The 108,986-nt window shown below is 43.3% G+C and overlaps 4 protein-coding genes across 16 annotated transcripts in view; 3 read left to right on the top strand and 1 right to left on the bottom strand.

Annotated features, from left to right (window-relative positions):
• Positions 1-4,570: 4,570 nt before the first annotated feature.
• On the bottom strand, positions 4,571-6,970 carry LOC101002418 (7-alpha-hydroxycholest-4-en-3-one 12-alpha-hydroxylase). Its single transcript, XM_003894595.5, has one exon. The coding sequence runs from the start codon at positions 6,621-6,623 to the stop codon at positions 5,118-5,120; it is 1,506 nt and encodes a 501-aa protein (XP_003894644.1). The 5' UTR covers positions 6,624-6,970; the 3' UTR covers positions 4,571-5,117.
• Positions 6,971-11,864: 4,894 nt separating this feature from the next.
• On the top strand, positions 11,865-41,733 carry ZNF662 (zinc finger protein 662). Of its 12 annotated transcripts, none has more exons than XM_009201066.4 (6): positions 11,865-11,947; positions 33,766-33,892; positions 34,203-34,270; positions 34,522-34,638; positions 37,312-37,413; positions 38,429-41,733. In XM_009201066.4, exons 2-6 carry the CDS (start codon positions 33,813-33,815, stop codon positions 39,454-39,456), a joined length of 1,395 nt encoding a protein of 464 aa, XP_009199330.1. In that variant the 5' UTR covers positions 11,865-11,947; positions 33,766-33,812; the 3' UTR covers positions 39,457-41,733. The 12 variants fall into 12 exon arrangements, with proteins under 12 accessions (XP_009199330.1, XP_003894642.1, XP_009199325.1 ...); XM_009201065.4 differs by lacking the exon at positions 11,865-11,947 and adding an exon at positions 30,775-32,191; XM_009201063.2 differs by lacking the exon at positions 11,865-11,947 and adding an exon at positions 32,198-32,905.
• Positions 41,734-62,631: 20,898 nt separating this feature from the next.
• On the top strand, positions 62,632-69,195 carry KRBOX1 (KRAB box domain containing 1). Of its 2 annotated transcripts, none has more exons than XM_003894594.4 (5): positions 62,632-62,758; positions 65,119-65,201; positions 67,635-67,761; positions 68,363-68,476; positions 68,941-69,195. In XM_003894594.4, exons 1-5 carry the CDS (start codon positions 62,638-62,640, stop codon positions 69,048-69,050), a joined length of 555 nt encoding a protein of 184 aa, XP_003894643.2. In that variant the 5' UTR covers positions 62,632-62,637; the 3' UTR covers positions 69,051-69,195. The 2 variants fall into 2 exon arrangements, with proteins under 2 accessions (XP_003894643.2, XP_009199323.2); XM_009201059.3 differs by having other exon boundaries at positions 68,360-68,476.
• A 33,147-nt stretch (positions 69,196-102,342) lies between these two features.
• The window catches only part of GASK1A (golgi associated kinase 1A), an 81,833-nt gene continuing 75,189 nt past the window's right edge, over positions 102,343-108,986 (top strand). Inside the window, exon 1 of the mRNA XM_017954693.3 lies at positions 102,343-104,185. Within this exon, the coding sequence (XP_017810182.3) occupies positions 104,183-104,185 (3 nt within the window). The 5' untranslated portion in view covers positions 102,343-104,182. The remainder of the gene's footprint in view (positions 104,186-108,986) is intronic.

Raw genomic sequence — 108,986 nt, 5'->3', positions numbered from 1 at the left:
GGAATGGAGGGTAGGAGAACAGACGGCTGGGTGAACATAAGCTCCATGAGAGCAGGGACTTTGCCATGTGTAAACTCTGCATCCCCTGTGCTTCAATACATGCTCAGAGTATAGTAGATTCTTTTTGGAATGAATGGATAAGTTTTTTTTTTTTTTTGAGTCAATGGCTGATAGATGATTGAACAGGCAAGCAGTATTCTGCCCGCTGTTTCTTCTCCCGCTGTTTCTTCTCTTCCCCTGAGCTTTTGATGGCGTAGTCATAGCACATGTGTCACATGCCATCTGGCGGTCTCTTGATGTAGCACAAGTTGCCCTGTGCCTTCCCCACATCCAGTCTCTCTCAGCTCTGCCTTTAGTTCTCTCTCCTCAAGGCCCCCAATTCCCCACCATCAGGAAGGACTCTGAGCTTCCTAGTTCCCTGGGAAATGAAGCTCTAGATCTGAACGTGGATATTTGTTTGAGGATGCGGAGGATGGAATTCTACTTCAGAGCTCTGGAAATCTTGTCCTACAAGGAACTTCTGTTTGTTTGCCAGCCTGGCTGGTGAGATATAGCCTGAGCTGTACCAACAGGGTCTAGGTGCTCGGAGGCCCTGACTTTGTGCCCATGATGCACAGAGAGGATGTCAGGCAAGGGACACCCAGCAGGGCTTGTCACACCAGCCTTGGTGGATTTGTGTGTGTCTGTGTGTCTATGTGTCTGGGAAGTATGTGTGCATGTGTCTGTGTTGCTGTGTGGGCTGTGCATAGTATATATGGTTGTGTATGTGGTTATGATGCAGCTGTGTCACTGTGTCCAAGTGGGTCTGGTTATGTGCCTGCAAGTTTCCTATTCTTTCTTTTTTTGAGACAGAGTCTTGCTGGAGTGCAGTGACATGATCCCAGCTCACTGCAACCTCTGCCTCCCAGGTTCAAGCAATTCCTGTGCCTCAGTCTTCTGAGTAGATGGGATTACAGGCATGAGCTAATTTTTGTATTTTTAGAGACAGGGTTTCACCATGTTGGTCAGGTTGGTCTCGAATTTCTGAGCTCAAGTGATGTGCCCACCTCGGCCTCCCAAAGTGCTGGGATTGCAGGCGTGAGCCACTTCACCCAGTCCTATTTGTTCTTTCATGCCTTTCTCTATGTATGTGTGAGTGTGTACTTGCTGCAAAAGGCAAGAATATAACAAGTAGTGCCCTGAAGCCTATGTCCAAAGGAGAGGGCAAGGGCTAGCTGCAGGTACCTCATTCTCTGTCACTGTCTTAGGTGCTATATAGTTTGAGAGCAGCTCGGCAGCTCTCACAGTCCAGGCCAGGATAAAGCCCTCTCCATCCCAGCCTTACTTTCTGGTCTGGGCCTTGGTTCCTCCTGTTGCTGTCTGTCTCCCCAAAGGCCTGACAAGGTCTGGCTCCCTGACTGCACTGCTCAAACCTTTCCCAGGGGTCTCAGGAAAGCAATCAGAATTCCTCTGACCCTCAGGCTCTGAGGCAAGGTGGATTCTTTCCATGGGCTGACCTAGGGAGAAGCGTAGAAGTTGCTTTGCCCATGGGCAGGGCTGCTGCCCATGTTCAACGCCATGAAATGTGATGTTTTGACTCCAGTCATTCTCTATGAGAAAAGCATCTCTTTTCTTTCCCAGGTGCCTGAAATCCCACCATTGGAAAGCCACCCCTGATCTTGCTTTATTATAAACCATCTTCAGAGAGAACACATTTAGTGGACTTTCCTCTGAGGTCCTGATGAGGAAAAGGATGAGAGGAAGAAAACATTTGGCATAGAAATGAGGAATTGGGGGCAGAATGACTGGGTTGGGCGGGTGGTGACTAGAGGCATCCTTGGTGATCGCAGTCTTCCTCCTGCCTCAAGGCCTCTGCCAGGGTTGGCTGCAGCAGTCCTCATGCAGGGGGCAGAGAGCTACATGTGCCACGGGCCCCTCCCATGCCAGCAGGTGGGCATGGGGCATTGGGCTCCCTGCCCACACTCCAATCCTTGGGGGCTCTTGCTTCCTGGAGGGCCTGTAGTTATGCTGGATATCGCTGACTGCAGGATGGTACACTTGCGTTCACCTCACACCTCACCCGCTGAGGCTTCCCTTGGTCCCAAGCATCTCCTCTGGGGCTCTCAGAAAGGCCACAGGGTCCATTAAGTTCCTATCTGCACATGGTCACTCCCAGTCGAGACCTTCTGGTCCTGACTCAGGGAACTCAGGCCCTCAGCCCCACCCCAGCCAATCCACAGGCCAATCCTGGTCCATATTCCCTTGGGTGTGAGGCATAAAAGGAGACATAGCACCAAGGTCTAGGGAGGGCCAAGGAGGTATGTGAAGGCTCTGTTCCTGCTTCCCCATAACCCCAGCCCCATTGTACTGGGCACAGGGCCTGGCTGGGCAGAGGCGTCATTGGTACGTTTCCCATGGACAGTCTTCCACCTTCCAGCCCCTTTCTCCTCCTTCCATGCCCCCTACTCAACTCTTGTCCTTGTGCTCCTGGTCCTTGTGGAATAGGCTGGGATATCTCAGCTTCTCCTAACCAGGCAGAGCTTTATCAAGCCCCAGGCAGACATCAGCATTTATGGGCAGCTGACCTCAGAGAAAGGCAAGCCCTGGGCCAGGGTTGGGGACAGACTCTCATCCCAGCTCAGACCCCTGCCTACTCTCTTGGCAGAGAAGAACAGGCAGCCTCAGGAGAAATGTGAGGCTGCCAGAGATGTAAGATAGAAGTAGCAGAGAGAAGCTCCACTGGCTCATCACTGGGTCAGGGGGTCCATGCAGCCTGGGCCGACCTCCTCCAAGACCCTCTATCCAGTTCCCACAATCGTTCTTTCTCCTGTCCCAGCTCCAGCTGGGGCCCTGCCATCAGCCAGCTGCAGCTATGGCAGCCACCCCCTCACCCTCTTGCAGCACTGGTAAGCACGCTGGGAAGGGGCGTTGTCTTCATTTCATAGATTGGAGGGCTAAGGCCAGGAAATGATTTGAGGACAGAAAGCAAATTAGCTGAGACTAGAAGTCAGATTTCTAACATTTAATCTTCACTTAGGGAATTGGAGGTCAGAAATGAATAAAATACCATGCTCCAGTAGGCTTCAGTCTGGGGAAGTGGGCAGCAGGCAGAAACCAAGATACAGAAAGCAACGACACGTAACAGATATGCTATGGTACAAATGGTGCTGCAGGAGCTTCACAGTTTGGAGGCCATTTCTGGCCAGAGGATGGGATGAGTGAAATCCAGGAAGGCTTCCAGGAAGGAGTAGCTGGCACTGGGATGGGCGGGAAAAGCAATACCTCTACTTTAGGGATGGTTTCATCGGAGAAAGTTTGCAAAGTCGGGGAGTTTGGAGACCAACCGTGACAAAGTTTAAACATCAGGTATGTGAAGGCAAGAGGGACCATCTGTGACAAAATTTAAATATCAAGTGTGTGAAGTCGAAGGGGAACCAGGAAAGTAAAAGAGTAACAATCAGAAGTGCTTTTGGCAAAAAAGCCTCTGGCAGCAGCGTAGAAGAGAAATGCAGAGGTCACAGGTATAAGAATGACAGTAGGAGAAGGGAAGAGGGTACACATTTCAGAGGCATCACAGGGGGTGTACTGACAGGACGGGGGCCTGCTTGTATGAAGGTGAAGGAGGAGGAGGGAGAGTGTCTCTGGGAGATGGGGTGATTGGTAGTGTTCTGAGCAGAGAGAGCAGGGAAATCAGGAGAACAAGTGGTTCAGGGAAGAGGCAGGGGCTCAGATGCCAAGTTCTGCATTGGCCAAGCTGAGTCAGAGGTGCTGGGAGACTCCCATGGGGGTCTGGGGATAGGAGAAAGCTCTGAGTTCAGCAATGATCATGGAAACCAAGGGAGGGTTGACAGTACTCTGAGGTGGGGGAGACATGGGCACTGAGGAGGGATCTTGAATAATTCCGACATTAAAGGCATCCTGGCTGGGTGCAGTGGCTCGTGCCTATAATCCCAGAACTTTGGGATGCCGAAGCAGGCGGATCACCTGAGGTCAGGAGGTCGAGACCAGCCTGGCCAACATGGTGAAACGCTGTCTCTACTAAAAATACAGAAACTAGCTGAGTGTGGTGGGGTGAGCCTGTAATCCCAGCTACTCAGAAGACTGAGGCAGGAGAATTACTTGAATCCTGGAGGCAGAGGTTGTAGTGAGCCAAGATCACACCACTGCACTGCAGCCTGGGCAACACAGCGAGACTGTCTCAAAAAAAAAAAAAAAAAAAAAAAAAAGGTAGCGTTTCTCTAGACCTGTGCCATCCAATAGGGCAGCCACCTGAACTGGGAAGAGCTGCAAAAATACAGTACATACCAGACTTTGAAGACAGGATGAAAAAGGGAAGGTAAAAACTATTTCGTTAAAATTTTTAACAGTGATCACGTTGAAATGTTAATATTTTGGATATATTGGATAAGTAAAGTATATTATAAAAATGAATTCTGTTTCATTTTACTTTTTAAAAATGTGTTTACCAGGAAACTAAATTAGCTGGGCAAGGCGGCATGTACCTGTAATCCCAGCTACTTAGGAGGCTGAGGCAGGAGAATTGCTTGAACCCAGGAGGCAGAGGTTGCAGTGAACAGAGATCGCATCACTGCACTCCATCCTGGGCAACAGACCAAGACTCTGTCTCAAAACAAACAAACAAATAAACAAACAAACAAAACCAAAAAACCCCACTACTCATGTAGCTTGCTTCATATTTATATTGGATGACACTGTTCTAGAGCCTGAATTCCATAGGATATGCGATAAGTGTTGCTGAAAAAACTAAAGCGAGGTAGGAGGATGGAGGCTGACGTTTGTAAGATGCCATGTTACTCATGTCTGGGGGGAACCAGTTTCTGTACTCAGGACTTCTCCAGGCAGGCATCATCTCCCAAACCAAGTTGCCCACAGATACTCCCCCTTCCCCTGGACTTCCTGTGAGAGGAGGGTTCAGCAGAACCCACTCTGAGAGATGGTATTTTAAAGAGAATGATGACTAGGCAGGGAGAGAGCAAGGACAGGCAGAACAGAGGTAGGGGGTGCCACAGGACCAGAAGGAAGGGTGGCCAATGGGGGCTTGGGCTGCAGAGGGGTGAGAACAGGTGAGAGACCCAATAGAATCCCTCTGGCCAGGTTTGCAGCTGGCTTGGCCGAGCTCACACTATAGGACGCAGGCGGTAGCGGAAGTGCACATCATGGCTGGGCTGCATGGTGCCAAAACCCCAGCGCTGCGGGTCAACATGGGGTAGTGGTGTGTCAGGGTCCACCAACTCTAAGTCAAAGTGTGTGACCATAAGCAGGATAAAGAGCTTCACCTCACTGAGTGCGAAGAACCTCCCAGGGCAGATGGAAACGCCTGAACCCCAGGGCATGGTGTAGTGGTGGATCTTCTTGCCTGCCTTGAAGAAGTCCACTTTCCGGCTGCCATTAGGGTTGAGGAAGCGATCGTACTTGAAGACAGTGGGCTCCGGGTGGATGTCAGGGTCCACGTGCACTGAGAGGTAGGGAAAGAGGGCCAGGATGTCTCCACGGCGGAATAGATACTCCTGCCCACTGGCCATCTTCAGGGTATAGTCTTCATGAACCAACCTGAGGAGGGTGGGTGCAGCCCTCAGCCTCAGTGTCTCCTCTACCACACTGTCCAGAACTGGGGTGTGTTGCAGGGCACTGAGTTTGAAGGCAAAGGACTGCTTGGTCTCCAGTCTGGCCTCACCCAGGACCTGGGTAGCTTCCTCCCTCACAGCCCGAATAGCTTCTGGGTGCTTCAGGAGGAACAAGAGGGCCCAGAAAGAGGTGGGCCCCGTGTTCCCCTGGGAGGCCCACAGCATCATGAAGTTGAACTTGTCCTGCATAGCTGAGGGTACCCCCTGCTCCCTCAGAAACTGAAGCATGTTGCACAGCCAGTTGCTGATGCCCTCCTTCTCCTGGCTGTGGCTCACGGAGAGCATCTTGTGAAAGAGACGCTGGAGTCGGCCCACTTCTAGCCACTCTTGGGGCCACAGCAGGGAGTAGACAAACCTGGGGAAAAGAAGGTCAAACTTGCGGAACTCCACGAATAACTCTCCTGCCTGTAGCAGGTCCTGCTCCTTGTCCTTCGTGTAGCCGAACAAGCTCAGGTAGCCAGCTGTGAACAAGACATAATAGCAGAAGTGAAAGAGGCTGTCCTCGTGCCAGCAACTGGCATCCAGACTCCAGCCTTTCGACTTCAGCATTACAAAGGACAGGCTGTCCAGCATGGTCTCATTAAGATCCTTCAAGCCATCTCCCCTCAGATGCTTGGTGCTGGCTGAGTGTATCATCTCATGGTCCCCTTGCACTGAACGGTATCCAAATACCTTCAGCACCAGTTTTTTTGCATATTGCCCAAAGTCTAGTTTTCTCTGTGTGTCCTTGAGGATGGGGCCAAAGGAGAGGGGGTCCATGACAAAGGTGAAGTACTGGCCCCCTAGCTGCACTGTGAACACATCCCCATGCTTGCTCCTCATGCGCTTCAGAAATTCAAACATATTCTTCCGGAAAGCCATGGCATAGCCAAGCCAGGGCACAGTACCCTTGTCCAGAGGGGGCTCCCGTGGCCTACGTTGTCGGAGCATCCCTGGCAGGCACAGGTATCCAGCAATGACCACCAGCAGAGCTCCCAGCACTGGACCCCAGAGCACCATGGCTATGCTCCCGCGGATTAAGCTCTCGACACACACACCGTTCCCTGGGTGCCAGAGAGCTTTGGGAGGCCTTGGAAAGTCCAGGAGGTAAAGGTCTGAGCACCTGGACCTTGCCCTGTGGCCACAAGTTATGGCAAATAACACTAGCGAGACAGTACTTGGAAGCAGCAAAATGTTCCCCTGGACTTAACACTTGGCTGACTGGTCATGTAGGGGAGGAGGAGGTAACCAGGAGAAAGCTCAAAGAGAAGCCTCCAGCTATGGTCACAGCTGCTCACCAGCTTCATACTTTGCTCTGGCCTTTTCAGACTCAGCTCTTGCACCTTCTCTCTAAGCCTGCCTTGATCCCACTCCCACCCCCGTGGCTGACTGACTATTTACGCCCCCATTTACATAGCATTTATTTATTTGCCAGTTCATTCGGTAGAAATGAATCAAGTACTTACAAAATCTCACATGTACTCTTTCATCATCTTTAGAAGACGCAACAAATGCCTCCATTACTAGTTGGCCCCCTTGGTCAAGTGACTTAACCTCACTGTGCCTCCATTCCTTCATCTGTGAAGTAGGGATAATTATAGTGCCTCATAGGTGCTGTTGTGAGGCAAAAAGAGATAAAACCTGCAAAGCACTTAGAATAGTGCCTGGCTCATGCTAGTGCTCCATATATGTTAGTTAGTATCCTAAAGCCTTTTCTCTTACCTCTGCCCGCTCCCCTGGACCTCACGGCAGCCCTGTGCTTATCTCCTCATCCTTTCCCTAGTCTATCTTCCTCTCTGGTCTCAAAGATGTTTGCCAAGGGGGCATGGCCTTGTTGAAGTCATGTCTGCTCCTACCTCCATGTGCACACAGTACACAGTCAAAGGCAAGTGAAGAATTACTGTATGCCCTTCCACAAGAGCTCTGACCCCAACCCAAAGAAAAGAGGCATCGATGCTGGGGCTTTAGATACTGAGAAGGCTGAGCTTCTGGAGGGGGTGTTGACTCCATCTTGGGGTATTAGTGTGAATGAATTCATCTGAGGAGGCCACAGAGCCTCCTAGATGACGACTCTTCAAGCACAGGCTGGGCCTCTCACCTGCAGCCCTCTCACCTGCCCGACTGCTTGCCTGTACACTTCTCTGACAAGAAGGCAGAATCCTGGAATTGTAAAATGTCAGAGACGATAGGGATCTTACTCAGTCGCTTCATACTTCATTTCACAATGAGGATCTAGGTGCAGAATGCAGTGGGGACCCTCTTTGACAGCTGCCCTGGCTCGAGGCCTTGAGATAAGCTAATCATTGACTAAGGGCCTTCTGAGACATGTCAGGCCAGGTCCCTGCCAGCAGCTCAAGAAGGAGAAAGCTGTACGATTGACACCAAGGCATTAGTCAAGCAGTCTGGCCCACTGTTGCAATAGGTGAGGTTCAAACTCAATTCAATCAGTTCTGATAACCTCCAAATTACTTTTTAACTTCCTAACCACCTGAAACAGGGACTTCAGCTCTTCAGACAAAAGAGGGTATGGAACTTCCATATCCCCTCTGGAGTGAGCTTCCTGAGCTTCCCCTTGGCAGGGAGTTGGAACTGTCCACACTCCACACTCTGCTTCCCAGAATCCCTCTTTAATTGCTCAGGACCACCACAGTACTTGGCATCATCAACTCTCCTTAACCTTAGAATTCTGTCAGAAACTGGGCCAAATCCAATGAACTGAACCGTGTCCCCTATTTTTTAGTGGATGAACCATTATTTCACATTCATTCTTACCTCATTCATTAACCCACACTCATCCATTCATTCTCTCCTTCCTTGGAGAAGCCCCATCTATCCATTCACTAGATATTTATTGGGCACTTACTGGCAGAAATGTTGCTAAGATCTGGGATTATAATCGTGAATGAGATAGACACAATCCCTGCACTCTTGCAGTTTATGGTCTAATGGAGGGAGAAAGATATTAAACCACTGCCCAAAGTAATTATACATGTATTTCTCATTTATTGTGCTTTGCTTTATTGCACTTCACAGATACTGTGTGTTTTACAAATTGAAGTTTTGTGGCAACCCTGTGTTGAGCAAGTCTATTGGCACTATTTTTCCAACAGTTTATGCTAACTTTGTGTCTCTGTGTCACATTTTGTAATTCTCACAATATTTCCTTTTTTTCATTATTATCATTACAGCTGTTATGGTGATCTGTGATATGCTAGTATTGTAATTGTTTTGAGGCACCATGAACTGGGCCCATGTATGATGCAAACTTAATTGGTAAATGTTGTGTATATTCTGACCATTCCACTGACCAGCTGTTCTCCCCTCTCTCTATCTCTCCTTGGGCTTTCCTATTTCCCAAGACACAGCAATGCTGAAATTAGGCCAACTAATAACCTTACAATGGCATCTAAGTGTTCAAGTGAAAGGCAGAGCTGCACTTTAAATCGCTTTAAATTTCACTTTAAATCACAAGCCAGAAATGATTAAGCTTAGTGAGGAAGGCCAAGATAGGCTGAAATCTAGGTTTGTTGCACTGCACAGTTATTTAAGTTGTAAATGCAAAAGAAAAGTTCTTGAAGGAAATTAGAAGTGCTACTCCAGTGAATACATGAACAATAAGAAAAACAGCTTTATTGCTGATATGAAGAAAGTTTTAGTGGCCTGCATAGATCAAACCAGCTACAACATTCCCTTAGCCAAAGCCTAATCCAGAGCAAGGTCTTAACTCTCTTCAATTCTATGAAGGCTGAAAGTGATGAAGCAGTTGGAGAAAAGTTTGAAGCTAGCAGAGGCTGGTTCATTAGGTTTAAGGAAAGAAGCCATCTCTACAACATAGAAGTGCAATGTGAAGCAGCAAGTGTTGATGAGGAAGCTGCAGCAAGTTAGCCAAAAGATGTAGCTAAGATAATTGATGAATACGGCTACACTAAACAACAGATTTTTAATGTAGATGAAACGACCTTATATTGGAAGAAGAGACCATCTAAGGACTTTCCTAGAGCAAAGTCAATGCCCTGCTTCAAAGCTTCTAAGGGTAGGATGACTCTCTTTTTAGGGGCTAACGTAGCTGGTGACTTTCAGCTGAAGCCAATGCTCATGACCGTTCTGAAAATCCTAGGGCCCTTGGGAATTATGCTAAATCTACTCTGCCTGTACTCTATAAGTAACAAGGCCAGGTGTGGTGGCTCGCGCCTGTAATCCCAGCAATTTGGAAGGCTAAGGCAAGTGGATTGCTTGGAGACCAGCCTGGGTAACGTGGCGAAACCCTGTCTCTACAAAAATTACAAAATTTAGCCAGGTATGGTGGTGCATGCCTGTGGTCCCAGCTACTTGGGAGGTTGAGGTGGGAGGATCACCTGAGCCTGGGAGGATGAAGCTGCAGTGAGCCAAGATCATGTCACTGCACTTCAGCCTGGGTGACAGAGTGAGACCCTGTCTCAAAACAAACAAACAAAACAAAGCCTGGATGGCAGCACCTCTGTTTGCAGCGTGGTTTACTTAGGCCCACTGCTGAGACCTACTGCTCAGAAAAAAAGATTCTTTTCAATGTATTACTAGTCATTAACAATGCACCTGGTCACCCAAGATCTCTGATGAAGATGTTCAAAGAGATGAATGTTGTTTTTCATGCCTGCTTACACAACATCCATTCTGCAACCCATGGATCAAGGAGTAATGTCGACTTTTCAGTCTTAGTAGTTCAGAAATATGTTTCATAAGGCTATAGCTGCTGTAGACAGTGATTCCTCTAATGGATCTGGGCAAAGTAAATTGAAAACCTTATGGAAAGGATTCACCATTTTAGCGCCGCTAAGAACATTTGTGATTCATGGGAGGAGGCTAACATATCAACATGAACAAGAGTTTGAAAGAAGTTGATTCCAACCCTCATGAATGACTTTGAGGGGTTCAAGGCTTCAGTGGAGGAAGTCACTGCAGATGGGTGGAAATAGAGAATTAGAATTAGAAGTGGAGCCAGAAGATGTGACTGAATTGCCGCAATCTCCTGATTGAACTTGAATGGATGAGGAGTAACTTCTTATGGATGAGCTAAGAAAGTGGTTTTTTGAGATGGAAACTACTGGTGAAGATGCTGGGAATACTGTTGAAACGACAACAAAGAATTTAGAATATTACATAAAGTTAGTTAATAAAGCAGCAGTAGAGTTTGAGAGGATTGACTTCAATTTTGAAAAAAAGTTCTACTGTGGGTAAAATGCTATCAAACAGCATTGCATGCTACAGAGAAATCTTTCCTAAAAGGAAGAGTCAACTGGTGCGGCAACCTCGATTGTTGCCTTGTTTTAAGAAATTGTCACAGCGCCCCCAGCCCTCAGCAACCACCACCCTGATCAGTCCAGGGTGAAGATAGGAATCACTGAAGGCTCAGATGATCATTAGCATTTTTTAGCAATAAAGTTTTTTTTTTTTAAATTAAGGGATTATATATGTGTGTGTGTGTGTTAGATATACTGCTTTTGCACACTTAATGGTGTACAGTCTAAACATAATTTTTATATTCCCTGGGAAACAAAATTCGTGCGACTCATTTTACTATGGAGGTTTGAAACTCAACCCGCAATATCTTCGCGGTATGGCTGTTAATTGTGACGAATGCTGCAAAGAAGAGCAGAGCATGAAGGGAGGTAGCAGTCAGGAAGGCCTCACTGATTGGGCCACACTGATTCAGCGGAGGCCTGGAGGACCACAAGACCCAGTCAATGTGTATTGTGCGTGGTGGAGGTGCTAGCGGCGGAAGAGGGGGTGCTGGTCAGGGGATGCAGCAGGGTGGCCCCAAGGTACCGACAGCATATCCACCCTGGGGCCAATGAGCCCAGGGCGCTCGGAGAAGGGGAAAGAATCTCCACAGGGTGCAGAGCCGGCAGGTTCTGTGCGGGGTTGGACTTTGACACATCCGTGGCACTGAACCCCTCTCACGCCAGCCTGCACAGCCGCGCTTGCGTCAGGGGTCAGCCCAGGGGGGCCACGCAGGGCTGCCGGGTGGACAGGCCAAGGAATACGAGCTCTTCTTCAGGCGGAGATTGGCTTGCCCCTGGGAAGCCAGCCCACGGGACTGCCCTCCTCTCCCTCCCCAGGAGCTTGGGACCAGCAACCCACGCCAACACCGGGAGCGGGCGGCACGTCCCCTCCTCGCCCCTTGGGTCTGGGATCTGTCAGGGGCCGGGGCGGGGCAACAATCGAGGTTGCCGCACCAGTTGACTCTTCCTTTTAGGAAAGATTTCTCTGTAGCATGCAATGCTGTTTGATAGCGTTTTACCCACAGCAGAACTTTTTTTCAAAATTGGAGTCAATCCTCTCAAACTCTACTGGGGCTACGGGGCCAGGTAAGCCCAAAGACACACAGAGGCGGCCTCCGGGCCGGCCAGAGCGGCCGCGGGCCCTCGGGAAAGGGGCGGGTGCACTTCCGGCCCCCGCGGCCGCCGCGAGGGCGTCTCCGGGAGGCGCGGCAGGGAGTAGGCAGTGTGTTGCTGACCTCTGGCGGTCGCTCTGCGTGACTTTGCACCTTCTTTGTGCTCAGGAGCTGTGCGTGTCAGTTCGGCGGCCGTGCTCTCAGTAAGGGCGTGGTCTCGGGCCGACGGGAGGACGTGCTGAAGGCGCTGCTTTCTTCCTACCTCACCGCAGCTGTTTCCGACTCGCGCGCTGAGCCCACTACTACCCCTCGGCCCACGCCCCTGGTAGTTGTCACGGCATAAGCCCGGCAAGAGCATCATTTTGGTTGTCCTGGGGCGTTTTGGGGGGTTAGATCCTTTATTGCTAACCTCATTCGCACATTCCATGGTGGGTAGGACAGTGGATTGAGTTTTTTACACTGGGCCCTAGTAGTTCCATGTTCCTGTCCGATGTCATGACTTCTCATTCTATATATGGCCCAGCATTTTGAGCAACTGGGCACTGACCTGAGGTTTCTGTTTATCTGCTGTGGTTCCTTTACTGGGGTTTTCCGCTGTGGATTCTCTAGTCCGGATGCACCAGCTCTTCCCTGCGTCTTGTTTGCCCCTTTTTAAACTCTGGATGATACTGATTGCTCCCCCAGTATATGCCACCTCTTGCTCACTGCCTCGCCCCCAGCAGTAAGCAGTACCATTGAAATGGAAATACAGGGGAGAAACTATTTCACCCGGCTTTTAGAGCAGGTAATAATCGTTTCACTTAGGGCTTATTTATGGCTCCTTTTTCGTTCTAGCTTTCCAGGTTCCTTCTGTTTTCCCGGAGGGGAAGGAACCACCTCCATGGCAGCCTGGGTTCTCGACAGCCTGGCTCAAGGGTCACTGTGCTTACTGCTAGCCTGCATCACTTATACCAGGTTGCCGTAGAGCCAGTGTAGGACATAAAAGGCAAACCTGGGTTCTTGTCCCAACTCTTCTACCAATTCATGGCCTGACCCGGAACATTTTGTTTCACATTTCTGGGCCTTTATTCTGATGTGTCAAAACAAGAGGTACTGAATTTGAGGTACTCGCCAGCAGTGAGATGCTATTATAAAGGTATTGGGTTGTGCATTCACTAATTTGCCAAGAGATATGAGGGCATATAGTGTGAGAGGGTGGAGAGATAGGGTGGGAATTGGTATGATTGGCGTTGAGCTTCTAGCCAGTGGATGGCTTTATGCTGATCATTCCCATCGCCACCAACACCATCACCATTCTTATTTTGAGAACTTACCTTGAGCTAAGTATTACACTAAATTCACGTATTTTGCCGTTTAGTCCTTATATCAACCCGATTCAGAGATACCGTAGAACTCATGGGACTCAGAATACATTTGTAATCATGACTAAGACTGATTACAGCTAGATTGCTGGTCCCCAGCCCCTTGAGATGGTGGGGAGGGCAGCCACATGGGCTTAATTCCCAGGGGCAAGCCAGCCTCTGCCTGAGGAAGAGCAAGTATTCTCTGCCTGTCCATCTGGTGGGATACATAACCAGATCATAAGGGAAAAAGACATAGGTGGAGTCTGGAGGAATCTATGTGCAGGATTCCGAGTTCTTTCTCCCTGCCAAGAGAGATTACACAAAGCTTACTCCTCCTAGCAGTGGAAACGCAGCAACATATGTGCCATGTTTCTACCTAGGGAAGCACAAAAGTTAGTCAGTGCCCAAGGTTTTTACTGGGGGACTGGTCGTGTAGGCACCTTCTGCTGAGCATATACTAAAATTCCAGACTCCTGGAAGGAAAGCAGATGTTCATTATAAATCATGTTTGTATAAATAGTCAAGTTATAACGAACTACTCTTATTGGTTAAGTGTTGACTGGACGCACTTTGAAAGTGAAGTTCCCAGACACTAGCTAGGGGCCTACCTTGCAAGCAGGGCTTTTTTTTTGGTCTGTGACTTGCTATGTCAGTGATTTTATGCACCCAACCATATGAAGCAATAATGACCTCCTTTTACAGAGGAGAAAATTGAGATTTCAAGGGCCAGTAACTTGTCTAGAGTTGCACCACTAGCAAGTGGTACAGCCAAGAGTCTAATCAGTCTGACTTCAGAACTTGAGTTCATCCACTGCCATACTGCCAGTCCCAGGGCCTTCCTCAAGTCCTTTGTCCTTGTTCTTTCTGCCTGAAATGTTCTTTCCTTAGCTATTTGCATGACTGGTGATATGGCTTGGCTGTGTCCCCACCCAAATCTCATCTTAATTGTAGCTCCCATAATTCCCACCTGGTGTAGGAGGGACCCAGTGGGAGATAATTGAATCATGGGGGTGGTTTCCCACATACTATTCTCGTGGTAGTAATTCTCATGAGATCTGATGATTTTGTAAGGGGAAAGCCCTTTTTCTTGGTTCTCATTCTCTCATCTGCCACCATGTAAGTCATGCCTTTCGCCTGCTGTCATGATTGTGACGCCTCCCCAGCCACATGGAACTGTGAGTCCATTAAACCTCCTTTTCTTTATAAATTACCCAGTCTTGGGTATGTCTTTATCAGCACTGTGAAAATGGACTAATACAACTTATTTTATTTATTCATTTTTTAAGATATAAGATCTCAATATGTTGTCCAGGCTGGCCTCCAACTTTTGGCCTCAGGCAATCTGCCTGCCTCAGCCTCCCAAGTAGGTGGAACTACAGGCATGTGCCATATGCCTCGCTTGGTTTCTTTTAATTATTCAGGCCTCAACTCAGATTTCACCTTATAGAAAGGCCCTCCCTGACTACTCTATGTAAAGTAGTCTCTTTTTAAAGTTACTTTGTATCATTAACCTATTTTAGTTTCATCAAAACACTTACCATTATCTGAAATGATCTGGTGTCTTTGTTTATTCTCTATAAAGTCAGTTTTCGTCTGGGCGCAGTGGCTTACACCTGAAATCTCAGCACTTTGGGAGGCTGAGGCGGGCAGATCATCTGCAGCAGCAGCTATGGCAGTGGGAAAAGATTTTAATTAGGAAACAAAGCTTAGCAAGAGAGGGGAGCCAGAGAAGTGATGGAAGCTACAGGTTACCACAGATTTGTGAACTCAGCCAAGCACAGTGGTGGCAGGGCCTAACTGCTACAAAGAAGACATGTTTTAGACAAATATTCATATGGGCAAAAAACACGAGGACTGTATTTGTGACTAATTGTATAACTGTGGAAAGTGTAAAGCATTCCAAAGAAGGGTTTTAATGTAGTTTTTTTTTTTTTTTTTTTTTTGCACCCATGCTATTGATTGCTAAATGTAATAGCCTGATTGTGATGCTGAATAAATGTCTTAAATTAAAAAAAAAAAGAAAAGTGAACAGAGCCTAAGGGACCCAGGATATACCATCAAGCAGACCAACATATGCATAATGTGAATACCAGAAGGAAAGAGAGAAAGAAAGAGGCAGAAAGACTAGTTGAAGAAATGTTCCCAGACCAAACTGAGGGTCGGGCTGCCATTTCTTGCTGCCCAATAACAAGATGCAGATGAACTGGGGAGAAAGAGAGTTTTTTATTTCTGTAACCGGTTACAGGGAGAAGGCCTGGAAATTATTGCCAGACCAACTCAAAATTACAAAGTTTTCCAGAGCTTAGGTACCTTCTAAGCTATATGTCTATGTGGAAGTGTGCATTCATCTAAAGACATAAGTGATGCCACTTATAATCTATAACTAAGGTCTGAGTCCTGAAGACCTTCCTCGGGAGCCTCAGTAAATTTACTTAATCTTAATGGGTCCAGGTGCCGGTGGGTGATTACCCTTATCTTGTCTCCTGCTAAATCACAGAGGTTTGGGGAGTTCCTTCAGATCCCCAGTAAAACTTGTTTAATCCTAAATGGGTCCTATTAAGAATTCCTTTGTTATTTTGTAATGCTTCAAGACCCAGGAAAGGCCTAGGCAAAACTCTTGGTGGGCATTTCTTACATTCCAGTCTTTGTATAAAGGGCATTGGCTCTTTCAGCTTTGAATATTTAACTTAACCACTTAGTACTGAAACTTAGTACTGAAACTAAGTACTGTTGTTTTGGAGGCCTGCGTTAGTGAGACCTGGCCTGCCACAGAAATAATGTCTGAAAACTTCCTAAACTCAATGAAAATACAAATCTACAAATTCAAGATGCTCAACAAACTCCAAGTAAGATAAACTCTGAAAAACTATTATTTTTTTAAAAGACCAAAAGAAAATAACAAGTGATAGGATGTGGAGAAATTGCAACCCTTGCATATTGCTGGTGGGAATGTAAAATGCAGCCTCTGGAAAATGGTATGATTCCTCAAAAAATTAAACATAGAATTACCACGTGATCTGCTTCTGGGTATATATCCAAAAGAAATGATGGCAGGAACTCAAGATATTTGCACACTCATGTTCATAGTGGCATTATTCACAAAAGCCAAAAGGTGAGAGCAACGAAGTAACCAGTGACAGATGAATGAATAAAATGTGGTATATACACGCATCAGTGGAATATTTACTTGGTCTTAAAAATGAAGGAAATTTTGACCCTTCCTACAACACAGATGAAACTTAAAGATATTATGCGACATGATATAAGCCAGTCACAAAAAAGATAAACATAGTATGATTCCTCTTAAATGAGTTTCCTAGAGTGCTTAAATTTATAGTGACAGAAAGCATGGTGGTTGCCAGAAGCCGAAGGGTGGGGGAAATGGGGATTAGTATTTAATGGGTATAGTTTCATTATACAACAAACAGGTTGTTGTATAATAACAAAGAGACAAAGAAGTACATTATATTATAAGTGCCCAATGGGTTCACCCTAGCCACTGCCTAGACAGAGCTGATTTATCAAAAGAGGATTGCAAAAGAGAAAGAGTAATTCATGCAAAGCCAGATATGCAGGAGACCAGAGTTTTGTTATTACTCAAATAAGTCTCCCTGAGCATTCAGGGATCAGAGTTTTTAAGGACAATTTGGTGGGTAGGGGGAAGCCAGTGAGCTGGGACTGCTGATTGGTCAGAGATGAAATCACAGGGAGTTGAAACTGTCTTCTTGTGCTGAGTCAGTTCCTGGGTGGGGGCTACAACACCAGCTTAGCCAGTTTATTGATCTGGGTGGTGCCAGCTGATTCATCAAGTGCAGGGTATGCAAAATATCTGAAGCACTGGTCTTAGGTTTTGCAATAATGATTTTATCCCCAGGAGTAATTTTGGGAGTGTCAGAATCTTGTAGTCTCCAGCTACAAGACTCCTAAACCATAATTTCTTTTTTCAGACTCTTGCCGCCCAGGCTAGAAGGCAGTGGTGCAATCTTGGCTCACTGCAACCTCCGCCTCCTGGGTTCAAGCAATTCTCCTACCTCAGCTTCCCAAGAGATTACAGGCACCTGCCACCACGTCCAGCTAGTTTTTGTATTTTTAATAGAGACGGGGTTTCACCATGTTGGCCAGGCTGGTCTCGAACTCCTGATCTCAAGTGATCTGCCCGTCTTGGCCTCCAGAGTGCTGGGATTACAGGTGTGAGCCACTGCATCTGGCCTTAAATATTAAATATTAATTTCTAATATTGTGGCTAATTTGATAGTCCTATGAAGGCAGTCTAGTCCCCAGGCAAGAAGGAGGTTTGTTTTGGGAAAGGGCTGTATCGTCTTTGTTTTAAGCTATAAACTAAGTTTCTTCCAAAGTTAGTTCAGTCTATGCCTATGAACAAACAAAACAGCTTGGAGGTAAGAAGCAAGATGGAGTTGGTTAGGTCAGATCTCTTTCACAGTATCAGTTATAACTTTGCCATGGCAGTTTCAATATATTAATAAAATGTTCCATACAGCAGGCAAGTTAAACAACTATAAACATTACACACCTAATAATAGACCCTCAAAATACATAAAGCAAAAATTGACAGAATTGAGGGGATAAATACATTTTTATAGTAATAGTTGGAGACTTATTTACCCCATTTCCAATAATGGATAGATCATTCAGACAGAGGATAAGAAAACAGAGAATTTGAACAACGCAATAAGCCAACTAGACTTAACAGGTAAATATGAAACACTCCACCCCAAAACAGCAGAATACACATTCTTCTCAAATGCATATGGAACATTCTCCCAGACAGAACAAATGTTAGGCCACAAAACAAGTCTTAATAGATTTATAAAGATAGATATTATACATATCTTCTCCATCCCAAACAGGATAAAGTTAGAGCTCAATAGTAGAAGAAAAAAAATAAAAGTCATCCAAATTTGAATGGAAGAGGGAAAATTATATTTGCAGATAACATGATCCTATATACAGAAAATCTGAGTCCAAAAGATAACTAGTAGAGTTAATAAACTAATTTAGCAAAGTTGCAGCATATAAGATCAAAACAAAAATCAGTGTGTTTCTATATAGCAGGTATGAACAATCCAAAAAGGAAATTAAGAAAGCAATGTTATTTCCAATAGCATCTAAAAGAATTAAACACTTAGGAATCTAACCAAGTTGGTGAAAGGCTTGTATCCTGAAACTACAAACTATTACTGAAAGAAATTAAAGACTTAAATAAATGAAAAAATATCCTATGTTCATGAAGAGGAAGGAAGACTTAACATTGTTAAGATATTAATACAATCCAAAGTGATCTACAGATTCAGTGCAGTCCCAATCAAAATTCTAATAGACTTTTTCACAGACATAGAAAAGCTGATTCTCAAATTCATATTTAATTGCAGGGGGCTCCTTTGTCTTAGTCTTTTCCTGCTGCTATAACAAAATACCTTAGACTGGGTAATTTATAAACAACAGAAATCAATTGCTTATAGTTCTGGAAGTACAAGATCAAAGCACCAGCAGATTTGGTATCTGGTGAGGGCCCATCCTTCACAGATGGTGGCTTGTTGCTGTGTCCTCATATGGCAGAAGGGGTTGGAGAGCTCACTTCAACCTCTTTTATAAGGGCACTAGTGTCATGCATGAAGCTCTTATGACTTAATCACTTCCCAAAAGGTCCTGCCTCTTAATACCATAACAATAAATATTTAGTTTCATGGCTGGGCATGTGGCTCATGCCTGTAATCCCAGCACTTTGGGAGGCTGAGGCAGGCGAATCACTTGAGGCCAGGAGTTTAAGACCAGTCTGGCCAACATGGTAAAATCCCGTCTCTACTAAAAATACCAAATATAGCCGGGCCTGGTGGTGCGTGCCTATAATCTCAGCTACTAGGGAGACTGAGGCAGGAGAATCGCTTGAGCCCGGGAGGTGGAGACTGCAGTGAGCCAAGATCACACCACTACACTCCAGCCTGGGCAACAGAATGAGACTTCATCTCAAAAAAAAAAAAAAAAAGATTAAGTTTCAACATTGGAAGGACACAGCATTCTGCCCCTGGCCCTAAACATTCACATCCATCTCACAGGCAAAATACATTCATTCCATTCCAATAGCTCCATATGTCTTTTTTTTTTCTTTTCATTAAAAAAATTTTTTTTTTTTAGAGATAGGGTCCCACTATGTTGCCCAGGCTGGTCTTGAACTCCTGGCCTCAGGTGATCTTCCTGCCTTGGCTTCCTAAAGTGCTGGGATTACAGGAATGAGCCATTATGCCCAGTCACTCCCATAAGTCTTAACATGTCCCAGTATCAACTTAAAAGTCTACCAAGTCCAGACTCTGATCTAAATCAGATATGAGTGAGACTCAAAGGAGCGATTCATCCTGAGGCAAAGTCTCCTCCAGCTGTAAGCCTGTGAAATTAAACAAGTTATGTGCTTCTAAAATACTGTCAACCGAAGAATGACGAAGTTCATACATTTGGTAAGGAGATCTTTATTTCTCATAAAGGATTGCAGCTTGCAGCGTGGCCATTCTGACAGGCTGGGAGGCATAGCCTCCAGCCAGAAGCCAGAAACAGACACTTTGAGGGAGGTGAAAAGGGAATAGGAATTTATGCTGAGCAAGACAGCCAAATATACATATTCAATACTCTATAGGAAGAGTCATGAGTAGTTTTGAGGAGACACGTGCACATGCACAGTTGAGCTTTGTGCTTCTCCATGGGACCCATATTCAAAAAATGGCAGCATTAGCATGAGCTGAAGATGAAGTTTTTGGCCCTCTGATGTCAAAAGGTGAAGCAGAGGATGTGCTTCACCCTTACTGTGCATTCTCTGTACCAGAACCACTCAGTGGTTGGTGGTTTTTTTATCAGTCAAAAAGGAGTGATAGCATCAGGCAGTTTGTTGATATCAGAGGTGCAGTATTTTGAAAGGTCTGGTTTCTGTTTACTTTTAGGGAAGAAAGCCTCATTGTGATTAGCAAGGGAGTGGGTGTAATAAGGTGAGTCTAATCATGGCCAAGAACTCAGTTTTCAAGGTTACTCTCTGGTTCCCTTGGCCAAGAGATGGTCCATTCAGTCACTTGTGGGATGTAGAATTTTATTTTTAGTTTACAATACAATGGTGGGACAAGCATAGGATAAATGCTTCTATTCTGAAAGGGAGAAGTAGGAAAGAAGGAAAGGATAACAGGTACCAAGTAAGTCCAAAACCCAACAAGGAAAACAACATTAAATCTTAAGGCTGCAGAATAATCTTCTTTGACTCCATGTTGCCACTTCTGGACACACTGGGGTGGGGACTGGGTCCCCAAGGCTCCAGGCAGCCTTGCCCCACAGCTTTGCTGAATGCAGCTCACAAAGCAGCTCTCATGAGTGAGAGTCTTCTGCCTGTGATGCTTCTAGATAGAGTTGCATGCTGGGGCTCTACCAGTCTAGGATCTTGGGGGCAGCCCTGCTCCCATGTTCACTGGGCACTGCCTTAGTGGGGGCCCTCTGTGGTGGCCCTGCCCCTGTGGCACTCCTCTGCCTGGGCCCTGAGGCTCTCTGGGGCATCATTTGAAATTTAATCATCTAGTTATGCCCCCACAGCTCTTGCATTCTGTGCATTTGGAGAGTTAGCTCCATGATGGTGCCGTGGTTTTTCTTCTATGACTTCTGGAGGGATAGCACAAGCAGTACCTGGGCCTTGCTTGTGCCACAGCTGGGGCAGCCAAATGGGAATGTCAGGAACAAAGCCTTGAAACTGTTCTGTTCTTGTGGCTCTGGTATTTTGGGTTTATGATGGGTGGGGACTGAACTGCCAGCCACACAAGTGAATAGTAAAGCGAACTCTGGAGCAACAGTTAGAGATATTAGACCCACATAGGAGTCAATAGGCTATATAGGTACCCTACCTTCCTTTTGAGGGTACTACTTATAGGCATTGTCCTTTTTTGTTGGCAAGTATAACATAGAGGTTACAATCATTGGCTACATATGACAATACACAGGCTAAAATGTTTTATGTGCAAGGCAATCAGTAAAACTTTATGCTTTAGAAACAAATCAGCAAAACTTTGTGATTCAAAAACAAATCATTGGCTGGGCATGGTTGCTCACACCTGTAATCCCAGCACTTTGGGAGGCCGAGGCAGGTGGATCATGACGTCAGGAGTTTGAGACCAGCCTGGCCAACATGGTGAAACTCCATCTCTACTAAAAAATACAAAAATTAGCTGGGCGTGGTGGTGTGTGCCTGTAATCTCAGCTACTCAGGAGGCTGAGGCAGGAGAATCACTTGAACCCGGGAGGTGCAGGTTGCAGCGAGCCAAGATTGTACCACTGCATTCCAGCCTGGATGACAGAGGAAGACTCTGTCTCAGAAAAAAAAAGAAAAAATTCATTGTCCTTTTCAACATCAGCAGGTTACATATTAATTAGTACATCAACAGTTTGAGGAACTAATAATAAGATTTGGGAATTCACCACAAGATTGTTTACTCTGAAACAGGATGTAAGCTGTGAATCACAAGATCCTTCCCAGGTGATTAATGTGGAAGCCTGGCAAATGTGATCTGTAGGTTATCACCTTAACCTGAGAATATCTTGATTTCATCTTTGTTCCCGAAGGATATTTTGACTGGGCATAGAATTCTGGGCTGACAGTTCTTTTCTTTCACCATTTAGAAGACTCTGTGCCACTTCCATATAAGCATGTTTAGGTACACCCTCAACATTCAGCGGGGTGTTTGACAACTCTGCCTTAGCTTTCACTTCCTGCTTGCACAGACCCTCAGAGTCAGCCAGAGGTGAGATCTTAGAGCTTCCTCATATCTCTCCTGGACATATGCACAGCTCAATGCATGTATGGGGACATCTATATTCCTAGGAATATGTCAGAGCTATTCAAAGCCTCTATGGACATCTCATTCTCCAGGTTTTCCTTTTAAGTTCTTTCATTAGTCTATGATTTGCTCCAATTGTTATCCATCACCTTAGGCAGCTGCAAAGTTGAACAATTAACTCTAAATGTTTTTGACTGACTCATTCATGAAAAAGCCTTTTGCACTGAGTGAACTCCAAGTTGGGTCAAATAAAGATAGCCTTGCAAGTGGAGTTTCCCAGGGAACCACTAGACAGGTCAAATAATGACAATTCTCCAGGAATGAGGTTTTGAAGGAACTCTAACCCCATCTTCCCCCTCTGGTGGCTGCCAGGCTGCTGATTTTCACTATGATTGTGGGCTGCTGGTATTCAAGGATATTGCAAAACTGGAGAGGAGGGATGGGAATAGGGCAAGTTAAAACACCACAAAGCTTGTTGCTTCCACCAAGATTCAGCTGTTTTCTTGAATAAATGATCTCTAAGTTGCTACAAGCCTTAGGTTAGCTTCCAGAATCCTGAAAAAGTTGATTCTGACAATTCTTTCTTGCTAGTTTTCTAATCACCTTTTTAAAGAAGAGACAATTTTTAGAGGTCCCTATTCTGCCATTTTCACCATTATGGTGACCATAATGTCACCATAAGAACCCTTGTTCAAAATTCCCTGGTTCTCTGGAGGTTTCTCCGTTATATCAAGAAGGTAGACAAGTACTGTCCCCTAGGGACTGGGTGTTGTTGTTTCTGTGAAAGAAAGGTTTTCCACAAGTAGCCCCAGTGCTTCCTCCCTTCCTACCTGTTGCAGAAGAATTGCCCTGCTTGTTTTAACATTACTTTTGCATGCTGCCTACAGAGGATGAAATATTCCTACCTTTCTCTGCCTCCCTTCATGCCATCCTCAACATTCACTTAGATCTCAAAGCCTGTATACAGGGAAAAAGGAGCCCAGTCTCTTTAAGGCTATTGGCTGGGAACAGGGTCCTCATTTACCTAAAAGGACATGGGGAATGGGAACTTGAGAGGATAGGAAACCATTTCATTGCAAGAATGCTTCAGACAAAGGTCACTGCAAAGTCTTGTAGACAGAGATACAGGCCAGCCCAAGGCCACAGGTTCAGGAGACAAAATTACTCACAGAACAGAGATTAAGGCTGATTCCCAAAATGGGATGGGATCAGGGTTAGGAGTACCCAGTAAGTACCAGTTCATGCCAGAATCCCAAGGATAAATGGGACGGGGGGTACTCTGTTCATTCTGGTTTGCCATAGTGCAGGATTAAGGGAATGAGGGGGTATGTCTTCTTGTTCCTTTCTCTCCTCTGTTCTCTCTTCACAGTTGGGTAATCATGCCTCCATAAAACAAGATGGGACCAAAGTTAGGGGTACCTGGTAAGCACTGGTTCATTCTGGAATATGTAGGTTGAATGGAGGAATGCCCTGTTTACTCTGGTCTGCCATAAGTGCAGGAACCCCAAGGATGAATGGGGATATTCTATTCACTCTGGTCTGCCATAAGTGAAGGAACCCCTAGAATGAATGGAGGATGGCCTCTTCACTCTGATGCCAGGCAAAAGATAGTAGGGAAACAAGGGGGTATCTTTTTTCCCTTCTCTCCTCTGTTCTCTCTTCACAGATGGGCAATCACATCTCCATGCCACAGGGCAAACCCCTTGGATGCATCCTCAAGAACCGGGAAAAGTTTGACCCCCAAACTCTAAAAAGGAAAAGGCTAATATTTTTTTGTAACACAGCCTGGTTCTGATATGAACTTGGGGACCAGCAATCTTGGCCAGAAAATGAAAGTATTTATTTTAATACTATCCATCAACTAGATTCGTTTTGCTGCCAGCAGGGAAAATGGACAGAAATCCCTTATGCACAGGCTTTCATGGTCCTAAGAGACAAACCTGACCTCTGCTGGGTTTGTAAAATGGACCCAGCGATGATAGCAGCCATCGCCAGGCAACCTCCTCCAGTAGATTTGGGAGACTATCAGATTTGCACAGGGCTCAAGCCCCAGAGGAACCAAAGGTGGAATTTAGTTCAAACAACATTGCCTCTTCTATCCCCATTATATCCAAGTCTCCCAGTCCCATAACCTTCCCCTGCTTACCCAGGGTCACCCTCTGGACACCACCCCCTTAAGTTATCTCCCCTTCAGGAGGTTAGCAGCCCCAGTGGGCCAACTAGAGTCCAGACTCCATTCACTATGTAAGACCTGAGCTAGATTAAAATGAAGCTATGGAAGTTTATGGAAAACCCTGACTAATACATTGAAGGGTTCCATTAACTAGGCTTAACATTTGAACTTACTTGGAAGGACTTCACAATCACACTAGGCCAAACTCTGTCTAAGGGAGAATATGAGTCCATTATGGAGGCAGCCCAGCAATTTCCAAGTGCAATGCACATGACTGACCCTGGTGGCTACCTTGTGAGGGCCACTGCCCTTCCCCACGTTGGCCTCCAACTGGGAATACAATACCCAGGAGGGTATATGGGCAGTGAACCACATCCCCATAATGGGGATGAAGGATAGCAGAGGAAAGCCTGTAAACCACAATAAATTGGGCTTAATAGATCAAGGCTCTCTTGAAAATCCCACTGCTTTCTTACAGAGGCTACATAAGGCCCAAGTGAAACATACTAACCTTGACCCAGACACCCAGAAGGATACCTTCTTTTGTATCCCCACAGACCCATCTTCCCAATTGCTATTTGCATTTGAATGGGAAAATGAAAAAAGGAAGGAGCCAACAGCTTGCCTGGATGTGCTTCTGCAGGGTTTTAGAGATAGTCCCCATTTGTTTAGGCAAGCCTTGGCTAAAGATTTTCAGGACCTAACTCTTGAGGGGGGCAGATGTCTCCTACAGTATGTGAATGACCTGCTAATCTGCTACCCCACAAGACAACTGGGAATCCAACATCTAGTCCAGACACTAAATTTTCTTGCAGACAAAGGGTACAAAGCATCCAAGGCCAAGGCACAGCTACTAAGACAAGAGATCCAAAACCTGGGGATAATCCTGACCCCTTGAGAACATAAGTTCTCCCTAGAATGGATACAGGCCATCCTTAAAATACCTATCCCAGCCACCCAAAAGCAGCATCAGGCCTTTCTAGAGATCACAGGATATTGCAGACTTTAAATACTGGGTTATGGTGGGATTGTTAAGTCCTTATATTAGGCTCTAAAAGAAGGGACTGATAGGGACTCACTTCTCTGGAGAAAAGATTAGGAACAAGCCTTTAGGCAGTTAAAGACTGCTCTCTCATAAGCCCCAGCCCTTGGGCTACCTATACTAACCAAACTGTTTTAGCTTTTCATCACCAAAAGCCAAGGTGTAGCCTTAGGAGTCCTAACTCAAACTGTTGGGTCAATCAAATGTTCTGTAGGTTACTTTTCAAATAACCTAGACCCAGTAGCACACAGGTGGCCACACTGCCTCAAGGTAGTGGCTGCAGCAGCCCTCCTACTGGAGGAGGTCCTCAAAAGCACCATGATACAGTCAATCCAGTTCCTCTGATGTCCATCAAATAAGCTCCTTACTGGACATAAAAGTGCCACAATGGCTCACTGACAACAGATTGCTAAAGTATCAAGTCTTGTTGTTAGAAATCCCACAGGTAACAGTTGAGTGGTGCTCCACCCTCATCCCAGCCTCCTTATTGCCATTACCAGGAGAGGATGACTCAACACATTCATGTTGTGAGATAACCAAATTTATGCCAGATGGGAAGACTTAAAGGATCAGCCCTTGGACAACCTGGACAAAATATGGTTTTCAGATAGGAGCAGTTTTGTTCAGAATGAAACTATGTATGCAGGACACACAGAGGCTAAAGCTCTATCCTCGGGGACCTCAGGACAGCTAGCAAAACTCATCTTGTTAACCAGAGCCCTAACACTAGGAGAAGGGAAAAGAATAACCATTTATACAGATTCCAAATACGACTTTTTGGTGCTTCACGCCCAAGCCACTATCTGGAAGGAAAGGGAATACCCAGCAACTTGGGATACTCCTGCTAAGTACGGGTCCCAAATCTTAGAGCTACTAGAGGCCATTCACTTGCCCCAGGAGGTGGCAGTAGAGAGAATTCTGGAAATGGCAGGCACTCATCAGGTGATGGTCAAGCTATCATAAAACTGTCCCTCTGAAATGAGAAGTGGCCATGACTGGGACCAAGATGGAGAGGAGTTCCCTAACAGATAGAAAACATCTGGAGCCAGCAAATCACAATTCCCTGATCAGTTTTTTTTGTTTGAGGCAGAGTCTCACTCAGTCACCCAGGCTGGAGTGCAGTGGCATGATCTCAGCTCACTGCAACCTCTGCCTCCTAGATTCAAGTGATTCTCCTGCCTCAGCCTCCCCAGTAGCTGGGATTACAGGCACCCACCCCCACGCCTGGCTAATTTTTAAAAAATTTTTAGCAGAGACAGTGTTTTGCCATGTTGGCCTGGCTGGTCTCGAACTCCTGATCTCAAATGATGCACCTGCCTTGACTTCCCAAAGTGCTGGGATTACAGGCGTGAGCCACTGTGCCCAGCCCCTGATCTGGTCTTAAGCATGGGTGCAAAAGTAGGGGACAAAATGGTGGTCTTTGACTGGTATATGACCTTCCTCTGGGGGTGATCAACCAGTAAGGGAAAATCGCTCCAAGTGAGCATGCGCACCACCTCAGTAAGCACACTGCGCATGCGGCTCCTCCCAAGTACTAGCACGCCACTGCACATGCGGCAGCTGAGCAACAGCCCACCCCAACGGAGAGGTCAAGGGAAGAGAAGAAAAATCCCGGAACCAAAAGCCAGTTTATAAAAATCCCCAGCCAAAGGCTGAGGAGGGCACTTATCTCTCAAGTTCCCTACTTGGCCCTCTTCCAAGTGTGCTTTGCTTCTTTTAATAAACCTTTGCCTCTGCTTTAAAACTTGCCTCAGTCTTTCAGTTGAAATCTTTCCTCTGAGAAGACAAGGGTCGGGATCAGTGCAGATTTGCCACTGTTTGCAGACTTGCTGGCAGTAACACTTTCACAAGGTTCAGGAGTGGAAGAAGGCCCTGACTGCAAGAGACATAACCACATAATTAATTCTTCTCTATTTTTTCCCCTGCTATGCTTAACCCTGGGAAACTGAACTACTGCAGTTTGACAGTAGGAAATAAGAGCCAGGGAGTGGGAGACTGACACTGTGTGTGTGTGTGTGTGTGTGTGTGTGTGTGTGTTGCCACCCAGCTGTGCTAATTGGATTTGGCCAATTATAGATAATGACTATAGTGACCATAAATCGTAAATATGAGAAGACAACTCCTAAGGTGGTCTTGGCGTGGCCCACATGTCAGAGGGTGGGAGACATTCTAGGATTCTACAAGTTGTATAAGAAAGAAACTACTGAACTAACTAGAGATGAGTCTGAGTGTATGGTGTGTAAGACACAGGGGAGTTGGGAAATAGGTGGAGTGATTGTTGCAGAGACGAGTCATATTGATCACGTAGTTGTGGAACAAGAGGAACAACAATCCTGGTTGGTAAGAAGAGAACACCTTAGACTTTGGGTTGTCAGGGCAGAAGTGTAACCGCCCAACAGGCTCTCCTTGCCTGCTGCCTAGACAGAGCTGATTTATCAAGACATGATAATTGTAATAAAGAAAGGGTTTAATTCATGCAGAGCCAGCATATGGAAGACTGGAGTTTTTATCATTACTTAAATCAGTCTCCCTGAAAACTTGGGGGTTGTGGTTTTTAAGGATAATTTGGTGGGTAGGGGGTTGGAAAGTGGAGAGTCCTGATTGGCCAGGTCAGAGATAAAATCATAGGGAGTTGAAGCTGTCCTCTTGTGTTGAGTCAGTTCCTGGGTGGGGGCCACAATACCAGATGGGCCAGTTTACCGATCTGGGTGGTGCCAGTTGATCACTGTGTGCAGGGTCTGCAAAACATCTCAAGCACTGATCTTTGGTTTTATAAGAGTGACATCCCCAGGAACAATTCGGGGAGGTTCAGAATCTTCCAGCCTCCAGCTGCATGACTCTTAAAACATAATTTCTAATCTTGTGGCTACTTTGTTAGTCCTGCAAGGGCAGTCTAGTCTGCAGGCAGGAAGGGGGTTTGTTTTGGAAAAGGGCTGTTACCATCTTTGTTTCAAAGTTAAATTATAAACCAAGGGCCTCCCAAAGTTAGTTTGGCCATGCCCAGGAATGAACAATGACAGCTTGGAAGTTAAAAGCAAGATGGAGTCGATTAGTTCAGATCTCTTTCACCATCATAATTTTCTCTTATAATTTTTGCAAAGGTGGTTTCAGAAGGAAGGTCCATTAATTTATCTTAGCTACAATCTGCAGGATATCTGGCCAATTTAACCTAGACTTCTGCTACCGCTATCAACTTGACCACTGGCCAACAAACAGTCTTAATTTTAAAACTATCACAATCTTCCCAAAACCACTGGCTCCAGAAAGGAACAGCCTCACTAAGATATAACATAACAAAGTTAACTTTCTGAAAGTTGACATTATTCCCTTTAGCCTCATTCTGTTGTCACTGGACTCTTTTGCACATTTTTTCACAGACCACTTATTGTTCTAAATTCTCTAGCATGACCGATAGTGGACAATTGCATGGTTTTGGATTTCCCACTGGTCAGTTCAGGTGCGATATGTGCCATTGCCAACACCTCTTGCCTTGCCTGCATTCAGCCATATTAACTGGCTTGGTTCTGGATTGGGAATATGTCTACCATCCAGTGGGCCTGATTAAACTACAGGGACTCGTAATCATGGTTACTCTGATTTGATGTTGCCTAAAAGAAATGGAATGGATCTGGTCCAAGTCTTTATCAGTACAATTAACTAGAGTATCTGATGAAACTAAGTGGCAGCTTATGCTCCTGAGAATTCTTAACCATATGTGTGATAGGTTGGGAGGTAGAGTTGTAGGCGAATGACTCTGCCATGGTACCCCGGCTACCTTGCACATAGCTACATAGGCCACACAGGAAAAGGCATGAACAGCAGCTAATCTAAGTCTTAGCAGGTTGTCTTGTGATCCTCCAGAACACAAGGGGATGAGAGGAGCTTTACAAGGTCATCCCTCACTCCCTTTCCTATCTCCTATGGGAGGCTGTCATGAGACAGGTTTTCGTCGCCTCCAAGGTTCTGATGAAGCATGAGACTTTTGTCCCCCAGAAGGAAGTAGTGTAGTCTGCAGTTATATCCTGAGGAGGGTAGGTCCTCCCAAGTCCATAATTCCACCTCCCAACCTATCACACATATGGTTAAGAACTCTCAAGAGCATAAGCCACCACATAGGTTCATTACTCAACCCAATGTGAGTTGTCGGATACCCCATTTCTGAGGAGCCAATATTAGACTGCAACAAAGTAGTGCTATAGTCTACTTTGTTGCAGTCTAAAATTGGCTCCTCAGAAATGGAGTATCAGAAAACTCACATTGCCGGCATCCAGCTCCCTTTTGTTTCATGGCATTCTTTTTAGCATGTAGGATGAGGACCTGGGGAGCTGGCCTGTTTATCTACTCTTCCTTTTGCTGTCTATGTAAATAATACATTGTATGAGTCTAAAAATGGCTTATTGTATTTTTTTTTTTTTTGAGACAGAGTCTTACTCTGTTGCCTAGGCTGACATGCAGTGGCGTGATTTTGGCTCACTGCAACCTCTGCCTTCCAGGATCAAGCGATTCTCCTGCCTCAGCCTCCAGAGTAATCGGGATTACAGACACACGCCACCAAACCCAGCTAATCTTTACATTTTCACTAGAGAAGGGGTTTCGCCATGTTGACTAGTCTGTTCTCGAACTCCTGACCTCCGGTGATCTGCCTGCCTCAGCCTCCCAAAGTGCTGGGATTACAGGCGTCAGCCACTGCACCCCGCCTATTATATCTTTATTAGCCAAATCAGTCAAGCCATAGCTTTGCCTGCTGTTGTGTGTTTGACAGAAAGGACAATGGAATGAGTAAAAATATGGGTAAATATAATAGACTACCTATTCTTCTCCTCTTCAGATTTCTAAAAGTTTTGAACCAAAACACTATTCAGAGCCATAAGAGACCTTCCTTCTGGTGGGCCATGACTTAGTAATCATGCATCTCCAGGGCATCTTGATTCTGATCTGAAAAATATCAGATTCCCTACTTTTGTCACCCAGTACAGTACTTCTCAATCTTAGGCACCAGAGAACAGCCTAAGAGACTTCATTTCCCCCTCAACCAATTACATAGTGATGTTCCCCATGCTTCTAGTTACTGCTTCCACCTGTAGTTCTCCCCGACTGCCAGCAACTGTCCAATTAAGGGAATACTCTGAAGCCATCTCCTTTTTTACAAACAAACTAGACTGAGAGCCTATCCCCAGGTCTCTTCTGCTCTGTGACTTTCTAGTCTGCTGAAGTGCACAGTGACCTGAGGAGCTGACTCTCTCGTCATATATAGCAAGCTCTGAATAATAGTCTTTGTTCTCACTTGAATAGTCTTTATTTATTTTCACAACTTTTAAAAAATTTAATTTCCTAGACACTGAATATGCATGATGTTAGGCAACGGCCATTTTCTACTTTGGGCAACTTGACTCTGTCTTTCAATCTGAAACAACTGGTTCAGGAAGCATTTATTCATTCTTTTATTCTGTAACCCAAAATTAAAATTCAAAGCCCCCTGACCATCTGAATGGATCTCTCCTCTCGGCCAAGGGCATTCCAAAGTTAACTAGAAAAACTGGTTCAGGCCATGATGGAAAGGAGTTGGACATGGCCCATTACACTCCCCTCCCTTTTGAAATTCAGGCCCAGTTGACTAGCGTTAACATCAACACACACCTTAAGACAGATAGAACAGCCTCTTTAAGTCTCTCAGACTATCCGGTAGTGTGATAATGATAAGAAACATTTACAGTCTGTTCTCTGAAGCCTGCTACAGGCTCCATCTGCATAATAAAATTTGGTCTCCACAAGCCCTTATCTTAACTGAGACATCCCTTTCTATTGATTCTAAGTCTTTAGACAATAACTTAACTGTTTTAACCAATTGCTACTCAGAAAATCTTTGAATCCACCTATGTCCTGAAAGCCTCCTCTTCCAGTTGTCCCACCTTTCCATACCAAACCAACGTACATCTTACATGTGTTAATTGATGTCTTATGTCTTCCTAAAATGTGTAAAACCGAGTTGTAGCCCGACCACGCTGGGCACATGTTCTCTGGATCTCCTGGGGCTGTGGCACGGGCCATGGTCACTCATATTTGGCTCAGGATAAATCTCTTCAAATATTTTACAGTTTGACTTTTCGTGGACAATTCTACAAATATTTCTTGGCAGTTAAAGAAATTACTCCCCAGGAGGTGCTAGACATCGGGCGCATGTTAGAGGCACAAAGATGAGAATGTTAAAAGACATAACATAAAATACAGGTCTGCTCTGGGAATGTAGAAACTGGTAAAAGGAGAGATAAAAGAGAAGGTGCAGTCCAGTGAAGTACCCGCTATCTCCTGTCAGCAAATACCTGTCCACCCAGGTGCAGCGAACTGGAGAGGAAGGGATGGCCTAGAGCGCCGGGGACGGAGTCCTCCCCAGCCGCCTGCACCCCTACCCCGGTAGCGGCCCCTGGGATCGTCTGTGTCTCCAGGAGAACCGGACCGCTCTCCCCTCCCTTCCAGAGCTAGAAAGGAGGACCACAGAGACGCGGCGCCCTCCGCCGTCCTAGAGCAACCGGAGCCGCCCGAGCCCCGGACTCCCGGATGCGGGGGTCTGGTTGGCGAGAAGCACGAGGAGTTGGGCATGGGGCTGGCAGGGAGCGGAGTGGGGGTCTTACTCAGGTGGCTGCAGGGCTCAGGGTAGCCGTGTCAGACCTGCCCAGGTCCAGAGCGCTCCTTCCTGACCCCAACACCTCCGGTCGGGTCTGGCGCGCGCTCGCTTTCCCAGAGGGCGACCCGGGCTATGGCGGCCGCGGCCCTGGCGAGCAGGACACGCCTCGGCCCTGACCTGGAGCTGCTGCCGGGACAGCCGGCGCCGCCCCGGGCGCGCCCGGTGAGTGCGGGGCCGGAGCCTGGAAGCAGGCTTGGCCCTGCCCTGGGTTCTAGGCCCGGAGACGGGTGGTGCGGCGGCTGGGAAATGGGGTTACAATCCAGAGTGAGGGGCCTCGAGGGACAGGCAGCACAGCGGAGTCGACACCCCCGGGACATGAGCCTCAAGGAGAGCAGACGTGCAGCGGCACGTGGTTGAGCCAACTGCTGGGGCAGAGCGCACAGGGTGCCGCGGGGGGCGATGAATGGCCAGAATTTCAGAGCCACCTTTACAGAGCTGGTTATGTTTGAGCTGGGTATTAGGTTGAAAAGGAATTTGCAATGCAGGATCAGGAGGGAAGAACTGGATCTTCAGGCAAGAGTAGCCGCAGGTGCAAGGGCACAGAACAGGGCGAGGAAAGAATTTGGTTTCCCAATGGAATGGTGACAGGATAGGGGATGAGAGTGGTGGTGGCTGATGATCTTGGCCAGGAAAGCTGGGTCTGTGAGTAGTAAATGGAATTGTCTGTAGTGCAGAGGAATGTGGACTCTATTAGGCAGACAAAGGTGAGCCAGCCAAAGCCTTGGAGCCCTGGAGTGCTGGATCAATAGCTGTGGAGACTTTGTAGTGCACAAGGACTGACGTGCAGTGGACCAGAATGGGCTCCTCCACAATATGGAGACTAAGACCCTGAAGGAGGCAGTAGCTGAGAATTACAGGAAGTCTCAAAGGCTGGAGGTGAGCAGTATTTGTTTCTTAAGGAAGAGGATAAGAGAAAGAAGGTGCAGGAGCTGAGACTCCTAGAGATATAGAAAATGGGAACATGGAGATTGGGACGTGGGGAAGCAAGTGAGGTGGGATCTTTGTGAGAGTGTGTTGCGAGTCGGGGGGTGCAGGGATTAAAGTCACAACGAGGATCTGTCCTGTTGAGTACAGTGTCCAGGGCAACCTGAATGTTCTGAGGAGCCCCAGCTGCCTCTGTGGCTAGTGGCAGTAACTGGGGAGGACAGAGGAGGAAGAGTCCTACACAGGGGCAGCAGCGGTAGGAATGGGACGGAAGACAGTGTGGCATAACAGGCAAGAGTCAAAACAGGCCCGGGTTCTGTCTCAGTTCTGGAACTTTGGGGGAAGTTCATCTCTCTGAGTCTCAGTTTCCTCTTCCATAAAATGGATCTGATAGTAGGCTATGAGACATAAACAATACGTGTCAAATGCTTGGCACAGGCTTAAGAAATGATAGTTGTTATCAAGGGTGGGTGACCTCTGAAGGAGGACACATTGTGGAGAAAGGATGGGACCTAGAGCACAGATGTGGTTTGGGGTATAAGGATGAAATGAGAAAACTTTTGCAGACTCATGAAAAAGAGGAGAAAATGTTTGCTGAAATAGAGATGAAGAGACATGAGAAAATTGATAGCTGATGCCCTGTCTCTTTCTACATAGGAGGCAAAAATCTTCTGCTGATAGAGTTCCTGTAGACTTTCAGAATCCAGAATCCCCGCAGGCATCCCCCACAGTACCTTTTGGTGCCCTGTATCCCCTTCCTCCTGGCCTGGTTCTGAGGTTGTCCTAGGGCATTTAAACACATGTTGTTTCAGGAGTCAGTGACCTTCGAGGATGTGGCCGTCTACTTCTCTGAGAATGAATGGATCGGCCTGGGCCCTGCTCAGAGAGCGCTGTACAGGGATGTGATGCTGGAGAATTATGGGGCTGTGGCTTCCCTGGGTAAGGGTCTCCCTTTGGGCCCTGACTCCACCCTTCAGAGTTTGCCGGCTCTTTTTTTCTCAAAGGCTCAGGAGTTGTTGATAACCCTCAGCTCAGTGGCAGCTTCAGGCTCTTGGATTTTTAATGACCCAACCTCAGCAGTTGTTGGGAAGTAGGAAGTCCTGGTATCAGTTTGGGCCTTATACAGGACTTCCTTGCCCCAGAGTGAGAGCTGCCCAACCCCTACCCTTGTGTTGTGAGTATAGTGAGAAGAGAGCAGATTCATGGTGCCCCACTGAGCCTTCAGTTCCCCGCCCTCTCTGTTTGCAAGATCCAGGCCAATTCCTAGCATCCTCATGAGGATGTCTGAACATGAGAGCTCTAAGAGGGAGAAGACAGGTAAGAATTGAGGACGCAATTCCTCAATGAGTGAAATCATCCATTTGCTAACTCAAACAGTTACTGAGTCTGTCAACTTCCTGACCTTTGTAAGTCTCCTGGCCCCTCTCTTGTCCTTTCCCCTGAAATTCCTTTTCTTGTTCTTCCTAGTTGTTTCCCCTCTTGTCCCTGAAGACACTGGGCTGGGAGGAGCCTTGGGATTACTCTGTGTCACACCACTCACCTGCCTGTCCCATCTTTTTCCTCTTAAGCAGCATTTCCATTTCCCAAACCGGCTCTGATTTCCCAGCTGGAGCGAGGGGAAGCACCCTGGTGCTCGGTTCCTTGGGGAGCTCTGGATGGAGAGGACCCGAGGAGCATCTCCTCAGGTGAGTGAGGGCACACATGCCGGTCATCTGACCAGTTTGCTTGTCATGATCTTTAAAATGCCATAGATAGATGTTCTTTTAACCTAGTGTTGTAGACACTAGTGGGATTCCATTTCTTCTCTGTGTTCCCATAGTTTTCCATCTTCTTGAGTCCTTGTTTTATTCATCCTGACTCCTCTGTGTGCCATCTTCATTAACCTGTTTTGCCTCTTCCCCATCTCTGCTGTTATCATGACTATGATGTATCTTCCATGAGTTTCCTGTTTACTTCGATCTTTGGTGCCCTTTCTGCTTCCTGGCCTGTTTACAGTCTTCCAGCTTGGGATGTAATGGCCATCTTTATCTTTAGAAATCAAGAACTCTCAACCCTCAGCCAAATAGTTCCTGTTTCTCAGGGGAAGGCCCTGGGATTACTTTAGGCCCAACAGGACTTTCTTACTCTTAGTTTCCTTGTGATAACTGTGTTTCCTGGTTGCCTCCTTGGCCCCATTTCATTTTCCCATAGGGCTCTTTTTTGGGCGCAGTGAGACTTGAGCTGTGCTCCCAATTTCCTCATTCTCACAGTTCCTTGTGTTTTTTCATATTAGAATATTCTTGATTGCAAGTATAAAAACCCAATTCAAACTGGCTTAAACAAAAAAGAATTTGTTGTTTAATGTAACTGGGAAGTCTGAGGTAGAGTGGGCTGCAGGTACAGTTTGATCAGAATTACATTCTCTGCTCTGTCTCTGTATGTGCTGGCTTTGTCTACAGTCTGGCTCCCCTTTTGGTTGTAAGGTGATTGGTGGTAGTAACAGGACTCTGCTGCTTCATACCTAGGAGAAGAAACCTGGCAGGCCTTCCTTGGGCTTTAAACATTGTGAATCAAAGTGCCAAGTATGCTCTAATGGACTACCTTAAGTTATATGCCAACTCTAAATCAATCACTGTGGCAGGGTAACTACTGTGCACTGATTGACTTGGTCTGAATTGCCGATATCTGAATCAGTCTCCCATGTAGCCAGTGGAATGGGATTAACCTGCTTGGCTTATCTAAGTCAGAGCCTACCCTAGGGAGTGGAGTTGGGATACCCAACTCCCCACTCCAGCTCCCTACAAAGGGCATAGCTACTTTACAGTGGGGAGGAGGGAAATGGGTGTGGGGAGACCACCACAGTGTCTTCTACATTCTCAGTGCTTCCTCTCCTCACCACCTAAGGGAGTTTGTCTGCTTTGCTTTGTTTTGCTTTAGGTAGAAAACTAACAGCTAAGTTACTCCTTGAGCAGCATTCCAACTCTCTGACCTGCAGCTGACTTCTTGGCACATACCTATCCTTACTCAAAGTCTACTTTCGTCTTACAGAAGTTAATACTAAGAGGATACATAGTCCCTGGATTTGGCAACAGAAAAGGTTGTCAGGCCGGGCGCGGTGGCTCAAGCCTGTAATCCCAGCACTTTGGGAGGCCAAGACAGGCGGATCACGAGGTCAGAAGATCGAGACCATCCTGGCTAACACAGTGAAACCCCGTCTCTACTAAAAAATACAAAAAACTAGCCAGGCGAGGTGGCAGGCGCCTGTAGTCCCAGCTACTCAGGAGGCTGAGGCAGGAGAATGGCGTAAACCCAGGAGGCGGAGCTTGCAGTGATTTGAGATCGTGCCACTGCACTCCAGCCTGGGTGACAGAGCGAGACTCCGTCTCAAAAAAAAAAAAAGAAAAGAAAAGGTTGTCATTGGAAGGTGTAGAGTTGATCTGTTTCTTAGGAGGTTTTGGATGAATGTTACAAAGCGACAGTTCTAGCAAAAGCAGAAGTCAGGTATGTTAGAGTAGATCTCTGTGAACAGAGATGTCTGTTATTGAGTAGGAAGTGACTTTTGGAAGTGACTGAGTGAGGGTGTGAGTCCATTTCTTATGGATGCCATAGAGAGACCCCATCCATTGAATCTTTGTGGAATGAGAAAGCAATAAATGGATAGGAAGGAAACTAGGAGCTTATGGTTTCCCAGAATAGCCTGCCTAGACAGGAAGTCCTCAAGAATAGCTCTTTGCAATTCCATCCTATCCTGATTGTTTTCTATGTGAACTTGATTTCACCTCCTAGGGATAGGTGACGAAGAGGCCTTAGTCTTTTCTATTTCTTCTTGACATTTTCAAGTGAGTTATATGTTTTCATATCTTTGGGAACTGATGGAATTGCAACTTCTCTGTTCCAGTATTTTCTATCCTTTATTTTATTATTATTATTTTTTTGAGACAGAGTATTGCCCTGTCGTCCAGGCTGGAGTGCAGTGGCACAATCTCGGCTCACTGCAACCTCTGCCTCTCGGGTTCAAGTGATTATCCTGCCTCAGCCTCCTGACTAGCTGGGACCACAGGTGTGTGCCACCATGCTTGACTAATTTTTTTTGTATTTTTAATGGAGATAGGGTTTCACCATGTTTGGCCAGGCTGGTCTTGAACTACTGACCTCAGGTGATCCACCGACCTTGGCCTCCCAAAGTGCTGGGATTACAGGTATGAGCCACCATGCCCAGCCTATCCTTATTATTCTATACCTTCAAATTGCTGCTTATCTATGTTACCAGTCTTTTCACCCACCTTTATTCTCTCCCTACCACTTCCATGTCTGCTCTTTTCCTGATGGGCCTCACTCCTCTGACTGAACCAGCCTTATTTGTATCTTGACCCTGGCAGGATATCCATTTCTAAAACCTGCTGGGATTTCCCATCTTGAGCAGGTGGAAGAGCCATTAAACCTGAAACTGCAAGAAGAGGGTCCAAGCCTAATTTGTCCTGGTAAGTGAGAGGGAAATGAGCATTCTTCTCTCAGTCACACCTTTTCCTGTCTTTCTTTTATAAGATGTAAAAGTCCATTTTGCCATTCATGTTCTAAACAAATTTGGGGGCCAAATCCCCAAATCAGCCAATTAAGAGAAAACTTAAACCCTAAGCTTCCAACTTTCATTAGGACAAGCTCAATTAATTAAATTAATTAAATTAGGATGGGTCTTTTGTCTTAGGCTTAAACTGAACAGATGGCCTGCCCCATCTGGCTGCTATGATCACCCAATATTTTTAATGTAGATGCTGTGTTTTACTCATTGTGTTAGTTGTTAGGGATAAAAAAATCAAGTCATATATGGCCCTTATCCTGGAAGGACTCACAGTCTCATGGGACATTATACATAAATTTATAATTACAGAAAAATGATGAAGCTGTAACAGAATAAGACACTATGAGAACAAAGAGGAGGGAGTCTTTGCCTAGTTCTGCCTGGAGTAGTTTGAGAAGGCACTTTCCATGGTTTCATGGTGAACTTGGTGATTGGATTGAAAGAGAAGACTATACTTCCTTTTAGTGTTGAAAAATATGAGGAAGCTCATTCTTGCTACTGTGTGCTGTGTGTGACAAGCCCAGGTTCCCAGGTATACCACTAAGGATTCCTTATTTCTGAACAGGTCCTCTGCCCTAAGTCCTGGCCTGTTCTTCTCATGTTACAAACTGTACTCAGCTACCTAGGAAGAATTCTGACTTTGTTTTCCTTAGATTCAATTCATCTGTTTTCTGAGAGCCTACTCTGGTACTTGGTTTGGTGCCAGGAATCATAGCCCTCAGGGATTCTATCTAGTTGCTGTCTTTACTTTTGGTTTCTTTCTGTGTATTAGCCTTGTTTTTGCCATTTTCAGCTAGGACAGGGCCACTGAGACAGGTGGCAGTTGGAGAGAAGTGGACGTATTAATACCACTTGGTGACCTTTGTCACTCTGTCATGGATAATGATGACATTTGAAGCTCTGATTTCTTTTTTCAGAGGGTGTGTTGAAGAGGAAGAAAGAAGATTTTATTCTGAAGGAGGAAATTCTTGAGGAAGCACAGGACCTCATGTTCCTATCAAGTGGACCCCGGTGGTGTGGATCCCAGGAATTATGGTTTGGGAAAACCTGTGAAGAGAAAAGCAGGTTAGGGAGATGGCCTGGTTACCTCAATGGGGGAAGTATGGAAAGTTCTTCAAATGATATTATAGAAGTGATTGTCAAGGATGAGATGATCTCAGTAGAAGAGAGTTCAGAGAATACTGATGTCAATAACCTCCTTGGTATACATCACAAAATTCTAAGTGAGCAAATATTCTATATATGTGAGGAATGTGGCAAGTGTTTTGATCAAAGTGAGGACTTTGATCAACACCAGAAAACTCATAATGGAGAAAAGGTCTATGGATGTAAGGAATGTGGGAAGGCTTTCAGTTTTCGATCACATTGCATTGCACATCAGAGAATTCACAGTGGGGTGAAACCCTATGAATGTCAAGAATGTGCTAAGGCCTTTGTTTGGAAGTCAAACCTGATTCGTCATCAGAGAATACATACTGGAGAGAAACCCTTTGAATGTAAGGAATGTGGGAAGGGCTTTAGTCAGAACACAAGCCTTACACAACATCAACGGATCCACACTGGTGAGAAACCATACACATGCAAGGAATGTGGGAAAAGCTTTACTCGAAACCCAGCCCTTCTTCGACATCAGAGAATGCACACTGGGGAGAAGCCTTATGAATGTAAGGACTGTGGGAAAGGCTTCATGTGGAACTCGGATCTTTCTCAGCACCAGAGGGTCCACACTGGGGACAAGCCTCATGAATGTACTGACTGTGGGAAAAGCTTCTTTTGCAAGGCACACCTTATTCGACATCAAAGAATCCATACTGGGGAAAGACCCTATAAATGTAATGACTGTGGGAAGGCCTTCAGTCAGAATTCTGTCTTAATTAAGCACCAGAGGCGCCATGCTAGAGAAAAGCCCTATAACTGTCAAATCTCTCACCTTATTGAACTTTAGAGAGTGCATAATGGTGATACTTGTTTATAATTCTTATGCTGCAGGAACCCCAGAGAGAAAATGAGATGACTGTTCACAATTTGCTGTAACCCTTAACTTTAATAGCCAGTATTATCTTGCCGTTTTGAGCATTTAGTCTAGCAAGACTGGTCCCCCTGTTCTATGATGTTTATACAAGGCATCATTTAGTTGGGCAGCTACTCTGTATCAGGTGCTAACCACTTTACATACATTATGCATAACAATCCTATTAAGGTAGGTGCTCTTCTCCCTGTTTTACAAATGAGAAATCTGAGTTGAAACAGGTTATAAAACTCATTCAGGGTTGTTCAGTAAGTTATAGAGTTGAAATTGGAGCCAGGCCTTTCTGACTGCAGAGTTTACTGTTCTTTACTTAATTGTACATATTTATGTCTCTGCCCGTTTTGATTTGCTTATTTTCCTGTGCTTCTAGTTTCCCTTCATCACTCAGATCCAGCTCCTTCATCTAAGCAGATCTCTCTTCCTCTTCTACTTGTAATCAGTACCACCCAAGTTAGTATTTAATTATGTGCCATCTTATATTTTTCTAATAGTCTTAAGTCTCTTAGTCTTAACCCCAGCTAAATGACTCTGAGGACCAACACTGCATGTCTTTTGTTTTTCAAATCCTGAAACATTAATCTTTGACTAGATATAACATGCTCATGATAAAAAAGAATTGAAATAGTTGAAAAGGGTGTTCAGTGAAAAGTAAATTTCCTTGTCATTCCTATCTCTTGAGTTCTCCCCAGAGGCAATCACTGCTACTGGTTGTGTATCTCTGTAGATACTCTTTGTATACAAGTGTTCATTAGTACTGCTTTTCATAACTCTGTCTCACTGAAAACCTTATTTGATGGAAGCAACATTGCAGTTACATTATCAACTCTAGGACCTTTTCTTCAGAAGTTACTTTCCTTTTGAGGCCACCAAATTTAGGGAAACAGCAGAGGGTAATCCAGGTCTTTTTTTTTTTTTCTAATTTTTTTGTTTTTGAGACAGAGTCTTGCTCTGTTGCCCAGGCTGGAGTGCAATGGCGCAATCTCAGCTCACTGCAAACTCCACCTCCCGGGTTCATGCCATTCTTCTGTGTCAGCCTCCTGAGTAGCTGGGACTATAGGTGCCCGCCACCATGCCTGGCTAATTTTTTGTATTTTTAGTAGAGACGGGGTTTCACCATGTTAGCCAGGCTGGTCTCGCTCTCCTGACCTTGTGATCCACCTGCCTCGGCCTCCCAAAGTGCTGGGATTATAGGCCTGAGCTACCACGCCTGGCCAATTCAGGTCTTAAGAGACCTGATTGCCTTTGTTTTATCAGACATCATTCTGGGATTGGGAATATGTAAACTCAACTGGAGATTTTTTTCATAAAAATTTATATAGTTCCAGCCCCTCTCATTGCTTTCTATCCTAAATCCTCTCCCAGTCTGTGCATCCTTCACTACCATGATAGCCTACATTCTGATAAGCTGTGAGGCCACTGCCAAGGGAGGGAGAAATGGTCACTTTATGGTGGTGGTTAATGCTTTGTTAGATAGCTTCATCCAGTCAATAGTTGAAAAGTTTTCACATAATCCAGTATCGGCATCAAAGTCAGAAATGCCCTCCCTAGGTCCAGGACCAGAGATAAAACAAACATGAGGAACATGTAGAGTCTACACAGGAAAGTTAAGAATTATAGAATTAGCTAACTACTTGAAATCAGGAGTTTATAAAACAACATTTTTAGAAGTGGTCATCTTTTATTGGTTTCCATCATCTCTTCCCCTTCCCTCTGGGAACAGTTACCCAGGTGTTCTTTGGGAAGGTATCCTTTCTCAGCTATGTGGTTTAGCACCATCACCATCTTCATGAGTGGACCCTGTTTGGCTTGTGTCAATCAGCTTATCCCATCCCCTTGGCCACAGAGCCATTGTGATATGAGGAGATACTGGGTTTTCTGGAAAAGAGAGGCTTTTCTTCATTGAGAGCTACCAGAGGATATATTATCTGTCCTCTTTGTGGCACATAGGAAAATGTGAGGCCTAGAATTATAGCAACTTTTTTTTTTCTATTAAAAGGGGAGATTCTCAAGCTTCCAGGTGCTACCATATGGAGCCTGAGGATTAAAGCCAATACCAAAGAAGACAGTGATTAAACAGAGAGAAACTAGGTTCTTGGTGACATCTTTTGAGCCACTAGACCAAGCCTTACCTGAAGCAGACCTACCTCAGAACTTTTCAGCTATGTGAGCCAATAAACATCTTCTGTCAAACGAGTTAGAGTTGAGTTTTCTGTTATTTGCAACTTAGCCACACTAATACTGTCTTGTGTTTGAAATCATTGTTTTCTCATACAGCTCCTCAGTGTCACCTTTTCCTCTTGCTTAGTAGTTTCATAAGCTCCTCAGTTTTATCTCAGTTGCTTGGAAGTTGAGCATCTAAATAGGTGGCTCTTGCTGGGTGTGGTGGCTTACACCTATAATCCCATCACTTTGGGAGGCCCAGGCAGGCGGATCACCTGAGGTTGGGAGTTCAAGACCAGCCTGACCAACATGGAGAAACCACGTCTTTACCAAAAATTAGCCAGGTTTGGTGGCGCATGCCCATAATCCCAGCTACTCAGGAGGCTGAGACAGGAGAATTGCTTGAACCTGGGAGGTGGAGGTTGCAGTGAGCCGAGATTGTGCTATTGCACTCCAGCCTGGGCAACAAGAGCGAAACTCCATCTCAAAAAAATAAAAATAATAAATAGGTGGCTCTCATGACCTAAGGTTAATTTCATGCATACTATCTAACTGATGCTTTAAGTCATATCATTAATGCAGGATTTTTTCCTCCTTAGTTGAACGAAAATCCAGGTTCTTGTCTCATGACCAGGAAAAATTAGGCACAGGGACACACTGAAAAATGAGGAGGGCAGAATTTATTAAGTGAAAAGGAAAACTCAACAAAAAGAGGGGTCGTGCATGCAGGTTTTCCATCTCACTAAATTGAATACCAGGCCACCACACATGAGCTGAAGAGCCCAGTCTTCTACCCCTGCATGAATTCCTGGTGGCTCCACCCCATTCTCCCAGTGTGCAGGCAGGCCCTTAGTCTGAGCCACTCCACACTGATTTATTTCTCTTACTGTGTATGTGTTAAGGGATGAAATTTTTCATCATGGGCATGTTTAGGCAATCCCCCTGTACACAATGACCTGGGCAGCATTTGGCTGTCTCCTGACTCTATCATTCTCGCTCTAAAGAAGTACATCTAACTTAGGATAAGGATAAGTACATCTATTCTTAGAATAAGGATAAGGATAGTGATCAATCTTAACTGCTTCCTGCTGATGGGGGCACTGTTTTGGGAAAACAGCAGTGAGATCTCCCTGAGGCCTATCTAAGGGTCCCTGGTAAAAGGTAGCCATCGTTTGAGGCTCTGATTGCATGAACGTTTGGAGTTCAATGGCCTGAAGGTGAGAAGAGACAAACTAGGTTATTAGAAGGCATAATAAAAATGAAACAAAGGGGAGATGGTAAGGACAGCTAAAAAAAATCCTAAAGCTGTGGACACACCCAGATAACTGGTAGCTGTAGTTATGCCTGCTAAGATTTGGGTGTATGGGGCTTGGCTTTGGTTAGCTCCCTTGGTCTTATTTTCCCAAAAAAGATACCTCCGGGTTATGAGCACCTTATTTACTCTAATCATCTGGCAGGATTTGCAGGGTAATTGCCCAGAACTAGAATATTGATCCAGATTTTTACATTACTCATCCCTTTTGCTGCTGCTGAGCTGCAGCCGGAGATTGCTGGTTGGTTCACAGGAATAATCAGCGTTAGTTTAAAATGTGGGCAAAAAACTTAAAAACAACTAATGAGTCTAGAATCTAAAGACAAATGTATGATAAGTCTTGAAACATAGTTTCTCTCTCCAGTTCTCATTTTTGTTAAAAATAAATCACAATAGGATGGAGTTGTTTGCAAAATAAACTTTAGTCTTGTATTTGGCCTGATTATTTGCATAAAGTGCAGCAAGAATAATTATTTTTACATAGGCTTTTAAAATTGACTTTGATGGAATTCTGTTCTGCAAGGAATCTTAGGATTTTTAATGCTGAGCCCAGCCATGGGTTTGTACCCTCAAATACCTATGAGTTGGGTGAATTCCTCTCTTCTTGAGGTCCCAAGAATATGGGGTTCCTGGGCCTTGTAGAATGTGACATTCCTTACTCACTGCAGATTAGGAAACCTGTATGGGGACTGTGTAGACAAGGTATGAAGTCAGTTTTCCCAAGGGGCTTTTATCGGCTCTGTAAGTCAAGCTTGATTTCTAAAAGGGAAGCATACCCTTCCAATCAAAGCCTTGGTAAAGCAACCAGTTTCTCCAATGGTGTCCTGTTGCAAAAGAAAGTGATTCTTATTGCACTGATGCAAAAAACTATATCGCTATAAATTAAGAATACTCGCAACTAGTTTCCAAATTCTGGAGAAGCAAGTAGGAGAGAAACAAATATGCTCCAAATTTTGATCACATGAGTATACCTTACTCAATTATTAAAGGCTGTAAATGGCTCAAAATAAGTTTCCTTGACTCTGAAAACAAAACAAGGATCAGCAACATTTCGAGCAAAAACTTTAAAAAAAGATCACTTCAGTTTTCTTTTAGTTCAGTATGTTCTGTTAACTCTTGTTCTGTTTGATATTAATTAACATTTCAGTCCTTCGTGAGTCCTGCATGTTTTCCTTCATTCCAATGTCACAATCTCCAAGGTTATCAGAAACCTGCATTTGAGAGCACCTGTCAAAGCCTTATGGCTGATTATAAACCATCGTTTGAAGAGGATCAAAACAAGACAATTGTCTATGAATGACAAAATGTCCAGGGTAGTTACAGTTACAAACATGATTGACAAAGAAAATTTGGTTATCTCTGTGGTTTACAATAACATAATAACCTTAATTATGATTGATAGCATATACTCAGACATTAGAATTGTAGACATCCCATACAATTTTGGAACATATAATATTAATATTCACTAAAGTATAATATGAAGATTAAACATAATTTTGACAATTCCATGTGCATAAACATGTCAAATAATCCTGTTTACCTCTCTTCTGGATGCTTCAGGGGCTCTCTGTAGCATCCAACAGCAAGGGATAGGGAAAGAACCTTGAAGCTGAAATTTGATTTTGGGAAGTCTGTCACATATGTTAGATGTTTAAAATACTTGATGTTATGAAATAGAATTCCAGGCCCTGCATGGTGGCTTACGCCTGTAATACCAGGACTTTGGGAGGTTGAGGCGGGTGGATCACCTGAGGTCAGGTGTTTGAAACCAGCATGGCCAACATGATGAAACTCTGTCTCTACTAAAAATACAAAAACTAGCTGGACATGATGGCAGGTGCCTGTAATCCCAGCTACTCGGGAGACCAAGGCACGAGAATTACTTGAACCCAGGAGGCAGAGATTGCAGTGAACCGAGACGGTGCCACTGCATTCCAGCCTAGGTGACAGAGCAAGACTCCATCTCACACACACACACACAAAATAGAATTCCAGGTTACTATAAGTAATTAATTTTGCCAAAATGATAACTCAAAAATTTGAAAAAGCAAAAACCTTTAATTAGCCTTTACTATTACATGAAAATCCTGTTCAAGAGAGAGAAAACCAAATTTCACCCTTGCATTGTCAACCCCAGTTTAAAAAATTGTGGGGAAAAGAAAGAGATCAGCCTGTTACTGTGTCTATATAGAAAGAAGTAGACATAAGAGACTCCATTTTGTTCTGTATTTGAGATGCTGTTAATCTGTGACCCTACCCCCAACCTTGTCCTTGCAAGAGACATTTGCTGTGGTAACTCAAGGTTTAATGGATTTTGGGCGTGCAGGGTGTGTCTTTGTTCCTAAAAAAGATAGGTATTGTCCAAGGTTTATCCCCATGTGATAGGATGAAACAATGCTGCTAAAAGGTTTATCTCTAGGCACAGGATTTTCCTTTAAACTTATTGATGTCACAGAGATCCTTGTTCTTATGTCTTACTGCTGATTTCCTCCCTAAAAACGATCCTATTGTCCTGCCACTCCCTTATCTTTAAGATGGTAAAGATAATTATCTATAAATACTAAGGGAACTCAGAGACCGGTGCCGGCGTGTGTCCTCTGTAAGCTGAGCGCCGGTCCCCTGGGCCCCCGCTTTTCTTTCTCTATACTTTGTCTCTGTGTCTTATTTCTTTTCTCAAGTCTCTCGTTCCACCTAACGAGAAACACCCACAGGTGTGGAGGGGCAGGCCACCCCTTCAAAAATGAAATCTTATAGGCCATTCTATCAAATCTTAACCAGTTTGACCATGAGGGAAGATTCTTATAAACCTTTTATAACCTGTTACACATTTTGCTAAAGAGCAGATTAGTGCCTTAAGAAAATCTTATTGTACTTTTATTTCAATTCTCAATTTTACAGAAAACCATATGATACCCTTTTGAATTTAATGTTCACACACAGAATTTCTTTTGTAAGATTAGCATTTAGAAACCTTTCATAACTTGTTTAAACCTTTAGCTTTATCTTATCTAATTTAAAACAATCCTTTAACCCTAGGCAAAAATTTACATTTCCATGCCTTCTTATAATCTTTTACTAAAAATACATTTTACTGTTCTTACACACCTTGCATGTAAATCTATTTTCAGGAGTCTCAATTACACATTATAATGATAACTCTTAGCAATTCTTAACTTTAATGTAAAACCTGGTAAGTTGTTTTACTTCTGTTCTAGGGGCAGGTCAGGCTTGACTCTTTTCAGCATAGAGGAGTGGTTAATTCCATATGTCCCCAGGCCTTACCAAGCTGTAAAGCAGTCAAGTGGAACAGTTCTCAAAAGCCAAAGAAGGACTTCATAACCTTAAAACATTTAGCAAACCTAGTATCTGAACTGCATAATTTAGATCACATATTTACATTTTGAAGACATTTATATTTTACCAATAATCTTTAAGACGGTTTTTATTTCTCAAAGATTAAAGTCATGTGAACTAGGAGGCATTACAGCTCTTACTTTTCCTTCAAAATATATTTGATCTAAGCACTTATTTTTCTTTATGCCAATTAATTAGAGCTCTTTTTAATAGACATCACACACAACACATATATAACTACATAGAGAGAAGAAGATCAGTAGCTATAAGATTTTTTTGTTTACCAATCTCCTAATTGGATTATTGGCCTCTGCATGGGCCCTTTAAGAGCATGGCCAGGAAATCATGCTGTTTCCAGGGCCCAATAAACAGGTATGGCTAGAAGACAAAAATAGATTTTGAGAGGGATCTGCTTTAATTCCTGGGGTTCCATGAGGAAAGCAGAGGTTTCTCCCAAAGTGGAATCTGTGTTGCCTTTTCCATTTTTCCCAAGGAGTTCAGGCTTTTAGAAATTATCTTAGGGCCTCTCATGCATGCATTAAGGGTGGCAAGGCAAAATGGAGAAAAATAATTCAACTTACAGAAAAAAAAAAACTTTTTCCAGCAAAACAAGATCCAAGAAGAGAAAAACATAAAGACCTTTTAAATATACCTAGAACTTGGATATCCACTTTTGTTTTTTTGAGATGGAGTTTCCCTTTTGTTGCCCAGGCTGGAGTGCAGTGGCGTGATCTTGGCTCACTGCAACCTCCGCCTCCCGGGTTCAAGTAATTCTCCTGCCTCAGCCTCTGGAGCAGCTGGGATTACAGGCACTTGCCACCACACCCAGCTAATTTTTGTATTTTTAGTAGAGAGGGTTTCACCATGTTGGCTAGGATGGTCTCAAACTCCTGACTTCAGGTGATCTCCCCACCTTGGCCTCCCAAAGTGCTGGGATTACAGTTATAAGCCATCATGCCCAGCCTTGGATATCCACTTTTAATTAAGCTGAGCATTCCTTAATAAAATCCTTTTAAATCCCTTATTACCCAACTTTAGCCATACCAAGCAGCCAATATTTGTGGCTTTTGATCTTTATTGAAAGTAATTTCACAGGTCAAACCAACAAGTCTCAATTAAGGCATGCAAAGCACACCAGGTTGGTTACAGCTTAAGATCAACCTCATAAATCCTTCCTCATTAATCAGAACTTTACAGAGAATATAAACAGTGATCCTTAGCATTCCTTTTATTGGTTTGCACAGGGAGAGAGAGGCCAAAGGCCTGACTGATAAAAAAAAACTTTTACCCTTTGTCGGCATGGCAGGCTTCTGGGTCCCCATCCCCCAAGCTCAATTCCAAGCCAACTAGACTGAAGATGAATGGCTTCTTGTCTGGAAAGAGGGAAGCAGGTGTTCCTGGTTCCCTTCTCTTCCTAGCAAATGCCTGGGGTATGTGAGGAAGAGAAGGAACAAGGACCCTCTTTACTTATTCCATCCTTATATCCCTAAGTTCCACTGACCATGAAAGGGTGCTGCCCATGGGTGTCAGTGCGGCTTTCATCCATGTTAACAGGGGTCTAGGTGGTGGGATTATCCACTCTTGCCTATGTACACCCTGTTCCCATGCTATCAGTAGCCTTCAAGTTTATAAGCTTGGAATTGAGTTTGCGACAAAAATATGTCTCGGGGGTTACATGGACTCCTTAGCATAAGCCAAATACTAAAGGTGAAGCTGTGAAATTGAGCCCTCCTCCAACAAGGGAGAGAAAATGGTATCTTGTGAATTTGGGTCCTGGCCTAGTAAAATGTCTTCTAAAAGAAAAAAAAAAAGCCTCTTGCATAAAAGTTAACTCCTGACAGGGTAAAGGAAAGATAAAAAACAGCTTAAGTGTAGGGCTGTGTTAACTGCCAACAGGGTAGAGAAAAGAAAAAAAAAACAGCTTAAGGGCAGGGTGGGAAAGATACCTGGGGGAAAATCCTCCTATTCTTATGACTATGGGTTTCTCCAACAGGGAGAGAAACATTTTATTGCTGTTGGACTGAGCTGGACACCTTGGCCGGGGGAGGGGAAGACACTGTGGGTGAGTGGCAGGGAATGCTGGCCAGCCAGCCAGCCGCATGGAGCCCTTGGGCCGTGTGCCCCAGTCCCAACTGGGAGGGGAGCGGGGTTGGGGAGCTGCCACTCACCTGTCCATCCTGTGCACATACCTGTGGTCATTAAGGTGGGGGTGGAACACCCCCAATATTGTAAAAGAAAAGATAGGTGACATTACAGTCCCCCCCCCCAGAGTAAGGAAAATACCATAGAAAAGACTGGCTTGGACAAGGCCGACATTCCCAACCACCTGCGAGTGTCAGCGGAAGGCAGGGAGACTGCAGTTTCCTCTACCTTCAGCAGATGTCTGAGGATGAGAAAGCTCAGAAACGAAAGGAAAACAGATTTTTGGGTCTTCATTTTACTCACCTTTCCTCATGTCCCTGTATGAGCCACCAAAGTGATGCAGAATTTTTGCTCCTTAGTTCAGCTAAAATCCGGGTTCTTGTCTCACGAACTATTAGACGTGCAGACACATTGAAAAGTGAGAAGGGCAGGTTTTATTAAGAGAAAAGAAAAATTCTCAACAAAAAGAGGGGTCCTGCATGCAAGTTTTCCACCTCACAGATTGAATAACAGGCCACCACACATGAATTGAAGAGGCCAGTCTCCTCCCCGCTAAATAAGGCACAAATTCCTGGTGGCCCCACCCCATTCTGTCAGTGCATGTGGGCCCTTAGTCTGAGCCCCTCCACTTTGATTTATTTCCCATATTGTGCATGTGTCGAGGGATGGAATTTTTCACCATGGGCATGTTTAGGCAAGCCTCATGTGCACAATGACCTGGGCAGCATTTTGCTGTCTCCTGTCTCTGTCATCATGATACACCTTTCAAACTTGATGAAAATATACTCTGAATTCTAGATTCTCTAATGGATAACTTCCCATCTTTCTGAGGTAACTTCCAGATTCCCTACCCTACCTATGTGACTTTTTTTTTCTTGTCACATCACAAAAAAGAATTGTCTGGCCCCAAATGCCAATAGTGCCGCTGTGGAGAAACCCTTGTATAGACCAACACCATCTGGAAGTGTGTTAGTCATGTCTTGGAGCCTTTAAAAACCTGCTACCTCTGAATTTAGGATTGGATCTAGAAAAAACAAGCAAACAAGCAAAAGCCTGTGACAACGGATGAATACATTTCAGCATAAAGGGAACACCAGGGGATGGAACACAAATTTATTAAGAGGAAGAGTTTTTGTCTATAGTGGGTACTCAAATCATTTGTAAAGTCAGTCACTCTGCCTACTTGGAAAGTTAATTTTCTCTCTTAGTCAAAGTGAGTGAAAACACTAGAAGATATTAAAGAGGAACCACAAAAGTGGGAATAGAAAATCAACATAATTTCTCCTAAACAGCTACTGCTGCTCACCCTCTGCCTTACTGATGCAATACTGCTCTTGTCCTAAAGCACCGGTAACTGAGGTAGCATCTGGAGGTATGGGACTCTGCCTTTTCTTGCCAGTTTAATTTTTAAAACTTCTCTGAAGTCACTGCTGAAACAGAAATGATTCAATGGAGATATAGGAGGATAGGGACAAACCCCTAATCCTGTTTCTTAAAGACCAAAACTACAGAATCAGGAAGGCCACATTTAAAAAAAAATCTTAACAAAATCTTTGGTAGTGCTCAAGAGCGAACAGAAGCCCTTTCACTTCCCTGCAATCAATACTAGGTGATGCAGTGGATTTGATTGGTTGCTCCTCCAGCATTCAGTCTCACTTTTATTCTTTGTAATAGGTAGCCACATTTCAAAGCCATATAAGACGGGTTTAACTACACTACCAGCTACCAGTAGGTAAGCCCTGACTGGCTTGAATCAATTCAAATAGTCCCATTTCTTTTGCTACGTTTATTGGTTAGGGATGGGCATGTGACCAGGGCTTCCCCAGAGTGAAGCTCAGTACTTTAAAAAATAGTTTAAGGGAAAGATTTCCTCTCTTTGCCCCTGGATTTAAATTGAATAGCATATAGCCATGGCCACTACTAGTCTATATAGTGCCTTTGTACAAATTAGAAAGAAAGCTTCCCTGTGGAAAAATAGATTAAAGTACAGCCCCTGTGGGACTGAAAAAGATGCTTGATCTAGGTGGAGAACTTAGAAATAGGTACTCCTCTGGGCAGGTGCAGCCCCATAGGTTCAAGTTTGGAGTCTCTATACTAAGCAAAGTTGACCCTACGTATGGGTGCAGACAGCTTGCACCACAGCTTGCCAAACAGAACAGTTTAAACTTCTGCCCCTACGTTCTTCCTGGAAAAACTGCATAACTATATGTGGAGCCTCCTACATATGGCTCCAGAAGCAAGAGGTAGCTAACTTTCTTGTCACTATGAGGACAAGAGGGAAGAAAATAGAGTCAAGAGAATTGCAGAGAAATGGAGCTGTAGCACCACTGGCACCAATGACAACATGAACTGTTGGATCAGACCACATTTGAAAGCCAAACTACCTGTAGAGTTTTTTTTGTTGTTGTTGTTAAATGAACCAATAAATTTGCTTTATGGTTATATCTATAATTCAGATGTTTCTATTATAAGTGAAAGTACTCTGTTTTATGCAGTCAACTGAGTCCCCAATATCATGCCAAAAGGAAATGGTTTGTTAAGTCAGAACAGTATCCCCTTCAACCCTCTCAATGAGTATCCTTCCTCGTGTTCCTTTCAGATGTGAACTTGGAGGGCCAAGAAAAGGGAAATTTCTCCAATAAGCAGAATCTGAGACAGTCACTTTGCCTTACCGAGGACTCACTCCATTTCCAGAGGACCATGCTCATCCTGCAACCATTTGAGTGTGACAATGAGTAGGAACAACATCACTGGAGCTGCAGAGGTGGAGAGCAGGGCCATTTCACTATTATACCCTTCTTTTCCACTTGACCCTAGTTTGGGGCCTAGGACTTGTGGTTTGCTGGTCCCAACCTTCCACTCTTCTGATGCTTCTCTTGGAAGCTTTAGTTCTGTGAGAGACAGAAAAAACCAAAGTGTTTTTCCCAGTCTCATACCACTTAATACAACACTTCACCTCTGATCACCAAAATGCATAGGGTTTTCACTCCACCATCAACCAGTTTTCCAGCAAACACCAACTGGGTGTCCTATGATTTGATTCAATTCGACACTACCTGGAGTAGGGTTAGTTCCCACATATTAAGTCACACACTACTGCCTCCCACTTCATGTGCCAATCACAATAGTAGGTTGTCCCTTATCCTTCTGAACAACTGGCTACAAATTGGGGTTCACATGACCCCCTTCTTGGATTTCAGTTTGGGGCTCCATTTTTTTTTCTTGACTGATAAATCCTCTATCCATTGATTCCTCCAGTCTCCTCTCCTGTGATCCTATGATCTTGTGATTATGGGCCTGGATCCATGGAACTTCCAGTATTCTCAGGTTTCTACCTAGATTCATCTGTGCTTCACCTCAGCATTCTGATAGGTGCCTGTTATCTCCCTTTTGTGAGCATAGAGTCATGCCACCAATATACAATGTCATTTGTTAAAATAGAGCCTGGGGTAGAGGTTCTGTTCAGGAGTTGTGATCAGTCCAGTCTTGCTGACATACTGCCTTAGCTCATGAGAATCATACTTTTCTCAATGAAAGAAATTAAGCCAGAGGTTGACAGTTGTGTCTTTTAAAGCCAGGCCTCAGGTGAGCTTGGGTTCCTTCAAACTTCTGTTCACTTGAGTTTTGAGGTAAGTCAATGGAGGCATTTCATTGAATCTGTGTCCAAAGGCGAAGATGTATCCATTTGTATTCACCAGCAGGATGACCTTTGAGAGGTCCCAGGTAGGATGAGATAGATGCACAGAAGTGCACCTGGCCTGAGAGGACAGGATGAAACCTGGAAACAGAGTGGTGGCAGCAAGAGATGCCCTTAGGACGTGGAAATACATGAAGGGCAAACTATACCAGTTATATGGGAATCTAATCCTTTATTAAACTAATATTTGAATATATTGGCAAAACATCAAAATGCAAGAGGTTCTAACAAACATTTATAGATTATATGATTGATAATTTGGCATTCATTGATCACAGGGTCAAACTAAAGGCCAAAGTTGTTTATATTTCCTGCAGTAAGGCTTTCACAGGCATGTGAAATCATATTATAAACCTCTAACCATAGACCTCAGTATCTGTGTCTCACTTCCTGCCCAGTAGAGGACATTCCCACCTAACAGCTTCCTGCCACTACGTAATAAAGGCCTTTCCTATGATTTTGCTTCACATCTCTGCCTCCTGACCTGGTACTTCCCCATATGGCTCTGCCTGGTGTGGCATACTCCTTCTCTTGGGAGCTGTATGTGATAAATTCTTCTTTCAAAGGCAGTTGTTTCTTTGTCTGTCAATTACTGTAACCAATTAAAACAAATCCCAGGTATATTTTTAACACAAGGAGAACCCCACAATGTATAAATTGTTATGCCAAGTAATAGTAAGTGCTATGAAGGACAACAAAACCGGGAAAGGGGATAGAGAGGGATAGGGCAGTCAAAGACAAACTCTGATGAAGGAACATTTGAACCAGAGACTAGAGTAAGATAGGGAGCAAGATATGCTGATGAGTGGGAGCATAGCGTTCTAGGTAGAGGGAATAGCAAATAGGAAGGGCCTGAGGCAGGAGGGAGCATGCTTGCAGTGTGTAAGTAGAGAGAGAGGGAGAGACATTGAGATGGCAATGCTTAGGAGTGGGATGGGTTCAGAGTATGGGAGGTGGACTGAATAGTGTCCTCCAAAAATTCATATATAGAAGCCCAAACCCCTGGTACCACAGAATGTGACTGTATTTGGACACAGGGCCTTTAAATGGTAATACAATTAAAATGAGGCCGTTAGAATGTGCCCTAATCCAATCTGACAGTTGTCCTTTTAAGAAGAGGAGATTAGGGCACGGTAACTCACGCCTATAATCCCAGCACTTTGGGAGGCCAAAGCAGGTGGATCAACTGAGGTCAGGAGTTCGAGACTGGCCTGGCCAACGTAGTGAAACCCCATCTCTACTAAAAATACAAACATTAGCCGGTCGTGGTGGTGGACACCTGTAATCTCAGCTACTCAGAAGGCTGAGGCAGGAGAATTGCTTGAGTCCAGGAGGCAAAAGTTGCAGTGAGCTGAGATCACACCACTGCACTCGAGCCTGGGTGACAGAGAGAGACTCTGTCTCAAAAAAAACAAAAAACAAAAAACAAACAAGCAAAAAGAAGCGGGGATTAGGGCACACAGAAAGACACCAGGGGTGCACATACATAGAGGGATGGCCATGTGAAGAAACATCAAGAGAGCGGCCATCTGCTCACCAAGGAGAGAGGGCTCAGAGGAAACCCACCCTGCCAGCACCTTGATCTTGGACTTCCAGTCTCCAGAACTGTGAGAAAATAAATTTCTGTTGTTTAAGCCACCCAGCCTATGGTATTTTGTTATGGCAGCCCCAGGAAACTATTATAGGAGGAAATGACATCAAAGACAGAGCCAGGGGTCAGGTCATATAGGACCCACTTGGCTATGGTAATCACTTTGGATTCTGCTGTAAGTATGAAGGAAAGCCAATGGCAGATTTTGAACAGGGGTGTGTGGCCCAAGATAGCTTACTATTGCTGAGTCCTGACTCACATGCTCATTGGTTTTCACATTTTGTGGCCAAGTCTAGATGCAAAGGCATCTGGGAAATACCTTTATTCCGAACATTCCCTTGACCAGTTAAATACAAGGATCTTATTCTTGTTGTTGTTTTATCTCTGTCAACAAGGGAAAAAACATTTTGAGGGACAACTAAGAGTCTCTTAGAAGCACCAAATGTCTGTAATACCTGGAACTGTGAGAAGAATTTCTGTAAGTGGGATGGGTAGGTTGAGTTATTAATAGATGTATTTAGGGGAAGGAAGTTATTTTAGTTGTAGGTCTTAGTAAAGATTCACGGAGAAAGTGACATCTGAACATTTGGCAATAGGGATATGGATAGAAAGGAAGGGCAGGCAGGCATTGCAGAGAGAACAGGCACAGGCAGGAACATATTTATGGCACAGATGAAATTTAAGTGTGGCAGTGAAATGTGTGGGCAGGGAGGTAAGGGAGGCCAGGTTGGAGATGATTTGGGGCATACTGTGGAGTCCTAAATCCTTGGGTGAGGGATTGGAGAAACTGAACTAGGCACTGAGGGTGTTTGAGCAAGGAAGTGGTAATGTTTGGTTTTCGCTTTGGCAGTACATATAGACAAAAAGAGTATGGAGAGAGGTGATCCCATTTATTTTTGGAAATGTTTAATGAGCCTTCAAACGTTCTAGCCTCAGATTTTGCCATAGCCTTCAGGCTTCCCTGCACTGGGGTGAGTAGATACAGTGATAGTTGGTGAGTGTATGTGAGTTTACTAGGCACTAGTCTGCCCCAACAGCCAGATAACCAGGAAATGCTAAGACCACACTGCATGCTACACAGTGAAAGAAGGAGTCTGGCTCCATTTTTGATGTTTGATTGCTGACGGCTTTCAAGCCCCATCACTCCTCCTTCTCCATCTGCTTCATATCTGGGCAAGCTGATAAAAACCCTCAGGTGCTGCTTTCCTTACCTGTCCCATATGGAGAAACCCTCACTTCAGCCCCACCTTCCAAACACCATAAAACCCAAAACCAGAGCCTTTCCCCTGCTCTCTCAAGCCATTCAGACCAGCTTGGGAGCCTGCCATTACTCGTTATGGGAGTAGTAATTCTTTTTCTGCTCCCTTGGTGTGAGCATGATGTCTTAAGTCTAGAGATCCAAACCAAATTTGGGGTGAGAGACCATGCTGTATCTATGGGGTGACCACAATACATAGTCTACAGACTACTATGTATGTGGTCACCCTACATTATATTTCTGTATTTTACAAGTGCCTATTGTGACACAGTATTTCACAAGTGCCTATTAAGTGTCAGATGCTGAGGACAGAACAGTGAATTGACTGTGTTTGAGTTCATATTGTTGTCAGGAGGAAAAGGCAATAAGCAAAAGGAATAAATCATATATGCTTGAAGGAAAGGAGTTGTGAGTGCTGGGGATGGGTTTGCTATTTTTTTTTTTTTTTTTTTTTGAGATGGAGTCTCCCTCTGTTGCCCAGGCTGGAGTGCAGTGGCATGATCTCAGCTCACCGGAACCTCCACTTCCCAGGTTCAAGAAATTCTCCTGCCTCGGCCTCCTGAGTAGCAGGGATTACAGATGCCCACCACCACGCCTGGCTAATTTTTGTATTTTTAGTAGAGACAGGGTTTCACTATGTTGGCCAGGCTGGTCTCAAACTCCTGACCTCAGGAGATCTGCCTGCCTCAGTCCCACAAAGTGTTGGGATTATAGGTGTGAGCCACCGTGCCCAGCCTGGGTTTGCTATTTTTAAATGTTTGTCAGAGTAAGACCTCCCTGAAAAAGTAAAACATTGAAAAATATCCTGAAAGATCTTTTCTTTTCTTTTCTCTTTTCTTTTTTTGAGAAAGAGTCCTGCTCTGTCGCCCAGGCTGGAGTGCAGTGGTACAATCTCGGCTCACTGCAAACTCCACCTCCTGGGTTCAAACGATTTTCCTTCCTCAGCCTCCTAAGTAGCTGGGATTACAGGCACCTGCCACCACGCCTGGCTAACTTTTGTATTTTTAGCAGAGATGGGATTTTGCCATGTTGGTGAGCCTGGTCTTGAACTCCTGACCTCACGTGATCCACTGGCCTTGGCCTCCCAAAATGCGGGATTACAGGCGTGGGCTACTGTACCTGGCCCTTGGATATTTTTACTTAACATAAAATTTTGGGTTTACAATTCTTTTCTTTTTGCACTTGAAAAATATTGTTCCATTTAAAATTAGAGCAATGTGCATCAATGTTCCTCTATAAATAATGCATTGTATTTTTCTGACTAAAGGATGTTTTCACTGAACGTAGAATTTTGGGTTGGACAGTTCTTTTCTTTTAGCACTTTAAAAATATTGTTCCATTTATGGCCAGGCATGGTGGTTCACGCCTGTAATCCCAACACTTTGGGAGGCTGAGGAGGGTGGATCACTTGAGGTCAGGAGTTCAAACCAACCCAGCCAACATGCTGAAACCCTGTCTCTACAAAAAATACAAAAATTAACCAGGGAGTGGTGGTGCATGCCTGTAGTCTCAGCTACTCAGGAGGCTGAGGTAGAAGGATCACTTCAACCTGAGAGGCAGAGGATGCAGTGAGCCAAGATTGTGCCACTGCACTCCAGCCTGGGTGAGAGTGACAGAGTGAGACCTTGTCTCAAAAACAAAACAAAACAAAAAATGTTTTCATTTAAATTATTTTCTTGTAGCACTTTAAAATATATTGTTCCATTTAAAATTAGAGTAATGTGAATCATTGTTCCCCTATAAATAATGCATTTTTTTTTCTGACTGCTTCCAAGTTTTTTCTTTTTCTTAAATACATTTCTTTTTTTGAGATGGAGTCTCACTTTGTTGGCCAGGCTGGAGTGCAGCGGTGAGATCATGGTTCACTGCCTTGACCTCCCGAGTTCAAGCAATTCTCCCAGCTCAGCCTCCTGAATAGCTGGGGACACAGGCATATGCTACCACTCCCAGCTAATTTTTGAATTTTTTCTGTAGAGACAGGATCATGCTCTGTTGCCCAGGCTGGTCTCAAACACCTGGACTTCAGCAATCCTCTCACCTTGGCCTCCCAAAGTGCTGGCATTACAGGCATGAGACACTGCGCTCAGCTTTTAAATATTTTTTATTCTGTAGTTTGATTATGCTGTATTTAGGCCTGCGTTTGTGTTTATACTATTTGGAATTCACCAAGCTTGAATCTGTAGGTTTATGTTTTTCCACCAAATTTGGAAAGTTTTCAGCCTTCGTTTCTGCAGATATTCATTCTACACCACACTCTTTCTCTTCCCGTTCTGAGACTCTGATGAAGTGAATGTTAGACCTTTCGATATTGTCCTCATAGGCCCCTAAGGCACCTTGCATTTTTCATCTTTTTCTTCTGTTTTTCAGATTAGATAATGTCTATGAATCTGTCTGCAAGTTCACTGTCTTTTTCCTCTGTCCTCTCCATTCTGCCATTGAGCTCATACACTGAGTTTCTTGTTTATTATTATTTTTTTTGTTCTAAATTTTTCATTTGGTTCTTTTGTTTTCTATTTCTTTGGTGAGGTTTTCTGTCTTTCCATTCACTTCAAGAGTGCCCACTCTTAATTGTTTGAATATTTTTGTAACAGGTGCTTTAAAATCATTCTGAGATAATTCTAACCTCTGTGTCATCTTAACATTAGCATCTGTTGATTGTTTTCTTCAATGAAACAATATTTTTTCTGGGTATATTTTTTGTATGCCAAGTAGTTTTGTATTGTATCCTAAGCATTTTGAATGCTGTATTATGAGACCCCGAAGCATGTTTAAATTTTAAGTATAGTGCTACTTTTTAAAAAAGCAGTAATTCAACCCTGTTGGGCTCAGGGTGCAAAATCTGGCCATTTTTCTTTGATTTTTTTTTTAATCCTAATATCAGTTCATTTTTCAAAACTTTTTGTAATACTATCCATATCTGTCCCCTGTGCAGGTTACTGAGGAGCCATTCTGGGGCTTGGGAGGTGATGTATTCCATATTTAGTTCTGTCTATGCTGTTTGGGGTCACATCCATGCATGTCTAACTCAGGAGTAAACCCAGGAGTTTCTAAATAACTTTAACAAATTGTCGTACTGACCTCAACCTTCTCTGAAACTTCGCTAGTAGTTTCTGGTCTATTCGTGCTTTTCTTTCTTTCCTTTCTTTCCTTTCCTTTCTTTTCTTTCTTTCTTTCTTTTTTTTTTGAGACAGAGTCTCACTTTGTTGCCCAGGCCAGAGTGCAGTGGCACGATCTTTGCTCACTGCAACCTCCACCTCCTGGACTCAAGCGATTCTCATGCCTCAGCCTCTCAAGTAGCTGGGATTATAGGCGCCCGCCACCACACCCAGCTAATTTTTGTATTTTTGGGAGAGATAGGGTTTTGCCATGTTGGCCAGGCTAGTCTCAATCTCCTGACCTTCAGTGATCTGCCTTCCTCAGCCTCCAAAAGCGCTGAGATTACAGGCGTGAAGGTGAGCCACCTTGCCCGGCCCTTGCCCCTCTTTTCTGATCCTCCAGGTAGAAAGCTGAGGTTTTATCTAGACCTCTCTGTTATAAACTTTTTGCAGTTGAAACTGTATGCTATTCCCTTATGGTCACACTAAGCAGTGAGAGGACGGAGAAACAAAAAAAGCAGCTTGAGTTTCTCTCACCCTCTTGAGATCACAGCTCCTCTGATCAGAGAGAAAGATTCTTACTCTCTCTGAGTTTTAGGTTTTGGACAACACCCATTAGTCTTGCTTCTATCCCCAGCACAGATTACTTGGGACTGGGGCATGGAAGTATAAAGAAAAGAAATCAGAGGATTTCTATTCTCTTCCAGAGCATCAGATGACTACTTTCCACTCCTTGAGCTATCATAGAACTCAAGGGCTTCTCCCTTACTTCTGTCTCTGCTGATGCACACTTTCAGAATTTGGGCTATGTACAGTTCAGGTTAGGGAATATGAGAAGAAAAAATGGTAAGCTCAGTGTTGATCTTGTGGTATTTTCACTTCTGTTCCTCCTCAAACAGCTTGCTCCTGTTTACCTTTCAGAGTCAAATACCTACTGTATGCATTCTACCCAAGTTTTAGACCTGCATTTAGTAGAAACAACTAGGTAAAATAAGCTAATTATATCTTACCTAGAACCTCATGCATCTTTTTACTTAACATTTTCTATGTGTTTATATTTAAAGCATGTTTCTTGTATGCAGCATGCAGTTGATTCTTGCATTTTAAAAGAAATCAAATCTTACACTCTTTTTTTTTTTTTTTTTTGAGACAGAGTCTCACTCTATCGCCCAGGCTGGAGTGCAGTGGTGCAATCTTGGCTCACTGCAACCTTCTCTTCCTGGGTCCTGGTTCAAGTAATTTTCCTGCCTCAGCCTCCTGAGTACCTGGGATTACAGGAATGCGCCATCATGCCCAGCTAATTTTTGTATTTTCAGTAGAGACGGGGTTTCACCATGTTGGCCAGGCTGGTTTTGAACCCCTGACCTCGTGATCTGCCCACCTCAGCCTCCCAAAGTGCCAGGATTACAGGCGTGAGCCACTGCGCCCGGCCTCTGTCTTTTAATTAGTGCCTTTAGAGCACTATTTAATATAATTATTGATATGACTGAATTAAAATCTATCATTTGCTAATTGTTTTATATTAGTTCTATCTGTTCTTTTTTTTCTCTCTTTTAAATCTTCTTTTGAATTGAGGATTTTCTGTGATTCCGTGTTATCCCCATAATTGATTTATTATTTCTACTGAAAAATTTAATGCATGTTTTCAGAGCTTACAATATATATCTATAATTAGAGTCTATTTCCAAATAATATTATGCCACTTCTCATGTAGTGTATGGGTTTTGCAACACAAACTGCCAAACCTTCTCTCCCAACATTTGTGCTATTTTTTGTCATGTTTTACTTTTACATATGGTATTAACATAGTACCTTGATATGATTTTTCTTTTGACAGTGACTTATCTTTTAGAGTAATTTTCAAAATAAGAAAAAAGTTAATTTTATATTTATTTTCATTTCTTGACATTTCTAGAGGTCATCATTTCTTTGTGTACGTCCAAGTTTTTGTCTGGTATCATATTCATTCTGCCTGAAGAACACCTGTTAACATTTCTTATGGTACAGATCTGGTGGCAATGAATTTTGTTTTGTTTATCTGAAAAAATCTTTATTTCTCCTGCATTATTGAAAAATATTTTTGCGGGATATAAAATTCTGGGTTGATGAGTTCCTGACCTTTCTCTGACCTACCATCAGCACTTTAAAGATGTTACTACATTATTTCTGGCTTGCATGGTTTCTGATGCAAAATTGGTTGTAATTCTTATTTGTGTTTCTCTGTATGTAAAGTGTCTTTTTTCTCTGGCTGCATTCAAATATTCGTGTATGTATATATATATTTATATACACATACTATACACATATAGTATACACTCATATATGCACATACACATACATACACACAAATACATATAGTGACTAAGGAAAAATGAAACAGGCATACTTTTTCTTTTGGTAGATCTTTATTGTGGAGGCTTGAGTTGATCTAATCAGGAGTTAAACTATGTTTAGATGTTTTTGTTGCTATGGTTATCCACAGGCTTTGAATTCTTCCAGTATTACCTTGAATTTAGTGTGTGGGATGGTTTGCTAAAGGAGATTTTCTTAGTGTTTGCACCACTCTCACCTTGAGGCCTTCCCTTCATTCCTGTGCCTCAGAGAGGGGTCTTTCTCCATGTTCTTATCCTTCTAGCAGTAGACTGCTGTTCTTAGTGACTCAGCATTTGATATTTTGATGGTGGTAGAAGGGATGGCATTTTCTGTTGTGATTCAGCTTTAATCTTAGGTAGGCACTGTGTCTCTGAGACTTAAGGGTGGGGTCTATTAAGGGATGTTGCCCTATCCCCAGCTGTAGGAGACCTCTATGGTCTGGACCCAGGATGTAATTCTACGCCTACTTCATGAATAGAGAGCTTTTTGTTCTCTTTCCTCCCCTCAGTTCCACTGGATCTTAATCAGTCCCTAAGGGTGACAGGATTTGCTTCTTCATCCTCAGAGGCTTAGGACTTTTGTTCTGCAGGGGAAATAGGGGAGAAGGACCTGGATGGGGATTCAGGTCTTTTCTAGGGGGGAGGTTTTCATAAGATTCTTCTTGCCTTACTGTCAATTGTATGTGTGTATGAGTGTGTGCACACATTTGATGATGTCCATAGAGAAGAATATACAAGAGGGTGGAAATTCTGCTTGTGTCTATGGTTCACAGGAGTTCTGTTAGTCTCTATATTCTCAGGCTAGCCAATACGTGGACCTTAGCAATTCACTATACATTTTAGCTGATTTCTTCTTAACAGCTTACATGCATCCAATGGCATCTGTCCTACGTAAAAAGTGCTTACAACCATCTCTCCTTGAAAGTGCCTGTCTTACATCAGATTTTAGATTAAGTTGTTTGTCCCCAGATCTTAGCTTTCTGATGTGTTCAAGAGAAAATTTTAGATTATCTGGCTGTTTTTTGTTGTTGTAAGGGTGGGGCCATGCTCTTTTCAGTTTTCTACATCTTGAGGTGAATTTCTTGATTTTTAAAAAAGAATCACACTTTTAAAAACACTGAAAAATAAAGAAAAGAGACTGAGCTACCAAAACGGTGCCAGCAGTGACTTTGGGTGGCTCTCACTTATGTCAGGCACAGGGTGAATTCAGGGCTCTGGGCTATTAGGGGTAGACTGCAAACCCCTGCAGCAGATGTGAGCTGCATGTGTGGGCACCTGTGTCAGCCTGTGCTCATTTGTCTTCCTACAGTGATGTCATGTGATACACAATACCCAAAGACAATTACCCAAAGACAATGGAGGTGGGAGCAAATGTCCCTTATTCTTCACACCCTTCACTGCTGGCATCAAGGCAGTTACTGTACCCTCGCCACAGGCTTTGGCACAGCATGTCAGGAAGTTCTCTGGGGTGGCCACACCTATATCCTCTAAGGGCTTTCAACAGGTTTCTCATCATGATAGGTATCCTTTCTTACCTCTGATTGATGCAGTGACGCTGTTTTCCTGGGACAGTGTTAAGCTGTGCCGGACAGGGGATGAATATTTCTTGGGTAAATTGACCACTCTCACTTTGCCCATGGTCCATTGCTAATCCTCTCTGCTAGTGGTAATGTATGGAAGTGAGATGCGTCAGCAACATTGAAACACATCACATTCTAGGAGTGCAATCATTACAGCAATTCAAGAGAAGTCCTGGTTGTATAATGTGTGATTCGTTGATTATGCTATAACAATCCAAATGCTAAATTTAACAAGATCAGTAAAACATATAACCAATCACATTTTCTTGCATATTCTGGGTAAGACTTGTAGTTGCAGTTATTGTAGAACAGTAATAAAGGCACTGGAAGCCAGTATTCAAGGTTGGCAGGATGATGCAGTGTCACGAGCAAGGTGCCTCGACTCAGAACCGGGCTCTGGAGGAACGCGAAGAGCCTATCTCGCCAGCGTGCCCTTTTCCTCGCGGGAATTAGGAGGGAAGCACCAAGATGTGGGGTCCTCCAGGAGTCCTAGAGAGAAATCCAGAGAGTGTATGGGTTGGCCAGTCAGTGTGATGACGCACTTCCGGGACCGCCTTCGTTTTTGTCGCGTGAGGTTTTGGTTTGTGAGGATCGGCGAGGGGCGCCCACCATCTCTGCTTGCTGAAAAGCTGCAGAGGCCGCCAGGAGTCCACGGTGAGCGGGTCTGAGGAGGACGGGAAACGGCCACGAGGGAGGCGGGCGCGGCTACTGCTGGTACTGGGGTCCTCATGCCGATCCCCGAGCTTGGCTCGGTAGCGTCGAGACGGGGAACTGGCAGAGGCCCGGAACGGTGGCCGCGACTCCCACCCCCTCGTTTCTCTGTACCCGGGGCAGCCTGTGGCCCACTCAGAGTCAGATACGGACACACATTCACATGTTAACTTCGAAGCCCACAAAAAGTTTTAACTGTCCACACTCCAGAACCTTCTAGCAACAGAACACGCCCCTCGGTCGCTCCAGCCCCCTTGTCTTTGCCCCGGATGCGGAAACCCCAACCCTATCCCTCAGCTTGTCAGTTTCCCCGTTTTCAGTTGGTCACAGAAAATCAGTTGGTGATCAGTTATTTTCGCCTGGCATAGTGTACGCCAGTCTTGAAACTTGTTACTGTTGTAGAGCAACCAAAAATTTGAGAATACTAAAATGTATTCCCTACCCGTCCCCAGGATGTCCCATTTTGGAAAATATGGAGCCCTGCGATTTGGATTGGCTCATATGAATGTTAAATCTGAAAGGACTAGTCGTATCCATTATGCACCTAATATGTATTTAGTGTTTAACATAGTTTCTATGTACAGGATTGGAGATGTCGAAAGATTTCTTGACCTCTTAACATTGCTCATTATATTCTTTTCATTACATTCTCGGAACTTTTACTCCACTGTCATAATTTAATTGTCAAGGTTCATAGGTTAACATTCGATGTCCCTGCCATTAGTCGACTATGTTGGGAGTGTGACTTGTTCTCCAATGTGGCTTGTTATTTATGCTTCACCTCCACATAGTTTTCCCTATAGGAAGACACTTCCATAGGGAGTGTTTTGTGTTTTGTAGGGTGGCATCTGTTGTAGTTCTATTTCCAGATGATTTCCCTTTCACAGATTGTCAGCTGTGCACATCAGACCTTTTTGCTTAAGTCCTTTTGTTTGATGTGCTAATCCTGTTAAGTATCCACTGTAAGGGACATTTATTGCCGATACGATTATAGTATCATGATTTTAGAGAATTAGACACTCAACTACAAGGGTTACCTATTTACTCAGGATGAATCACTGCTTTTGTTACCCTTCCTTGGACAGAAACCATCCATGAATTTAGCAGCATTACTTGTGTAGGTTTACACTGTGTTTTCTTTTAAAGTACTTCTCTTTACACTCATAAATATTTCTCCTTACTGGACTCCCTGTTAACTTCCAAGATGCCGTTTCTAGCGTCTCCTGACAGCTGTTTCTTTGACACCTTCAGCTTCCTCTACCTTCCTGAATAGCTTTCTGGATTCACTAAGAAGAGTCATTGGAGGGAGGGGCAATGCACTGGCTTTATAGTCTTTTGTCCCATGCTGTTGCAATATCCTAAGACTTAAGGCAAAATGCAGATACGGAGTTGGAATGGAAGTTGTTTTTAAGGTCTATGAGTACATGCACTTTTATGTGTTTATATGCTTTTTGAATATCTCTGATCCACCTGTTGGCAGCTCTTTGTATTTCAGGTGTTGCCTTTAATGCATAAATATTGATGATTCACTCTTGAAAGGCAAAAGACTTACTTCCTAATGATGAACTAATTAAATGACCCAGAATGAGAGTTGGAACTAGTTTAGAAATGAAATTGTTTTGTTTCCTTACACTATAACATTTGGAACTTGGAGTATTTGGGACATATTATGAAGTTGATGGATTCTTTTAATATGATAGTGTTTTCTTTCTCATTACCCACTCCCAACACCTTTATAAAACTGAATATCTTGTATTTAGGGGAAAAATAGTAGTAGGGAGACATCAGAATATTCCTAATAACTATTTTCAAAGTCTGTTAAACTTTTATTACTTCAGTCGTAGAAACTGTCTTGTTCTAATATTAAGTAGCATGGGAGGAAAAACATGCTGAGGTCTTACAGTGTTTAATGGATTTCTTTTATATAACTCATTCTTATCTGTACTGTATGGATTTCAGGGATCTTAACTGTTCAGAATTCCGACTTTCTTTTCCACCTATAACACTCTGTCCACCGTCTACCTTAGTTTCCTTTTCTGTTTTCTTTCCTGTGATATCTTCTCTGGATTAGCTGAAATTACAGTTTTCTCAGTCCACTTTTTAATGACTTATTTCTTGGATGTTTCTACCTCCTTTTTGCATTTCTCTGTATGCCTGCTATCTCGCCTTTGTGAGACTGATGATAAACAATAACTAATGAACAGTTATTTATATAGCCTTCAAAACAGGATGGGTCAGAGGTTGTATGTAGGACTTATGGTCATTAAAGTTATTGCCATTAATGTTTTTTTCTTCACCTTCAGCACCTGAGACTTTTACCTTTACCCAAGAAAGGAATAAAAGAGGTCAGATGATGACAGCTATGTCCTTAACAACCAGGTCCCAGGTGAGCTGATGCTTTTTTCTGTCTCTGTACGTATCCCTGTGTGTATATACATATATGTTTATTAGATACATACATAGAAATATCTATATATACACGTTTACATAAATATATAACATAATTTTATATATGCATATATATACACACACACACACATTTCTCATTGAGGTTTAACTTATATAACACAAGTCTTTTTTTTTTTTTTTTTTTTGAGACGGAGTCTCGCTCTGTCGCCCAGGCTGGAGTGCAGCGGCCGGATCTCAGCTCACTGCAAGCTCCGCCTCCCGGGTTCACGCCATTCTCCGGCCTCAGCCTCCCGAGTAGCTGGGACTACAGGCGCCCGCCGCCTCGCCCGGCTAGTTTTTTGTATTTCTTAATAGAGACGGGGTTTCACCGTGTTAGCCAGGATGGTCTCGATCTCCTGACCTCGTGATCCGCCCGTCTCGGCCTCCCAAAGTGCTGGGATTACAGGCTTGAGCCACCGCGCCCGGCCTATAACACAAGTCTTAACAGTATAGCTTGCTTTTTAGAACTATGTACACTTGTATGACCTCACTCATAGAAACACATAGAACATTATTAGCACCCTAGAAGTCCCTTTCGTACTGCCTCCCAAGGAATCCACTGCTCATCCCAAAGTTAACCACTATTCTGACCTCTGTCACCATGGGAAAGTTTTGTTTGTTCTTGAACTTCATATAAGTGGAATCATTAAACATGCATTGTTTTGTATCTGCCTTCTTTTGTTCAACATTATGTCTGTGAACTTCACTGACTTTGCACACAGCGGTGATTTGTTCTTTTTCACTACTAAGTAGTTTTTCATTTTGTGATAATAGCACATTTTATTCATTCTATTGTGGATGGACTTTTGGTTGTTCCCATTTTGGGCTACCATGAATAAGAATGCAGTGAACATTCTTGTCTTTTTGTGGACATAGATGCTCATTTCTCTTGGGTATGTCTCTTTGAGTAAAATGGCTAGCTCATAGAGTATACATTTGGTTAGTTTTAGTAGATGCTGCCCAACAATTTTCTGAAATGATTCTTCCAATTTGTATTTCTATCAGCAGTGTACAGTTGCTCCACATCCTTACCAATACTTGTCACTCGTTTGTAGTATCTCATTGGGGTTTTAAAAATTTCCTCATCTCTAGTAAGCAGTGATGCTGAGCACCATTTCATAGGTTTATTGACATATTCTCTTATGTGAACTCCCCGTTCAGATATTTTTTTCATATTTTTTATTACACTGTACCCTTTTTCCTCCTAAGTTGTATTGTTTCTTATTTATTATAAGTCCTTTGTCAGATATATGTGTTACTTCTCCCAGTCAGTGGCTTGCATTTTCACTCTCCTAATGGTATCTTTTGATAAACAGATTTTACTTTTAATGAAGTCCAGTATATCAGTTTGTTTTGTATAAGAAATCTTTTCTTACTCAGACATCATGAAGATGTTCTCATGTGTTTTCTTCTAGAAGATTTATTGTTTTACCTTTATACTTAGGTGTGTGATTCATCTCAAATTAAAGGTGTGAGGCAGGGGTCAAAAGTTCTTTTTCCCTCCATACACATATCCAGTTGATTCAGGATTGTGTATTGAAAAATCTATCTTTTATCCACTGAATTGCTCTAGTTACTTTGTCATACATTTGGTGAACATATATGTCTGTGTCTGTTTTTAAAATCCCTTAGATTTTAGGTTCCCTTAATCTCATACTCCAAATTAAGACCATTTCCACTAAAGCTCTATTTCTGAAATACAGAGCTTGACTCCAGGGCTTAAAAACTTGAAATAGCCACCTTTTTGGGCCTATCTTGAGCCTTATGCACCACCGTAGCCTTTCTCAAGTAAGCAGTATTTTCCTATGCCTCTCTAACCTCATTACCTCTGCATGAAGACAGGCTGCAGGTGGGAGTTCATTGACTGATGGGAGAGCTTTGTGCTTGGGGTAGTGGGCAAGGAGACAGGCAAGAAAGAAGGATTAGAATGAAAGTAGAATTGGGAAATGGAGTAATATGAGTAACTGAAATAATCACTGGTATATACACAAATTAGGGAGGGGCTTAGAGCTAAGCTGACAGCTATGTTCAGGGGTCAGTTCTCCTTCCACATGCGCACTTCTATGCTCGGGCCCAAGCCCAGATCCTATGCAGCAGGTTCAGTGTCTGTGTGGAGGTCACATGTTTAGAAGCTCATAGTGGAGGTGTACTTGGTTCTTACTGGGAAAGTATCCTGAACTCTGACTGGCTACCTTTAATTCTGCATCTTCTTCCTCCACACCTAAATTTTACACAAAAAAACTCTGTAGGCATGTGAAGGACCCAATACTGAATACGTATCATTATAGGTGCCCTTCTCAGGTGTCTCATTGACAGATTTGACCATCACCAAAGTACTGAGGTCTGGGAAAGTAGGAACTTGTCATTTCAGGAATCAGTGGCTTTTGAGGACGTGGCTGTGTACTTCACTACGAAGGAATGGGCCATCATGGTGCCTGCCGAGAGGGCCTTGTACAGGGATGTGATGCTGGAGAACTATGAGGCTGTGGCCTTTGTAGGTAAGGCCTCTCTGCTGTTGGTTTCTGCCTGGGCCCTCAGGTTGAAGGGCTCTTTTATAATTATTAGCTGACCCCAAATAGTGATGTCAGAGGTTGCCGGGTATAGAAAGCCCTGGTGTCTATTGACCTGCAAAGGGCTTTCCTTCTTTTTCTGTCGTAAAAGCTGCCCTCCTTCCCTACCTGCCTCCGAGGTGATTCTGAGTACAGTAGGGCTTGAGCTATATCGTGATACCCTTAGCCTAGTATTGAACCTCCAATTTATCTTGAGAGAACCCAGCCACTTTGTCTCCCTCTGGGAGTTACTCCTATGAGCCATTTGTCTTTTTCCCATAGTGGCAGATTTTCATCTTCTGACAAGGTAAAAAATCTTGTTGCCCTTTAAATAGAAATCTGCCTTCCAGGATATTTCAGGCTTCCTTGGAAGAACCATCCTGACTCTTCTTCCCAGGATCCCTCCCAGTACCTCTTTAGGGTACCTCTTCTATAGCTCACCCAGGAATTACCCTCCTCACCTCCCTTGCTTGTTCTTGCAGCCATAGGCTTGACTTTGACCCCTATGACTATGCTCATTATTCTGTTATGTTTTCGTCTTTTCAAGCAGTGCCGCCCACTTCCAAACCAGCTTTGGTCTCTCATCTGGAGCAAGGGAAAGAGTCCTGTTTCATTCGGCCACAGGTAGTCCTAAGCAGGAGTGACTGGAGAGCAGGCCTGATAGGTGAGTTAAGCAAGAGGGATCTTCTCCAGCTTTGTCTCTTCCTTTGCCTTCATTTCATCAAAATGAAAGGTGTGTGTTCTCTGTGCCCAACATCATGGAGTACACTGGGATCCTCGATCACATTCTTTCTGACTGGTGTGTTATTCATAGCTTCCCATTCCTTTAAAGTGTAGTGCACAACACTCTGCTTCTGTATTTCACACACTGGGATGCTTTTATCTCTTGGGGATATGTGGAACAGTTTTTCTAAATACTTTACAGGTTATTTGTGATCACTTTTTTCCAGTTTCTCCAGTTTTACAAAATTGATAAACTTGGTGCAGTATTATCTTGTCCACTGACCAATAGAACAAGTAGAAAAATTTATGTTTTTCATGAAAACTAATATATTAAAAATTTTAAATAATTTTATACTGAAATATTTTAAGGTAGCTTACAGTTGTTATGATTTTCCTCCCCTCTAGGATACTTGGAACTAAGAAGATATACTTACTTAGCTAAAGCAGTGTTACGTACAATAGTATCAAAGATTTTTCAAAATCGTCAATGCTGGGAAGACAGGAGAAAGGCTTAATTCTTGATATTTAAATACCAGTTTTCCAAGTAAGGAGTTGATGTAAGAGCCACCTTAAACGATGTCAAACACACATTTTCTTTTTCTGTAGACTGGTAGATTTAATGTTTTTCATTCATTAAAATAACTCATTCTGATGTACAAAGCAGGCTATCATGTCCTTTTTTAAACAGCTTTGTGGAGATACAATTCACAAATCATACAATTCACCCATTTAAAGTATACAATTAAGTGGTATTTAGAATATTCACAGAGTTGTGCAGGCATGCCACAGTCTACTTTTAGATCTTTAGAAACCCCTATCTGTTAGGAATTATTCACCATACCCAACCCCAACTCTTGGTTTTACACAACTACCTATCTACTTTTTGTTTCCATAAATTTTCTCATTAGGGATAGTTGGTATTAATGCAGTCATACAACATGTGGCCTTTTGCCACTGGCTTTCACTTAACATAATGTTTTCAAGGTTAATCCATTTTGTAACATGCATCAGTATAGTAGTATACAAGTTATAATGCAGATGTGTTTTCTCATGGGTACATACTCTGGATAGATACTTGTTGGGTCTTAATGGTAACTCTTTGTATAACATTTCGAGGAATGCCAAAACTTTTTCCGAAGTGGCTATACAAATTTACATTTCCTCCAGCAATGTATAAGGGTTCCTAATTCTTCACGTCCTTTCCAACACTTAATATTGTCTACCTTTTTGGCTGTAGGCATCCTGGTGATGTGAAGTGCTGTCTCATTGAAGTTTTTATTTGCATTTCTCCAGTGACTAATGACATTGAGAGTCTTTCAATGTGCTTATTGGCCATTTATGTATCCTCTTTGGAGAAATGTCTTTTCAAGCTGTGCACATTTTAAAATTGGTTACTTTTCCTTTTATTTTTGTGTTTTAAGAGTTTTGACATCTGGATACTAAATCCGTGTCAGATACATGGTTTACAAATATTTCATCCCATCTTGTGAATTGTCTTTTCACTTTCCTAATACTGTCCTTTGAAGCACAACAGTTTTGAATTTTGGTGAATTTCTTTGTATTTTCTATATACAAAATTATGTCATCTGCAAATAGAGTTTTACAAACTCTTCTTTTCTAATCTGAATGCCTTTTACTTTTTTTCTTGCCTAATTACTCTGGCTAGAACCTTTAGCACAATGTTGGATACAAGTTGCAAGAGTGGACATTCTTGTCTTATTCTTGATCTTATGGGGAAAGCATTCAATCTTTTACCAGTAAGTATGATGTTAGCTATTATTTTCTTGTAAATGCTCTTTATCAAGTTATCAAGTTGCTAATTTGTTGAGTTTTTGTCGTGGAAGGGTGTTAAAGTTTGTGAAATGATATTCTGTGACTGATAAATTTGGTTCTTTCCTGTATTCTATTAATGTGGTATACATTACATTGATTGATTTTGGTGTGTTGAACCCCACCCTCCATTCCTTGGATAATCATAGTCAGTGATGTACAATCCTTATACTGCTGGATTTCATTGGCTAGTCTTTGGCAAATACTTAGTGACATTATGATTCATGAGTGGTTATTTTGGGTGGTGGGTTAGATATGCATTCTCCAAATCCAGTACTATGTTCTCTAACTATAGTATGTATATTATCTTTCCCAATACAGGCTTTCTGACAGCAGGAATAATATAATACTTTTCTCATTTATGCCATAACACTTTATGCAGTGTTATTTGATATTTTTTGTTGTTTTTCACTTAATTAAGAGATTCTCTCCTAACTTTATGCCTCCCAATTATGTCTCCATTCTTTCCCTACTGTATCTGAGTCCTCTGTTTCATGTTCCCATCCTTATTTGTTGTTGGTATTTTTACACTACCGCTCATTCCCATAGCCCATGACCTTCCCTTTTCGATTTCTCCTATCTTCTTAGCTGTCTTCTCATCTTGAACTCCCTTTGGACTTCTAAACTCTGATAAAGCTTTCTCTTCCCTGTCGGGATTCAGGACTTTTCCTTTTCTCACTTTATTCCCTAAATGCTCTAAAGGCATTTCAGGTGTGATGGCTCATATCTGTAACCCCTGCTACTTGGAAGGCTGTGGCGGGAGGATTGCTTGAAGGTAGGAGTTTGAGACCAGCATGGACAACATAGTAAGACCCCCATCTCTGAAAACATACCATTAGCCAGGTGTGGTGTTACATGCCGGTAGTTCCAGCTGCTCAAGAGGCTAAGGCAGGAGGATTGCTTGAGCCCAGGAGTTCAAGGCTTCAGTGGGCTGTGATCACCCTACTGTACTTAGTCCTGGGTGACAGAGTGAGATCTTTTGTCTTTAAAGAAAAGCATTTTATAAGGACACAAAAGCTGTGTAATAATAGGACATACTAATCTTACTTGCTGATTAGTTCAGGCAAACTATGACCCATAGGCCAAAATCTGGCCTACCACTGGTCTTTTTGTAGATGACGTGTGAAATAAGAATGGTTGAATTTTTAGTGGCTGAAAGAAATCAATAGAAGAATATTTTGTAACACATGAAAATTATTTGAAATTCAAATTTCAGTGTCTATAAATGAAGTTTTATTGAAATACAGTTATGTTCATTCATTATGTTTTGTCTATGTCTGCATTCACATTACAATGATAGGGTTGAGTACTTGCAACAGATAATTGTATGGCCTGAAGAGCCTAAAACATTTACTATCTAGTCGTTTACAAGAAATGTTTGCTAACTTCTGGTATACTTCCCTCTAGCATTGCTGAGAGGTGGGTATTTGTATTTCTTCTTCTCTAATCAGGTGGAAAAACCTCGGCTGAGAATGAGCATCTGACGTCAAAACAAATACTTTCTGATAAACACAAATCTTGTGGCATGGTATCAGGTGAATATCTGAGAGGGGGACCTGATATTCAAGATAATTTGCAGATCAAAGGGCAAGTTAGTGAGACATAAAAGAGATTTCACAAGAGATGAAATGAATAAAAACGAGAAAGGTTCTGTGAAGGAGATAATCAGTAATGAGAAACTTCATATAGAAAATACAAACCATCTACAAAAGAAATCAGAAAGAAATACTAGTGTTAGTTCTCAGCATGAAACGCATCTACGAGGACCAGGTATACAGATTTTCTATAAATCTGATGTATGGGACAAACATTGCAGTCACAGTTCAGACTTTTTTCAGTGTCAGAAAAACTACACTAGAGCTCCCCCAAATGCCGTCTTCACTTCTCTCCTCCTTTCTGTGATCTTTCCTGGACTTACCATAGGCCCTTTGCCCTTTGTAAATTTCATACTGCCTTTTACATTCAGTCTTACTTGCACCCTCCTCCATTTTGCATTTTTACCTTTCTGTAGATGGCCACAGCATGCTTGCTGGTCAATTTTATACCCTGTGGTGGACATAGGTTTCTGTTTTTGTCTGTTGTAGCAAGGGCAAGAAGCAACGATTAGGTGAAAAAAGGTCAGGAAATATGAATATATTTCCACTGTAAATGAATATATAGCATGATCATTTGAGTACATTATAAGAATGGCAGAAGTGAGTGAGTTCACTCAACTCAGGAAGAGAAGGATTCAAATAGAAACTGAAGATATTGCTGCCAGAAATGGACTTTTTAGAGAGGTGTTTATGCCTTGACCTCATAGGAGGCCGTAACATAGTAGTAAATGGGAACCGGTCCTCAGTTTTACTTTTTCAGGGTTGATTTCATCTGGGGTGCAACATTCATTGAATACTAGCCACTGGGTTCATTTGACATTTCACAGGAGACTGAATTGTTAAACAAAAAGTCAGTTTGTGGCTGGACATGGTGGCTCAGACCTGTAATCCCAGCACTTTGGGAGGCTGAGGCAGAAGGATCCCTGGAGGCCAGGAGTTCAAGACCAGCTTGGGCAACATAGCAAGACCTCCATTTCTACAAAAAATAAAAAAATGAGATGGGTGTGGTGGTGCACACCTGTAGTCCTAGCTACTCAGGAGGCTGAGGCAGGAGGACCACTTGAGCCCAGGAGTTTGAGGCTGCACTGAGCCATCATCATGCCATTGCTCTCCAGCTTGGGTGACAGAGCAAGACCCTGTCTCCAAAAAGTCAGTTTGTTATTTTCTATATGGGGACATCTTTTCTAGGTCCAAAAGAATAATTTACTGTCTACTTTTCATGTGTCTGTCTTTTCTTCCTTCCATAACTGGGTCAAGCAGTGTTATTTATGAAAAAGGTATATAAGCCTTTGTAGGTTGACTGCTTCTAGATGACATTTTCAGGAACAGAGTGATGAATTACTTCCCTTTCCCTTGTCTCCCCTTTGCAAATGTTACCCTTTGTTGTAGGCAAAGGTTGTGCTTTGCAAAGGTTATCCTTTGTTATGGTCAAAGGTTTGCATTTTTATATGACCTTTGTTATAGTCAAAGGCTATGCTTGGCCAGAAGCTACAGTTTAGAAAAATGTAAGCGAGCTAGATGTTGGTGACTTTGAGCCAGAATAGTCACAACCTACTTAGAGACCAGTTTATCCAAGGTTAGAAAGTATGAACTCAGAACAAGGTCTTGTAGCTGAAAGCAGCATTGTCACGTAGAGAAATGGTCTGGAGGAGACATACTGTGAGCTGAGAAAAGAAAGAACCTCAGTTAATGGAGTCCACAGATTTATTCAAACAGCAAAGAGGTTTGGGAACCCCAGGATGAGGAGTATCAATCCAGAGAGCAAGAAGAAACATCCCTGGAGGTCCAGGCTGTGGTATTTATGGCCTGAGTGCATTATTGGTAACTACATTGCGTATGATGGATGATGGGTAATGCATCCATGGACTGTTTCTAGATATCTGACAAAAAGGGAACTTGTCCTTGAGATCCGTTCATAAGATTGAGAAGTTACCAGGCCAAGAAGAAGATAAAGGAGACTGAGTGCTCACATGAAACAGTCTCCCCCACCTGTATATTAAGCTCAGACCAACTGGATTATGTTAATCTCATTTATTTGTAATTACCAGCCTGCATGGAACTCCTTGTGTCTGGGGCATATTAGGCCATCCAGACATAGTAGGGAGCTGAAAATATTTAGTGTGATGTTGAGGGTTACTCTTAAGAATTAGTGTTGAAGAGGTGAACAACATTTAAATTACTAAGAAGCTGGTATGCCATGCTAATGAGATTGACTTTATTCTTGCCAGGGGAAGCTGATCAGGAGTTTAAAGCAGGGCTGTATGTATAGTCAATCTGCTTTCTAGCAAGGTCATTGACAGCATGGGAAGAATTAAGGGTTGGTGAAATAGGAGCCAGGCAAAATAGACAAGCAGTTCCAAAATGGGAGTCTGTGGACTAGGAAGTCCGTGATAAAATTTCCACTAATTTGAAGTTAGAAAATGAAGGAAATGTGGTAGAAATCTATGTATATATGAGGTTTATATGTATACATAAGATGACCCACAGTTCTTGGAAACTTATGCATTGTTGTTCTTTCTCTTTTTGGCATAAAAATTATCTTTTTTGAAGTAATCAAGAGCCTTGTATGCTTTTGTTACAGTTATGCATTTGTTTTTGATGTCCTTTATTGGAAAATAAGAAGATGACCATGCGATATTTCTGTTCCTTCTGTCTGCCATTCATGTTTTAAAAACTGTTTTGTGGGGCCGGGCGCGGTGGCTCAAGCCTGTAATCCCAGCACTTTGGGAGGCTGAGACGGGCGGATCACGAGGTCAGGAGATCGAGACCATCCTGGCTAACACGGTGAAACCCCGTCTCTACTAAAAATACACAAACTTAGCCGGGCGTGGCGGCGGGCGCCTGTAGTCCCAGCTACTCGGGAGGCTGAGGCAGGAGAATGGCGTGAACCCGGGAGGCGGAGCTTGCAGTGAGCTGAGATCCGGCCACTGCACTCCAGCCTGGGTGACAGAGCGAGACTCCATCTCAAAAAAAAAAAATAAATAAAAAATAAAAAAAAATAAAAACTGTTTTGTGAAATAGAAAAGATAGCTAACCAGTCTTGTATTAGTCAGGGTTCTCCAGAGGGACAGAACTAATAGGATATATATATATATGTGTGTGTGTGTATATATATAGACACACATGGAAGGGAGTTTATTAGGGAGAATTGGCTCACACAATCACAAAGCGAAGTCTCACAGTAGGTAGTCTGCCAGCTAGGGAAGAAAGAAGCCAGTAGTGGTTTAGTCTGAGTCTGAAAACCTCAAAAGCAGGGAAATTGACAGTGCAGCCTTCATTCTGTGGCCAAAGGCCCAAGAGCCCCCAGCAAACCACTGGTGTAAATCCAAGAGTCTAAAGGCCAAAGAACCTAGAGTCTGATGTTCTAGGGCAGGAGGAACAGAGGGAGGCTTCCAGCACAGGAGAAAGATGAAAGCCAGAAGACTCAGCAAGCAAAGATCCTACATTCTCCCCCCTGGTATGTTTTAGTTGTGCTGGTAGCGAGTTGGATGGTGCTCACCCACATTGAGGCTGGGTCTTCCTCTCCCAGTCCACTGACTCAAATGTCAGAGTCCTCTGGCAACACCCTCACAGACACACCCAGAAACAGTACTTTACCAGCTACGTAGGCATCCTTCAGTCCAATAAAGTTGACACCTAATATTAACTATCATAAGTCTGCTAAGCTTTTCTGGATCGTCTTTGGAAAATTGAGTGGAGGTTAAACCAGAACTTTCCATACTGCCTCTGGTTAAGGATTAGTCTCCCACTTCCCCCACCAATCTTTCAGAGACAAATAAATGCTTCTGTTGCACATGACTAACACATAGTTCATGCCTCATGTGACCCATTGATGGGTTCCAAACTGGTATAAACCTTGTGTGAAATGAGTTCGCTGATCATATGCTTGGATGTCCTGGCAATGTAAAATGCTATATAAATTTTTAAACATTTATTCTCAATTTCTGGACTTAGAGGCCATTGAGAAAGAGTCCACAGATGGACACTAGCCCACAAACCACTCTTTGAATTGTAGGGCATGAGACTGTCTTTATGGATCAAACAGGAGTCTGTCAGGTTAGTGGGTTGAACAATTGAAGAGAATTTGTTGGCCCTACAGTTAGAGTACCTTGGGGCAAAAGGCAGTGCTTTTCCTGGGATCTTGGGAGCTAAAGGGAACTCCATTAAGCCCTGGAGAGATAAGTAATGTGACTGGACAAGAACTTGGGAGTGTAAAATTCTCAGAGGAATGACTGGAACCACCAAGAACCCTTCTTAAATAACATTTTTGCTTGTTTGATTGTTCTGATACTGAGTCTTGCTTTGTGGCCTAGGCTGGAGTACAGTGGCACAATCTCCGCTCACTGCAACCTCTGCCTTCTGGGTTCAAGTGATTCTCCTGCTTCAGCCTCCCAGGTAGCTGGAATTACAGGCACCCACCACCACACCCCGCCAATTATTGTATTTTTAGTAGAGATGGGGTTTCACCATGTTGGCCAGGCTGGTCTTGAACTCCTGACCTCAGGAGATCCACCCACCTCGACCTCCCAAAGTGTAGGGATTACAGGTGTGAGCCACCACACCCAGCCTTAAATAAGGGTTTTTATCATGTAATTGTGTTTTATGTGAACTATAATTTGTATTTCCCAGGTTGTTGCTCTGTAGTAAAGATAGGCTCTTAAATGAACCTGGAACATGTTGTGTAGGGGCTGCTGTGAAGAAAGTCTACAGAGTGAATTAAGGTAAAGTTGGCTAGGAGTCAAGCTTAGAAATCTCCAGTTTGGTACCCCTGCTCCCCGCTGGAGTGTCCAGTTTGGTTTCATGGCTGAAATCTCGATGTCCAGTTGTGATAGCATCAGTAACTCTGCCTGCTGCTGGCAACCTTGAGTATCCTTAATGGGGTGCAGTGCACAATAGGCAAATGGTGGTGGGAGGCAGGTTGTAGAGAATGTTCAGAGTAAATTGCTGGCATGGCCTGCCATTTGCTTCTGAGACCCAGATGTTTTCACTCCTCCCTTATGTGAGCAGTGGGCCTGTTATAAGGAACAGGGCTGTCCAGAAAGTCCTCAATAATAGAAATAACACATAGGTACACTACCATTTATTACATTCTTACCATGAACCAGGTCCTGTGATACAGACTTTATATGCTTTATCTCAGTCCTACAATAAGTGTGAGGTAAGGGGTTATTACTGTCATCATTTTACAGATGCATAGTGGGTATGAGTGGTCAGAATTCAAACCCAGAGAGCGATGCCATGATTCACATGCTATTGTGATTGCACCACCTTTCTCATTCAGGTACCCCTATTGATGCTTTGTAACCTAAGCTAGGCTCTTTGAGGTCAGGGATCCCAAGCTTCTCATTCCTACTTCTGTCCCTGCACTGCTGAAAGATATCCCAAGATCCTGCTCCCACACATGTATGGGCTGTAGCCAGCTACAGTTTCTATCTTCCCATGCTCAAGATTGGGAGTGGCTGAAGATCTTGCTCCTGAGCCTCTCTGGTGAGAGGTCAGAAACTGAAAGAAAAAATGGGGGTGAGAGAGAGAGGGCTTGGGGAGAACAACTGCAGCCTTGATCACAGCTCGGGGTGGGGAAGAGGGTTAGCGTCCAGCCATGTTGGGAATGGGTGGTACCTAAATGAATGTATGTGTGAGGATCACATTGTATATGTAGCAGAGTCAACTGTTGAGATACGCAGGTGTGCGAAGAAGGTGGTAACCACTTGGACTTCCTAAAACTTGAATTAGTTTTAAGCAATACAGTTGGATCTCAGTTTCATTTGATTATGACACTGGTATTTTGTAGGCTGAGACCACATAATTCATAGTGTGTTCATGTATTATGAATCTTATAGGACAGTGAAAAATTTATCACAGTATTGTACCAATAAATTATAACTACTTTAAGCAAGATTTAAAGAAAAATATACTCCATACCTCCAATTCTGATACTCCAGTAGATCCCCATTTTTATTTCTCTATGTCCATTGCTAACCCTTGTCCATATACATAATTTAATCGTAACAGATAAAATGTTACGTGTCTTTTTCTTTTCATTTCTTAAGTATCCTCCCTTTCCCCCAATTCTGTATACCCTATAATTCCTGTTTGTGATAACCCTTCTTGATTACCCATGTGAGTACGTTTCTTTATTCCCTTCTCCAAACTGTGAATTGCTTTTAGGGTAGATACTGTGTCTTTTTTTTTTAAGACAGAGTCTCGCTCTTTTGCCCAGGCTGGAGTTGGAGTGCAGTGGCAAGATCTTGGCTCACTGCTGCCTCGACCTCCCAGGCTCAAGCACTCATCCCACTTCAGCCTCTCCAGTAGCTGGGACTACAGGCATGCACCACCACACTTGATTTAATTTTTGTATTTTTTGCAGGGATGAGATTTTGCGTTGTTGCCCAGGCTGATCTTGAACTCCTGAGCTCAAGCAATCCATCCATCTCGCCTTCCAAGGTACTGGGATTGGAGGCATGAGCCACTGTGCCCGGGTGAGACTGTGTCTTAATCACATTCCCCGCCCCGATATCCATCCAGTTGGTGTTAGTTCCTTTTTATTAAAATGCATTGATGGGCATTAGGACATTTCTATCTGTGAGCTATTGCAAATAGTGGTGGTGTCAACAATGTCATGAATATAGTGTTTTTTTCCCTTTCTTTTGAATGATTTGCTTGAAATAAATTCCCAAGAATGAGATTAACCAAATCCAAAAATGTAATTATTTTATGTTTTAAAAACATGCTGCAATATTGCCTTTTTAAAAGGTTGTACCAATTTACTCTGCTATTAGAAATGTATGAATACAGTACTTAATTTCAATCTTATCAACAATAAATATTACAATTTAAAATTTTAAAAGTTAATTGGTATGATTGTTTTTATTTATATTTCTGTTTTTTTTTTTTTTGAGATGGAGTCTCGCTCTGTCGCCCAGGCTGGAGTGCAGTGGTGTGATCTCGACTCACTGCAAGCTCCACCTCCCGGGTTCATGCCATTCTCCTGTCTCAGCCTCCCAAGTAGCTGGGACTACAGGTGCCCGCCATCACGCCCGGCTAATTTTTAGTATTTTTAGTAGAGACGGGGTTTCACCGTGTTAGCCAGGATGGTCTTGATCTCCTGACCTTGTGATCTGCCCACCTCGGCCTCCCAAAGTGCAGGGATTACAGGCATGAGCCACCTCACCCAGCCTTGTATTTCTTTAATTAGTGAGGTTGAATTTATTGTTAGTTTACTAATTTTAATTCCACAGTGAAAAATTTCTCTTTGTGTCATGTGCCTTTTAATATAGTAAATGCTTAATGTTATACCTAAGAATTTGAGATATTTAATGCAATATATAAAAACCCATTGTTGGCCAGGTGTGGTGGCTCACACCTGTAATCCCAGCACTTTGGAAGGCCAAGGTGGGTGGATCACCTGAGGGCAGGAGTTTGAGACCAGCCTGGCCAATGTGGTGAAACCCCATCTCTACTAAAAATACACCCAGACACACACACATACACACACACACACACACACTAGCTGGGCTTGGTGGCATGTGCCTGTAACCCCAGCTACTTGGGAGGCTGAGGCAGGAGAATCGCTTGCACTGAGCTGCGGAGGTGGCAGTGAGCTGAGATTGCGCCACTGCACTCCAGCCTGGGTGACAGAGCGAGACTCCATCTAAAAATGGAAAAAAAAACAAAACCAGAAAACCAAAAAACCCATTGTTAATCAATCTTCAGAAAAGTGATACCTACTCATTTCTACTTTATGCTATATTTAGCAAATATAACTTGATTTAAAAGCATCTAACCACCTGGAATTTTTTTTTTAAATACCTAGAAGTATTCCTGTAAGTAAATAAGTATTCTGAGACCCGTTGATTTATGATGGCCCTTGTAATCATGTGTTTAAATTCTAACATAAAATGGGATTGATTTCCAGGCTTTCTATTTTGCTCCATTAATCACTGAATCTTTTTTTCTTTCTTCACAGCAGTATGTTAAACTATTAATTATTAGTTGCTTAGAGATTGTTTTAATTTCTGGTGGGACTATTATCCATTCATTGAGTATATTTCAAGTACATTTGTTTCAACATTCCCTGTACTTTCTTAAATATTTAAAATACTTCATAATTTTAAAGTGTAAGAATACATACCGTGTAACCATCACCCAGATTTTTAAAAATGTTAATCTGTTATGCAGTCATTTATTTTTCCACACTCTTTTTCTTTTTTCCAAGTACTTAAACATTTTTAGAGCACTTTTAGGTTCACAGCAAAATTGAGAGGAAAATACAGAGATTTCCTGTATATCCGTTACTCCAACACATGCGTAGCTTCCCCAATTATTATTATTATTTATTTATTTATTTATTTTTGAGACAGAGCCTCACTCTGTTGCCCGGGCTGGAGTGCAGTGGTGTGATCTCAGCTCACTGCAAGCTCCGCCTTCCGGGTTCACGCCATTCTCCCGCCTCAGCCTCCGAGTAGCTGGGACTACAGGCGCCCGCCACCACGCCCGGCTAGTTTTTTGTATTTTTAGTAGAGACAGGGTTTCACCATGTTAGCCAGGATGGTCTCGATCTCCTGACCTCGTGATCCACCCGCCTCGGCCTCCCAAAGTGCTGGGATTACAGGCTTGAGCCACTGCGCCCGGCCCCCCAATTATTAACATCTCTTACCCGAGGGTACACTTACTGCAATTGATGACCCTACATTGACACATCGTTATCACCCAATGTCTATAGTTCACCTTAGTGTTTGCTTAGCTCTGTTGCCCCGCCTGGAGTGCAGTGTCACGATCTCGGCTCACTGCAACCTCTGCCTCCTGGGTTCAAGTGAGTCTTCCGCCTCTGCCTCCCCAGGAGCTGGGACTACAGGCATGCACCATCATGCCTGGCGAATTTTTTGTATTTTAGTAGAGATGGGGTTTCACCATGTTGCCCAGGCTGGTCTCGAACTCCTGAGCTCAGGCAATCCACCCACCTCGGGCTCTGAAAGTGCTAGGATTATAGGTGTGAGCCACCGTGCCCAGCCTTGTTATAATCATTATTATATATGTATAAATTTTAGTACCATACAGAATATTTTCACTACCCTAAAAAAAATCCTCTGTCTGTACACATTTCTCATGGTTATATTGAGCTTATCAAATCTTAACATTGAAAAAGTGAGAGGGAACATTGTGTAACAGCATGAATATGAAGCATTATTGCGAAGTTCTTTTTCTCCCTATTTTACTGACTGACTTCTCCTTTACTTCATCTTTTGTTAAAGCCAAGAATCATGTTGATTACTGTGGGGATAGATCTCCACTGAGGAAAGAGCACAAAGACCCTGCCTCACAATTATGAAGCTCAAAGAGCACTTGCCAGTTGTGAGGTCAAATTTGTGACCCAAAAAACTAGTTTCTTCTTCCACCCAAACAGAGGTCGATTTATAAAGTGGATTGGAGGGAGAGTTTGGGGAAAATGATCCCTGCTACCTCTATCCCTTCCTGGATAATTCAGGGGAAGAAGTGGGATGGGAGACCTAATCTTGTCATGTCCTCAAGTGAGGTGACTGAACTGAGGGCCAAGTTCCCACATCTTTGGAGTTTACTTATTATGAGCATCAGAACCAACAGGCTACGCTTCTGCAAAGATGTTGGGAAGGAATGGCAGGAGAGGCTTTTTTTTTTTTTTTGGTCATTGTTGTTGTTGTTTGAGACGGAGTCTTGTTCTGTTGCAAGGCTGGAGTGCAGTGGCGCAATGTTGGATCACTGCAACCTCCACCTCTCAGGTTCAAGTGATTCTTCTGCCTCAGCTTCCTGAATAGCCTGTAATAACACAGGCACCCGCTACCACGGCCAGCTAATTTTTGTATTTTTAGTAGAGATGGAGTTTAACCATGTTGGCCAGGCTGGTCTCGAACTCCTGACCTCAGGTCATCCATGTGCTTCAACCTCCCAAAGTGCTGGGATTACAGGCGGGAGCCACCGTGCCCAGCTATGAGAGACCATTCTTTGCCTGCCATGTCTTAGCCATGATTGTTTCTGCTAAGTGGAGTTTGGCATGGGGGGGTTACAGTGTTTCCAGTAGGCATAAGGTAGGCTATGGAAACGGGATCCTAAAGTGGTTTGGAAGACCCACAGACTTCTCTGTAGTGAGAGGAATCTATTAGAGCTGTTGGAGTAGTGAGAACGAGTGGCTTGCCTCAGTAGTATTGCCTATGCCAAGAAACTGCTCAGATCTAATTGGGACATGAGTCTAATAAGCCACACCACAAAAGAATCTGCATTGCAGGCCATATTAGTCTGTTTTCACACTGCTGATAAAGACATACCTGAGACAGTAATTTATAAAGAAAAGAGATTTAGTGGAGTCACAGTTATATGTGGCTGGGGAGGCCTCACAATCATGGCAGAAGGCTAAAGGCATGTCTTACATGGCAGCAGGCAAGAGAAAATGAGGACCAAGCAAAAGGGTTTTCCCCTTATAATACCATCAGATCTTGTGAGACTTATTCACTACCATGAGAACAGTATGGGAAAAACCACCCCCATGATTAAATTATCTCCCACTATGTCCCTCCCATAACACGTGGGAATTACGGGAGCTACAATTCAAGATGAGATTTGGGTGGGGACACAGCCAAACCACGTCACAGGCCATCCATGCCAAGGAGCCAGCCACCAGACCAACAACTTGAAGGAAGGAGAAGCCCTGAAATACAGTTTGAGCTGGAGAGTTATTGAGATGATACATAAAACAATTTCTTGACAGCACCATATTTACTGGATTAGACTTCAATAAAGTTTTTTTTTTTTTTTTTCTCCAGGCAGAATGAGATCTCAGAAGTGTCTATGCAGTTATAACAAAAATGGTAGTTTACTTTTACTGAGTTTTGTAGCACAATGGGAACTGAAACAACATTAATAGCAATGCTAGGAAGTGAGTTACGTTTTTATGAACTTCACCCCAAAGTTGCAGCTAATAGGGATGTAATAGACCAGTTCTGTGTTTTAAAATACCATTCAGAATGTTTCAGCTTAAGATGATGAGTTGAGCACAGACATCCAACTCTCTAACTCCCCACCCTTGTGGCCTGATGTTGACCTGAAAAGAATAAAAGACTACGTAAAGAGGAGAGTGAATCTCAATATACCACTTGTCTGAATCTGTTAGTGCTGCTATAACAGAATACCTGAGACTGAGTAATTTATAAAGAACAGAAATTTTATTTCTCATAATCATGGAGGCTTGGAAGTCCACTAAAGGCACTAGAAAATTTGGTATCTGGTAAGGGTGTGGTCTTTGCTTCAAAGATAGTACCTTAACACTGCATCCTCTGGAGGGGAGAAATGCTGTCTACTCAGAAGGTGGAAGGGCAAAAGGGAATCAAAGTTCTTCCATCAAGCCTCTTTATAATAGCATTAATCAATTCCCTCATGACCTACACACCTCCCAAAAGACCCCACCCCAGCATTGTTCCTTTGGGGATTAAATTTCCAACACATGAATTTGTGGGACACATTCAGACCATAGCACCACCTTATTGCTTCTAATTGATGACTTTCTTCAGGCTGGTGTAGATGGGTCTGGACTGAAGTCTTCTTTGAGAAAGACTCAAGACCTTTTCTGAGAAAGTTTACAGTAATTAGAGTATATCCACGCACGATTTTACGAATGTCCCTGAGTTTGGAGGCACTAGATAGAGCATGCTAAGTTACTGTGGAGGAATCAAATGAGAGTGTCAATATTTGTTGCAAAAGCCCGGTAGCAATAGAAGCTCTACTAAACAAAGCCTGAGAAGGTTAGGCCTTTTCTCTAACATGGAACAATAGTAAAAGGAAAGAAACTACATGCAACAAGGCCTGAGGTCAGTATGTGGTGGATCGGTGGCCTCAAATACAAGAGAAACCACTGTGCTTCCTCAGTGACAGTTTTTACCAAATTCTTTTTTTCCTGGGAGTGGGCCAGATTTCTTTGTATGCTTTGTAATTTTGTTGTTGTTGCTGTTGAGAACAAGACATTCTGAATATTAACTCCAGAGTGGTAACTCTGGAAATTTGATTCTTTTACTACTTAAGAATTGTTTATTTTTGCTTGTTGAGTGCTGCAGCCATCCATTTGTGTCTTTTCTGAACTATTTTTGCAAGATGTGTATTCCTTATTTGTGGTCACTGAAGTTTCTGATCCATTATTGGTGGTCAACCAGTCACCAAAACAAGACTGCTTACCCACCCCCCCACCCCCAGGCAGTCTGTTCCTTCACTGAGCAACCTGGTTGTTTCAAGTATCTGATCAGGTTCCAGATTTCTGAGTGAGCTGATTCCAATTGCTCTTTCCACCCCAGTGTTTGCTTTGGCGGAAAGACCAACTCCTAGAGCTTCCTATGCTGCCATTTTGTGTGGTCACTTGTCCTCAATAATGTTTTATAGTTTTATGTGTAGCATTTTAAAGATCTTTTGATGGATTTATTCCTAGATACTTGACATTTTAATGCTATTATAAATTGCACTGTGATAGGCAGAATAATGCCTCCCCCCAAATATGTCCATGCCGTAATCTCTAGAATCCATGAATATATTGCTTTATACATATTATACATGGCAAAAGAGACTTTGCAGATGTGGTTAAGGCTAAGAACCTCAAGATGGGGAGATTATCCTGGATTATCTGCATGGGCCCAATCTAATCACCTGAGACCTTGAAACTGGAAATCCTTTCCTGACTATAGTCAGAAAGGTATGTGACTTCGGAAGAAGACGAAAGTGATGCAATGTTACTGGTTCTAAGAACGAAGGAAGAGAATCATAAGCCGGAAAAGGTAAGAAAATAGATCCTCCACTGGAGGCTCCAGAGATCAATACAGCCCTGCTGATATCTTGGTTTTAGCCTGATGATACCTGTGTCAGACTTCTGATTTATTGAACTGTAAGATAATAAATTTGTCTATACATTAAAAAAATTTAAAGAAGTAAATTTGTTATAATTTGTTACGGCAGTGACAGAAAATAAATACAAGTAGATTTTTAAAAATTTAATTTGGCCAATGTTACTGTTATGTAGAAATATAATTGCCATTTTTATATTGAGTTTATATCCATCTATTGTACTAAACTACTAATTCTCATAATTAATTTGTAGATTACTTTAGATTTATATCATTTGTAAATCACAGTTCTGTTTCTGTCTTTTAAATCCTCATACTTTTTATTTATTTCTCTTATTAAACTAGCTAGAACCTCTGTTACCATGCTGAATAGCAGTGATGATAGTGAGCTTTCTTGCCTTATTCCCAATCTCAATAATTTCATTATTAAGTATGATCTTTACTGTAACTTTTCATTATTATTATTATACTTTAAGTTCTAGGGTACAAGTGTACAACATGCAGGGTTGATACATAGGTATACATGTGCCTTGTTGGTTTGCTGCACCCATCAACTTGTCATTTACATTAGGTATTTCTCCTAATACTATCCCTCCCTCAGCCCTACTGCAACTTTTAATAGATATTCTTTATAAGATGAAGGGGAATCCCTCTGCTTCTAGTTTTAGCAAGGTTTTCCCTCCCTCCCTCCCTCCCTCCCTCCCTCCCTCCCTCCCTCCCTTCCTTCCTTCCTTCCTTCCTTCCTTCCTTCCTTCCTTCCTTCCTTCTGTTTTCTTCTCGTCTCTTCTCTTTCTTTTTTTGAAACAGAGTCTTATTCTGTAGCCCAGGCTGCAATGCAGTGGTACAATCACAGCTCACTGCAGCTTCAGTTTCCCAGGCTCAGGCAGTCCTCCTGCCCCAGCCTCCCAAAAGCTGGAACTATAGATACATGTAACCATGCCCAGCTAATTTTTTTTTTTTAATTTTTAGTGGAGATGAAGTCTCACTATGTTTGTTGTCCAGGTTGGTCTTGAACTCCTGAGCCCAAGTGATCCTTCCTCCGTGGCCTCCCAAAGTGCTGGGATTAGAGGTGTGATCCACTGTGCCCAGCCAGTAAGGTTTTTGCCTTCATTTATAATTAGGAAAGAGAAGAAGGTTGAATTTTATCAAACGCTATTTTGAAATCTATTGCAGTGAACATAGGATTTTTATCCTTTAATCTATTAATGTAGCCGATTACATTGATTGATTTATGTTAAATCTTTCATCCCTGAAATAAAGTAATATTTGTAATGATATATTAGCTCCCTCTTCCCTTTTTAAAAATTGATGTTTGATTTACTATTTGTAAATATGTATACTGTATAGTATTATATAGCAAACTTCCCTGTATTTACTACTTTATCTGCATCTCCAAATTTTGTTACCTTCATAACAGATATGTATACTATATTGTATACTATAGAGTATTTTGGCATCCATGCTCACGAATGATATTGGGCTCTAAATTTTCTTTTTATACCATCCTCATAGGGTTTTGTGCTATCAAGATTGTGATAGCCTCATACAATGAGTTGGGGAGGATATACCTTTTTCTTTCTCTGGAAGACTTTATTAAGATTAGCATTGTTTCTTCCATGTTAATTTTGTGGAAGCCCAATTGAATGCTTCTGGGGATGGAGATTTCTTTGTAGGAAGATTTTAATCATTGATACAGTCTATTTCATAGGATGATTTCAGATTTTTAAAATTTCTTTCTGTTGTATTTTTCTGAAAAAATTTTCATTTCTTGTTTAAATTATAAATGTAGTGACATAAAGTTATTCATATCATCTTATTTTCTTTTTAATTATTGTAGAATCTGCAGTTATGTCTTTTTCATTCATGATATAGGTTATTTGTGACCTCTCATTTTTCTTGATCAATCTCATTAGAAGTTTATCCATGTTATTAGTCTTTTCAAAGGACTTTAAATTTCACTTTAATCTTCTTTATTGTATGTTTGTTTTCCCTTTTATTAATTTTTGCTCTCATCTTTACTAACTTCTTCCTTTTATCCTTTGTTTTTGCTCTTCTTTTTATAACTTCTTGGGCTAGTGTTTAACTCTTTAGTTTTCCACCTTTTTATTTTTTAATATATGAATTTAGGCTGTTAACTTCTCTGTATTTACTACTTTGTCTGCATCTCCAAATGTTGTTATCTTCATTTTCATTCAGTTTCAAAAATTTTCTAATTTATATTATGAATATATTCTTTGATCCATTTGTTATTTAAAAGTGTATTTCTTAATTTCCAAATATATGAGGATTTTGTAGTTATTTTCTGTAACTGATTTCTAGCTTGGCTGAATACTTTGTAAATAATATACTCTTATGATTTCAATCCTTTGAAATATGTTGAGACTGTACAATGGATGCTTAATTTTAAGAAATGTTCCATACTTTAAAATAACATATGTATTTTGCAATTTTTGGTTGCAGTATTCTATAAAGATCCATTAGGCCAACTTTGTTTTATATTCTTCTCATCTCTTATACCTTGACTCAATATTTGTCTGGTTGTTCTATCTGTTATTTTAACCTCTCCTATTGATTCTGGATGTGTCCGTGTTTCCTTGTTTGCTTGGTAAACTTGGAGGCCATGTTTTCAAGTCTGTAGAGGGCCTAATGAGTTGGAGCTGCCATGACTGAAATGTCAGTAGATGGGTAGGCTTCATGCCACTGTCTGTGGTCCTGAAATGTGCTCAAGATCCATTTTTAATTTTTTCTCTTAACCTGGGGCAGCAGTGCTTCCTATGGATTCTTGCAGGGATTCTGAGACTGGGTAGGGGAAAGGTAACAAGTTGGGGAGAAAGGAGAGAGGAGAGAAACAGACAAGGGGTCAGGAAAGCAGAGTTGCCAAAGGATTACCAGGGAGGAAAAAGAGAGGTCATTAATTTGAAATGTTTTCAAATATTCCTGGTTGCCGAAAAGGGAATTATTACTTTTGCAGAGAAGGTTTTGAGGGCTTTGCCCTATTGCTTCCCACCATGCCTTCAAAGGCTGTCCTTATGAAGATGGGTATTTTGTATTCCTCAAACACAGCGGAAAACTCAGCTTCTTGCTCTGTGAAGTCCAGAGGTGACCCTGCTCAGACTCCATGCACAGCATCCTGTTCTCTTTGACTAGAATTCCTCTCTCCAACCCCCAATTTATAGTCCATCTGGAGAACTACTCATCCTAAACACTCTTTTGACTAGAAGCCCTGGAGGCCTTAGCTCATTAACTCAGGCAAGTTGAATTCCTCTTTCTCCTCCAGGTATCAAGAGAAGCCTGCTAATTCCTTTCTTATAGCTCTGGTTATATTATTCATGTTCATAAGTGTCTGTTGCCCACCTAGAGATACTTGCGGGCAGAGGACTGGTGTTCTAGTCATCTTTGTCACCCTAGCCCCATACACAATTATTGGCACATAGGAGGTACTTAATACGTATTGAATCAAGGAGTGAGTGAAATGATTTCTGAAGTCAGTGGATATATCATATATTGAACAGTTGAATCACTTTTATATTAGTTTGCTCAAAAACATTTATTAAGCTCATTCTCCATGCCAAGCATCATGATTGGTGCTAAGATTACGTCTTTGAATAAACTGTCCTCATATTGTTCAGGAAAACCCATAAGTAGATAGGCAGCCATATATGGTAGAAGACAGGAACTGTGGCAAGAAATAGGTTTTTATAAACCCCACATTGAGAGTTCAGCTGGCAATAAATCGGAGTAGGGTGGGGTTTGTACAGGTTAAAGTATATAAAATGCCATGACAAGAGGTTGAATTAGAGCCTCATTATGAAGTTAGGAGGCCCAAAATACAATGGGCACATATCCACAGATCTTGTTGAGGAACAGATGGAGGGATCAACTGTGCTCGCTGCCCTTATTTATCTTATTTCTCTCTCCACCCCTCTGAAGCCAGGACATTATACAGTAGCTAGGAAAGACTCACGGCTGAATCCAGGCGTAGAATGACTTCCATATGGAATGTTGGCCACTTGGTGGTGCTATTTGCTTCTTCAAATTCTCATTACATTTCTTTCTTGTACCCTTGATTCTGGGATCAGCCTGGATGTGTCAGACCCTGCCTGCCAGGCTTAGAGCTCAGTGCATTTCTTCCCTTTTATTCCTGCCGATGGGATTGCTGGCCGTGACTGGTGAGAAGAGATATCAAGGAACCCATTACTATGAGTTCTCAGGTTTCATCTTCAAATCTCAAATGATGTGGTCAGTTAAACCAAATTAAAAACAAGCTCTTGTTAAAAGCAAGTTAAAAACAAGCTCTTGACCTTGCGAAGAAATGATTGGTATTAGGAAGACTGTTGAGCTGATACTGCCCTTCATTCATTCTCTACCCTGGTGCTTGGATATAGGAGAAGAGTAAGAAAATAATCACAGCTTTATTGAGGGCTCTATGAGCAAGGCTTGGTGAGGATGGAAGAGAAAGGGGCTATCATTTGATTAGAACCTACTAGGTGTTGAGCTCCTTTCATTCATTGCCTATTTAAAACTTTCTAACAACTTCATGTATAGGCGTTATCCTGATTTTAAAAAAATAGATGTGGAAACTGGACCTGGAGAAGGTGTGTAATTTGTCCAAGGTTGCACAGGCAAAGGGGCAAAATTCAGCTTTAAACCCAGGACTGTTTCCACAACTCCAAGTTCCCTTTCTTCATGGGATTTGTAAGCTGGAGCCCCTGCCACTGTAGCATTTGTAATTTACTTTGGAGAACAAGATTCCTGAAAGTATGTTTAATAAAAAAAAGATGTCCAGCTATGTGCGGTGGCTCATGCCTGTAATCCCAGCACTTTGAGAGGTCAGGGCGGGAGGATAGCTTGAGGCTAGGAGTTTGAGACTAACCTGGACAACATGGCAAGACCGTGCCTCTAAAAAAACAAAATTAGCCTGGCGTGGTGGCATGCACCTGTAGTCCAAGCTACTCAGGAGGCTAAGGTGGAGGATTGCTTGAGCCCAGGAGTTTGAGGCTGCAGTGAGCTGTGATGGCGCCACTGCACTCCAGCCTGGGCTTATACAGACTGAGACCCTGTCACAAAAAAAGAAAAGAAAAAAGACGTCAACAACTTAATATTAATGAAAGAGATCTCTTTGCTGACATGTAAATGGTCACAATATATTGTTAAGTGAGAAAAAGCAAGCTTGAGACTAGCAAGGTAGTATTTAGCAGAGGCAAATAGTGAGATTTATTGTACCCTCCACCCAGATCAAGGTAGCACAGACGGCTTCCTCAAAGTTTTCTTACAGTCAGTCTCCTCCCAAGGGTTAGTTACCATTATGATTTCTATTACTATAGGTTAGTATTATCTATTCTACATATAAATAAAATCATTTAATATATACTCTTTTATGTTTAGATGCTTTCACCATAATATATCTGTGAGAGTTATCCATGTTGTTGTATGTAGCAGAGGCTTTTTAAAATTGCTGAATACTCTTCCATTGACTGAATATACCACAAGTTGATGGATATTTGGTTGGTTTTAGATTTGGAACTATTGTGAATAAAGCTCATATGGACATCCTTTTATATGCCTTTGGGATAACTTATTCAGTACTCCTTTTTGGAGATATATATATGTATATGTAAATATATACATATACACAGTATATGTATATGTATACTAAACATATGCCTACACTATAATAAAACAATTCCATTCCCATATATATGTATGTGTATGTATGTAAATATATAGCCTGTATGAAAAAGCAAGCTTGAGACTAGCATAATCAATTTGGTCATAATATACACTTTTTTTGATCATAATATATGCATACGTAATATACACATACATATATATGGGAATGGAACTGTTATAGGGTAGGCAATTGCATTTTTTACATTTTAAAGGGTTGTGACAACCCTGCATTGAGCAAGCCTATCAGCGCCATTTTTCCAACATCATGTTCTCACTTTGTATCTCTGTATCACATTTTGGTAATTCTTGGAGTATTTTAAAGTCCTTCATTGTTATTAAATCTGTTATTACAATCTGTGATCAATGATCTTAGTTGTTAGTATTGTAATTGTTTTGGAGCACCGTGACCTTCACCCATATAAGATGGCAAGCATATTCAGTAAATGTTGGTGTGCTCCACCAAGCAGCCATTTTCTCCATCACTCTCCCACTCCTCAGACCTTAATCATATTTAAATTAGGCCAACTAATAACTATAAAATGGCCTCTAAGTGTTCTGGTGAAAGGAAGAGTCACACATCTCTTACTTCTAATTAAAAGCTAGAAATGATTAAGCTTAGTGAAGATGGCATGTGAAAAGTCAAGACAGGCCAAAAGTTGGGCCTCTTGCCCCAAACAGCCAATTTGTGAATGCAAAGAAAAAGTTATTGAAGGAAATTAGAAATGCTACCCTAGTGAATTCACGGAAGTGAAATAACCTGAAGTTTTAGTGGTCTGGGTAGAGGATTAAACGAGACACAAAATTCCCTTAAGCCAAAGCCGAATCCAGAGCAAGATCCTGACTCTCTCCAGTTCTATGAAGGCTGAGAGATGAGGAAGCTGCAGAACAGTTTGAAGCTAGCAGAGGTTGGTTTGTGAGGTTTAAGGAACGAAGCTGTCTTCATAACATAAAAGAGCAAGATGAAGCAGCAAGTGCTGACAGAGAAGCTGCAGCAAGTTATCCAGATCTAGCTAAGATAATTGACGAAGATGTCTACACTAAACAACAGATTTTCAATGCAGATGATACAGCCTTATGTTGGAAGAAGAGGACTTTCATAGCTAGAGAGGAGAAGTCAATGTCTAGCTTTAAAGCTTCAAAGTGCAGGCTGACTCTCTTGATGAGCTGATGCTGCAGGTGACTTTAAGTTGAAACCAGTGCTCATTTACCATTCAAAAACAATCCTAGGGCCCTTCAGAATTAAGTGAAATCTGCTCTGCCTGTGCCCTATAAATGGAACAACACCTAGATGACAACACATCTGTTTACTGAATATTGGTTTACTGAATATTTTAAGCCCGCTTTGATATCTGTTACTCAGAGAAAAAAGATTTCTTTCAAAATATTACTGCTCATTGAAAATGCACCTAGTCATCCAGGAGCTCTGATGGAGATGCACAAGGAGATGAATTCATGTTGTTTTCATGCTTGCTAACAAAACATCCATTCTGCAGCCCATGGACCAAGGAGTAATTTCAACTTTCAAGTCTTATTATTTCAGACATACATTTTGTAGGACCATAGCTGCCATAGATGGTGATTCCTCTGATGGATTTGGACAAAGTAAATTGAAAACCTCCTAAAAAGGATTCACCATTCTAGATGCCATTAAGAACATTCATGACTCATGGGAGGAGGTTAAAATATCAACATTAAAAAGAGTTTGGAAGAAGTTGATTCCAACTTTCATGGATGATTTTGCAGGGGCTCAAGCCTTCAATGGAGGAAGTCACTACATATATGTGTGTGTATACATATTGCTGGATTTATTTGTTCATACTTTGTTTTAAGACTTTTGCGTCTATGTTCCTGAGAGGTAAGGGCTTATAATTTTTCCTCCTTGTAATGTTATTGTTAGGTTTTGGTATCAGGGCCTCATCAAATGAATTGGAAAGTGTTCCTACTTTTCTTTCGTCCTCTGATAAGGTTTGTATTATTTCTTTCTCAAATATTTGGAAGAATTAACCAGTGAAGCCACCTGGGACTAGAGTTTTCTTTGTGGGAAGGCCTTTAATTTTGAATTCGATATCTTTAATTATATTCAAAATTTCTATTATTCTTTTGCTACTTTTGGTAAGTCATGTTTTTCAGAGTATTTGTTCATTTCACCTATCAAATTTATTGGCATGAAGTTGTTCATAATATCCTTTTATGTTTTTAATGTCTGTTGTAAATCACTCTGCCAGGTGGAACCATTCACCCACCCATGCATCCAAAATTGGGATTGGATATCAAAACTGATGGTGCCACACATGTACAAAGAGGATATGAGGGAATTTTTACTTAAATATTGAGGCTTTGTGGGGAGGGCTGGGAAGGCACCCAAGCCAGTCTGATAGTAGGTTAAAAGAACAAGGAAGGGAGAGTGGCTTGAAGTTTAATTGTGGTTATGGGGTAGAATTGGGGTGAGGGTTCCCAGTGTGCCTGCAGGGGCTTACATGGTTTCAACTTGCTGCTAGCACCAAGGGAGGAAGCCCACAGGCATTCTAATAGGCTTGTCCAGGTGTGGGCAAGAGGGTAAGAGGAAGAGGTGGGAATCAAAAGTGTTGGCTGTCAAACGTCAATAGTGGAGTTAGACTATTACAGTGTCTGTAAGATCTGTAGTGGTGAGGAGATAATAAATGTTTATATTCACGGGAATAATACTTACCTAGTGGCCTGCACTTGGAACACAAGGCAAATAAGGATAAAAATGAGATACTGATATCTTAACTCTTTGGGCTTGGCCAGTGAATTAGTCTTTAAATGTGATATATCTTTTCTGGTTATGCTGTGACTGTTTGCAAGTGAGAACTAGTGTTAGAATTCCAGAAAAAGTACAATTATTTATACTATTCAGTTATAAATAAGTAATAAGCTTAAATAATATGTTTTATCTAAATTCTTCTAATTGCTTGAAAAAGTGGAGAGAGAGAGTAATTTTGTATTTTGATAAGAAGCTTATAAATGATAAATGGCTTGCCCACAGTACAACCTTCTGAAGCAGTAATTTTAGACCTAAGATTTTGAAACACAGTGTCAGAAATGTATTTAAAATATTTAAATAATAATGTAATTATTTTAACATTAAAATAATTGCACATGTATATAGTGGATTGGTGTGAAAGAATTTCATGCTAGCTGTGAGGTAATGGTCATGTGCCTTGGGGTCTGAATTTTCTCTGGTTTGACAGAGTCTTTTACTCTTGTCTCTCAGGCTGGAGTGCGATGGTGCAATCTTGGCTCATTGCAATTTCCACTCCGCCTCCCAGGTTCAAGAGATTCTCCTGCCTCAGCCTCCTGAGTATCTGGGATTACAGGCAACTGCCACTGCGCCCAGCTAATTTTTGTATTTTTCAGTAGAGACAGTGTTTTGCCATGTTGGCCAGGCTGATTTCAAACTCTTGACCTGAGGCGATCCACCCGCCTCGGCCTCCCAAAGTGCTAGGATTGCAGGCACAAGCCACCACACCCAGCCAGGGATGCAACTGTGTGTTTTTTTTTTTTTTTTTTTCTGACAGAGTTTTGCTCTGTTGCCCAGGCTGGAGTGCAGCGGTGTGATCTCGCTCACTGCAACCTCCACCTCCTGGGTTCAAGCGATTCTCCTGCCTCAGCCTCCCGAGTAGCTGGGACTACAGGTACCCGCCACCACGCCCGGCTAATTTTTGTATTTTTAGTAGAGACAGGGTTTCACGGTATTGGCCAGGCTGGTCTTGAACTCCTGACCTTGTGATCCACCTGCCTCAGCAACTCTTAAACAAGGTCCCAATCTTCCAGGAACAAAGTAAGTCACCAGGAGAAGTAAAGAATAGTGGGATTATGAGGCCCTAATTCATTCACCTATAATTTGCTGTCCTTTCCTTAGAGTTCTCCAATTTGCTCCTCTTTGCCAGTATGTCTGATCTTTGGTTGACTCAGATATGATTCCTCTCTAGCCAAGGAAAGGACAAAAATCCATTTTCCTCTTTCCCCTAGTCCATAAGTGATGGAGTCTAAATTTTTAGCATCAGTTTATCCATCTATAAAATAGAGAATGTAATAAAATGGAAAATATAACAGCTACTTAATGGGGCTGTTAAATATATTTAAAAAATTAAATGTACATGAAAATACCTTGCACTAAACTTGGTGCATTGTGGATGCTCAGTAAGTGTATCAGTTGCTAGTTGAATCCATCTGTTCTGAAAGTGGATATGACTGATATATCCAGTGGGCTTCCTTTAATCTAGGGTGACCAACTGTCCTGGTTTGCTCAGTACTGTTCCAGTTTAGCATTGAAAGTTCCACGTCCCAGGGAACCCCTGCTTGGGACATGAATAGTTCCAGTTTTTGGTGCTGGTTGGGGAAGACTGGGAGAAAAGTACATAAACCACATTGCTGGCCAAAAAATAGGGGTTGAAAGCAATACTAGTTTTAGTGTCAAATGGATAAGGTATAGATTATCTGCCTTTTGTAGCTGCTCTTTCGTATTTTTCCCTTGACCACCGATGTTGACAACCATGATTTGTGGTTCACAATAATGGAGTATTCATTGTAGCTTCACTCCAAGTGATGTGACCTAAGGGTCCATCTTAAGTGTGTTGTAATTGTGAGTGTTAACAGTCTGTTTTTGATTTTGTCTGGATCAGCTGTTGAACTTTGTGTTGAGATAGTGCTGGTTTAATTTTTAACATTGTGAATATTATGGCCATGTTTTCTAAGAGTTCAGATATTGAAAATAAGAATTATTATTATACTATTGCCAGCATGACCCAGATATCACTGCAAAAAAAGACTAAATAACTTATTTTAATGATAGATGGAAGGACACATCCAGCCAGATCAGGGAGGTGAATAACGGAAACAAAGCATATTGTACCCTGTTATGGAAAGAATTTGGGATTGGGCGTGGTGGAGAAGGAGATATGAAAATGCAGATAGAGACTGAATCTCACAAGTCTAGGATAAGAAATTCAAATACTTCTAAATCAATCAAAAGTATTTTTTCCCTTCTCTTGCCCAAAGGACATCAGTGTTCAGTCGAACATAGAGGCCACTGAATTAGCTTGGGCATACCACATGAATGAACAAACATGCATTATTTTATTGTTCCTTTGATTGCTCTATGAAACCGAGTAAGGTTTTTTCCCTGATTATAGAAGTTGCAACTAAAAAGTCCTGTGGGCTCTTAGAGGGGGAAACTGCTGTGTTAGCCCCCTAACATATAGAGCTGATTCTGTCAAATCTTACCAATGATCATACTTTCTACCATACATTAAATGATGTGTCAAATCATAGCAACAAAAAATGTCCCTACCTGTTAGGTAGTTTGATTTGAAAAATGAGGTTTCAAATCATTTTCTTGATTTCTATTAAGATCTTAATAAAACTACAGAAAACACAAAAGATAATTGGTATTGTGTTCAACTACAAACTAGACTTTACTCAGCAATCTGCCTATTCAGCACACAGTGCAAATACAAATTTTGGCAAATTCCATTCAGTCTATAAATTTCTTACCAAAGAAAGAAAAAGAAAACACCTTACCTACTAAATAACCTGCATATCTTATATACAATACTGCTAAAAAGGCATATAATTTGCTTACGTGACATTGAGCCTTTTATAATGAAAATTTTTGGCCACTTAAAAATTCCTCAAAACCTGCAGAAACACTTAATAAGATTTTCGACTATATAGAAGTGGAAAACACCTCTTTAGACATGGCTGCCATTGTTGTCAACCATAGAAAAGATACTAAAATGTTGGCCTGCCATAAAATAATATTTTCCAAGTGTGGGACAAAAGGATGTCTGTTTTAGTAGGCTTGGGCTGCCTTAACATAGACTGGATGGCTTAAAAAGAGAAGACTGGAAAGCAAAAGAGAAGCAGATAAGCTATAAGCCTGCCTTTCTTCATGGTCCACGACATGTAGCCTTCTTGAGTCCAAGGATCACCAGACACCTGCAAGTTAGCTCACTGCAACCTAGGTGTTATCAGTACTGCACAAAGCCCTCTTCAGCATAAACACTATTGTATGAAATCTCCAGCAAGCTCTTTTTCTTTGCAGTCAGCTCTTCTCATGTTGATTTACTCATTGCTTTCTTGGAATGTATTTTCATACTTTCTCTAACAAATCTGTCTTTGTTTATTTAAAACTGTCTTGGTGAATTCTTTTCCCTCTCCATGTCATGGGCCCAGCTAGTCATTGCCCACCCATGACACAAGATAAATTTATTTTCTCATGGTTCTGGAGACTGGAAGTCCAAAATCAAGGTGACAGCAGGGTTAGTGTCTTGGCGAGGGCTCCCTGGGTTTGCAGTCCATAACAATGTTCTTCTTCAATTTGGAAATATATTGAGGATGAGAATGGAGAAAAGATTATAGTAAACACGTTTATACACATTTATATGCTGTTTCTCCAAAACTGTTTGATGATCTTTGAAGAGACCAACAAGGAGCCTGAAAAAGGATGAACTGACTACACCTGAGTCGTTCGATGGGTATGCGTAGGTTGTTTCAAAAACTTTAGCAAAAAATGACTTGAGCTTTAGAAGATGATTTCAGAATTTCAAAAACTGTCACCAGGAAAGGGCAGCCAAGATAAATAGGATTTAAAAATTTTCTTTATTAAAGACTGTAACTTATTTAGAATACAACTTTAATTTCAAAATATAAAATTACCTTTGTGCTTGTTCTTCACATGATGCATCATCAGAATGTAAAGCCAAGCAATACTGCACAAGCACACAGAGTGCTTCTGTTTGCTCGCGTCTTATTGGTCAGAGTTAGTCCATGGCCAACCCCAACAACAGTGCCGTAAAGATATATGCTCTGCTCGCAGCAGGGGGAAGGGGAGTAAAATGGTTTGGCTGTGTCCCCACCCAGATCTCATCTTGAATTCCCACATGTTGTGGGAGCGACCCTGTGGAAGATAATTGAATCATGGTCTTTCGCATGCTGTCCTCCCCAGCCATGTGGAACTGTACGTCCAGTTAAACCTCTTTTTCCTCCCAGTCACGGGTATGTGTTTGTCAGCAGAGTGAAAATGAACTAATACATTAAATTGGTACCAGTAGTCTGGGGTGCTGCTGAAAAGATACCTGAAAATGTGGAAGCAACTTTGGAACTGGGTAACAGGAAGAGGTTGGGACAGTTTGGAGGGCTCAGAAGAAGACAGGAGAATGTGGGAAAGTTTGGAACTTCCTAGAGACTTGTTGAATGGCTTTGCCCAAAATGTTGATAGTGATATGGACAATAAGGTCCAGGCTGAGATGGTCTCAGATGGAGATGAGGAACTTCTTGGGAACTGGAACAGAGGTAACTCTTGTTATGTTTTAGCAAAGAGACTGGCAGCATTTTGCCCCTGCTGTAGAGATTTGTGGAACTTTGAACTTGAGAGAGATGATTTAGGGTATCTGGCAGAAGAAATTTCTAAGCAGCAAAGCATTCAAGAGGTGACTTGGGTGCTATTAAAGGCAATTTCATAAGGGATGCAGAGCATAAAAGTTTGGAAAATTTGCAGCCCAATAATGGGAGAGAAAAGAAAATCCCATTTTCTGAGGAGAAATTCAAGCCAGCTGCAGAAATTTTCATAAGCAATGAGGAGCTGAATGTTAATCCCGAAGACAATGAAGAAAATGTCACCAGGGCATCTCAGAGGTCTTCACAGCAGCCCCTCCCATCACAGGCCCTGAGGCTTAGGAGGAAAGAGTGAATTCGTCGGCTGGGCCCAGGGTCCCCATACCGTGTGCAGCCTAGGGACTCGGTGCGCTGCGTCCCAGCTGTTCCAGCCATGGCTGAAAGGGTCCAATGTAGAGCTTGGGCTGTGACTTCAGAGGGTGCAAGCCCCAAGCGTTGGCAGCTTCCACGTGGTGTTGAGCCTGTAAGTGCACAGAAGTCACGAATTGGTGTTTGGGAATCTCCACCTAGATTTCAGAGGATGTATGGAAATGCCTGGAAGTCCAGGCAGAAGTTTGCTGCAGGGGTGGGGCCCTCTTGGAGAATCTCTGCTAGGGCAGTGTGGAAGGGAAACGTGGGGTGTGAACCCCCACCCAGAGCCCCTACTAGGGCACTGCCTAATGGAGCTGTGAGAAGAGGGCCATCATCTTCTAGATCCCAGAATGGTAGATCCACCAACTTGCATTATGAACCTGGAAAAGCCACAGATACCCAACGCCTGCCCTTGAAAGCAGCCAGGGCGGTGGGCTATACCCTGCAAAGCCACAGGGATGGAGCTGCCCAAGGCCATGGGAGCCCACCTCTTGCATCAGCATGACCTGGATGTGAGACATGGAGTCAAAGGAGATAATTTTGGAACTTTTAAGATTTGACTTCCCTGCTGGATTTCATTTACATGGGGCCTGTAGCCCCTTTGTTTTGGCCAATTTCTCCCATTTGGAATGGCTGTATTTACCCAATTCCTGTATCCCCATTGTATCTAGGAAATAACTAACTTGTTTTTGATTTTACAGGCTCATAGGTGGAAGGGGCTTGCTTTGTCTCAGATGAGACATTGGACTGTGGACTTTTGAGTTAATGCTGAAATGAATTAAGACTTTGGGGGGCCGGGCGCGGTGGCTCAAGCCTGTAATCCCAGCACTTTGGGAGGCCGAGACGGGCGGATCACGAGGTCAGGAGATCGAGACCATCCTGGCTAACATGGTGAAACCCCGTCTCTACTAAAAAATACAAAAAACTAGCCGGGCGCGGTGGCGGGCGCTTGTAGTCCCAGCTACTCAGGAAGGCTGAGGCAGGAGAATGGCGTAAACCCGGGAGGCGGAGCTTGCAGTGAGCTGAGATCCGGCCACTGCACTCCAGCCTGGGCTACAGAGCGAGACTCCGTCTCAAAAAAAAAAAAAAAAAAAAAAAAGACTTTGGGGGGACTGTTGGAAAGGTATGATTGGTTTTGAAATGTGAGGACATGAGATTTTGGAGGGGCCAGGGCAGAATAATATGGTTTGACGGTGTCCCCACCCAAATCTCATCTTGAATTCCCACATGTTGGAGGGACCCTGTGGGAGGTAATTGAATCATGGGAACAGATCTTTCCTGTGCTGTTTTCGTGATAGTGAATAAGTCTCACAAGATCTGATGGCTTTATAAGGTGGAGTTTCCCTGCACAAACTCTCTCTCTCTTTGCCTGCTGCCATCCATGTAAGACATGACTTGTTCTTCCTTGCCTTCTGCCACGATTGTGAGGCCTCCCCAGCCATGTGGAATTTTAGGTCCATTAAACCTCTTTCTTTGGTAAATTGCCCAGTCTTGGGTATGTCTTTATCAGCAGCATGAAAACAGACTAATATAGGGAATAAATATTTGCTGAACAATAATGTAAATTACCTCAGCCCCCCTCAAATGCTTCTGTGGGCTCCACCAGTGACTTCCATTTGCTTCTTATTGGCTGTTCCTTTTTGCAAGGGAGGTTGTGAAATATATAATTTTTTGGCCAAGTGTACTGCTGCCCCTTAAAATATAGGAGTTAAGTGAATGAGAAAAAAAGAGAGAATGTAAACTGGATGCTAACATTCTCTGCTGCAAAAGAAGTTTTTTTCTCATTCGTCATTCTTGGATTCAATAAATGTTTTTGAAAGTTTACCATGAGAAAAGTCCTGTCCTTGATGATGTAACTTATATGAGTGCACTACATGGTTGCAGGAATCCAGGGAGTTAGGCTGGGCTGGGATGAAGGTTCTTATTTGTCAGATGAGGAACTTGAAGTCAGTGGAGAGGAAGTAGCTTTGCTGAGACCCATGCTCTGTGAGTGGTAGATTCAGTTTTGAACCTCAGTATTCTCTGTCTCATTCCTTTATTCAGAAGCATTTATCAAGTAGCTACTTGGTGCCAGGGAGGTGAAGACAGAAGGCCCAGAATGGTTCTTTCCTCTAGGGAGGGAAGGTCACAGGAGATAATATTTGCAACAGAGGAACTTCAGGGGACATGCTGTGCTGAACCTTCAGGATGGAGAGGACTGGTGCAGGGAGATAAGTCAGGTTGGAAATAGGAATGTGTCAAGAAAAGGCTTTGAGATGGAGGAAACTGCCCTGAAGGAGGTTTATGAGTGTGTAAAAGGCCTGAAGAGGTAATAAGAGGTCAAACCTTGAAGAAGTCTGAAAGCTATCCTGCTGAGGAATTTGCACTTAATCCTGAGAGTTATGTGGAACAGGTCAGTGGCAGACCAATGTTTATGTTTTGGCAGTGATGTGCAGGATGGATTGGAGAGAGCAAAAGTAGAGCCTGAGATGCTAGTTGAGTTTCTGAGAGTAGTGTAAGTGATGACAAAAGTTTGAGCCAAAGAACTGGCCATGAGGAGGAGAAAGATTCCAGAATCATTTAGAAAGGCCATTTGGATATGGGAGCCAAGGAAGAGGAATTGCTTAGTTCAGCAGTTCTCAGCCCTGGCTATGGTTAAACAATATAAAGACACTCAAGCCTTGGAAATTTTGATTCAGTAAGTCTGGAACGGAGCTAGACATGGAATCTTATTAGAGAGTGGGCCTGTTGGGCAGCTGCCTGACCAGTTTATAAGAAACCCTAAAACGTCTTTAGAGCAAGTTGGAAATCTCCTGCTAACTGGTGAAAGATAGACTCACTCCTATTGAACTTGGAAGCACCCTCTCATGAAAATAATAAAATATTCCTCTCTAGCACCAACCTGTCTCAGTTGACTGAGTTGAGTGTTTCCTACTTGCAAGGTCCGCAGTGTAACCAGAGGCTCTGCCAACAACCTGGGAGCAGCCAACCACCAATCAACCAAAATTTGGAAAGTAACAAAACAAGAAGTGTTGTTTCCTAGAAGAGAGGGATTTACTGGTTATCTAAATTTAAAACCCTTTAATACAGTTTCCAAGAAGTTGCCTAGTTCAGGGAAAAAAAAAAATTACAAGGTGGAACTTTGAATTACAAAGAGGAGTGGCGTGTATAATCTTAAATAGGTCAGGGAAGGCTTCACTGAAGAGGTGACACTTGGGCAAAGACCTGAAGGAGATGAGGGAGCAAACCATGGGGATATGTGGGGCATTCTAGGGAGAGGGATAACAAGTGCAAAGGTCCTGTGGTGGGATCATGCCTGTAATATGCAAGGAACAATAAGAAGGTGAGTGTGTCCTGGAGCACAGTGAGAGAGAGTGTGCAGAGATAATGTTAGAGAAGCAATGAGGGCCAAAGTGTGAAAGGACTTGTAGACCCCTGTAAGATGTGGCGTGTTACACTGCAGGAGATGTGAAGCCTATGGTAGGTTTTGAGCAGAGAAATGACAAAAATCTGATTTATGACTCTTTTCAAGTAATTCTTCTTAAAAGTAATTTTATTCATGTTATTAGGATGGACCAGGATATGCTATAACAACAAACAATTCTTTACAACTTACCCATGTTCTTGTGTGACATTTTATTTGGCTGGGCTAGATCCTGCAGCAGCTTTTCCCAAGTGTGTTCCATGAGTCATCGCAGCTGCTTCTTTTGAAAAACATTTCTGCTTCCAGTAATCCTGGAAATACTGGGCACTCTCTTCCTAAGTTAATGATTTGAGAGCACCATTAAAAATATGTAAAATTGGCCGGGCGCGGTGGCTCACGCCTGTAATCCCAGCACTTTGGGAGGCCGAGGCGGGCGGATCACGAGGTCAGGAGATCGAGACCAGGGTGAAACCCTGTCTCTACTAAAAATACAAAAAATTAGCCAGGCGCGGTGGCGGGTGCCTGTAGTCCCAGCTACTCGGGAGGCTGAGGCAGGAGAATGGCGTGAACCCGGGAGGCGGAGCTTGCAGTGAGCCGAGATCGCGCCACTGCACTCCAGCCTGGGCGACTAAGCGAGACTCTGTCTCCAAAAAAAAAAAAAAAAATGTAAAATTGAAATAGAAAATGTCAGAGTGCATTACATGAAGTAATGTTTTATAAAACATTCTTTTAGTTACATTTATACATATATGTTTAATGTACATCTTGTGTGGAGTCACAGTCAGAAAATGAGACTCAAAAGATCACAGCGTCTCCCCCTAAACATCTAAATACAAACCTGAATGGTTTGTACTGTCCTCCTCCCTCTGCCCTCATTTCCCAACCAGGGCTCAAACTCTCTATCCTTTCAGTACTCCATATGCACTGACAAGCTGCAGTTTGCAGTGCTACATCCTGCGTCTTGTTTCTGCAGTATTAAGTCTTCCTCTTCGTTTCATGTTCTAGCAAATCGACTTGGATTTGCTAAACTGTTTACTGGCTATCTGGTCTCAGGAGAGTTACTTCACCTCCCTAATCCTGACTTTCCTCATTTGCAAAAGTTTTCCTTTTAGGATCGTTTGTGATGATTAAATGAAATAATGTACAGAAAGCATCTGGAATGTTAAGGACTCAATACTTGCCCTTCATCTGTTCCTCCCGCCCATACACACATACACAATTTAAGGGGACCCTCTGGATCTTTGCTTCCTTTTAGAAGCACTGCCATCAGTGACAACCTCAAATCATTCTGGGGCAGATGACTGCTGGGAATATGCCTGTCTTCGTCTAACTAATGATGCTTCCTGTTAGTTTCAATATTGGAGGCTAATTTTTCAGCCTGGCCCCCAAATTCTCTCAGGACACCCTACTGCTGAGTCTGCCTCACCTCCATCTATTGCCTACAGGCTCTTAAGAATCCTGGGGTTCAAACATTGGGCCACTGGGGGACACAAGTCATAAAGACGTCTGGGGACTGGTCGATGGTCACCCAGCTGTGAATAGTGGGGCTAGCCCTGATTTGGGGACTACAGACCCCCCTAAGCCCAGGACACTCCTCAACGAGGAGCAGATACACTCTCAGGTCTTGCTCTGACTGTTCCACTGTTGGCAGTAGGTGACTCTGCAGTAGGTGACAAAGGCACTTTCTGTACATCCAAAGCAGAGAGGTATCAGCCACTTACTTCAGTCACTTTAACAGTGATTAGTTCTCAAGGACAAAAACTCTTCATTGTTAATTAATGTAGTGGTCAACGGATTTTCCTTCCAAATCCTCTTGGGGACCGAACCCAAACAAAGCGAAGAAGGGACAGTAAAAAAAGACTTGTCCTTCTGACAAGCGACAGTAAAAAAAAAAAAAAAAGACTTGTCCTGCTTGGCAGGAGAGGGTAGCAGTTTGGGCAACACTCAGCTCTATTGCCGAGTTGCAGCGAACTCACCGAGCACCCTCACACCTTAGAGGCGTCCCTCACCGCCCAGCCTTGACGCATCACCTGGCAGGCGGGCAGGCAGGGCGTGGACCTTTCCTTCCTAGCACCTGGGCCCCTACTCCAGAAGACTGCGGCTGGCCGAGCCCCCGGCAGGGCTTTTATTGTGAAAGGAGCTCCCCCCTCCCGCGCTTTCGGGGGAATGGGGAGGCTGGGCCGGGACGCGCGGCAGGGACTTTGCAAACTGCAAACGTCCCCAATAAACCGCAGAGGCTCGCGGCTGCGGGTAGGCTCCCGCAGATCCCCGCAGATCTCAGTAGATCCGGCGTGCATTCCCCACCCGCGGAGTATCCCGGCGTGCAGCGATCTCCCGAGAGTTGGCGCGGGGCCACTTGGCTGCAGGGAAGGTGTGCACCTTGAGTCCGGGAAACACGCCCCAGCCGAGTAGGCGTGCATCCTGTGGAGCCTGGCGAGCCACGGCGCCGGGGGCGGCCAAGGGGAGGCGGGATGAGTCTGCGAGCCGGCTGAGCGCGTCGAGGAGCCGGCCAGGACACCGCCGGGGACATGGTAGGACTCGCGGGAAGGAACGCGCAAGCAGAGGGTGGGGCGATCACCCGGACAGGTGGCTGCTGGCAGCGCGCAGCGGCCCTGGGCGCGCGCAGCCTGCGCGGCCTCCCGAGGCTGGAGTTGTTCCCCGAAAGTTGCATGGGGCGGCGGCGGCTTTCATTTCTGCACCAGAACTGGGGGCAACGGGCTCTACTGCCGCTCTTGGCGGGGCGGACGGTAGTAAGGGGGCTTTTATTACGGATCCTCACACCTTAACCGAACAGTAACCCACTCGCAACTCTGCGCAATCTTCATGCAATCCACAGGGCAGGGAGAGGGGAGCATTCCCTGGGGAACCCACGGCAGCCTCTGATGAGAAGCTTTTGAAGTCATTTTAATACTCTCCAAAATTTATGTGATTATGTACTATCTTTTCTAATTTAGCTATGCATTGACATTAAAAATAATATCCTAACGTTTATTACTATTGAGTTAAATTGGCTTTAGTAAGGTTCCAATCCGCCTCCCTCCACCTCCCCGACAGGAGGACTATCGGGCAGTTGTGGAAGCACTGGTGGGTCTGGAATGTCACGATGAAACCAGGGTCTTGTGGACGTGGTCCTTCCATTGATCAACCTCACAGACACTAACAGGCAGAAAAGAAAAACCCATTGAGAATATGGCCCAGGCGGCTTAGCTAAAGGACACATGCAACCCCAGGAAAGGGGCGTCCCTCAGGCCCGGCCATTGGTTAGTTGCTCTGCTTCTCTTGCAGCAGAAAACCCCTGCAACCCCAACTGGGCTCCTGCAGTTCACCAGGCTCCCCTGTCTGCTTCCGTGCCCTCTCGCCTCTTTCCTTCCCTTCCAAGCTCAGAGGGCAGATCGGAACCCCACCGGAGATGCTTCGTGGGGAGTTTCGCTGGGCCTGGAGTTTAGAAGACTGTCTAGAGACTGCGCTGTAGGATGGAGGGTCTCTGAGAGAACAGCTCCTTTGCGTGCAGGGAGGCCTGGCAGATGGCTGGAGCAGAGGTGGAGGGCTGGTCATCAGGCGCTGGGGGCTCAGGAAGGGTACCTTTGAGGCCAGGGGTGTGTGTATGTTTCACCCCTCCTAACACCTATCCAGCTTCAGGTTTTTTCTCAAAGCTGCTAAGAGAAGGAAATAGTGGAATCTTAAGCTTCAAAAGGGGGAATAATTGGGGGTACAGATGTGAAACGAAAAGAGTGGAGATATCCTATTACAAATTCCCTGTTTAAGAGCAAGAGTGTTGCCAGAACTGAGGCCACAGCCATCCACTCTGAGGGGCATTAGCATTGTGCTGGAGTCTCCTGGCTTTAAAGGCAGATGTAGCAGAGGCTCTGTGGTCTGCGGCTGAAGCAGAGTGCCTGGAGGAGAGATGGTACCTGCCTTCTGCTCAGGCTGCCTAGGGGAACATTGGTGTGTTTGCGCCACTGCCAGTGCAAGCTTCCAGTTCTGCGAGTCAGTGCCGCTTCCCCGTTTCATGTCCCTGGCTCTGGGTTCTGGTATTGTGTTAGGAAGAGGACTTGTGTCAACATTTCGTAGTCTCAGTGTTCACTTGCAGAGAGAGGGGCCTGGGGGCATCCTCTGGCAGTGAAATGGCCTTGGACATCTGAAGGCTCTCCTTTGTTTCTCCCTCTGAATGAAGGCTCCTGAGGTCCAGAGGCCACAGGGCAGCGTGGCACTGGCTGGAAGCCACATGGGAGGAGACAGGGGGCTAGGAATCCTTTGAGGATCTTAGTTTCCTCTTCTGTAAAATGAGAGATTGGACTAGATGTTATTGAAGGTGCCATTTAGCTCCAAAAGTGGGTGATATGTGAATAACTTTGAGATTGGATCTCAATTCTAGTGTTGAGCTATGCTTAGCATGAACAACTAAAAAGGTGTGGGGAAGAAATGGTTCTCAGCCCTGACTCAGGCTGCCCCCATCCCCCAGCCCAAATCCAGATGAGACCCAGACCAAGGGATGTTTTCAGGCTCTGCAGGTGAGCCCAGTGTGCTGCCAGGGCTGAGAACCACAGGGCAAGAAGGCTGAGAGAATGGGGGAAAACTGGGGCTCAAAGCTGCACTTCCCAAGGTATCCTTATGTCCATAGAGTGGTCATTCCTTGAGATAGTCCTAAAATAGTTTTTGGGAAATGATAGATGCTATGTCATTTCCCATTATATGATATCGCATATATCATATGCTATATCTCTTTGAGGGTCCTTCCGTAGAGTATCCTCTTTTAATTCATTACACTGAGATTTGAACTTGCCCAGCTTGTTTGAATATGGTATCCTTTATTCAGTAATTTCCTAATGCCATCCTGTTATTGGTCCGAGGTACGTATGATGGGAAACTCTGGGTTAGAAGTACACAAATAAAAGCCTAGAATCCTTAAATGTCTTTTTGGAAAATGAAAAAAAGAAAGAAAGAAAAGAGCATTGAGCTGCAGTATCTGTGGGGGCATTTTTGATCATCCTGCGGGGTCAGGGGTCGTGGCTTGGTATGTATTTAAGCTAAGATTGGAGCACTTGTCAGTTTCTTTCCTTGCGATGGTGGTGGGAGGTTTGGTGTTTGCCAAGGACTCTGTACTTGATGAAAAATATTGATAGAATCAGATGTATATGTGTTAGGTTAAAAATTAAAAAAGAAAAAATATTGATAGAGAAAGTTGAAACTATTACTGCCAATTAAAAAATGTTTTCCTCCTGATTTTTGAGAAAAAATACACAACTTCTACAGGAACCACGATTATCATTTTGGCATATTTCCTATTCTCTTTGAGTATTATTTTAAAGAGCTGAGATTTCACCACACATGCAGTTTTGCAGTCTGATTTGTTTTACTTCAGTTTATATCAAAACATATTTCCATGTCTACATCTCTAGAAAAATCTTTCATAACCGTACATTTAATGCTCAGTACGATGATTTTGATAATCGTCTCCCTGTTTGTGGACATTTAGGTCACTTCAGGATTGGGGCTGATTTCAGTGGCATGTGGCCACCGTCTCATTATCCATGGAAATGAGGACCTGAGTGCCCAGCTAAGTGGAAATCAGACAAATTCATAAGAACGAATTGCTCCGGCCTCTTTCTCTATCCAAGCTTTTACTGTAACTACCCTCCCAGGGCCCAGCGTGCTGTGGGAGGAGTTTCCTCTTGCCTGTCTTCACTCTGTGCTGTGGGCAGGTCATCAGGCAGGCAGCAGTGGAGGAAAGGGAGTCCCAGGGGAGCCCACACGGGCCAGTCCTCCTTGGGAGAACCAAGAGCTAAAATCCCTGGAGGTTAAGACTCAGAGGAGGAGGAGCTGAGGCTGGAAAAGGGATGTGGCCTCTTTAGGGTCACTTAAAGCCGGGCTAGGGCCCAGGTCTCCTAGGGCCCAGGTCCCCCTCCACTCCCTATGCAGGTCCTGTCACAGGCACTACAGCCCCATCATAGACTTGGATGTGGTGTGGCTTGGAGTGGCAGAGGAAAGGCCCGGGGTTTGCCGTCAGAATGGGGTTTGTGCTGGGCTAGGTTACCGTGTGGCTCTGGGTAAGTGCTGCCTTGCTCTGAACCTCAGCCCCTTATCTGTAAAAGGAGTCATTGTGAGGAGCAAATGGAGTCATGGAGGTGAAAACACTTGGTGTCTCAAAGGTGCTGTAAGATTGGGGGCTTTACAAAAGATCCACAAAAATAGGTTTGCTTTTTGTTAGGGTCTAAAACAAATGGTAAGGAAGTCACAGGCGCCTTTCATTCAATACCAGTCAAGGGGGTGCTTATGGAACTCTTCTCTAAGTAAGGATCTAGTATAGACGGAATTTATCCTCAAGTAGTTTTCTTGCTTCTTTTAAGTCCATCTTCCCATCAGGCAGGAAAACCCAGCCTGCAGATGTTTGTCCAGTCTCCCACGCACCTCCTTGCACAGTGTTGCTGACTGGATGAGAATGTAGCTCCCCGAACAGCCGCAGGCCCTTGGAGTCTAATGCTGGGGTCCCCTCATTGAGTCCCTCTGCACTGAATGAGTCCTAAAAGTTATCAGGCTCAGCTGAAGAAGAGGTTAAACTGGTACTGGAACTTTGAAATGCAGCCCATGGAGCCTGTGGGAAATTTGATCCCCTCTCTCTTCTGGGGTACAGCCCTTACTTGTAGCTCCTGCTGCATACCTAACCCAGGCTTTGTGCAGGGCTGGGCAGGGAGCAGAGTGTTTTAAACCATCCACTGGCCCCAACCATACCAAACAGGGGTTGGTCCAAAAAACAGGGATGTAGGGGATGGTGGGAACAGGTCTCACAAAGAAATGAGTTCCTTAGTTGTTTTAGGGACTAGTGAGAGAAACATGCTTCAGCTTGGCCTCAAAGATGCTGACAAATCCCTCCAAGTAGGTCTGGGAGGCCCAGTATCCGCTCCCACCTAAGGTACTAGTAGAGAAACAGAGTGCATCAGTTTTCTTTGAGGCATGGTTGCTGTGAGTCACCTGGGGCTGTCTTTGCTTGGATCATCTTGTGATGTGACTGCTAAAATGTTTCCGCCTAGGGAGTTTAGGACGTGATCCCTTCATTTTCTGGATGTGTCTGCACAGGACTGCGTGTGAAGGACCACTTGGCCTGAGAGTGAGAATGAGAGGGAGACATGATTGTGGGAAAACCCCAGGACGCCCTTCTTTATGTGGATTTCACTTCCTATCTCTCTCTCTCTCTCTCAGACACACACACACACACACACTCACTCTCACACATCACACACATACTCATACACACACACGTGCATGCACACACACACTCACGCATGCACACATACTCCTGGGAGTGGCCTGGGATCTGATCCTATTCCCCAGAGT

The sequence above is a fragment of the Papio anubis genome, chromosome 2 (genome assembly GCF_008728515.1).
Source record: "Papio anubis isolate 15944 chromosome 2, Panubis1.0, whole genome shotgun sequence".
Lineage (NCBI taxonomy): Eukaryota > Metazoa > Chordata > Mammalia > Primates > Cercopithecidae > Papio > Papio anubis.
This window is presented reverse-complemented; position numbering and strand designations above follow the sequence as displayed.

Coding starts and splice junctions, on each gene's coding strand:
- ZNF662 (XM_009201061.4), top strand. CDS start 32,102: ATGGCGGCCGCGGCCCTGGCGAGCAGGACACGCCTCGGCCCTGACCTG. Junction 33,893..34,524: donor TGGGGCTGTGGCTTCCCTGG/GTAAGGGTCTCC, acceptor CCTCTTAAGCAG/CATTTCCATTTCCCAAACCG. Junction 34,639..37,311: donor CCCGAGGAGCATCTCCTCAG/GTGAGTGAGGGC, acceptor TGACCCTGGCAG/GATATCCATTTCTAAAACCT.
- KRBOX1 (XM_009201059.3), top strand. CDS start 62,638: ATGACGCACTTCCGGGACCGCCTTCGTTTTTGTCGCGTGAGGTTTTGG. Junction 65,202..67,634: donor CCTTAACAACCAGGTCCCAG/GTGAGCTGATGC, acceptor TTGTCATTTCAG/GAATCAGTGGCTTTTGAGGA. Junction 67,762..68,359: donor TGAGGCTGTGGCCTTTGTAG/GTAAGGCCTCTC, acceptor CGTCTTTTCAAG/CAGTGCCGCCCACTTCCAAA.
- LOC101002418 (XM_003894595.5), bottom strand. CDS start 6,623: ATGGTGCTCTGGGGTCCAGTGCTGGGAGCTCTGCTGGTGGTCATTGCT.